General features: G+C 37.4%; 1 long non-coding RNA gene across 1 annotated transcript; it reads right to left on the bottom strand.

Annotated features, from left to right (window-relative positions):
• Window positions 1-3,649: 3,649 nt before the first annotated feature.
• LOC123647396 lies at window positions 3,650-112,158 on the bottom strand. Its single transcript, XR_006738218.1, has 3 exons — window positions 112,109-112,158; window positions 63,716-63,906; window positions 3,650-3,699 (listed from the first exon to the last, which is right to left on the bottom strand). It is a non-coding gene; the product is annotated as an uncharacterized LOC123647396 (long non-coding RNA).
• Window positions 112,159-144,179: the final 32,021 nt, after the last annotated feature.

Below are 144,179 nucleotides of genomic sequence, written 5' to 3' on the forward strand. Positions count from 1 at the left end.
CATAGTTTAGTGTTTCTCCTCATTTGTATAAGTTTTAAGAAAGTCCTCTTCTTGCCGCTCTTGTGGTACATGAGTTAATGGCAATTTTACTATAATCCCCATCCTTTTGTTTGCTTTTCCCCTGCATTTCCTTAAATTGAGAAATACCAGTAAATTCAGATTAGCCACAACCAAATCATGGTTCTCCTTCCTCTCATCTTCTTGTAATTTAAACTTTCCACATCCTAGAAGTGAGAAATGTGAGTTCCCAATGTTTCCACAGCTTCACTAAGCCTAAGCAGGCTGGAAAATGTTGTATTGGACAGTTTGAACCGGTGAATTTTACTACTTTCCCCACATACGCCTGAAGATTTTCCTATTTAGCTCTTCTCTCCCTCCCGTGTCTTCAGCGTCCCATCATGAGCTGTAATGAGTTCTTTGTCATTTCCCTTGTTTTGTTCATGGGTTTTAAAACAAAAAGTCCTAAAATATTTTTCTCTGTACTTGTGGTACCCAGCTAAGACCAGGGATCTAGAAAGGATCCTTCACTTGCCTGCCTGGAAATTCTTTCTATCCCAATATGTACCCAGGTTTAATACATTTTTACCATATTTAAGTCTTACCTAAAGGTTTTTTCTAGAAAAATCACATTCTGGGCATGCTATGTTCTGGCTGAAGTGCCTAGGCTTTGTTTTTATACTGTCAGAGGTATGACTTGTGAGTTTCCCTTTATCTATGAGGGAAAGTTGACCTTTTGTGCTAACTCCCCTTCCTGGTGAGTCAGCCTTCTCTCTCTGGGGCTTGCCGCCTGCCTTGCTCAGTGCCAACAGCTTCGCACATTCCACGGATTCACCACCTGCCTCTCCTTCGACAGGCTCTTCTTCAAATCCACCGCGCATAGTCCTTGACCCAAAATGACTTCTCTATATGGCCAGTTACTTAATTTTCAAAGCCTCAGTTTTGCTATATGTAAAAAAACATAAAAATAACATTATTTATCATCCTATTGGGACATATTAAATGGAAATAATGCAAATGAGGGCTACTAGCAATGATCATCTTTTCCAGGAAGGAGGTAATGGTGAAATAATGAGAATTTATTTTATCATAAAAATTCAACCCTTAGGCAGCTACAAACAAGTAGCAATTTCCTTATTATATTTTTCCCTTAGGAACTTGGCCTAAACTTCTTCAGGATCTATTTTTCTTCTTGTATTTTCAGTTCACAATTAGTAGAATGGAAAGGAATAGAAGTAAATCTTCTTAAGACCTTTCAAAGCTTACATAAGAGTTTGGAGAGGGGAAGGTTGTCACAGCCGTTGATTAATTTACTCAACAAATACCGAGTGCCTGCTCAGTGCTACATCACTGTTTCTATATAGAAAGGAACTACCCCTCTGGGACAATGTCCTCACTTAGCAGAGGACAGCAATCTAAGGAGTAGAGGACACATGTGTTTGCATAAGCTACAGAAAAATCATATGCCAAGGATCCTACATCTGTTTGCTGATTTCAAGAGCTGAGCTAAGCCTTTTTATATATAGTAATAGGAATCAACCTCTCCATAGTAATAACACGATGGTTCCAGTAGGAGAAAGCAGTGATTTCTACTGAAGTGTATTTTTAATAAAGACTGCCTTTTGTAGTAGGTTTCAGTATCAACGCTGATAATTTTTTTTTAATTTTCATGACTATAACATTTTTGAATAAAACATACAGTATATCAGGCTTTCACAGGAACATGTGTCTCTACTCTAGCAGGCTTTTTTTTTAAAAAAAAAACAGGAAGATATTTAAAATTAAAGAGTTTTTATGAGGGCTAAGCAGAAGGTCTTATTACACTCCCAACCAAGGAGTGGTAGCATGTAAATCGTTAGATAAGATTGTTATTATCATAGAATCCTCCATCCCTCAAAAGTGAGTTTGTCCCCAACTGAGCACCATTTCGTGTGCTTAATACTTAACATGGTTGTAATTCATTTGACTTATGAATCATTATGTTTTTTCCCTTACACATATTTATACCTGTTCTAAAACTTGGCTTTATGGCACAAAGTAATGTCATACTTCAATTTTTAGTTGCAAATTACAATATTATTTTGAAGCTATAAGTAGTACTTAGGGGGAAGGGGCATGATTTCATAGGAAAAGTACTGGCTACAGTTAAGAGGACCCAGATTCTATTAATAGTTCTAGCTTTAGCCACTAACTAGCTGTGTAAATTTAGACAAATCATTTCATTTATTTAAATTCATTTCCTTATCTGAAAATAATACAGCTAGACCCCATTCAGTGTTACTATTTCAAAATAATAGACACACCTTCCCTTTCAAGCTCAAACTAACCAATTATCTAAATACACTAATTAAACTGTAATATTTCTATTTAATACAGAAGAATAGATGAAAACAAAGTGGCCCCTAATCTCACTGCTCAGACAGCTACTTGTGAGGACACACATGCATAGAGTTGGAAAAAACAAAAGTCCAAACACTGCAGGAAATGAATAAAATGAAAAGTCAAGTCTTCATCTCTATCCCTAATAGTCCCCATTCCATTTCCTGGTAGGTAAACATTGTTCATATTTTGCTGTGAATCCTTTAAAGCTTCACAGCATGCTATGAGATGTGTTTCTTATTTCCTAATATATACAGATCCTACCATAAAACCACATGCATATTGTATTTTTTAAAGAGAAATCATTATTTTAGAGAACATTTTATAACATTAGGTAGTAAAGAGTATTTGCTAAAATGTCTTTAAAATGCCTTGGTATCATTTTCCTGTCCTCTATACAGATAGAAAACCTGAAGGCACATCTGGAGACAGGTTCATGTGTTTTCCCAAACCTCTCTTAAATAGTTATAAGCAGCCCCTACAGGTTTGACTTCTTAAAGTAGGTTTTAACATTATGCTCAATTTCTTAATCCAAAGAAACTAAGCTGGGATATGGTTATCCTTTTTCAAAAAGGTGATTGTTTCTGTAAAGTTTAAATAAAACATTTAAAGAACAATCCAAGTAGCTGGAGCAAGTTAACTGTGGTATAGGACACTGCACCACCAATTTAATCGGTTCTTTCCAGTTCTCTGAAAGGGCAGTTACAGTTTCCGAAAGCCCTACAGGAAGACCTGGGCAGTGACAATAGTACCATCTGTTCTGGAAAACTGACTCAGAAATGAATTATACTCAGGGCAAGAAGATCAAGCATTCTTCTGTATTTCTGGGTAGTCTGAAATGTACGTCACAGCTGCTTGGGGCAAATTTATAGGACTGCTGGAGGTTACAGTTGCAATTCATGATGGCAAGATGAGCTCAGTGTTTGACCTAAACAGAGTTTAATTCATCAATATTTAGCAACCGTAGGATTCACATTCAAAAAGTAAATGCAACCTTCTTTTAACATAAGGGAACCAAGAGTACATCAGTAAAGGAACAGCCCTGCATCACTTCTTCAGTCAAACCAATGTCAGTCCTCACATATGATAACTGTATTAGAAAAGTCATCTTTAAATGCAAAGAAAACTCTACTTGTGTATATTAAAGATTACCAATAAAAAGAAACCTACAAAAGGGCCTGTGCACCCTATTATTCATAAATGGACAGCAACATGTCATAACAAGAGCACAGACTCTAGGGCTTGCCTTGCAGTTTTCAAATCCCACCTCTGATTCTCACTTGCTGTACTTGTCTTGGGCACATCTTTAGTCTCTTTCTCCATCTGAAAAATGGGGAAAACTATCTAAGTTAATACATGCACAACTTTTCTGGCTATAGTTACATGCTATGTAATACTATTTTTATTCATATTCAATGGGTCTATACCTAAAGCATATGAAAGGTTCAAATAAAGACAACCAAATGGTAACATCAAAAAATAATTTATTCAAAAGCAATGTTACTGTTAATACAGTCAAAAATACATGCAAAATATTTGAAAATATTATATTCGTGAACTTAACTCTCCATTTATGAATCCATTTTTGCATAGAGATTATATGTGTGCAAATACAAAGACATGGGCCAGAATAGATGTTGTTGAATTAATTTTAAAAATAAATTTTACAGCTTTTCCTGAGAATCCCTTAATGAAAAGGCAGTGAGAAGATAATGAGAAAGGACCAAACAGATGTTGGTTTCCTCTGAAATTTGCCAAACTTTTACAGCATCATTATGATAGATTTCCATTTAGATCTCTGCAGTTTAAAAGTGGGACATTTGGACACAGAAGAGAGCAGAAATGATTAAAGGGTTGGAGACCCAGGCTTAAGAGGAAGGGATCATGGAAATGATGTTGGTTGGCCAAAAGAGGATCAGGCTGAGAGTGACTTAATTACAGTCCCCGTGTATATATAATACACCATATAAATGGATTGGGGAACAGATGTTGTTCCACAATGAAAATAGAACAAGATGGAATGGGAGCCCTTTGGCTCTGACTTGAAAAACATCTTTCTGTCTATGAAGAGTTGTTGAGCTGCTAAACCTTTGTCTACTCAACTAGTATTTATTCAATTTCTTCTGTCTTAGGTACTATATTAAGTGCTAAGGATTAATCGATAATAATTCACATATAGACATAGATATATTGAGTGGGATTTTCCTCTGCCCCAGAATTGCACTTGCAGTAAACTTGCTGACCTATCCACACTGGAGTGTGGGAAAAGAGGAACAACCTGGTGGTGAAGGCAGCAGTGGACCGTTTTGCATTCCCACTTATATTGCACAAGGATGTATGAGTTTTCTGAGAATAGCCCAGAAAACAGCTAGGAGGGATTTTGCTTGTTGATACCCATCCAAAAAGACTGCCTTGAAGTTGGGGGTGCTGAGAGGATTTGGCAAGGAGAGAAACAGTGAATCTTCCAGCTCAAGGAACTATGTAGAGGGTAGACTCCCCTAACAACTCATCCAAGGGCAGTCTCTCCTTTAAGAGCACCAGAAGAGACCCATCATCAGGGATGCCTGCTACTCAAAGGCACCAATTACCCAGAGGAAAAAAGAGCAACCAAGAGATGAGAAATGACAAAGAATCAAACAAGAGCAACACTTCTGATACTAAATGTGTGGGGTTTATTTCTCATACTACCTAACTCTCAGGAGACACCAACTGGGTGTCCTACAATTCAATTCCGACACTATCTTCCTGGCATTAGCATCAGATCCCACAAGACTGTCGCCAATTCAGAAGCCAGTAGCAAAGTCCTGGCCTCCCACCCTTCTGACTGACCGACTATAAATGGGGGATTCCCATAATCCCCTCCTCAGGTTCAATAATTCACTAGAATAGCTCACAGAACTCAGGGAAACATTGCCTTACATTTAGCTATTTATTGTGGAACCCAGGAACACTTAAAAAGATGGGGAGGGACACGGACTTTTCATATCTTCTCCACACACACCTCCCTTCTAGCACCTCAGTGTGTTAGCCAACCTGGAGGCTCTCCAAACCCCATGGATTTCTAGGGAGGCTTCATGATGTAGACATGATTGATCAAATCATTGTCCACTGGTGATTAAGGTCAATCTCCAGCCCTTCCTCTCCATGGAGGTGGTGCATGGAGCTGAAAGCTCCAACCCTCTAATCACAGGGCTGAGTCCACTGGCAACCATCTCCTTGCCCCAAATTTCCCCCAGCTGTGTCTCTGAAACAATTGATGACTCTTAAGAGAAGTTGGAAGGAGTTTCAAACTAATTTATGAAAGGTACCTCAAAAGTTATTCCTGTTATTATGTAACAAGATGTAGAAATTCTTGTAATAGGCATATTTTATTATTTCATTTGAAAAACTTGAATATGTCATCTATTATAGAGCTGTGAAAATGTGGTTCTGGCTTGAGTGACAAAGTTTTCTGAAATGGCATCCACACACATTTTCCCATGTAAATATCACTGGTGAAGGAACATTCTGACGTGTAAGTTGGAGCTGACTAGAAATATTTTTATAAAAATTGAGGAAGTCTTTAGGTTCAATTCCCCCAAAAAGCAGATGCTGAGAAAATGATTTGAATCCGCATAGTTTATTTGGGAAGTGATCTTAGGAAGCCCCAGTAGGGGAGTGAGGAAGTGAGACAGAGAAGGAAGGAAGGAAGCCCAGACAGGAGGTATTGATGAACAGGTTAGGACTCTAGGCACCTAAGGCCCAATCCTCTCCGGTAGAACACACCTTAGGGTGGTCTCACCTGAGATGTAAGGAAGCTGGAGTATGTAGCTACCAACTCCTGACCTTTGTTGGTTGAGGGTTGCTTCTAGGGCTGTTGATGTCCAAGAACTTCTAGCCTCCTCCACACATGCATGGACCAAGCTTGCTTCTATAGCCAAAGAAAGCTCTAAGGCAGAGAGTTGCAGTAAGGAGCTATGTATGTGCACCAATAGCATCTGCAATAGAAGTTATGCAATACCTTCCCTGAAAGCCTTTGGAAAATAGGCCTCTGACTAAACTACTTAAAATCCAGTTCTTTTATTATAATTCTAAGATTCCAGGACCCTAGAAAATTTCTACTGTCATTGAGGAAGAAAAGTAAGACATTATTTGGTCACAAGGAAATAATTTTATCATTTTAAAAAAGTATATTGTGAATTATGAAATGTATAAAAATTTGTATTCAAAATGTAAGACAGAAAATGGTCATTTTTAACCTATTATGATAAAACCAGCTGGGGTCTGTTCCATGGATGATTTACTTGTTTAGAAGCTTGCTATAAATATGACATAATCCATTGTTCTTATAAGTTAGTCTCAATAAGGCAGTTAGTTGGGATTCTCTTTGTGACATGAATACCTTTTTCTTTTCCTGTCTCCAGTTGTTGAGCCCAAAATTTTCCTAGCATTATAAGGGACAGTACTAGGTTCACCTCAGGGAGGGGTATATGCTGTTCTCAACTCTCTTTGATGCCTTCCTCTCAAAATCAAGTTAAATACTAAGAGGCTGAAAGTTTGTGATTAACACATCCTTACCTGGTGCCCAAGTCGCCAAAAGTCTGCCCAGGAAAGAACATGCATTCTCAAAGGGCCATCCTCCAGTTGACTCTGTGAATGGGGTCTGTTGAACCCCAAAACACATCATGATTACCATTTGCAAAGCACCTTCAATGTAGATGGTGTCTTGCAGTTTACAAAGTTCTGTTGCACACACTGACTTATTTAATCCTCAAGATATGCAGGACATAAATTATTATATCCCTTTTATTAGGATGGAAACCATGATTTAAAACAGATTAAATTCCTCATTGCTAACCAAATAGTAAGTGCTAGAGCTGGAGCACAAACTCAGAGGGAGGTTCTTAACCCTCTTTCCACCAGCCCATTCTTGTCTCATGTAGGAGAGTAGATAGATCATTGTACATTTAGGCAATAAATCATTGAACTTTGTCACTGAACTGTGACAGAGATCTACCTTAAGCTAAGGCAAAAATTTTTTTTTTATTAGAAATATGATTGAACTTTTGTTTCTAAACCTGAGTACTCAACTTTCTTTGGCCCCAAGCAAATAAAATTGGAATGACATATGCTAAATGTTTTAGTTATCTAAAACTAACTGCCTATAACAAATTATCCCCAACTTGAGCAGTTGAGCTGGGGGTTCTGAGTCAGTCAGGGTAGGTATTCTAGAGGCTATAGTCAAGCTGTTGGCCAGGCAACAGTGACCTGAGGCTGGAAGACCCCCTTCCAGGATCAGGTTGTTGGCAGGCCTCAGTTTCTCACGGGCTGATGTCTGGCTGTCCCCATTCCTTGCCATGTGCACCTCTACATGTGCTGCATGAGTGTTCCCAACGACATGGCAGCTGGCTTGCCCTGAGCGAGTGGACCACACAAACTTGTGGGAGCCACTGGGAAGTGCCTTGGAGGCTGGCTACCAACTCAGAAGCATACAAATGTAGGGGCATTTTATTCCCTCTGTTACTCCTCAGAAGCACAACAGAATATATAAAGTGGAATTTTTTCCATGTGTAAGTACAGGCACACAATTCAGTGTACCTACTATTATGCCATATTATATCATCTCTAGTAGACTGAGCTCAGAACAGATACTAATGTAGGACTGATAAGACAGTAAAACCTCATCTCTATATTCAAAGAGCTCAATCGAAAAGAATATGTCAAATAACGTAAATCAGGAGATCGTCAATAAGAGAAAGCTCAAAAAAGTACAGTGGGTCCAAACAATGATGGTGAGCTGCTGTGCACTCAGGGAAGAACAAGACACAGTACCTAGAAGAAGTGGCATATGATATGGGCCCTTTGAAATGAGTAAAGAGAAAGGAGATCATATAAGACCCAGAGGAGAGAATCTGTGAATCAGAAATTCTGCTAATAGTAGTCTCGTGACTATAGGAGTCCCCCAGGGAAAACAAGTGCATGTAGTTTGAAGTGACAACGATTTGATGTAGAAGTAGCGACTTGTGAAGCCTCTAATATACTAGACTCAGCTTCCTGCTTGAATTTCTTCAGTGCCTTCCTTTTACCTGGAATAGGTTAAGGCAAACTCCTTAGCATGGTCTTCAAGACACCCTAGTCTGGCCTGCAGCTTGGGAGCCTTACGGCTAACCACCACCCTGCCTCCATGTCCCCTGTCCCATCTCCTTATTATCCCGGGGCACGCCAGGCTGGGGACCTGCTGGACAGGCACACTTTTTCACCCATACTATTTCTTCTGCATGGAATATCCTGCATATCTCTCTTCACACCATCACCGCCTCACCGTTCTAAATTCAGTTCAAAGGTTGCTTTGTTTAGAAATATTTTTCTAATTCTCCTCTCTCCCAAACCTCATCCCAGCTGTAAAACCATCACTGGAAACAATAAATAGGCACTCTTACGATTCATGGCTTATTTGAAATAAACTAGCATGACATGGTTTGACATCTTTTTCCTTGATCAAGGAATGTAGGTAAAATAGATAAAAGGATGCATCTTAAAATCAACAGTGCCTTCAATTTGATTGAATTTGCATGTTTACTCTTTCCCTGAAACGGAAAAGACCTTGAGGTCTGTCATCAGTTATTTTATATGCCCATTGCGTGTCACATCACCCTGTATAGTAGGCGCCCCACACATGTTTAAAAGAAGCTCCACTGTTCTCTACCTAGTTTAGGAAAGGTGACCCTGATTACCCCATGTTATTTCAAAGGGTCAGCTTAAGGTGAGTGGAAATTCCATGATCTGTTAACCTTGTTACATCGTTGGGCCTTAAATTTCACAACTCCCTTCCTTTCATGTCATATATCCCTAAACCTTCCTGGAATTGATGTCACAAACCCCAAGTTTCTTGGCAGAACACTGTGGTTTTGGACTTAGAACTATAAATATATACAGGTGGTGAAATGCCGGGTCAACAGAGTCAGGCCTGAACTGGAAGTGAAGCTTTCATCTTTATTAGCATGTGACCTTATTGTTTGTTAACCACCCTGAACCTTAGTTTTATCCTCTGTAAAATGGGGGTAATATAACTCATTTCTCAGGATAGTTGTAAGAATGAACTCCACTAACAAACATCTAATGTGGGGCATGGTATGTGAAAGTAGTAAGTTAATTACAGATCTTCATTGTTCCCCAGCACCTGGCACTTAACAGAATGAACAACAAAAACAAGAATCATCCACAGGTGAGCAATGTGGACTTAGAAATTCTTTCGAAAGTCATATGAATTGGGCACTGAGGCTATTGCCCAAACTAAAACACCAATTCTTGTGGAGGATTTATTTTGCTTGAGTTTCCATGTCTTTCCATTTATGATTGAGTCATTTTAAGTTTGGATCTGGTTTTACCTACTGTTTTCCTATGCCCCACATTTTTTACCACAAGGATATAGAATGTATGGCAATTGGACCATGTTTTCTCCCACATATTATGGTTTGGGGGCCCAGTCTGTGATCTGGCTTCCAGGCACTGTAATTCAATAGGTGGTATACAACAACATTTAGCCCCCATTAGCTCTGTCTTAGTAAAGCTATTTTATTTCCTCTCAACCTTTCCCATGGGCTTTGCAACTTTCTTTTGAATTTTTTTCAAAAACTCAAGGTCCTCAAGTTGCTTACCCATATTTCCCTTTCTCTATGTTGAAATGTCTTTGAAGAAGCAGGGAGTCGCTCTGACAACTGATGAAGGAGAGGGTGGTGATGAAGATATTCTAAAGGTCGTAGAACTATGGGCGCAGGGCAGACAGAAGAGATCAGGAAGGAGGGAGAAAGAGTAGAGAAGAAAAGCATTGAGTGGATAAGGGAAGTTGGAGAGAAGGAGAAAAAAGAATGGAAAGAGCACTAATTATGATTTGTTGCCATGCAAAGACTGAGAGATTAAGATCAAGAGGGAGGTTTTGGCTGGCTTCCATGTCGAGAGGATGAAATGGGAGGATAAAGATCCAGTCTACACAAAGAAGTTTAAAAGCCAGAAGTTAAACCCTAAATCCTGATATACTGATAAACCCTGCCGCGCTATTTGGGAAGTAGGTTCTAGACGTCAAGAGGAAGAGGTGAAAAACCCCTTTGATCTTTCATAATCTAGAAACAGAATCCCAGAACAGAACAATAAAATAGACAATTAATCCTATTATTTTCTGATCTTTTGCCTCTTTTTGACCATTTTATAAACTCAGCTCTGTGGGGGCCTAATCCCTGTTCCAACAGTTCGTGTGGTTGAATGGCTGCCTGTTCCAAATGCTTTGATCAAACCAGACTCTTTTCTAGCCTTCTTATAGGCACAACTTTCAAATAAGCCTTCTCCAAAAGCCTTGTGCTTTGACAAACAGGTTTAAATGCCATAATAACCAGGCATCTGAATGCAGACTAACTCATAAACGTAGATAATAGACCTTGTTCTATCATGTTGTTTTCAGCCAAAAGTTGAAAGAGAAACCTTTGAAGAATGTGGAGAAACTTTAATAGCCTTGAGGCACAGAGACTTAACACAAATGATCGTCAAAGAGTACTCATGGCTTTGGTAGAGAGATTAATGCCAAAATTCTGTGATTAATTGCAGTTATTGAAGAAGCTGGGGGAAAAAAGGCACCACGAGTTAATCTAAATTTGAATAAATGGCCCTAGAGTTAACAACACTAAGTATTTGATCAAATTCTCATGAACCTCATTTGTTGCTTTGAATTCTGACTTCTTCACCTTCAGCCTGAAAACAAAAATGCCAGACTGAACATTATTGAATTGGTAGAGACGATATCAGTTATTTTCCTACATACAGGTAACTCATAAAATCTGAGGTTTTGATATTTAGGGTTTCTTGACTGAGAAAAGTCATTTCACAATAATCTCCGGAAAAGATAAGGTCTATATGTTGTGATTGGTAACTTTCTATAAAGATGATAAAGTGACGTGAACAGCCCACCTGACCAATAGCACATCATCTGCTTTCTATAATCCAGACAAAGGGCCCCCCACCCAATGGGCCAGCTGGGGACCTACATCGAGTCTTGGCAGAGGGAAGGGATACCTGGCTGGCATTTGATCAGACAATTTCTAAGGAAGATTTTAGAGTAGACAGGATTAATGTTTCATAAATAGAAAAATATATTCCTCCAATGTATGGCTTCAAGAGGAAACTTGCATTCAGTAGTTTGGTGTGGCTATGGCTTCCTCTGCTCGGCAAAGGAAAAGGACATACATTAGATCAACGATTTCTTAGAGTTCTGATTAAATTAGAAGCCAACTTTATAAAGCTTGACTCCTGAGCTTGGACTTGCCAGCATTCTTGAAATCATCAGCTCCGCTTAGATGCTGTTTTTCATATAAAGATAATTCACGCACACTGTGCAGACTCCTCTTTAATACATACACTAGCTATTTTTCAATGTGGTATGTTCAAGCCTAAGTCCATTACCCAAGTAGCTTGGTTTTTCCGAAGTGAACATGAATCCACCTATATGTTAATTAAAACTATAACTAAAAAATAGATGTATTACTGTAAAATGTATCTCATTTAAAAGTAAATGGATAATAGATTTTAAAAGAACTCCGGTAAAGTGTTAAATCACAGGAACTATTTTATTTTCTTGATACCTGGTTCTAACATTTTTAATAATACATTCTTTTATAGTATACAAAAGAATTAAAACAGTACATTTTGTACATTTGAAAACAAAAGTTTCTATCCTTCCTGTTTAAATAATTGAAATTTCACTGCCATATTTTTATTACTTTTCTAACATAACTAAATATGATTTGGATATTATCCTCTCTTAACAATCAAAATACATGAAGTGTGTATGTGCATATATATATATATATATATAAAAAAACTTATGAAGTCCTAAAAGTATGGAAGAGTGGGCGAGACATGCTGCTCCAATCCCAATAAAACAAACCATATGACTAATTACATATATATGTTCTCTATTCATCTCTCCACTAATTGCTGAAAATATATGCATGTTTTTATCTAATCAGCAATTAGTTTCAGAGGTCACTTTAATTGGACATACTACATCTATTTCTTACCTGTTGCTGAGATTAATCTTTTTATTTGCAGACTTGGGTTTCTTGCATTTTATAGACTTATAAATCCATGATGCAAACATAAAATGTAGCTCTGTGAGAACACTGCAAATTATAAAAGTGGTCCTATGCATTCACTTTTTTCCTTGCTGTTTCAAGAACAGGATAAAAAACAAATCCAAAGCTATGTTTCTTTTCCTGGAACAATTATATGTAAAATTGAGAGGATTTCTTTCTCTTTTCACCCTTTGCTGACTTAACACACTACAAACCAATCCCTGCTTTCCTTCATTTCTTTCTCTATCATAAAATTGTCTCCCCATAAAGTCCAGGTGAAATACAGAGATTCAAATTTTGCCCCCATTACAGAAACTACAACTCTCCTCATAAGAGAAAAAAATGGACACAAGGCTGATCTAGATGCACTTAATCTAGCACTCACAAAATGTGAACTCCTAAGAAAAGCAGGAACTTATTTCTGTATTTTGCAGTTTTAAATATTACATAATATAGAATGAACATTCAATAAATAAATTACCCAGTTCTCTCATTATCAACCAAATATTGAATCTGAACCATGGTGAATTGATTTAGGACTACTACAGAAATAAGAGTATTTAAGCTACAGTTTATTCAATTCCAGTTTTTAGTATGGAAATACAATTTGATAAAACAAAAAAAATGGGGCTTGCAAAAATAAAAACAATACATTCTTTTTTGAGGTTATAAACACTCAATAATGTATGTTTGATGCCCTCCCCACTTTTTAAGTAACAATGATTTATTATAAGGCCTGGTTTAGCCGTAGGCAAAGAACTGAACATTTGGAACAAAGAAAAATGATGTGTTGGCTCCCAAACTCATGAATACTAACTTTTTCCAAAAGATTATTACCCTTGGGAATCTGGATTCTTCTTTTCCAAATCTATTGTTGCATGTATGGTTTCTCCTTCCATTAAAAGGAGGCAATCAAGAGTATTCAAATCAACTCAGTTTTTTACAAAAGATGCCAAAAAATCATTTTCTAATTTTATCAACCCCTTCATATACATGTAAGCTTAAGTTAGAACAAATAAAACTACTTTTAAATCCTGTATTGAGGACATGAAATTATTTAGATTCCAGTAATTGCTTCTATTGTCTTCAATTGTCTTCTTACATGATATTCTCATTTAGGTCATTTATATTTGTCTCTATCTTCCCAGGTCATAAACACCGAAAACCAATTCTGTTGCCCCTGGTACAAAGCACAGTGGTCTCTACAAAACTGAACTTGGATGTTATCTGAAACATCAAGTTCTATCCAGAAAAAAGGCCCAAAGACCCTTTTGTAACTTCTGCATTAGCATTGCTCTCCTGGCAAGCAGACAACTTCATCAGAGAGGTCAGCCAAGGAGAGTCTTTAAATGGAAGTTGTGCACACGAGGAGCAAATGCATTAAAAAGTTGCTGACGGGCATAAAATGCTTTGATCTGAAGATGGAAAACTCCAAAGCAGGAAGGATTTGGGGCATTTTGAATCTGATTGACTTTGTGGTTTCACAGCATAGTTATTCCATGGGTTAAAATAAATGCAGAAATGATATTTTGAGACCACAGCTGCAGAGGGGGACCATGGTGAATTTCAAAGAGAAACCAATTGAATCTTGAGGTTAAGATCTTAAAAAAAGCAAAGGAAAACATGAGGGAAGTAATATTGTTGCTTGAAATTTCACTGTTTAGATATAAATGATTAAAAAACATCCCATGTATTTTTATTTTTAGGAGAAATGTTGAATCCCTGTTGCCTACAGCTATATGGTAGATGCTCTGAGGTCACCCTGCCCTACATAAAAAGAGATGATCCTATTCCTTTTATGATTTAAATTGTGCAAAGAGGCAGTTTAAAGTTCAGAGACAGGCAAGCACATGCAGGAGTAATGATTTCTTACATTATTATGTAATGGCTTTCTTATAGTAGCCAGTGACAAATCAATTCCCTACAAAGCTTGTTTCAATGAGCAAAGCATTGTTTCAATGAGTTTGATACCAATATGATAATTATTTGACTAGCATATTCATAAAAAAACAGTAAAAAGAATATTTGAGCGGAACTTTAAACATAAATAAGGAGGGAGGCACCAAGATGGCAGACTAGAAGCAGCCTTCACACTCCATTCTCAAGGAGAGGATTGGAGAGAACATTGTGGATCATCAGAACTGATGGGAGATGCTCAAAGTGAAGGGGATGGGTAGACCCACTCTCTAAGATTGGCAGATGCCCACACATGGGAAAGGGATAAAGGAGAGGGCCCCACACAGACATGGAGACTAGAGCTGTCAGGGCCCCACCACCACCACTGCAGGCCTCCAAACTGATTTGGGAACTACTTAGAGACTATGTAGTTCATTTGCATCAGAGAGCAAACTCAGCAGGGATCCACCAGCCTCTATGCCCAGGTTGCCACAGTTGATGCTACTCTGAGCTCACAGATCTGGAGCACCAGGTCTACACAGGGATCGGCTTTGCTCCAACTACCCCCACCAGTGGAAAAAGTTCCCCAGCAATGCACCCTAGGTGGTGTCCCCCCACCACCCCATGTAACAATGCACAGAATAAGCCCTCTAGCCCTGCACAGAGTACCTAGGTCTACGCCGCCATGGGCCTGTGTGATTATAAACCTAGATTTAAGTGGAACAAATGCCCAAAGCCCTGACACATGTAGCCACCACCCAGATAGCCTCATCAACCAGCCACTGCCACGGGAAGACCCGGACAGAGCAGTCTCCTGAAACACCCACCTCTGTGGAGGGGGACTCACCCCGTCCCCTACCCGAGCTTCCAAAAGCAGCCTAGGGACCAACCCACCACTCCATATGACAATCCCCCAGTACTGGTCTGGACACTGACAACCCTAGGGGAATGGAACAACATATAACAGCTACATTACAAGAACTCAGTGCACCCACCCGTCTCCTACAAATCAGTATTTCAGAATAAGACACAAAAGTGCCATCTCTAGGGACCTCTTCTTCTCACTAAATAGAGTTCCCAAAAAAGGAGAACTGAAACACTGCAAACCTATCTGCTCTGAGACAAGAGGTTTCAGATGAGTAGAAACCAGCAAAAAAATTTTGTCAACATGAAAAAAAAAAAAAGTTAGTTTGAGATCACCAAAAGATCACAATAGAGCTACAGCAATGGACCCCAAACTAAATGAAATTGTCAGTCAGAAATGGAATTCAGAATATGGAAGGCAAATAAGATGAATGGGACTGAAGAGAAAGTTGAAAGTCAACACAAAGAAACTAAAAATATATTTCAGGACATGAATGAAAAAGATGCTAAAGAGATAGAGAACAGAAGAAAGAGAACTTCAAAATATAGCAGAAAGCTTTACCAATAGGCTAGATCAAGCAGAAGAATAAATTTCAGAGCTTGAAGATGAGTCTTCTGAACTACAGTCAAAGATGGAGGAAAAAAAAAGAACAATCAGAGAAATATAGGACTATGTAAAGCAAGCAAATATATGAATTATAGATAACCCTGAGGAAAAAGAAAAAAAACATGGAAAACCTATCTGAGAGAATTATTGAGAAGAAATTTCCTGTTATCACCAGAGATTCACATATCCAGATATCATCAAATGCAAGAAAGATTCATCACAAATAGGACATCTCCAAGACATGTAGTCATGAACCTGGCCAAAGTCAAAATGAAAGAGAAAATTCTACACACTGCAAGACCAAAGCAACAACTAACCTACAAAGGAAAATCCATCAGGCTAATGGCAGACTTCTCAGTGGAGACCTTACAAGCCAGAAGGAGTTGGAGCCCCATTTGTGATCTTCTTTAACAGAAAAAGTGCCAACCAAGAATTTGTATCCCACAAAATTAAGTTTCATAAATGATGGAGAAGTAAAGACTCTTTCAGACAAGCAAACACTAAAAGAATTTATCACTACTGGAACTGCCCTACAGGAAATACTCAATAGTGCATTATACAGGGAATAGCACAATAGATACCCACCAGTTTAGAAACACCCAAAAATTAAAGCTCACATCTCTTATAAAACAAGAGCAACACGAAGGAAAATAAAACAAGGTATCATTCAACATGACGAGCAGAACAGTATCTCACATATCAATATTAACACCAAATGTAAACAGTCTTAATGCTCTCATTAAAAGACAGACTTGCAGAATGGATGAAAACTCACTGTCCAGGTATATGCTGTCTTCAAGAAACCCATCTAACTTGCAAGGACATGTGTAGACTCAAAGTAAAGGGATGGAAAAAATATTCCATGCAAATAGAAACCAAAAACAAGATAGAATAGCTATTCTCATATCAGATAAAATAGACTTTAAATAAACTGGTTAAAAAAAAGATAGTCATTATATAATGATAAAGGAGGCAATTCAGCAAGAAGACATAACAGTCCTATAATAAATTTATATGCACCAACCATAGGAGCTCCCAGATTCATAAAATAAATTCTACTAGATCTAAGCAATGAAATAAACATTAGCATCATAATTACCAGGAACCTCAACACCGCACTGACAGAACTGGATAGATCATTGAAGCAGAAAATCAATAAAGAAATACTGGACTTAAATAGAACTCTAAAACAAATGGAACTAACAGACATCAGCAGAACACTCTACTCAAAAAGTACAGAATACACATTCTTCTCATCAGCACATGGGACATTTTCCAAGATTTATCATATCCCAGGCCACAAAGCAAGTCTCAGCAAATTCAGAAAAACTGAAATCATGCCATGTATTTTCTCAGACTTCAGTAGAACAAAACTAGAAATCAATTCCAAGAAAAACTCTCAAATCCACACAAAGTCATGGAAATTAAACAACCTTCTTCTTGGGTCAATGATGAAATTAAGATGAAAATCAAAATATTCTTTGAACTGAATGACAAAGGGGACACAAGATTTCAAAATCTATGGGATACAGCAAAGGCAGTGCTAAGGAGAAAATTCATAGTATTAAATGCCTACTTCAAAGAAACAGAAAGATCCTAAATTATCAACCTGATGGTACATCTCAAGGAACTCAAAAATTAAGAATCAAACCCAAAGCCAGCAGAAGACAGGAAATAACAAAGCTAATAGCAAAACTAAATAAAATGGAAACCAAAAAATAAATATATAAATGGATCAACAAAACAAAAAGTTGATTCTTTGAAAAGATACAAAAAAAGATCAATACACTGCTACCCTGATTGACCATAAAGAGAAAGGATCCAAATAAGCTCCATCAGAAATGAAGGAGACATTACAACTGATACCACAGAAATATAAATCATCCATGAATACTACAAAAATCTGTATGCACATCAACTAGAAAACCTAGAAGGAATCAATAAATTCATTGAAACACACAACTTCCCAAGACTTAATCAGGAAGAAATAGAAATCCTGAACAGATCAATGACAAACAGCAAGATTGAGGCAGTAACAAAAAATCTCCCACCTAAAAAAACTCTCTGGACCAGATGGATTCACAACCAAATTCAACCAGACCTACCAAGAAGAAATTGCACCTATCCTACAGAAGTTATTCCATAACACCAAGAAATAGGAAATTCTAACTCATTCTATGAAGCCAGTATCACTTTGATACCAAAGCCAGGAAAGGACATAACAACAAAAGAAAACTACAGACCAACATCCCTTATGAACATTGATGAAAAATGTTCAACAAGATACCCGCAAATCAAATTCAGCAGGACATCAAAAAGATAATCCACCATGATTAACTGAGTTTCAACCCAGGGATGCAAGGATGGTTCCACATATGCAAATCAATGAATGTGATTCACCACATAAACAGAAGCAAAACAAAGACCATATAATCATCTCAATAGATGCAGAAAAACATTGATAAAATCCAGCACACTTTCATAGTGAAAACTCTCAACCCTCTAGGCATAGAAGGAATATACCTTAAAATTATAAAAGCCATATATAACAAACCCACAGTCAACATCATATTCAATGGGGAAAAGTTGAAAGCATTCTCCCTAACAACTGGACTAAGACAAGGTGCCCACTTTCACCACTTCTATTCAACATAGTATTGCAAGTACTAGCCAGAGAAATAAGGCAAGAGAAGGAAATGAAGTGCATCCAAATCAGGAAAGAGGTGGTCAAATTACCCTCATTTGCTTAGAATATGATTCTGTATCTAGAAAACCCTAAAGATTCAACCAAAAGACTCCTAGAATTGATAAATTCAGCTAAGTCTCAGGTTACAAAATCAATGTACACAAGTCAGTATATCTATATACTAATAACAGTCAAGATGAGAGTCAAATCAAGCATTCAATACCATTTAAAATAGCTATAAAGAAAACAAAATACTTAGGAATATACTTAATCAGGAAGGCAAAAGATCCCTACAAGAAGAATTACAAAACACTGATAAAGAAAAATCATAGATGACACAAATGGATAAGCATCCCATGCTCATAGCTTGGTAGAACCAACATTATTAAAATGATCATTCTGCCCAAAGTGATTTACAAATTCAATGCAATTCCCATCAGAATACCAACATCATGTATCACAGATCTAGAAAAAAATAACCCTAAGCTTCATTTGGAACCATAAAAGAGCTCAAATAGCCAAAGCAGTCCTAAGCAAAAAGAACAAATCTGGAGGCATCATGTTACTTGACTTCAAGTTATACTACAAGGCTGTAGTAACCAAAATAGTGTAACTGGTATAAAAGTAGAGACACAGACCAATGGAATAGAACAGAAAACTCAGAAATAAAACCATTTAGCTACAACTGATCTTTAACAAAGCAGACAAAAACACACTGGGGTAAGTATGCCCTATTCAGTAAATGGAGCTGGGAAAATTGGATAGTCACATGCAGAAAAATGAAACAGGACTCATATCTGTTGCCATATACCATAATTCAAGGTGGATTAATCTCTTAAATGTCAGGCATAAAACCATAAAAATTTCAGAAGAAAACCTAGGAAAAACTCTTCTAGACGTAGGCATAGGTAAAGAATTTATGACTAAGACCTCAATGGCAAATACAGCAATAAAAATAAACAAATTGAACTTAATTAAATTATAAAAGCTTCTGCACAGCATGGAAAATAATAGAGGAACAGCCTACAGAATGGGAGAAAATATTCACAAACTACACATTTGACAAAGGACTAATTTCCAGAATCTACGAAGAACACAAACAAAACAGCAAGAAAAAAAAAAACTCAAAAAGTGGGTAAAAGTCATGAACAGAATTTTTTCAAAAAAAGACAGATGAATGACCAATGAACATATGAAAAAATGTTCAATATCCCCAATCATCAGGGAAATGCAAATTAAAACCACAATTAGATATTGCTTTTCTTCTGTCAGAATGGCCATTTTTAAAAATTAAAAAAAAAAAATGCTGGTGTGGATGTGGAAAAAAAGGTATACTCATACACTGTTGGTGGGATTGCAAGTTAGTACAACCTCTATGTAAACAGTATGGAGATTCTTCAAAGAGCCTAAAGTAGACCTACCATTTGATCCAGCAATCCCACTTCTGGGTATCTACTCAAAGGAAAAGAAATGATTTTATCAAAAAGACACCTGCACTTGAATGTTTATCACAGCACAATTCACAATTGCAAAGATATGAAATCAACCTAAGTGTCCATCAATACATGAGTGGGTAAAGAAAATATGAGGACTGTGTGTGTATACGCAGCATGTCAGAGTGTATCTATATAACAAATAGAATGCATTATAGAGTATATCCATGTAACACTTTTATACTCCCTTAATGTTTTATGGTGTGTGTGTGTATATATGTATGCATACATATATACACGTATATACCATGGAGTACTACTCAGCCATAATAAGGAAAGAAATAATGTCATTTGCAGCAAGTTGGATGGAACTAGAGGTCATTATCCTAAGTGAAGTATCTCATGAATGGAAAAACAAATACCATGTGTTCTCACTAGTAAGTTAGAGCTAAATGACAGGTCCATATGGGCACAAAAAGATGTAAAGAACATTGGAAACTAAGGAGGTGGGAGGGGATAAAAACTTACCTATTGGGTACAGTGGGCACTGTCCTGGTGGTAGGCACACTGAAAGCCCTGACTTCAGCATTATAAAGTATATCCATGTAACAAATACTTTTGTACCCCCCCGTTAATGTTTCAAAATTCATATTAGTGTCAATCCATTAGCAAACACTGACTAAAATGATATGAATGTTATTAATTTTATTAGAAAAAAAAGTGTACTCTCTTCCTTTGATATCACAGTAGAGCTGGGATGAAGATTAAGATCTGTCCAGCACAACCTGTTTACTTAAAGAGGAAATTATCATCATGGATTGGGGGAATGGGGACCAGTGTTGCTGGGCATGGCGGAGAGTGGAGTGGTACAAGAGCACGTACGTATTCTAACACATACATGAAATTATATTAATATCTTCAGACATCTGATTTGACTTTATTTCATCAGGCCTGTATTGTTATTGATTTTAATTAGCTGTATCCTTTTATAAATCCTTACCTCTTCCTTTCCTTTTTGCAAGTTTTTGTCAGGCTAATCTCAACTATAAGTTACCCAGAAAGGAGGAAAATATTTTTTATTTGATCCTATGTTTGTGATCACTGATAACAGTGTTAAAAATTAAGGTACAAGGAAGATATACAATCATTACAGAATTGTAGGAAAATAAAATAGGAATCTAAAGACAACTCTCAAGAGGTATTATACCTCTAAGTACACAGTCTTCAATCATTGTACTTGATGAATCATAAGAATTGTCTGGCAGGTTAAAAACAGCTTGTCTGATAATAGCCTCAAAGATTTTTTTCTTGCAATGATGCCAACTGCAAAGTTTGACAAGTTCTCTTGAAACATCCTAGTGTACCTTATTGACTTCTTAATGTTCATTTTTATACATTATGCCCTCTGTAAATGTTAATACATCTGTTTTACTTTCAACAATACATATATTTTCAACCTATTCTGATGTCAGGTGAAGCACACCAGGCAAAGGAAGCCTTGTTAAAGCAACATTGACATGATTTTGACTGAACACTAGATTTTTCCTGAAAAAAATTACCTAGCTGTGTTCTTTAACTCCACTTTGTGAAGACACTAAAGGATTGAGGATGGTCAAGCATATTATGGAGTGCATGATACCCAAATTTTGCTATTTTATTTAAACAATTATTTACAGGTAGATAAGAAAATACAAATTACAATGGGTTTATGGGATATTTTAGAATTTTCTATTCACTAAGCAATTCAGGACAATACACAGCCAGAATCTTGGTTCCAGTCTAGCCTGGAGTCCCCTCCTTGTGTCACCCAAGATCACAATCCTCCATGTGTCTGGTGCAACTTTAGTTACAGTTGGGAGATGAATTGGGATTCATGTCCATGTTCTGAATGTGGCCCCTTTTTATAATACAAAAATGCCTCTTCTGTAAATCTTTTACTGCTTACAAGTCATAGTAAATACCTACTCAATCTTAACAGGTCTGACATCTTTGGCCTGTTTGGTCAATAGAATGCAAAGAGACATCAGAAAGCCTCAAGGAAACAACAAAAATGAAAATGAAACAAAAACATTTGACCATAGAGATGGAGAAGATGAAGTCCCTCAGACTAGACCTGTACCTCAGAGAAAGCAGTGGGTCCAGGTATAGTAGAACCCCCACCACCCCATAATAATCCAGCCTTCCCTGCCCAGAATTCTTGTTCACCCTGACAAGAAGACTCTGCAATTAAGGGCCCAGTCCCACTGTGGGATCTCTCCTTGCAAGCAAGCTGGTCATGAGAAGTGAATAGAGTTTTTCTGCATTCTCCACACAGGGAGTGGAGCCCTGGGGGTCAGTGAATCTGAGGCACCAGTAGCCAGAGTCTGAGGAAGATGTGGAGGAGAACGGTGGACAGAAGTCAGCTCCAGTGCTGGGCAGCAGGGCCCACAGAAAGAAGTGTAGCTAGGGCAGTGCAGACCAGCATCAAGGACCTAGAGCCGGCCTCTTTCCCCTTCTTCCCCCACAACACATACACCAAAAGCCTGGGGAGGGGGCTTCAGAAGAAAGCCTGGACTTCCTCCTAATCCAAGGCACAGGCCCAAATGTGAAGACACTGGGTATTGCTCCAAAGTTGTCTCACCACTTGAGACATCCAGCGTGGGGCCACCTCCTCTCTCATCTGTGCTCTCACTCTCTCTGTTCTCTCCTTCCAGTGGGTGCTCTTTGAGCAACGAACTTCATATTCTCATCACCCTGAAGCAAATTCCTAGTTGGTGTCCAGGTTGAAGAAAATCTGACTTTAAGGAAAAACTTGAACTTCTTAAGGTTTTGTGTTTACAACTGATGTGAAGATGAATAAAAAGGAAAATATTTATCTGATCATTAATGGTTTATTTTCGTATAAGATAAATAATGACTATTTTTGTTAGAAGTTGTATTTGGTTATTCTTACTAAATTTAAATATAGAAAGTATTTATTAGCTTATCCAATATAGTATAAATATGTGGGCAATGATAAGTTCAGAAATAGATTAGTCATGTTAAAATACTTATTAACCTAATTCTTTTTTTAAAAGTAATAATAGGATTTTGGAAAATTTTTTGCAAGGCTAGAGTGGGTACTTATGCTTAGCAATCAGCAGGTAGTTGATAGAATAAGTAACTAAACTTAGGACTTGAAAGATTATTCAGTTTAAAGATTAGAAGGTGTATCAACTACAAATACTGTGAAGGATAATTAGTAATAAGCTTGACATTTTAATAAATGCCATCACTTTTTGTATTATTTCCACTTTTATTCTCACCAGCAAAATGAAATCTTTTTTGGATTACTTTAAGGGAAAATCTAATATGTTTCTATGTTAATAAAAATATTGTTTAAGATTCTGCTACGTAAGATTTAGAATGGCATTTCATCAGAAATTAAATTAAGCCAATTAATGTGAGATCACCTTTATGTATGTTTTTATGCAGAAAACAACTCAGATGACTTAAATTCTCTTATTTCAGAAAAGTAGAACATTACCTGGTATGTCCAGACCAGAGCTTATTTCCATGGAAATACATATATCTAAAGGGTTGAGTTTCTGATTAATGATTCCTAAACGTTTTGCAGAAATCCCTAGCACTTGAACATAGTAACATTTGCCTCCTGTTGAGCCTTAATATTTATATTAAATGAAGTATATTTATCTGTTTTTCCTGTTTGTTTTTGAATCTGTGGTTTCTAAAGAGACAATGTGGCCCAACTATGGCACATTGACCTAGGTTGGCTATGCCTTTGGCCTTAATAACAGGCTTTCCTATGACTAGGCTTCCTCAGCCACCACTCCCAGAAAAGGACTTTCTATTTCTCCATAACAAAGCATTCGAAAGATGCTGATGTACCAGCGTCCTCATGGATTCCAGATCTAAATCTCTGATGCCCCAAAACTTGCTAACTAAAACTTAAGAATTTAAATGTTTATTGCCTTTGGGCAAAATGCTGCTTCTAAATCCAAACCTGTCATTGTCTGGAGCTGGGAGTTCATTCATGTGATGTCTGAACAACTAGAAAAGTGACACTATTTCTTAAATTGCTTCATAGCTTCCAAGACTATGGATGAAAAGTTTTGAATTAAGGAATGAACCAGGAGTCCCCCCCCCCAGCAAGTCTTAAATTCATGTATAGTTGAATGGTATCTTGATATTGCCTATAAAAGTGTCATCTAAGTCACTTTTAAAAGCTTTATTGGAGGAAGTTATATTAATATTTTAGGATGTGTTTGAATAACAGAATAGAGAATGCTTTTCTGGAAGACCAAAGGAAGACATGAAAGAAAAAAACTGGTTCCAAGCAGATGTAACTTGAAAAAAGTAACTGAAGCTGGAGTGGCATTATCAGGCAAGGGATATATTTATCTAAGACAAGTGGTCTTTGATAAAGATGAGGAATTGATACATTTATTAATAGGGATAAAATATTAGTTAAAACACCCAAACCCTTAACCCTTAAGCTATTTCCCCCATTCCTTTTAGTTTTGTCACACATAGCATCAAAAAGAATGGAATAAAAGGAGACATTTGAGTTTTTTTATGCATCATAAAATAACACTTATAGTGCTTCTAAAATAGATAATTTTTATAGTATATAAATGACAGGAAAAAAACCTCCATTTGGAACAGCTAAATCAACCAGAATTTGTGTTAGTAATTTAAAATATACTCAATCATTTTGTCAAGTACATATTTTCCTTATTTGGGGGGACTTGGATATTTGAAGGAAGATGTAATCCACATGTTTTTTATTCTTTTACACTTGAGGTATTAAAATGGGGCTCAAAATAAATATTTGTGTACCAAGAGAGCCAGTTGTTTCTGTTAAAATGTCTTTTCTTGATTAAAAATATCACACCAAATTATAGTGCAAAGTTGTCAATTCATCTCATCAATGCCTTGTCTAGAATACACATATTCTCTTGACATATCAGAAGATTTTCTAAGTTTCATAAATAACCATTGGGCACACTTAAAGATTAAGTTCTTGGGCTTGGTGCAGTGGTTCACACCTGTAATCCCAGTACTCTGGGAGGCTGAGTCAGGAGGATTGCTTGAGGCCAGGAGTTCAAGACCAGCCTGGGCAAAAAACCAAGACCTCATCTCTATAAAAAATATTAGTCAGAGTGGCATGTACCTGTAGACTCAGCTACTCAGGAGGCTGAGGCAGGAAGATCACTTGAACCCTAGAGTTCTATGTTGCAGTGAGCTGTGATCACATCAGTGCACCCAAGCCTGAGCAACAGAGTGAAACCCTGTCTCTAAAAAAAAAAAAAAAAATTTAAAAATAAAAAAAGATTGAGTTCTTGCCTTTCCTATCACTATTAATGACCACTATAAACTATGACAAAATCATATACTAACAACAATCTCTATTTAGCTCCAGATTACAAGACTCAGTACATTTCATTACATCTTAGACAATTTCAGATATAGAAGTTCTTCCTTTATGCCTCTTCTTCAGTTTTTATAAAATAAATTTTCATCAAATACAGGGAGTGCTACTATATGCTTTAAAATATAGACAAAATACAAAAAAACATAAAAACACAAGCTTTATTTTTCATGAGTATAAAGGCTTTATCTGATACACAATATCATCCTTTGGTTTCCAGATCAGCTTGTCTTGTTCATTAACTGATTTATTTTCATTTGCAATAGTTTATGTCATTTTCCCTCTCAATAGATGTCTTCATTGCCACTTTTTGTAGAGAAAAAAAGCAAAGAGAAAAGAGGAAAGATTACACTGCAGCACTGTAAGCCACATATCACAGGCTTCACTGCCAACCAAGTCCCAGAAGGCACAGTTGGGACATTGTCTGAGAAGAGGGACAAGATGCAAGGGGCTCCTGTGACCCTTCCAAGGGAAGCTTCTGCTGTGGCTAGTTTGGTGGTAGCTTTAACTCATCCTCCTCACAGTATCAAATGTCACTCTGGGGGGGTAGCCTACTGGCACTGATACTTATTTTTGAATGCTACTGTTCAAAGTACCACACTATGAAATAGCTCCAGAATGTGCCTTGTAACATTTAGTCACAATAAGGGTATTTACATTCCTCCCAAATATTCTTTAAAAACAAAAAAAAGCAGTGGATTCACGCTCTTGAGATGCAAAATTGCAGAGGGCTAGAGTATGTTCTTGGTCTTTAGAACAGAAAACATATTCTATTTGTACTCTGCTTAGCGAATTCTGTTAAAACTATTACTTTCTGAGTTGTTTTGTAAGCCAGGCATAAGCCCACTGCCTTGTCCTTGCCTGTGTATTCAAGAAGAAGAAAATGATTATGCAAAACAGAATTTTCCTGAATCATTGAAAGTGTCAAAAGAAAGTGTCTTGTTTATACAGAGAATATAAATAATAATCACGATGTTATAGATTGCCTTATGTCCCCCCACCTGCCCTCCTCCACCAAAAGATATATTCAAGTCCTAAGCCCTGGTTCCTATGAATGTAACTGAATTTGGAAATCGTGTCTTCACAAATCCATTCAAGTTAAGATAAAGCTATACTGAATCGGGGGGGGAGGCCCTAATCCAATATGACTGGTGTCTTTATAAGAAGAGGAAAATTTGGGCCAGATATGGAAACAGAGACACAGAAGAAAGGAGAGGAGTAACTCACATTCCAAACCTCGATGCCATGTGAAGATGGAGGCAGAGATTAGAGTGATGCTGCCACAAGCCAAGGGATCCCCGGGCTACCGGAAGCTGGGAAAGGCAAGGAAGGATCCTTATCTGGAGGTTTGGAGGGAGCATGGCCCTCCCAGCACCTTGACTTTGGACTATTTTCCATAATTAAGAACAAATTTCTGCAATTTTAAGCTACCCAGTTTGTGGTACTTTGTGGCACACTAATCAGCTAGAGGAATAAGTCTTCAAATCTTGCAGAGTTCTGGTGACGTATCATGGTGTCCCCTTCAATGGGTTACATTTGTAGTCATAAAAAGAAACATCTGTACTCTAAAAAGAAACAAGCATGTTTTCTGGTAACCTAAAATCTGAGTCCATTATATAGAAGGTGCACAGTCAGGAATGAAAATACAGTTACCCAAAGTCAATGTTGCAAAGAGCCCTCCTCCAGAAATATCCTTCCAGGAGAGGCCATCTCCCAAGCCCACTATTTGATATACTCTTCATTGTAAGGACTGTCTAACCTATAGCCAATTGAATATGAAGATCGTGTGCAAAAGCCTGGTATTTCTAGATTTTTTCTTGGTGCTTTTTAGGCATGGCTTTATAACATATGTACTGATAACTACTCAGATTAAATAACAAATAGCTTTGTGTTTAGCTACTTGAGAGCAGGGATCATTTTAGATAGATCTTCATATCCCAATAGCCTGGCACAGTATCTGCCACAAAGTGGGTGTTAAAAAAAAAAATGGTTGAGGAAGTAATAAATAAATATTGGATATGTGTAAGTGGTTGGTTAAACATGAAGAAGATGACCTGTAACTGAAAACTGAATGAAAGTATTAATACTTTACATTTATACAATTATAGTTTATAAGGACATTCACAGATGTAATTTAACTTAATTTTCAAAACGACTGTCAAATAGATCTTATTCTGTTTTAGGAACAGGAAATTGAGGCTCAGATAGTTTTAAATGATAAGCCCAAGATCACACAGCTAGTGAATACCGTAAAAATGGTAGAAGTGAGTCACATTCCAAACCTCGATGCCAAATTCTATGCTCTGTCTTCTATACTCTTATTGCCTCTTGGGGAAATGCCTACACGTGCCTGGAGAAGACTCCAGAACTCATTGTAAACTGTTGTGCGCCTGGAAATGATACACTTCAACTGTTTCTATCCCAGTTTTCCACTTTAAATGGGCTGAAGATGATCTGAAACCTTTTTCTCATTTGAACAATCTGAGAGTACATGTGTTAATGTTTAACTTACATCAGAAACTGTAATAAAAAATTCCTGTTTAAATCCAAGGAATTAGTTTTATAATTATACTACTAAAATTTTAACCAGATACAGTCCCAAATGAATACACTAACTCCCTTTCCAAGATTACAGAAATTTTGTTAATTTTATCTATACTATGCTGTAATATCCTAGAGATTCTTAACTAAATGCCATCTATCTTGATTAAATATTTCTTTAAAGTCACCATTTATCATCTGATATGAAAATTACATTGTACTAGACACTGAATGCTTTAACTGGCCAGCATCTCTCTACATGTAAGAGCAGGTCCGGAACTCTGCCCCTACCAACACATCCTTCCAAACCATCACCATGGGAGCCAGCATGAGAACAATGCAGCTGTGTCTTCCAGACCTAAGCATGGTGAATCCCAGTCCTTTCCTAGGAATGTGGAATTTGGACCCAAGAGTCAGCAAGATGGCAGGAGTCATGAAACCTGAATCACGTAACTATGACGTTCTAGGAAGGAGATTCAGGGGGCCTGGCTACCAAATTCCCTAGAGCTCTCCTGATGTGAAATTGATTGCAAGGGACTCTGAAAGATTAGCCAGAAATAAGTTAGCCAAAAACTAATTGTGAGAGCACGAGCCTGACCAAAATGGAATTTAACCATCCCTTTGCAAATGAAATTAAAAAATCATTTAGACATTTTACAGAATCAAGCCCATCTTCTATCATACAAGCCATGCTATAGAAGACAAAAATAAGTCATACTACTGAAATGTATACTTAAAAATGGTTAAGATAGTAAATTTGATGTTCTATGTTTTTGTCACAATTTTAAAAAACATTTTTTAAAACCAACCCCCCAAAAAGTCACATAGAAATTAACTTATTAGTTATGAATATAGTATGTATCCAGTTGAAATTTCCTGTTTCCAATTGACAAGGACTCATTTGTATTTGTTGGTTATGACAAAGAGATGACGCACCTCATGTGGCCCTGAATAATGAGGAAACTTACTCTTGAAGAAATTGATACACATTAGCAATGGTGTGCTGGTACATGCTTAACAACAGGCTCTCAAACAATAATAAAGCCCTGGTTTTGTAGCATTTGTCAGTTGCCATGATGCAAATACTTCCATCACTGCCCATTTCAAGCTACCAGTGTGACCTCAGTCAACAGAGTTAGGAAGAGATGCGGACAACTGGCTCTCTTGAGAAGCTTCCGGCACACCACTGGGGGACAGAACAGAACAGAACCACCCAAACGTCTGCTGTGTCTTCATTTGTTTCAGGTTCAAAATGTATCGATGTAGGAAAAGAGGACTAATATTTATGAAGTGACTACTTTGTGCCGGACCCATTTTAAATGATCTCATTTAAATATGTTATTTACACCATTGACTTGTACACTTAAAAGGGTTAATTTTATGGTATGTGAGTTATATCTCAGTTTTTTAAAACTGTTATGTACAGTTTAGAATCATAAAGTTGATTAAATATCCGGATAGATTTTTTTCTCCCCCATAAAAAATCCTTTTAAATTCTCCCAGATGAAAGGTTGCAGACAATGAAAAGTCATTATCTTTTTCATCATCGGAGCTGTTGTTACCTGAGCGGTTATCTAAATTGAATGCTATAATAGTTTACAGTGTTTACCCTTTGGGGCACAGGTGACAAGAGGGTAACTTGGAAGTTTCTCCTGGTAGCCTAATGTGGAAGTGCAATCTATATTCTTGTCAGCTCCGCGTTTCCTGGAAACTGATGCTGATATTTATAGGAGATTATGGGTCCCAGCAAGAATGACAACTGTTCCAGTTATGTCTCAAAAGTACCAACAATATTGTAGAATATGAGAGCTTCAATTTTTATCTATAGGCTAATTTTAATACATTTAACAATTCTTTTAGAAAATTATATCTTCATCATTGAAATAATTATGCAAGTTACAATACCAAAATCATAAAATTCTGGAGTGGCGAATGCTTAAAGATTTCTTCTGACATATTCCTTTTACAGATGAAGAGAATTATCTAATCATATCGCCTATCTCTTCAAAGGAGAACTAGAACTAGTAACTGGAGAACTAGTTACTAGAACTAGTTCCTAGTTTCCTCCTCACCAGCCTGCCATGTGGTATTGAAATTCAGAACATTTATGTTTTATAAAAATTTCTATTCTTATGTCCCACTCCAGAAACAGCAGCTCTCTTTAATGAAATTGTATCTATTTTTCACATTTTCAGTATAGTAGTATCCCATTATCAAGGTTTCCCTTTTCATCGTTTCAGCTACCCGGGCACCATCTGAAAATAGGTAAGTACAGTACCAGAGAGATTTTTTGAGAGACAGAGAGAGAGAGAGAGAGAGAGAGAGAGAGAGAGAAATAACATTCACATAACTTTCAGTACGGTATATTGTTATAATTGCTCTATTGTATTATTAGTTATTGTTAATTTCCTACTGTGACTAATTTATAAATTATATATGTATGTATATATAGGAAAAAACATATATATAGGGTTCAGTACTATCTGAAGTTTCAGGCATCAGATAAGAGGGGACTAATGTACATCTAAATATTAACATCATTAAAAAACAATGCCTGGAAGATATTAGGTTATCAAGAATAATTCAGATCTTACTACTAATTGTGAAACTTACAACTATTATAAAGAATCTAGTGTCACAGTTTCAACTATCTGTTGGACTTCATATTATTCAATACATGTGAGTAAAAATATGTACACACACATACTCCCCCAAACAGTTGTTTTTGCACTGGTTCTGCCTTTAACAGAAAGGTAATTGGCAATGAGATCAACAATAATATATGGTAGTTAAGAAGAGGAAAATTTTCAGATTTCCATCACAGTATCACCAGTGTAGCTAGTAATAATAAAAGCTAGACTTTATGGAGCACTGCATTCCATACCTTAAATGATTAATTTAATTAGCACAACTTTAAAAGTAGAAGCTTTTTTTTAATAATCCCATTTTTACCTGAGGAAATTAGGACTAGAAGTAATTTGCCAAAGGCTGCTGCTAAGTGTTGCAGCCAGACCTTGAACCCAGGGAGTTATTGCTAGAGCCTCAGGCACTTAACAATAAGCTATACAGCTCCCATCAATGGGCCTTCTACAGCTTCAAAAAATGCTCACTTTGCCCTGCAAAAGCACTGAGGGTCAAGAGGCAGTGATGGAGATGGCAGGAGAACGAAGGCTCCTACATTCCTCCATTTTCTCCTTCCTCCTTGCTCAAGATGGAATTAATGTTCATTTGCCCCACAGTCCACAAACTCCTTAAAAGCATGACTGTAGGACTTTAAGATATTCAGCATTGCATCTCTAGCAATTTTTACAATACCAAACACATAGTAGGCATTTAAAATTTGTCAAATGAATAAATGAATGAATGAATGATCCTTTCAGGGTTGTGTTAAATGAGACAATGCACAGGGTATGAAGAGCTTACCATCAAATTAATACCTGACACATACTAGGTGCTTAATATTATTAATAGTTGTCATTATTCTATTACTGTCTACTGTTACTATTACTTGCCTACAAAATAATTGTAAACAGAATGTAAATGTTTCAATTGTTCCATTATTATGTATTTAATCAATCACTTGTTACATGACTTTTAGATGGTTCCCATTTTACTCACAGAAAGAGTAAACAGAAGTATAAGGATGGTTATTACTACTCTCACAGGCAAAATTACTACTTTTCAATAAATTCCTGGAAGTGGAATTGCTGGATCAAAGTCTACACAAAATTCTAGGTCTTTTGATAATTATTAAAAGAACATTTTAAAAATCTCTGATAAGAATTCATCTATCAAAACTCAAGATACATTTAACAATCTATTATCCTAGAATAAAATGGTTCTATAGAAGAAAAAGCTATATGCATAAGGAGGTTTCTTTCAACATCATTTAAAATGTCAGCATTCTAAACAACTAAAACATTCTGCAAATAGGTAGTTTTTAAGTAAATTATTTTAAGTCAACATAATGGAATATTATGTAGGCACTAAAACAACAATCTGATGACTATATAGCAACACAGAAAATATAGAAACATGCAGAAATGTTTGACACATTATATTAAGTGAATAGGAGAACAAATAATGACTGAAAGAAAATTTTCAAAAATAAAAACAGTACTGGTGGGTCTTTTCCTTTTCTAAAAATAATTAAATGGTGAACAGTGACACATTCTAATAAACTTTTTGTCCATGGCAGACAGGATTAGGCAATATAAATCAGATCATTGTGTAAAATTTACAACTTTAAGGTTCACTATTTTAAAACCTGCCATTAATTTGTACTGGACAGTTAGTTGGCAATAAATATTTTTAAGAGTTTGCTTAATATATTTTATATTAATTTAAAATGTTAACTGAATTTTCAACAAATCACTGAAACTGAATCATAAATTCTTCTGATAACTATTATAATCAACCTTTTCTGTTAGCACAGCACTTTGTGTTAGCATAGCAGTCAGAAGACATGGACTTATTTATAGTGCAGGCTATTAAAATATCGTATTAATGCAGTGCAGAGTATCCTTATTCTACTCATCTTTCTAGGAAGCTGGCCACAGCGCACTCGAGTTCTGTTTACCATCTCTTGAAGGGATAATATGGGAATGAGTTCTCCCCCCTCTCTACTTCAGACTCATCATCAATTGCTCAATCTTAATCAAGTCCAAGAAAGAGGCTTTTGAGTCAGTCTTGAAAAGAGGCACTTAAATTCTGACCACCGAGCTACTTTGAAAGTTGGATCCTGTTGGCAATTACTTAAAGTCTTCATGTTCTCAGCTATCTATGAAAATTAAAATACCTGTATTATACAGAGGCCGTATGGGTTAAATGAGGGAAGAGGGCAAGGAGCCTGCCAAACCACAGGTACTCCCATGCACATGCCCTCCCCTTTCTATGCTGAAAGTCTGGAGCAAGTGCTCCTTGGTGGCTCCTACTGCTCTCAGGTCCAGGCCCCTTTGGGAATTTGAAGGGATCTAAGGACCCACTATACTGAAAAAAGCAGGTCCATCCACACAAAATGTGGCACACGATTTCAAGGGTTACACAGACACCGGGGAAGGTCTCCCATGAACTGCTATAGGGCTCCACAGGCCAATGATTAGGAGCCTCCAGGTCGGTAGAGAATCCCTAATGAGGCACAGTGAAAGGGAATGTGGAGAAGGACCGAGAACAAAGATGGCTGGAAGTGAAGGACTGAATAAAGAAAAAATAAGTAAAATAAATCAATGAGGGAAAAAGAAAGGAAAGGTGTGAAAACTCAGTTTGGGCAGAAAGAACATGTAAGAAATATGGACCCATTTGTAGCAATTGTCCCTAAGTCAATATACTTATCAGCCATAGATTTAAGCAATTTGCACAGTGCTTAAATAGTTAATCATGGCCTTAGAAACATTTGACAACAAAGTGTACCCTAATCCTAAATATAATCAAATTGTAAAAGCCAAATTGACCTTCCAGATGTCGAGGATGAATAATTAAAGTCAGTCCTTCCCCAGCCCCACATCCTGTGCATTACACTGATGAGGGTTTGCTTTTGTGCTTGGCTTCACTGCTTTAGAATTACAGGACCACAATTTCTGGAGGCTCCTTTGAACCACATTCACAAACAAATTAGCTTAATTATTTACTGCTTTCCCAACTCAGATGAAACAATTGTTAACAAAAAAAAGTGACTCCCAGGAAAGGACAATATCAAAGCCAAGTGAGAGAGCTCTCTCCCAAGTCTTCTGCTGCTGTCTTTCTTGCCGTTTCTGCCTGGATTCAAGGGCAGACTGGTATATCTGCTACTCTCCTGCCCTTCTCCCTTCCCTAGTGTTAGCCTTCCCAAATAAAGGAACAGGGCCCACTTGCGCACGCTCAGGGCTGGAGTAGAGCAGACCTGAACACACTTTTCTCTGGCTCTGCCCCCATCTGCAGTAGGCCTTGTTTCTTGTCTCCAGGCATACCTGGAATTCTCAATCAGTGAAGCCACCAGGGGGGGCCTTTACCAGGGTTTATACTTCAACCCAGTAGTTCTCCACCAGGGGCAGTTTTGCCCCCAGAAGTCATTTGACAATGTCTAGAGACATTTTGGGGTGTCATAGGTGGTGGAGAAGGGGGAAGTTGCTATTGGCATCTTGGAGGTAGAGGCCAGGGATGCTTTTAACACATAAGACAGCCCCACACAACAATGAATTATCCAGCCCAAAATGTCAATAGCGCCAAGTTGAGAAGCCCTGCCGTAACCCCAAAGTTAGACTACGGACATTTGGGAGAACTGTTTCCATGTGTCATTCTTTCTCCAGTTCACACCATCATAGTCTTTGTCTATGTCTTTCTCCTTAACTACCCACTCAACTCTCATGGACCCAGCACCACCACTTAAGTGGGCTCTCTAGTGGTATTAAAGATACAATATGGAATGTCCCCACTATCCTCATTGAGCCTGAGGCCTAGGAAAGAAGAAAGATGGCTAGAAGGAATTCCAGAAAGGAATCCCAGGTAGCATTCCCACTTACAGACCAATTGAGTTTGACAAGATACTTAACCTCTCTGAGCCTGAACTTCTCAATAGTAAACGAAGACAATGGATCTTGTAAGGGTATTGGGATTAAACAATATGTATCTGTGTCTCCTCCAGTGCTTGCTGAATTAAGTGCTTGATAAATGCTATTATTAGTACTTAATATCAATGGATCCCAAACTGTATTGTGTATGATAGTTAACTTGGGGAGATTAGAATTCACATTCTCAGGCCCCATCCCCAGAGGTTCCGAACTTCTGTGGCAGGAGTGTTTATGTAGCATCTGCATTTTGTGGAAGGGACCAGGTGATTCTGATCTACCTGGTCCATGGGCCACATGTTAAGAAATGCTGCTGCCCAGGGGTTGACACTGGACTTCCCCAAATATTCTGAACCAGACACTCTGATGGCTTAAGACTCCAGAAAGAAGGCAAAACTGTGATATTCTTTCTTGCCTCCTTTTTCTCTAGAATCTAAGGTCTGGGATAATTAACCTGATGAATCTCATTTTCCCTAACCTTATGCCCTCCTCTGAGTCACAGACTTATTGATGCTTTGATCTTTTATTGAGAGAGAAAAAATTTGGCCAAATGGGCCAGCAGGTACAAACATGGGGGAGAGGAACTGACATATGCTGATGGCCTTGGAGAGTATCATAAAGTCAAAAAAAAATTGGCTTCAGTGTTAAACAGACTAGAGTTTCTGTCTTATCCCTGCCCTTTGCTTGCCCTCTGAACCTCAGTATCCTCGGGTGTAAAATGGGATGCAAACACCTATGTCCTTCATTAGCAGGTGTTCTCAATTACCTATTATGTAAGGGTTGATTATTTGGAGATTAATCCCTCTTATACATGGCAGACAATACTAGTTACCTATCCATTCTTCCTTGCTCGTTTGCTAACAGAATTCCATCATTTGGCGAGGGGGAAAGGGGAACAGCAACGTACCTAGATGGGGGGTGGGGGGTAATCACTCATCCTTATTTGCAACTAAGAATGGCCAATAAGACCCAAAATGAATTCAGCTGAGGGCTTTCTAAGACAGTACTGATTCCCCTTCTTCCTTGCTACTGTCTCCTCTTCCTCCCTCTTCTTCCTCCTCCTATTACTATGGTACTAATTGGAATGTGTGAGGCTAGAGGTGGAACAGTCAACTTATATCTAAGATGATGAAGGTCCATGCTAAGGATGATGGAGCAAGGAATCCTTGGTGGGGTCCCTAAATCATCTGTACCAGCCTTGGACTATGTACCTCTAGACGTGATGCTACATGACAAAAATAAGCCCCAATGGTTTAAGCCACTATTATTAAGGTTTTGTGCTACATGCAACAAAACATAATCCCTAACCACACTACTGCCTCCGGAACAGCAGTGCTTCATTCCAGCCAGAAGATCACTGACGCTGGCAATATCCAGCCTCTCTAGGGTAAGCCTCTTGCTTTTGTAGCTTTCCTCTTTGCTTGGACTTTTCTAACTTGGATCTGCCCTCTGGAGTATTCTGCTGCAAACTGTGATTTGTTGGGTGATCTTTCAATCTGCTGTTTGCCCTAAAATCTTTGCTGCATTTTCCTCTCTGGACTCATTTACCTTCCTGGTTCTGATACCGTTCCTCTGGCAGAATGAAATGGATGTATCTCTGTTAAGAAAGGCCTTCTGGTCCTCAGGGCTGAAAGAAGGGCATGGAGTGAGGTGCCAGAGTGCAAGATTTAAGGAGGCACTCATAGGTCATGCAAGTAAGGGGTTGGTGTATTAGAATAAGTACCTCCTTAATTGCCTCTCTACCCTCATCCTATTTTCCCTTCCCCCCACATTTCTCCAGCCTTGCCCCCACAGCCAAGCTTCCAGGGTGGGTATGACCTTCAAGTTCCATACTTTTCAAACTGCAGTTTATGACCACTATCTTTTAGTGAAATTCCTGTAATGGATATGGTGTTTTAAAAATGTTATATAGCAGAATAGAAAATACCAAAAAGAATCCCATCAGCATAACTATCATTACTTTTGTTTCAGCTATACAAATAAATATGGTGTGTACATGTACATTACTGTGTCACAATGGATTGTAGTACAATAATTTGGCAGGGAAAGGAGTTCTATTCTTTGCTCCTGGCTTAGTCTCCCCCTTGATCTAGGCTTCTCACCTTCTACCCAGGACACAAGCTATCTACTAAATTTCATCTGAAAATTTAGCTTAGATAAGCTTATACAAAATTTAGAATATATTAGCTGCAAAGAGCTTCCCAGTATGTACTGCATAATGCTTTCCCAAGTCTAAAGTTGTTCTGAATTATGGATTCCTTCATAAAGGTACGGGCCAATGTATCACAAGTATTTAACAACTTACTTTCATTTTTTGTGTTATAAAAGACTACCTTCTTAGGATAATTAATATTCCTTCATATATTCCTTTGAAGATGAAGACTTGGCAACTTCTAGAGTTTTGCAATCACGGAATAGGTTAAGCCTGTATTCTTATATTAGGAGCCTTTGGGAACATCAACCTAGTTTTTCAAAATCCAATTTCTGAAAGAGCCATGCCTCAACTCTGCTGATACTTGAGGTTTCTCAGCACACCTAGAAAATATAGAAAGCATCTGGGATTCTTAGGACTCATAGTAACAGCAACCTCAACTTCTGTTTTGATTGGTGCTAAAGACTTTGCAAGGGCTCATTAGCGTTTATGTGATCTATTCCACCTGAGAAGCTAAGCTTCAAACAAAGCCAATAAAAATCTAGGAGACATCTACTGTAATCCTATATAATGTATGAAACAAATGAAATATATGATCTCTAGCATAAAGACCTTATGATTACAACCAAGAGAAGGAAGAGAAAAGTATTTGTAATTGGAAGTGCAGCAAATATATCAAAGAGTTATCCAAAGAGCTGATGGAAGATAAAGAACATTCTTGCAAGATGAGGCCTAATTGACCTAATTTGTCACTCCTGCACCTTGGCATACCATAGCCAGCCATGTCCACACAAGGACAAAAAGATGCAAAAAATTAAGAACATTTTTAAAATTTGGATTTCTTTTTTTTTTTTTTTTTTATTTCAGCTCATCATGGGGCTACAAAAGCTCAGGTTATATACATTGTCCATGTCCTGCCCATCCCCCTGAGTCAGAGCCTCAAGCGTGTCCATTCTCCAGACAGTGCCCCTGGCACTCACCATGTAGTCATACCCCCCCCACCCCGTCTCAGTCTGATATCCAATTGGTATCTTTCCCCGATGTGCATTAAATTTGGATTTCTGACTTTCAAAGTCCGTCAGGGGAACTGATGTCCAGTCCCTAAATAACAATTGTTTGCTGTACCTGGCACACTGTAGACTCTCAATGAATGTGTGTAAAGCCATGAATAAATGCTTGACCGAGAATATGCAAATTCAGATATACTTTTGATCCTTCACATAGCAGGCTACTACAAAACTGTTTGAGTCTATTAAAAAAATTCAGAAGTATTCGTAAAAGTATCTTTTCTATTCATTTTGAATCATATTGGAATTTAGGAGATTCAGGTCCACATATTTTGTATTCATTTATATTAATCTGCTAAAATGTTATTGGTAACTGATTGCTCTGTAGAAAGTCATTGCATTTGAAGCCATTTGTAAAATAAACCTCTTAGCTTTCAAACAAGAAGTTTTTGTTTCACCGAGAGTAAAACTCTTGAACACAAACACATCACAAATAGACTTTTCTTTAATTAATGTTCCAAATGTAATTTCTTTGCTTATTATTTCTATTTTCTGCATTTGTTTGTAATTTGTACTTTAAGGAATAAGGCAGATATGGGAGAAATTTTTTTTCTTGCGCTATTCATTGTTTTCCTCCTTTTCTTCCACATTAGAGAATTTGTGAAAATAGATGGTACAAAAATCAAAATGTTCAGTGGCCTGGCATGACTGCAACCTCCAAACTGAATTCAACAAACATTTATCCAGCACATGCTGATTGCTTCACACGTTAATTGGGAGCCTATAGTATTCTAGGTGATTCACAGTACGAACTTACAGGTGCCGCCTATCAACCAAGGTTCAAAGCTGAATTAGACACTGTTCCTACCCTCACAATGTACACACAAATTAAAATACCACCATGTATGATATGTGAAACAAAGTGAATATTTTCCTGCTATGCTTCTCTGCTTCCAATTGAATATTTAGATATTTCCTCTTGGGAAGCTTGTTCCATTTGCCCCCTAGTTGGATGATTTGCATTGTCTTCAAAATGTTCTTGGGTTGAGATCATGCAAGCCCTAACAAGAAATGAGTTCTCCAGAACTGTCAATATGAAAAGCCAAGTAATTCTGTGCTCAGTTTTAATGTGTGAAACCTCAAATGTCATTTTCGCTAGTTCTCTGGGTTTCAGTTTCCTCCTATGTAAATAAGGATGTTGGACTTGGTGATACCAATCACTCTTCCAGTTCTCATTCTATTGTTCTGTTTAGACAGCTCATGTTATCACTGGACGCTTCTGCATAAGAATCTATGAAACAAGTTTGTTGGAACCAACCTTTTAAAAAGCCTCTGTCCTACAACACACTGTCATCTTCCCACAGGCAACAGAAATTCTTTTCTGGTCATGAAAGAATGTATTCTCCTTCTTGTTTTCAGCAGTTCACAGCATCTCTGATGACATTTAGGCTATAAAAGCTCTCCAAAGATTCCCAGGGAAAAATGCCAATTTGTGCAGGGACTCTGCAAAAGGCTTAAATTCCATGTGCATATATGATGATCGCTACATCTATGTTCCCATATACATGCGTGTCTATATGTATTTATGCCTATATGTGCAATGCATATAGAACTTATTATATGCTAAGTGCCAGGACTGTATTAAATGTTCTAGGTACATTTTCACATATATTCCTCACAACAAACCCAAAAGACAAATATCTGTCCAGTTTTCCAGATAAAAAATGTGAGGTTTATAGATGGATCATAATTGACCCAAAGTCAACAATGAGAAAGTGATAGAACTAGAATTCACAGTCTGGTTTATCCAACTCTGAAGGAAAGACACTAGCAATTTATATACATATACATGTACGGCCATCGTGTGACTTATAAGTTGTTGGAAACTGAGCTATCAGGAGGTGATTGCAGGAATGTTTGTTTCAGCAAGAAATATGCCAACCCTGGAGGCATCAATTTGCCCCTGAAATACTACATTGAAACTCTGCCGTCCTTATGCTGATAAACAAGGCATCTCTATGAAAGCAAGACTAGCTGTAACTGGAATATAATCATTAAAAAGTTACATATAATACAATGTATTTCTCACCAATTAATAATTTTCCCCCTTAGTGGCAAGACTGCTGTAACTAACATAATCATCATGTAATGGAAATTTAACATTTAGTAAAGCATTTACCACACCTTCAATTATGAGGGTGTCCTCACCCTATGCTTCCTTTAGGAAAAATTATAACAATTCACATTTCACATGTTCTAACACCAATACACAAAATAATGACAAAATCTAGGTCTTACACGAAACAGCATGCATATATAGCTTTTTGTTATTCTGAAAATAATATATAACCAAAAAATAAATTACTTTGGAAAATCGTGTCAGATTCACCTCATATAGTTGGTGTCCCCAAAGTATCGAGATATCCAAACAATGCTATTAAATTAACAACAGGCAGATTTGAATTTTGCTAAACTTAATATTTTATTGCTAACTAGGACTTCAATACTCCAGGAAATATGTCTATTTATCATGGGGCCAGAGATTTTGAGGCAATTTTAATGTTACCCTAAGATACATACAATTTCCATATAATAGCTAATGTGTTTATTTTTCTATGCAATTGTATTTGTATAGGTTATTGATAGAGATTTACCTAGCCATAAACATTGTCTTAGAACATCAAAAAAAAATGTTTTTAAAAAAGAATGCTTTACTTGCCAAATTATTAAATGGGTTGTCCGAAGGACTTTTGCCATTCAGAAGGATGAAATAAAATATTCGAAATATACACATCAAATTTTTAATATGAAGTCTAATCAGAAGGGTGGCAGTATGTTTGTTTTTATAATTAGGAAAGTGTTGCCCCCACCTGCTGTTGTATCAGGTGACCTCTGGCAGGTTGATCAGTCATTAGATCAGAGTTTGTTAATGAGAGGCAGAGACACAGTTGGAAATCCGTCACATTGCTCTCTATCCCTCCCCCCAAGTATTTCTGGAATCTTAAGGTTGGATGGAGTGGGGCATATAGATTTTAAAAATCATACTGAACATTATAGTAGATTTAAAAAAAAAAAATCTTAAAATTACAGACTATAAAAATTGGTAAATCTCAATGGAGGCAATATTCACAGATTTTGTGGTTACAACATATCTAGGAGGCTACCACATTTTTATTTTTAATAGCCATGGATATACATGGACTTAAGAAATGACTTTTTTGAGAAACATAACATTACATGACTTTTAAACCAGTTCTAAACATTCTCCGTACTATGACTTACGATTAGGCTCTCTCTACACCTTCATTCCTAAATATACTATTGGATTCTAACTGGACTGCTTTGGGTTTCACCCTCAGAGTTTTGCAGGAATTTTGGAGTGCTGGCCAGATGAAAAAATACATTTTGCTGGAGATTCCAGAGATAATTCTAAAGCCCTTCTGAAAAATAGAGCATGCAGGAGTTTTCAAAGAGATAACATCTGCCAGGGAAAATATATCTTTGAGACACCCTCTGACTAATAAGTCTCTGTGTCACTTGAAAGTGAAAGGAAAATAAGATCTAGAAGCCCAAAATATCACAAATGTTTTGGTACCTAGTATTTTGGTGAGCTGGGTCTGGTCTGACTCACACTGACTTGCAAGACTCTATTATGCACATCTCTACCTAACAGCTTGGCATCAGCCAGGATAGGAGTTTTTATACCAGAGAAATTAGCAAATGCTACACATCAAGCCTTTCATCTCTACCCCCATAGTTATTAAACATTTGCTAACACTTATGGAGGAGAAAAGGAAGACCTTTTAAGGACCTTTCTCTTTTTGAGTTTTCCATGTCATAAAAATGCCATGGTTTACAGTTTGTTTTATTCAATAACTTTCTCAGTAATGTTTATATGGTGGGGATTTTGTTCTCAACCTCAGTGAGGACGAATCAAACCACATCTGGAACTCTGCATGTACTTGTGCTTGCTGCCTACAGAAAAGATAGCACAGGGTAGAGAGCTTCCCGACACGGACAACACACATCATGAAAGAGATGCATGAAAGATGCTGGGTGCAGCCTCCTCTGTGGACTGGAATCAGGCAGGCAGGGAGATTAACAGGTCCTGCCATACCAGGGAAGGAAATGTAGGGAAAGTAAAAGGAATTCCCAAATTCAGAGAACAGGTGGTAAACTTATGGGAATTGTTAGCCTGACAGGTGGTAGAAGTTGAATTCAAAAGATTTAAAGAAATTAAAAAGTTGACGGTAGTACAAAGGAAGGAAACATTTTAAACATATTCCTCATCTCTGAGGAGGTTGTTTAGAATAAATTCCAACCTCTTCATAAGCTATGCTTCTCTTGCCAAAACAAAATAGATCCTGGCTCTTATGCATGCAGGAATTCCTATGGTTTGTATGTTGAAATGTAGTTAACCTTTTCCTGGAACATAAAATTAAGAAGCATTACCTAGAATTAAACACACCCTTTATAACCCTTGGAAATGATAATAATCTAACACCTCTTCATGAGTAATATATGATTTTTTTCCAAAATCAACAACCAACCACTAATACTTGGCTGGCCTAGGAAAGACTTTAAGGCTTGAGTATATTAGGACAGGATTATAACAGCTAGTATTCCAGCTGACATGCCCACACAAGACAAATCCTTGCTTTTAGAGAAAATAACCAATATGTGCTTGAGGAAAGCGTTCTATTTAATCCATCCCATAAATCACCTCTCATATCTGCACAATTATGTACTGTTTCTCTCTCTAAAATAGCTCTATCTGCATCCTGATACAGAGTATCCATGCAGGAGAACTTTCTGTTCCCATCAAAACCTGACAGGGAAGAGAATGTACCAGATTTGAATGAAAGTAGAGTGGGGAAATAACCTAAATGCCCGTAGGATGTATTTCTACGATCTTAGCCCAGAGATGGCAAAGTACTAGGAACAGTTAGCTCCAGTTTGTATGTAACAAAATTAGAGCAAAATGAGGCCAAACAACAAAGGCAAAGTGTGTATGCAGGTTGCTAAAATCCAGCGTATCAAAGCAATTTAATGCTCTGGCCCACAGCATTCCCTCTTGGCCCGGTGGCTGATGACACATTGTCTAATAAGGTGGCAAGAGGGAAAATGGTAACTCCAAGCCTCCTGTTGGCAAACAGCAAAACTACTCTCTCTCAATTTTCCAATTTCATCTACGATGTGGTTCTCAAACTTGGCTGCACATTGGAATCTTTGGGGGAGCTTTAGAAACTAACAATGCCTGGCCCCAGTCCCAGAGACTCTAATGGAATGGTTCTAAGGTTCAGCCTGGGCATCAAGGTTTTTAAATGCTTCACAGTTAATTTTAACAGGCAGCTAAAGCTGAGAGTCATTGATTTAGAGGCACTAAGAGACTGTCTAAGTGGTGCCTCACAAATTCTACTTGAGTAGGTCTGGAGTGGGGCTTCAGCTTCTACATTTCTAACAAGCCCCCAAGGGATGTTGATGTGATTTGGGAACCAGATTAATAGGGTTTTTCATCAGTGGCCACAGTGAAGTTCCTGAAGCAGCATCAATATCACCTGGAAACATGTTTAGAAATACAAATTCTTAGGCCCAACCTCAGACCTACTCAGACACTAGGGGTGGGAGAAAGCAACTTGCACTCTAACAAGCCCTCCAGGTGATTTTGATGTGAGCTGAAGTTTGAAACCACTGATCAGAGCCTTGTTACTCAAAGTGTGGTTATCAGACCAGCAAAAGTAACATCACCAAGGAGTTTATAAGATTAATGCAGGATTTCAGGCTCCACTCCAAACTTACTGAACCTCAAGCTGCATTCTAATGACTCCCCATGTGATTACTATGCATATTAAAATATGACAAACACTAGAGTCTTGACAAATTTCCTCAAAATCCTTGCCCAGGACAACTGAGGATTAAAAAAATCTCATTTGAAAAACAAAACAAAACAAAAATCTAACAATATTGATTATAATTGTGATAATATTTGGCAGTTTTTTTTAATTACCAAAAAAATCATTTTTATAGTGACAAGGTTTAAAAGATAGAAAAGTCTAACCAACCAAATGGAAATCACCTGTGGTCCTACCATGTAACCTATTGGTAACTGTTTATTCTTCCATTGAAAGAATAATTTCTAAAAGAGAAAATAAAACCAAGTTATTGAAAGAGACAACTTTATCCTGTTCAAAACAGAAATATAGCAATGTTTTAACTGAAACTTAACACCAATCAGCTTTAGCCCAATGTGGCAAAAATATGAGTCTTTAGTATAATGTTGGTTATTGAAGGAGATAACATCACATCCAGTTCCTACGGTCGTCTTGGGAATAGGAAACCTCTTGCCATGATTCAGAATGTTGAAACCAAGCTATTTTTTTCTACTTCTAAGTTAGAAGGTCAGAACTCACAGACTTAAAAATACCAGCCAGTAATGAAAAACAGGGCGGCCTCACTGGTGTTACCAGCAGTGAGTAAATTCCCAGGAAGTTGACACACCAGTGTGTACTGGTGACCTTTAGACATCTAAATAAGTAAATAGTTCAGAAAAAGTAATGCACGTGGATCTCAAATTGTATTTTCTTTCAACCTACAACAGATCGGCTTGTTTTCTGTCAGAGGTCAGATTGTTAAAATTTTAACAAATTTGGCTGCTTAGAATTTCTGTGGCCAGAGCTGTGAAATCAGAAGCCTAGCTAAAGAAACTGGATGCTTTCTTGTAGGAACCCAAGATTCCTGGCTCCTTTGTAATAAACCAGAACAGTGAAAACTCAAAATTTAAACTCTTTTTTAAAATACAATTCTTTCCTTAGAAAATGGTTAAGGTATTCAGCAGACACTGTCCATTTTCTTAAATGACTGCAAACTCCATCAAGATCTTTCCCTTAGCTGGGTGATCATCTTTTGCATCAAATCCCAATGTAGGAATGAAACTACACAGGTGTTTACCAACATTGGAATAGGAGCAGAGGCAGTAAGTCATATTGTTTCTTTACAGAGAAAATACACTGGACACTGGACACAGGACACGGTGGGGAGTAGTTCAAGAAATAAAAGATGGAGAATTTGGTGGGAGAATCAGGACTGAGACACTGTAATAGAAAAGACATATGACCAGCAATGGCTCTCAGAGAGGCACCAAGGAGAATGGGCTACAAAACAGTGTTAGAAAAAGAGGTCACTGGGTCTGTTAGAACCTGTAACATTTATCAATAACATTATAATCAATATAAATAAAATTGCTTATGTGGCCAGTTGATTATTATTACACTTCAATAAAAAAATACAATGTTAAATAGTTTTTCTCTAAATTTGGAGGATATGTTTGGGATGGTCTAATTGACATCCAGGCCATGTGACATGTATAATACTGTTGGAAACCAAAACTAAGGTAGCACCAGAGGTTTGGTGACAACCAATCAGGAGAAAAGTGACATTAATATAAAATGCTATATGACAAAAATACCCATGATTTTAGCATGAATTCCAGTTTAAAAGTCCCAACGGTAGGTTTTGATGTACTACTGAGCTCCAACTCACATAGGTAACTTTATCCAGAGACCTTTAAAGTTAGTAGCAGGGACATATTTATTTATTATGGTTAATATGAAGGTTACCTAGTATAAAATTGGAGAAATCTGGAAAGGTATATTATGCAAATGGAATAGAAATATTGGCTGGGTGCGGTGGCTCACGCCTGTAATCCCAGCACTCTGGGAGGCCGAGGCGGGTGGATCGTTTGAGCTCAGGAGTTCGAGACCAACCTAAGCAAGAGCGAGACCCCATCTCTACTAAAAATAGAAAGAAGTTATCTGGACAACTAAAAATATATATAGAAAAAATTAGCCGGGCATGGTGGCGCATGCCTGTAGTCCCAGCTACTCGGGAGGCTGAGGCAGTAGGATCGCTTGAGCCCAGGAGTTTGAGGTTGCTGTGAGCAAGGCTGACGCCACGGCACTCTAGCCTGGGCAACAGAGTGAGACTCTGTCTCAAAAAAAAGAAAAAAAAAGAAATATTATACTGACATTGATTTAGAAAAATCTGTCAAGCCCTTCCATAACTTTGGCAACTAGGGAGTACTTTGCACATTGTCACACTATCCATATGTGTTTCTTTTTGTCACTGAAGGAAATCAGAAAATTTTACTTATTTTACAGGGACCTGTGATCCTATGTTGTGATAGCAAATGTTTTAAACCTTAGATATTTGACAAACTTTCCAAAATTTGACTTTCAAATTCTATATTCAGTCTTTTATGCCTCAAACTACCATTTTGGATACTAGAGCCCCTGCGAGTCCAAGAGAAATATTTTAGGCTTATCTGGCATGTTAAAATCATACAGGAGGCATTGTCAACTATGAAATGGTGTTTAACTTCCTTTCTGTCTTATTTTGTATAAACATGTTATTAACATGCTCCAAAATTGTATGAAATTCCTGAAGTTCTGATATGTCTTGATATATGTTTATCAGTAATAATGACTATGTTAAATTGTTGTGTGCCACAGAAATAACCAAATTTACTTATCAATTGTGTTTTTAACCATGGCTATTCTAAAGTTTTTATCATCCACAATTATTATTATACATTTATTCTTCTCAAAAACCAGTTTATAATCTGCTAATGTCCAAAATTTGCTTAAGGAAATTCATGGAAAGCACTCTTAAAAGTACTCTTAAATACAGGTTTCTGATAACTTTGGAGATCATACCATTGGGGAAAAAAAACAAACTTCCAGGACTCTAATTAAAAAGCTGATGCATTCATAAGGATTCGCTAACCAAACATCAAGCAGAACAAGAGTATTACATGGGATTAAACGAATAGAGGACTGAAATAAGTAAGATTTTTGTTTGAAACAGTACTGATTCTTTTTGTTTTGCAGAGTCAAGAAAACTTTAACTGATCTATTCTCAGGACTAGGAGAATGACCCTAAAGATGATAGGGGGTGACACATTTAAATTTGCTCTTTTCCACTTATTCCAATTTGCTTTTCCACTCGTTTGTCCATCTCCATCTAACAAACTCTAATCCAAATTATTCCAAAAGCTATCAGTTTGGCTTTTAATACATGAAACTTTTTTCTAAGTTTCAAAGTGGAGACTGAAGAAAATCAGAATATTTTACCCCAAAATATATTTATTTGACATATGTTGAGACAGCTGTTGAGGGAGCCAGCAAAGGGAAGTAGCCCTGCAAAGCTGTCCTTGAGGAAAAGACTTGCATCTGTAGAGAATCTGCATTGTTGCAGCCAGACTTTCCAGGTCTAGGAAAGATTAACAGAGACTAACACCTTTAAAGGTCTGAAAGAAACATTTACCATCTATTCTGAGGGCTGCTACCCATGAGGTTTCATCTACGTTACAAGACCACCTTTGCTAGCCAGGCCTCTTCTCCCCCTTCCCTTAACCTGTCTTGCCACTTAAACCTGATTTACCACCATAACCTGGTTTTCTTGGCCCTGCTGATTCCACATCTTTCTGTAACCTCAAGATGGTATATAAGCTTCTTTACCTCATTTGGGGATTGGGTCTTCATTCTGAAAGCTCCATGTATACACATTAAATAAAATGTATATGCCTCTTCTCCTGTTAATAAATCTGCCTTATGTCAATGATTTTCAACAAACCTCACTTACATCTCTCATATGATTAAGTCCCTTAATCATGCAAAATAACATGTGAGACAATATCAAAGTATATTCAAGATCTAAGAGAAATCAAAAAAAGGATGTATGACAGCATTGTTGTGCTCATTTTGGGTATTCTGCAGAATGTGTGTGACCCATAACGGCCACAAAGCATGGCAGGGCACTTGGTTTTCACTTACATTCCCACATCTCTGCCATGTTAGCACAGGAGAGTACCAGAATCCAAATAGGAACTCTTCCAGAGCAGAATCCTTATGGGCCAAAAGGAGAAATGAAGGCAACTCCTACTTTAGAGACCCTTAAACACAGTAACCCACTGCCTTAGCTTTGAGACACAAGAGCAGGAGGAGGATTGCTAAGAGGACTGGAGCAGCAGCTGAGATTTCCAAGGACCTCCAGTTAACAATGTACAATGACAATAACCACTTTTCCTCACCTAGTGGCTCTCAACTTAGCTCCGCATTAGAATTCACCCAGAGAGCCTTCAAAATAAAGTCTGATACCCATGTGGTAGCCCCAACCAAGTGAGTAAAAATCTCTGTGGTTGGGACCCAGACACTAGTACTTTAAAAGCCCCTCAGGTGACTCCATTGTGCAGCCAATATTGAACACCACTGCTTTAGCCATATCCCCGAAACTAAACTCAACCCAAAAAACTGTAGTAAGCTCCACAAATCACAGAGTAATTACTATCATGGTCACTTTGGGCTACCCAATATTGCCTTGAAATTAAGTTCAAAATTGGCTGGCTTGGACATTAGGTCACATGGGGAAAATCAGCTAAAAAAAACAAAGTTCCTTGACAGAAATTTAGCTTTCTGCCAACTGCATGTTGAGTATTTGTGGCCCAACTTCAAATGAAAACAGAAGTTTTCTTTTTTTCCTGAATCATGGTATTCACAATATACAGCTTAACTGATAGTGCTTGTGGTCAACTGAACAACTAACTTTAGAGATTTCTTTTTTTTTGCTTAAAAGTACACTGTGGACATTTATTTTATTCAGTTCCAGAACAGAACTCTAGAAGGGGGGCTTGATTCTTGCCTTAAACAATCTGGGATTTGGAGAATAACCCAAAACTATCCAGATTTTAATTTTATTGACTCTAACTAAAAGTTTGGACTGAATGATTCCAAAGATCTTTTCCAACTCTTAAAGTTCTGATTCAATAATATATAGTTTTCTCCCCTCCCCGAGGCATTTTTTTGTGCTCAAATCACTTAGATTCATATGGTGATACCATTTATTTTCACTACTTAGGCCACATCTTAATGGCAGAGTTGCACAATAACTTAATTGTTTTGCATGGCATACATTACGTCCTGAAGTACCAAGCTTTTTCACAAAGGACAACACAAACTTTAACCACCACCAAGTGTGAAAAGACATCTCTAGTAGAGAACAAGAGTATATCAGCTTTTAAATACAAACACCTCTTTATTAAAAAAAGAAAAAAAGACTTAGGAGACATTCACTGAAGAGAAATTTCTGGCCCTGGAGGCAAAGATGTGATAAGATAATGATTTCTATTCTTTCATTTCAGCCAAATGGTAAATAAGTCACAAATGAAATAACTTTGGCACTATTAATTCTCAAAAGCGGATTTAGGCAGAGACTTCAATAAGTCTGAAATCAGCACTTAATTTTTCATTTTTTCTTTTCTGGGAGCCTTCAATGGAACAGTTTCAATTCTAAATTTAAGATATGTTGCCAAAAACTGATTGAAAGAACATGGTACATGAATAAGATGTTTAGGTAGGTTTAAAAAAAAAAAGTGGGTATGAACACTGCTTCAAAGGAAAATGACTTTTACAACATACGTTTTTATTCTTTTAATAGAAAAAGACTCCTTTCTTTTGACTTTGGAACAACTTGGTGCCTAAAAATATATACTTTTTGATGTTGACTCAATAGTTTGAGAAGTGTAGGTCAGAGCCTGGAATTTTAAGAACTACATTTCAAATGGAAATAGTTAGCATAGTTTTAACATTCTCTTTTCTTTCCCCATTTCCCTTAATAATATTGGTTTTAAAAGTTATCCTGCTTTCTGTTTTCATATCCTCAGGCATGGATGATTTTGCCATTTAGAAATTCAAAGAAATAATGTTAGAAGTGGGATGTATTTTTTAATCTGTATTTTTCTAAGATTTCAGGGAACCTCTCCTCAAATCATTTCATGAGTGATCTAATTATTTCATCTAGTGTTTCTGAAAATGAAATTACCTTCTTAGGCTCAAAATAGATTGATGATGTATTCTTAAGTAATTCTTTCACAGACACGAAATCTTAAATCACCAAAGAAAACATTCCTCTTTCAATTTATTCATACTGCATCTTGAACAGTCTACTGACCAGCACTGAAACTAGATGAAGTAGAACTTGATCCCCAATTAAGTCCCATCCATCCATCAAGTGTGAAGAGACACCTCCAGTAGAGCATAAGAGACTATCCTGCTTTCAAATACAAACAGCACTTCTTCATAAAAACATTGTTAAAAGTTTTTACTACTCTAACCTAGCAGGAATCTTTTTGACCCTGCTTTGTGAAAGTCAGACCTAGGTTGAACTGATCTGCATTGAATGGAACCACTCTTACCAATTTTCTTTTGGTCTTAACCTCATCCAGTGCCTGCATGTAGAATGAGACATGCCTGGAATGAACTATCTGCAAGAATGGTACACTGACATGAAAGTATACAGATAATATAAGGAAGAGCGGGGGGAGGACAATGTCAATTATTGTTTTGTAGAGAGGTTGTGCAAAATATAAGAGATGATCAGAATTCTGGAACCAAAGATTTCAGGGAAATTTCAGGGAAACAGGGACAGAGGAAGGCAAATCTGAAAATGGGAGAAGAAAATACAGATGGGAAGGTTTTGTTGGTAAACACTGAGCATCCACTGGGATGTTGTTCCATAAGCGGGTCATCTGTGGAATGGGCAGAGGTAGGGTGGGGCAGGGCAAGGCCAGGCTTCTCAAGGAGGGAGTTAAACATTACCCTTGAACTCAAGCTGGGCAAATATGAGAATCGCCTGGCAGAAACCTGCCACAAAATCCAGTGTGGGTCAAAAAGTGTTTTCAATTGAGCTCCTGTGTTCAATACCCTCCTTTCCACCCCCCCCCAAATTCTATCTCTCTACAGGCTTGGAAGCCATGTAGCCCATCCTAAACACTCTGGTTTCCTCAGTGACTGTGGCAGCCTTCAAGGCTGCAGCTACGTAAAAGGGTCCTATTGGGCGAAGTCAGTAGGAGAATAGTATTATCAGTCAGCATAAAACAGACCTAGAGATCTGTTAACATTGTGGCAAGGATGAGCTGGGCAACTGAGACATAAACCTGGTCTTCAAATCAATGATTTCTCTCCAGTGTGAGGTGCCAGAGTGTGGGGTAAATCACAGATTGTATGAATATTTTTCTAAGCACTGGACAAAATCCAGGTTCATTTAGCAAATCAGGGAAGTTGTGGGTGATACATGTAACACCTATAATCCTAGAGAAAAGGTCTGTTCTGCTTGAAAGTATAGGAGAATTTGGAAGTAATTATGCAAACTCTTCCAGATATTTTTAATGAGGTCCCTCTGAAATGAAGACATGATCAAAACAGAAGCCAACAGTTCAAAACAGTGGTTTTAGGTTGTACAGCCAAATGCTTCCAGTAGGAATTCTGTTTTGTCTGAGATCCAATAATGTCTTACAAAAAAGGGTGAACTGGACCTTCTTGGTCAGTGCACATCTTCAGGACTTGAGATGGAGGGGACTTAATAATGGTACCATTTCCCAACATACTTGGTTTTCAGGGATACATGTGGTTTCTTAAGCATGGTTGATTCAGATGCATCTAAAATTCATGTTAACTTGATTCTGCAAAGTGAGCCATGACACAGGAAGAGTGACAACGGCATGGCAGCACAGATGGCCCTCACTACACCTTAAGTGCTACAGCTCTTTTAAAGCAGCTCTCAAGTTCTGCACGTTGTCGTGCAGTCTGTTTGATAGCACACCCTTGCCTGCTGCTTTCTCAAAGCAATTCAGAGGATCTACCAATACCTACGTTTCCATTACAACTGCGACCTCAAACCCCGTTTAAATCAGCTAGGACCATTTTGAGATAAAATCATCCAGCTTTGAACTATCAAACTAAAATAATTAACTTTCACTAATCCTTAAGAGACAATACTATGTTTGCTGCTCTTATTGCTGTTCTTTAATGCATAATTACTTTTGAAGAAGATTTGTATGTTATATTGCTGGAATCTTACCTTGAGGAAGGTGGCCACTAATTCTTAAATGAATGCATCAGAGAAAATAGTCCATAATTCTCTCAGTGGTGTCATTGCTGCTCTTCTCCCACTGAGCACTTCTGATGAGACTCTTTGAGATCTTATCAAATTTTCCCAGATTGCAAGATCTTTCTGATCCACAATTATTTTTGTGTGTCAATTTTGATATATTTACCATCTGTTGCCTATTTACAGAGAATATGTGCATGTAATAGTATGTATATACAACATGTGACTGGTTTATAACAACAGATCTAGTCAAATGGGAATCAAGTCAAGGTGAACTTTTATTCAAGGACAATGGTTTAACTCAAATCATTTTTCTTATAACATAATCATTGCGGGTTAATCAAATAAAATAATCACAAGCTATTCCAAGTAAGAAAAAGCATGCTCGTTATTTATACCTCAGTGACATCAATTCCATTTGAGAAAACTTTGGGTTTCATTTATTTAGAGGACAGAAATGATCCTTGGTAAAATTATTCACAGATTTTGGATATCCAAACCAGTCTGGGCCACTTGCATTATAGAGTAGATAATAGGGAAGAAAAATCAGATCTTTAAGTACTTCATACATATGAAATGAAATGAACATAATTTTGTAATACAATGAGTACTGGCACAAAAGTAATTTAAACCAGCTTTACCAATTGAGAGGATCTCATGTGTAGAATGATTTTTTTTTCAAAATGGGAGTAAGGACTAAGTATAAAATTTAGGGGCTTTGGTTAATTTTGTTTCATTTAATTTTTTCCTCTTGCCCAAATAAACCAGTACAAAAAAACGCAAATATTTGGGTATGTGTTAGAATAAAGATGGCACCAATCATGTTTGGGGAGGTGCAGAGGGAAGGAGGTCAATGTTGGCTGACTGGAAATTGGTCACCAGAGGGAAATACAAGAACAGACCCTTCATGGCCAAAATCTCAGGGCTCTGCTCTCCTGAAATCATCCATCTGGGAACCTCAAAGCCCAGGTATCTTCACCAGGAGACTCCCAGCCTACAAGCCCAAAGTGTCCCAATTAACCCCTTCATTCTGTCTGCATTCTAACCTTTATTATATTCTCTTTGCTAATTTATACATTCTATTTTATGACTATTTTACTCTAATTTTTTTAGCTCCAAATTTTATCTTCTTTAATCCTTCAGTTTCTAGTTTTCAAAGTTACCTAATTTTTATCACGATATTAATTCTTGGTTTTTATTTTGCCATTTTATAGTGTATACTTTATCTTATCGTTTTATTTTATATTATCTTGGCTATTTTTATCATCTACTTTAAGACATAATCTTGTTTTCTTTTAAATGTTACCCAACTTTTTAAAATGGCAAGTGAAAGTATTGGCTAAAGGAGACCTATAAGGTCAGTCTAGGCCCTAAGCAAACAGAATGGAAAAGTATCTTTTCTTTTTCTTATGGGTTTTATAACATCTCTTCCAGATCTCCACAACTGGTTCCTAAATTTCCTCCCTAAATAAATCATTTGATTGCGAAATCAGTCTGAAAGAAGGATCTGACCTCTGTCATGAACCCTTCATACTAGGTAACCCAATTGACCCATAAGCCAGAAATATAGCCTCAAAAAGAGGCTAATGGACCCTTGTGGACAGCACACATGAAGAGCTGAATTACAGTGGTTCCCTTCCCTCGTGAATTAGCCAATCCATTTAATGAAACCTGGAAAGCTTCATGATTTCTGTCCCATAAAATTGTTGGATTCTGGGTAAACCCCAGTTTACCAGAAGAAAGCAAGTCACAATCATTGAGATCAGAAGGAAGTAAGTTCAACTTAAGGAGACAAACTATTTTTCCCCTCTATAACAAAAATGACTTCATTTATTTTCTCTTGCTACTTAAATAACATGATCATTCAGAAAGTTCAAATGGCACAAAGTTCTAAGAAGGTAAAAACTCAACTGATAACCTACCACCCTGAAATAATCACCATTAATATTTTAGTGCCCACCTCCTTATGTACTTCATCATGCATGTCATTTTAGATAAATGGCCTTATCTCTCACATGCTTTTAAGTGTAGTCTGTTGTCTATTTTTCCCTTTTTACTTTTTTGCTTCCTTACCTTTCCCTTTTCATTCTATTTTCCCCACCTCTGCACACATCTCTGACTAGTATCCCATCTTAATAATCTAGTTGATAAACTTCCATGTTTATATAGATGCTCATAAATATATAGAGACACCTGTGCACATACATAGACATACACACACGTATCAGGGAAGGCTAGATTATGCTGCTACAACAAATGACCCCCCAAAATATAAATAACATTCCTCTATTATATTTCCATATTGGGTCTGCTGGATTTGTTTCTGCCCCAAGTTATCTTTACTCTTATATTCTGACTGATGAAGAAGTGGTTGCAATTGTGGTAGCAGAGGGAAAAAGATTTCGTTGACACCACTGCACTAAGACCCAGGCAAGAGTGTGCTCTAGTGTACTCTCTTTAGAAGCCACTTTTCTGGGCTTCCCCTGGTCCTGTACCTCCTAATGGGAAAAGCAGTCTGAAGGGCCAAAGGGTTATGCTCTCTGTGAGTCCACATGCCTGTCCCTACCCCCATTCTAGGTGGGGTAGTGCAAGTGCTAGGATCCTAGAATTCCTGCCCAAATGGGCTCTGTGCCTCTTCTCTGCATCTGTTCCTCTGAGGGCAGACAAGGCTATAGGAGCATGTGCACCTTAAGCTCAAGAAAGACAGCCAAGGGTTAGCTGCTTATAAGACTCTGGACATAGCTTGGAAATGGGAATCGAGGTATTCACAAAAATTAGGGGGTTTTTCTTTCAGAACATCAATGTGTCATACAACTTAATAAACCATACATTTCCCACTAAATTAAAATACACTGTTGCATAGAAATCATTTCTTGATTCTCTATTCTGTTCCACGGATGCATTTTTCTCTGTTTATGCCCAAACCATACTGATTTCATAGGTGGTTCTCTTCTGTATTCTAATATTTGATAAAGCAACTCCCCCTTAATTGTTTTCCAAAATATTATTGGCTATTCTTGGATATTCACTTTTCCACAAAATCTTTAAAAATCACCTTCTGTAATTCAGTACCAAAAACTTTGTTGGAATTCTAATAGGCATTGCATTCTATTTATGTTTATAAAAATATAACACTGTTATTTTATAAGTATTCCAATATAAGAATATAGTATACCTTCCCACTAATTAAGATTTTTTTCCTGACCCTTAATAAGATTCTACGCAAATGCCTCTCAATCTTTCTAGCCAAATTAACTGCTTAATATTTTTATAGTTTTCATCACTATTGGGAATGAAATGTTTTTCCATTTATTTTCTACATTTTTATTGCTATCACAAAGAAAACCTATTGATTTTGGTTGTATTTACCCTGTATTCATCATTATTAAATACATTTACTGCTCCAAAGGTGTTTTATATATACACATACATATATATACATATATATATATAGCATCAGCAGCAAAAAAAGTTCTGTATCTTACTTGTCAATGTTTTATTACATTTTCTTGTTTTATTACACTTGCTAAGGCCTCTAAAATACAGTGGCAATAGGCTTCAACCTATCTAGTCTCTGATTTTAATTGAAATATCTTAAAATATTTCACTATGTAGTAAGATGTTAGCTGTTGGTTTCTGATGGTCTTTATTTCATTCAAGCAAATTATTTTTTATTCTTTGAGAATTTTTTTTAACAGCTCCTGAATAGTCCTTTTTCTGCATTTTATTATTATGTAGGGCCAAGTTCAGCTGTGAGCAGCGGAAAACCAAAAGTAGCAGTGGCATAAAACATACAGAAATTCATTTTTCTCTATGGTATAAAGGTATTAAGTCAACGACTGGTAAGACAGATCCACAATCATGGGTCCCAGGCTCCTTCTCTCCTGTTGTTCTGCCACCTCAACAAGCAGCTTGTCTGCTTTAGGACAAAGCATCATGTTTTAATTCCAGACAGTGGGAAGAAGAAAATGGAAAAATGAAGGGCAAGTCTCCTTCCTGGACAAACCTTGCTAAAAGATGCACACAAAGCTTTTTCTTGTGTTATATTTGTCAGTACTTAGTCGTACAGCCATGCCTAACTGCACACAAGGGTGAGAGATAACGTTTATTCTTGGAAACCAGCTAAAACTAGAATTTTTATTACCTTTAAAGATGTGGAGAACAGATACTGAAAGACAGCCAGCAATTACTTTCACAAGCATCTACTGTACTGGACATGTGCATGTTTATCCTTTAATTTGTTCATTGTAATGCACTATAATAACAGGTTTCCTAGTATTGATAATTCTTGCATCCTTAGAACAAAAGTCCACTTTTCTTGTTAGTTTATAACCTAAACGATTAATACATCAGTGTTTTAGAGCAGATGTTGGCAAACTGTTCCTGTAAAAGGCCTCTTAATATTTTAGGCTTTGCAGGCTATCTGGTCTCTGTTGCACCTACTCAACTCTGACATTGTAGCATGAAAACAACCATACACAATGTCTAAACAAACAGCCATAGCTGTAGTTCTATTAGAACTTTATTATCAATCTGGCAGACTAAATTTGACATGTCAGCAGTAGTTTGCATACCCCTCCTTTAGTAAAACTGAGTCTATACCCCGTTCCAAGATTTATCTGTACATTTTTAATGGTAAGATATTAATAGGATTGTCATTCAAGCTGTCATGTGACTTGGACAGTTATTTGTCATCAAAATGTTAAATTGTTCAAAATGCTGGCTAATAGCTCTAACTTCTTTAGACCCTATGCACCAACAAAATGTGTTTAAGATACCATTTAGTGGCATCTTAAACACATTGAAAACCGTATGATTTCATAAGAAATAAATCATAGAAGATAATGTTGACAAAATTTTAAAAGGCTAAACCTACATATTTAATGACTTAAGGACACATACATTCTTCTAAAGCAACCTAAAGAATCTTTTCTTCATATCACATTCATTTTAACTTTAATCTCATAGAAAAATAAACGTAGCTAAATATGGTTATAGAATCAGGATATGGCTGAGTGGACACTGAATGGCGGAGGCTTCCCTTTTACTCTGACCTCTCAGGTTACAATATTTTATGGAGGTTATAACTAGCATTGGCTGTTGCCATGATTTCCAGCATGACCTATTATGGTAATGAAAAAAACCCTTGCAAAGTCCTGTTGTATTTTTATTTCAGTTGCTCATTCATTTCCTCCATGATTTTTTTGAGATAAGCAATCTTAGAGGGATAGTGGTTCACCAGAAGCTACAAGGATATTGAAAACAAGGGCACATAAACAAATTACGGCAACTCCGAAAAAAAAAAAAAAAATCAAAAATGAAGACATAAAAAGCTTTTTAATAAAGGCACATGCTGACAAGTATTTCTGACAATGAGTAAAAACAATGTCTTATTTATTTGCTTGTGTTAGACATAACAAAACAGGTTTTATCCAGTTAGGAAGCATTTTATACTGCCACTCTCCCCTTCTGTAAACATTCTAATGTCTCATTAACATTGACACCAGAACTTTATCTCCAGAAAGCTTTTTCTATTCATGTGGAATATTTTATGGTTAGATGCCCAATTAATCTGCCATAGTTTAGCTTTGTGAGGCTCAAATGTCTGTTTCACTTAGCTGTTCTACCTCTAAATGGGCCAGAGCTCTTTAAAATTTAAAGAGTGAGAGGACACCTTAGGGATGTACACAAGGAAAAACACCATATTCTCCATTATATTGAATTTTAAGTCAAAATAATTCATAGAAATGATTACTCATGGGATAATTTTTCTTCTGTATACTTGAACTATGTTTTATTTTCATTTGTCTTAAATTTATGGCTCTGCTTCAAGTTCTACCATTTTTTTTCACATTCTCCATTTAAGTCTTTTTCATGACATTTATACCCTTCAAATATTTATAAACTGCTAGCATGCTCTCAGATCTTTGCTTTTAAACCCTATTCATATTTTCATGGATACATGGATATTCTGCAATAAAATAGAAGTCATTAAATGACAAGATACCAACCTGACTCTTTTTGTTGATAGGTTCTAAGATCCTTCATCTCATTCCAACAAGAAAGCTTTTAACTCTCTACTAATTTCTAACCATTAACTCTCATCTTTAGTTCTTTATCCCTTCAAATATTATGCTCACATACTCTAAGGCAGCTTGGCAGATTTACAAAATATTAATACTAGAACAGTGAGATTCTATGCCAGTAAATGTAAATAATAAATGCACAGTGATTATTTTCAGAAATGGATACAGAGAACGTCTACAGATGTTTGGATTTAGTCTCTTAAAATGTTTTACTTGAGTAATGATGGAAATAAGCAAATACCAATGCAACCAAGCAATTAAGACATTTTTCTGTTAGTTATGATAATGCCATGCTGTGTTCTCCCAAGTTGTATGTTTTAAATAAATTATTAACTTCATGATCTGGCATTGGCCAAATTACTAAGTACAAATGCTGCTTAGTAAAATATAATACCATTTTGTTGATTTTCTTTTAAAAAATTGCTTGGTCCACATTTTCAAAAATGGGGAAATGATAGCTTTAACTATCAGAAAGTAATTCTATCTTCAGTGAAATAATATCCCCCTGCATCCCTCCTCAAAACAGAAATATGAATTAACACCCAGTTCTGTGATTGGAAGTCGTACATAGACTAAATTTCATAAACCAAACCCAAAATGTATTCATCATCTCTTCTACCAAAAGGTTTCATCAGCTAATTAATCTATGCAGCTAGCAATCTACACAAGGATGGAAGTCAAGCTGTTGAGATTTTATATACAGATAAAACTAAGTCAATTGTGGTATGTACGTGGGATATGGTAAAGACAAAATTAGATACTCAAATGAAGAATGATAATTAATGACCAGAGACCAAGCCTCCAAATAATCTAGATTCTGTTTTTTCTATTTTTAAATTCCAGTTCTGATAAATTGCCACTGTTCCTCACAGATAACTAAACTCATTCACTAGTTTTAACAGCCTTTTTGTCTATTTCACTGGATTTCCTACATAGTTGGTTATATTACTTACAAATAAAAACAGTTTTACATCTTTCTTTTCCATCTCAAGTGCTGTTCATTTGTTTTTCCTTATCACACTGGGTAAGACTCTCAGTGAAAGGTTGAATAGAAATGGCAAGAATTAGCTTCTTTTTGCCTTGTTTCTCATCTTAGAAGCAGCAACATTTAACCTTTCACCTTTGAAAATGATTACCTGTGGAAGCCTTTATCAGGTAGTTGAAGTTACCTTCAATTCCTAGTTTGCTGGGAGTTTTTACAATAAATGGGTGTTAAATTTTACATGTTTTTATACATCTATTGAGGTGATTTTATGGCGGTTTTTCACCTTCATTTTGTTAATTCTCTAAATTTCATTGACTGATTTTTAAATGTGACAGCAATCTTGCATTTCTGAAATAAATTCAACTTGGTCATGATGTCTTATCTACATATTGCTGGATCCTTTGTTAAGAGTGTTTGTGTCTATATTCTTGAGGAATACAGGCCTATACTTTTTATATCTTTAGTTACGCTATGAGAGGAATGCTGACTTCTCATCCTTTATGTCTGTATTTGTAGTGATTATTCCCCTTTATATCTGATATTAGTTTGTATCTTTTCTCATTTTTTTCATCAGTATTTCCAGATTTTTAATTTTATTGATCTTTTCAAAGAATATGCCTTTGTTTCATCACTGATTTCAAATTAGTTGATTTTGAACTTTATTATTTTCTTTCTTTTACTTATTTTGGGTTTAATTAGCATTTCTTTTTTTAGCTTATTAAAGTAGGACCTTAGAGAGTTTATTTTATACTTCCTTCTAGTCTCATAAGCAATTAAAACCATAAATTTTACTCTAAGCACTGCTTTAGCTGCATCCCACAAGTTTTGGCATTCTGTATTTTAGGTGTCATTTCATTTTATGTATTTTCTAATCCAGTTAGGGATTTTTCATTGACCTTGATTTTTTTAACAGAAGTATTAATTTCCAGATATTTGAAGATATTTCAGCTATCTTTTGGCTATTATTTTTTTCAGTTTAGTTGTGATCAGAGAACAAACTGCATGATTTTAAATCATTTATATGTTAGGGCGTATTTTATAGCCCAATACACAGCCTGTCTTGGTAAATGTTCATGGGTACCTGAAAAGCTTATGTTTATCAACAGATGCAGAAAAGTCAGTTGAGAAAATCCAGCACCCATTCATAATAAAAATTCTCAATAAAGTAGCAGCACAGGGAAGTTTTCTCAACTTGATGAAGAATATTTACCAAAAAACTTACAGCTAATATCATACTTAATTATAAGAAACTAAAAGCTGTCCCACTAAATTCAGGAACAAAGCAAGATGTCCTCTCTCACCACTCCTTTTTAATACCATACTGGAAGCCTTAACTAATGCAGTAAAAGAAGAAAAGGAAATAAAATGTATACTGATTGACAAATAAGAAATAAAACTTGTCTTTGTTCACAGATAACATGATTGTCCATGTAGAAAATTCAAAAAAAAATTGAGAAAGATCCTCCTGGAATTAATAAGCAATCAGCAGGGTTGCAGGATACAAGATTATTATACAGAATCCAATTGCTTTCCTATATACCAGCAATGAATTATTGGAATTTGAAATGAAAAACAATGCCATTTGCACTGTCACCAAAAACATTAAATACTTAGGTATAAATCCAAGAAAATATGCACAATATCTATGTGAGGAAAACTACCGAACTGATGAACAAAATCAAAGAATAAATGAAGAGATATTGAACATTCATAGATGGAAAGACCCAATATTGTCAAGATGTCTGTTCTTCCCAACTTGATCTACAGATTCAATGCAATCCCAACCAAAATCCTAGCAGGTTATTTTGTGGATATTGGCAAACTTATTCTAAAGATCATATGGAGAGGCAAAAGACTCATAATAGCCAACACAATATTAAAGGAGAAGAACAAAAGTGGAGGATGAATATTACCCGACTTTAAAAGTTACTATGAAGCTACAATAATCAAGACAATGTAGTAGCAGTGGAAGAACAGACAAACAGATCAATGAAACAGAATAGAGAGCCCCAAAATAGACCCACATAAATATGGTCAACTTATCTTTGGCAAAGGAAGAAAGACAATACAATGGAAAATAGTCTTTTTTTAAAAAATGGTGTTGGAGTAACTGGACATCCACATGTAAAAACAAAAAGTGAATCTTGACATAAACCTTATACCCTTCACAAAAACTGACTTAGAATGGACCACAGACCTAAATGTAAAACATAAAACCATAAAATTTCTAGAAGATAAAATAGGAAAAATATAGATGACCTGGGGTTTGGTGATGCCTTGTTAGATATGACAAAGGTACAATCCATGAAAGAATTAATAAGCTAGACTTCATTAAAATTAAGAATTTCTGCTCTGCAAAAGGCACTGTCAAGAGAATGAGAAGACAAACCACAGACTGGGAGAAAACATTTACAAAAGATACATCTGGTAAAGGGTTGTTATCCAAGATATGCAAAGATCTCTTAAAACATAACAAGAAAACAACCCAATTAAAAGATGGACCAAAGACCTTAGGAGACACCTCACCAAAGAAGACATTCAGATGGCAAATAAGCATACGAAAAGATGTTCCACATTACACATCATCAGAGAAATATGAAAGAATGAGATACTACTATATACTTACTAGGATGGCCCAAATCCAGAACACTGACAACACCAAATGGTCATGAGCATGTGGAACAACAGGAACTTTCATTTACTACTGGTGGGAATGTAAACTGTATAATCACTTCAGAAGAGAGTTTAGCAGTTTCTTGGGAAACTAAACATACTCCTACCATATGATCCAGCAGTCATGCTCCTTGATAGTTACTCAATGGAGTTGACAGCTTTTGCTGACACAAAAACCTCTACACTGAGGTTTATAGCAACTTTATTCATAATTGCCAAACTTGGAAGCAACCTAAATGTCTTTTAGTAGATGCATGGATTAACTGGGACATCCAGACAATGGATTACTATTCAGAGCTAAAAAGAAATGAGCTACCACACCATGAAAAGTCATGGAAGAAACTTAAATGCATATTACCAAGTGAAAGAAGCCAAACTGAAAAGGCTATGTACTGTGTAGCTACAACTATATGACATTAAGGAAAAGGAAAAACTATGGAGTGAGTGAAAAGATCAGGTACCAGAGATTAGAGGTGGAGGAGGGATATGAATAGGCAGAGCACAGAGGATTTTTGGGACAGTGAAAATACTCTGGATGATACCATAATTGTGGATACATGTGACTATACATTTGTACACTAGGAGAGAACTCTAATGTAAACTACTAACTTTGGGCAATAGTGATGTGTCACTGTAAGTTCATCAATTGTAGCAAATGTACCACTCTGGTGGGGGATGTTGAAAATGGGGGAGGCTGTGGATGTGTGGAGGAAGGAAACATGGAATATTTCTGTCTCTTCCTCTCCATTTTGCTGTGAACTTAACTGGTCTAAAAAATTAGGTCTTAAAAACAGTATACGTACTCTGCTCGTTTGGTGGAATACTCTATAAATGTTAATTAGGTCCTGTTGGCTGTTAGTGTTAATCAATTTTTCTATATCCTTACTGATTTTAATTTCACTTATTATATTAATTGAGAAATGAATATTGAAATATAAAAAAGAGGAGTCTAAAGAAGTATAAAAAGTTTACTTTTTTTTTTCTTGAGACAGAGTCTCACTTTGTTGCCCAGGCTAGAGTGAGTGCCGTGGCATTAGCCTAGCTCACAGCAACCTCAAACTCCTGGGCTTAAGCGATCCTACTGCCTCAGCCTCCCGAGTAGCTGGGACTACAGGCATGCACCACCATGCCCAGCTAATTTTTTCTACATATATTTTTAGTTGTCCAGATAATTTATTTCTATTTTTAGTAGAGACGGGCTCTTGCTCAGGCTGGTCTCGAACTCCTGACCTCGAGCGATCCACCCGCCTCGGCCTCCCAGAGGGCTAGGATTACAGATGTGAGCCACCGTGCCCGGCCTTACTCAATTTTTTAATTAAAAATTTTCAGAGTCAAAACATTAATGTTAAAATTTAACTAGCTTTTGTTCAAAATTGAAATTGATTGCAATTTAATATATATAAAATACAACAAAACGGAAAAAGGAAGAATTGATCAGCACAAGTTGATTTTTGGCTTACTCAAAACTTATATAATATTTTGGTATCTTTGACTGAAGTCTGATTTCCTGAGACATAAAATAGTCCAAGGGTAATACCACCCCAAATTTCAAAGTAACTAACTTACTGTTCTTTTTCTGTTTTATGTGCTATTTTTAATCTTCTTCCATGTAGAGTGGAGTTTAGCATCTTTTAAAATTTTGTATAATAATTTGAGACTTTTTTCTTTAGTATATGTGTACATAGGCGTTCAATCTATTATCCTTCTGCAAGCATAGCCGCTGAACACCTGAGACACCCAATTATCCATACCTTGTTTCCAATCAACTTATTTCTTCTGACTCCTACTGGATGACATTGACTATATCAAAGTGAAGATACAGATCTTCGAAAAACAAGATTGAGAGGAAGATAGAAAAGAAGCAGACTTGACACAGAATGTTCATTTTTAGCTTTGGAATATTGAGAAGCTTACCCAAAGAAAAGCTTACCTTTATTTTTTCCTTCACAGTGAATGTTTTCATATATGAGAATAATTTAATTTTATTGGATATGCACAACAATGCTGGATTTTTCTGGCTCATCGATTCCTAATTGTTTGTGTGTGAAGATCCTGATGTTGTGCAGTACAGACCCAGATGTCAGGCACTTTGCCATGCTTGGTAATATGGACAGCTGATTATAATCATTGCCATTAAATTGCTGCTCAAAAATTTTCCCATTCAAGTTGATGAATCGAGATGTTATTTGGGCTTTGCTTTTCCCAGGAAAACTGTTTCCTAATGCTTTGACCTCAAGAATATTTAAGAAAAAAAGACTGTTATAATGTATGCATGGGATTCATAATAAATCTGTTAGATGTCTTCTTCAAAAGAAAGAACTGTCACAATTCAAACCAAAATATAAACGTAGGCAATAGAGGAGATTTTCCCATAACCCAAATGTCAGTTACACAATAGCCATTAAAGTTGACTTACCACTTCATCTCCAAACAAGTTTGTGGATTTTGAAATTGTAAAATCTTCCTCTTGTCTCTACAAATTCATAAGGCATGGGGCAGGAGGGTGAAGATCTTTATCCTTGTGGCTTCTTAACCTAGAATTGTGCTTTTATACTTGCTATTGCTCTTCTCATTCAACCCAAATTTAAAATGTATCTTCTTTGATTCCTACAAAATAAATAAGGACACACAGTAAGAATTTGAAAGCATAGTAGACTTTGCTAAATGATTCCTGGAATGGAGAACAGAAAAGGATTTATGCTCCAGCCACAAAATCAACTTGATATTAAATAGGTGTTATCTATCTTAAAATTCCATTTCATTACATCACCACCAGGATTGTCACTCTCCTTTCAACTGTCTGTAATCCCAGCTCTATTCATCTTGTTGAGTTCTCTCTCCATGCTTCATTATGTTCTCTCACTTCCTTTCTCTGAAGAAGCAATAAATTCTCTCCTGGTCACTCATAGGTATAAGTTATTGTCTGCCTTTTTCCCTGAACCTGAGTGCCAGCCAATACCAAGTTTTATTTTATTACATTTCCAGTCTCTTCAGTCTCTTATTACATGACAGGTAAGAGACTATTGTCCAACATTGTTAAGTTCCTACTATGTATGGAAAGCTAAGCACAGACCTTGGTACTAATGTGAAAGCAACTTGACCTAACATACTTTTGAGAAATTCCCCATTTTGTAATGTAATAACATTAAAAATAAAAATGTAATGAAATACTAAATCTCTAAAACCAAATATTCTTAAATATGTTTAGGGGATAATATTTTTATAAATTGACTTTTTACCATGGACTTTACTTTCCACTATGATTGATCTGAAACTTCCTTGCTCATTTGGAGGATATGATATTAATATAATACCAATGGAATGAATTGTTATAATTTATAAACCTAAAAAGTGTTACTTTCTAAGTTATATCTTTAGTAGCTATTTCCCCTGTAAACATGCCATTTTCAAGAATACAACATGAAAAGAGGTTTTCGAATATTCTTCTTTTTCCCTGTAATAAGTTCCATGTCAAAGGGTCAAGTTTGCCAGGCTTAATTAAAAAATTTATAGTTCTCTTCTTTTGATCTCTCTCTCACAAAGCCGTATTTATAGCACAGAAATCAACAAATACTACAAATTGAGGATAGGAGGATTGCTTTTATGGACTTTTTTTTTTAGAATCAGTTTTTCAGCACAACATAGCAAATACTTAAATATCCCTTGTCCCAGCAAACTATGCAAGTACAGGCAAATCCCAACATTGCATCTTCTACTGGCTCCACAGCTAGCATTTTTTTGACCTTTAAATATACCCGATAGGAACCAGACTACAGAAAGTCTCAGTGTAGAAGTCATATATTAAGCTTCCCAAGTACCCTTGGAAGCTTCTTTATTATTAGGTTTGATGACAGGGAGCAGACTCCCTGCCTCCCAAGGGGGATGGCTCACAGCACAGCTTTCTGCAAAGATATTTTCTGCCCCAAATCCATCCTCATCCACTCCATACTCTGACTCAGTCTTATATCCCCCTAACTGGTGAAGGGTCCAAGAATTGTGGAACTGGCAAATTCTGCATTTGGGATCTGTCGTTTGAAATGTATGTCTTTTTTATCTTGGTGTCTTGTTCAAAACTCAATTTTTATGTTCTGTTTCAAGAAGCAGGCATAAATAATGGAAAAGAAGAAATTCCAAATATATATTCTGTTTAGAAGAACTACCAGCAATAAAGTCAAATGAGAGAATACGCCACTCCCATATTTTGTGGTTATAGCAGTTATCGTTGGGTTGTTGCTCTTTTTGTTGTTGTTGTTTTCATGTCAAGGGAAGCAGGTTCATGAGTTAAAACTCATCTAATTTGAAAGGAAGGAAACTACGTTAACTGAAAACTACCTTGTGCTAGGTAGGCACTGTGATAGACTGGGCAGTGCTTAGACTTAATGGGCAAAGGAATTTCCTGGGAGGTCATGTTAAAATGCAGATTCTAATTCAGTCAATCTAGGTGGAGCTGAGATGATTTCTAACAAGGTCAACAGGTGATGCCCATGCTCACAGTCTGGAACTACTTTGAGTAGCAAAGAACTAGAGAATACATATATATACACACACACATGTATATACACATACATATATATGTGTATATATACACAGAGACTCATGAAATAATTAAAACAATTCTGAGATGGTTATTATCTCTGTTCTACCAAGAAGAAAACTAAAGATTAATAAGATGAATTTGTTCAACCACACAGATAAATGGCAGAGCGGATTCAAAACCACATCTTCTTCCCTTACTTTTTCCGTTGGATGACACAGCATCCCTGAAGTTGTTGTTTTCAAACTATAAACTTTAATTCAGTAAAAAAATTAAAGAATATTAAATTTTTTTTTCTCATGATGTGATGGATTTCTCAGTTTTAGTAACTATTCAGATTCTCCTATTTAATAGCCTAGAGTTTTAATGGATTTAATCAAAATTATGTTCAATGTCAGTTACTAGGATATATTCCCTGGGTCTTTCAGACGTTCAGTCCATGTCTAAATGGTACAAATGTCAGCATTAAGGAGAAGTATTTTGTACTCTGTAAAGTTACATCTGTTTGTCTTCATGTTATCCAGTTATACGATCTAGTGAAAAGATTTAATAAAGCATATATCGCCCCTCTTCATCTCGTTCACTTGTACTGAATTTATATAAAATGCTAACCAAGGGACACAAAAGCTGAACTCCAAGGAAAAAATTTGATTAATGTGGGCTTCCCTTAGCATGGTAGTATTATCAACCTCAGCCTGCAAATGTCAACTTAAAAGGGTAACATTTATCTAAGACCCTGATAGCTCACAAACTATCTTGATTACCTAGAATTCATTTGTACAAAATACACAATTATTGGTTAAATCGCAGTGTTTACATATTTTTTATTGTTATCATTGCTACATGGACTCAATCTGTTGGCCTATTCTTTTAAGCTTGTTTAAAACTAAAGGAAGGAAGACAGTAGGACGTGAGTCACATGCTAACAAAAATAACAAAACAGTGTTGGCCACAGATAATTTCCTGAAACCAGTATGAGAAGGAATAAGCTATGTGAAAGAAAAACATTAGCAAGTCATTTTGTGAAACAGTAAAATTTCCAAATATAATTGAAAAGAGAAAAATCTTTCCAAACTAAATATTCATTTCCGAGCCCAAGGCAACAAATAAATAAAGGGTGGGGAAAACTCAGCCTTAATATTAAAAAATTTTTAAACCTTTATTTTCTAGATTTAAAACGTGATTGAGAAGCTGTTTAATAAAAGCAAAAAGAAATATTTCAGTAAAATTTTTTAATATATAATATAATCTCTACACAAGAGATTTAATAAAGTGTTATGTACGCTGGGCTTCACTGAGTTTTAACTTTGAAAACATCCTCTTGGAATAAATGGAATGTAATAATTGAGAATCTTTTCATATGAAATATTATATCAAGAAACCCAAAACAAACACACAAAATATTCATCTCAACAGCTGCTAAAAATCATTTTAATCAAAGTCAGCCCCCTTCCTAGTTTTAAATCTTTTAAAAAACTAGGATGTAAAAGCATTTCATTTATATGCAAAAATTTCAATCTATCTAAAACAAATAGCCATTTTCTTGCTTAATAGAGAAATTCAGTTAGGCAGCACACACATTAAAATCTGGAAGAGACAAAGGATGTTCACAATTCCCAGTAATATTGGGATTTTTCTAGGAGTTTCTTCAGCCAATAATATAAAATATAAAGTGAAAAGAAGTTTTCTGTTCTACCTAGAAAATTCATGATAACCAATCAAAAAGTTACTAGACTTCGTAAGTAATTTCAGTAAATCAGATATATACCAAATACAATAGAAAAAGCAATCCCTCCTTGGCATATTAGCAAACTTTTTATTTTTTTTTTTAAGTTTCATGACCTTGGATTAGGTAACAATTTATTAGAAATGACACTAAAATGTAAGTAACAAAAGAAAAAAATTTACATATTGGATTTCATCAAAATTAAAAACTTCTCTATGCCCCAGGACACTATCAAGAAAGTGAAAATACATCCCACACAGAATGGGAGGAAATATTTGCAGATTATATAACTGGAAAAGGACTTGTATCCATAATGTATAAAAAACATTTACAAATAAAAAAACGCAAATAACCCAATTAAAAATGGGCAAAAAAGGTTTGAATAAACACTTCTTCAAAGAAGACATACCAATGGCCAATAAGCCCATGAAAACATGCTCAACATCATGAGTCATTAGGGAAATGCAAATCAAAACCACATGAGATACCACTTCACACCCATTAGGATGGCTATAATTTGAAAACAGAAAAACACAGAAAATAACAAGTGTTGACGAGGATGTAGAAAAATCGGGATCCCCCATACATTGTGGGTAGGAATGTAAGATGCTGTGGAAGACAGTTTAGATAAAGTAGCCTTTTTAAACAAATGGACAAACACCAAGAATATTCTTTCTGAGTTATTCATGTAAACAACTTGAATATATGGTGAAATATTCCTTGTTGACAGATGAAATGAATTATTAAAATGTTAGTTCTCTTAAAATTTATAAATATAAAGCAATTACATCAAAATTTTAAGGAGCTGCTTTTGAAACTAGATGAAATATTGCTAGGTTTAAAACAAAAAGATAAATGAAAAGAGTTAATAACATTTTGAAAAAGAAGAGTAATGGGAGAAGGGAGTTTAGCCCTACCAGATATTAACAAGTTATGAAGTTCTAATAAAGCAAAGAACATAGTACTGGCAAAAACGTAAGAATTATGTAATAAACGAGGCATTACAAATGAATGAGGAAGGGAAAGACTTGTTTGATAAGTAATTCTGAAGTAATTCTAAAATAATGATAGTCAAATGCAAGAAAACAATAATATTAATCATAAAAAACAAAAACTTAGGTAAGCAAATTTGCCTGCTATGGGAGAAAAAAAAAAAGACTAAGCTCAAAAAACTAGATTGATTGCTAGATTTAAAGATTTAAAATTTTAATATTCTGCCAAAAAAAAAAAACCCAGAAAATTAAATAGTAAAAGACAAGCTGGATAAAACATTTACAAGATAAATCAAAGAATCTGAACATTCAGAAACTGTATTTCCAGTTAAAAGTAAGGTTCATCTTTAATAATGGAAGTAAAATAATTTTAAAAGCAAATAACATTTTTTAGTTCTTCAGAGTACTGGACATATTAAACAATAAGAATAGCCAATACTACATACTTTATTATATTTTCTCAGGTTGCTTTGGAAGTATTCAATAAAACTGATCTACCAGGCTATAATGAAATTCTCCCACATTTACAATTATTATGTAAATATTCATTAACAAGCAGGCAAAAAACATGTACTGTAGTTTCACTGTAATTCCCTGTTAAGTGTATTACATTAAATGTATTGCATTAAGTGTACAGTGAATGCCCTTTTAATCGGTCAGACCCCACCTTCGTGAAAAATTAACCAAAGCTAGTTATAACAGCCTTTCAGAAGCAGGACCCAATATTGATTAATCAGCTCCAGAAAACCTGAAAGGTCCTAAACTAATGGCTAGCCACAAGACCATTGAGGGATCAAGCCTTGGACAGTACTTTAAGGGTGAAGGGGAACTGCCTTGCTGGTTCTTATTCTATGGAGATATAGATGTACAGAGTGTCTCTAAATTGTTTTTAACAAAATCATTTTCCCTGAAAACTTTTAATTTCACCAAGCAGTGAAATTATGCTAATTTATAAGCCACCAGCTTCACCAATGAGAGCAAATTTCCAGCCATCATTATGCTAATTCCCATATTGGTTGACAAATGAGACATAAAAAACAGAAGCACTTGTCTCAGCCACCTATGGAGTATGGACTTCCTTATCCGAACTCCAGCTGGCTTTCTTTGAACTTTTGCACTATTGATTAGCACTGGGGTTATTGCACTTTATCGCTTAACCTAAAGTGACCTATCTAAAGGGAATTATAGACGTTTAACACCAGGTATATTTTCTTTCCTTCCATATGATTCCTCTTCTTATCCTCGTATCTTCTGTACATTCTGTATTCCCATGGATATGATAGGAAGTTCACCGTTCTGGCTACATTCACTGTTCAGGTTACATTCAGCTTAGGTGCATTAACAATGGATTTTGGTAAATCACTACAAATGCCAGATTCTTCAAGCCAAAAGGAAATACAGTCTGTATACAGTGATAATTGTTTCTCCCTATGACAATTTCTCATACCCTGTTGAGAAAGATCATCCTATTTTTAAGTATTTGATGGTCATCTAATGTTTCACAATCTTGAACTTACTTCAATAGGCTTATCTCATCTCTCACTCTCTCTGCCTGAGCCAAACAAAGTTAATGAGTAGTGTTTGGCAAGGTACTCCACATCGCTTACAATGCCACGGCTATTTGGCAATGATGCCTGCCCATCCCCCCACCATCTCAGGCTGCCTGCCCTCTCTGCCAGCGGTCACCAGCGGGGAGAGGGTCCAGGTCTTCAAGCATCTCAGAGCGGCTCATAAAAGATCAGGGGCACTGACCAAAGCCAAGATGAAGATTGTACATTTGGCAGTCACGTTTAGCTATGACAACGAGATAATCCATAGAAACACAAGATTAGCAGGAGGAAGTCTGGATTTAATAGCCCCAGAGCAGGCTAAAAATAAATGTAACAGAAAACTAAAAATCCCCAGGGGAAAACAGTATCTCCTGCCCATCATAGAAGAAAAGGATGACAAGCACATAGTACCACCTAGGATTCAAAGAATTGACCACATATGACAGAAATGTTAAATATTCAGATAACAAAAATGAAGAAATGAGAGAGGAAACCAAAAACACAGAAGAGGTGATCAGCAAAGTGGTAAACAAAAGGTACTGCAAAGTCTGGGGCACAGTGAGTGTGAGAAGAGACTCCGAAGAATTTAAAAGGAAACCAGACTCTCCAGGAAACCAGAAACCAACTGAAAATTGACAACAAGTTTCATTTCAAGGAATAAAAGGGCAAAATTGAATATGGGTTCAAAGAACAATTAAACATCCAAAGTTCACTGCCAACGCAACTTGCAACTAACACTTTACACCTGGATAAAAGGCTTTTTGCAATTAGTAGATATGAAAGTCATTGCCTCCAGTAGCCAGTACCTGGCTGCAGAGAAGGTGAAGCCTTTATCAGATTTTATGTTTATATCCACTCTGCTCCAAAAACAAGGAAAAGTTCCCTATAAAAAACACAATAGAAATGCTAACATAATAAAAATTAGAAGTCAAAGAATTTACACAAAAAGAGAAAGCTTATGAAACAAAGCCAAGAATGAATAACACACAAATCTTTACAATAAAATCTGATAAGAATGATTCCCAACCTTTTTTAGTATGAGGTTGCCCTTTCTAAAATTACAAATTTTCATAGACCACCCCCAAACTGCAACCTCCCCTATAGCCATGGTATCCAACAATTAAACTTGCAGAAGTATCCACTGATGGTAAAAATGCAACAATAAACTACAATAAATTAAGTGAAATTGTATTTTATGAATCAGAAGTATATCCATATGAAAATTAGTAATACATAAATATGTAATTTTATCTAATAAGATTTGATGTCATATCAATTCATGGACCCTTGCAAAAAAGTCTAATGACCTGACGTTAGCCAATCTATTTGTTTTCTAAAGATCTTTGCATTCTGTGTCTTCCCAAGTGCAATGGAAGTTTTAATGGAAATATACTAGGTAATAAAATATGGCCAATAAGGCCCATAAAAATTACCAGCAAATGGACTTTTAGGGGGTAGGGGCCTGTGGAAAAGGCTCCCTATAGTCCCCAATTATCTGTACCATATTCTTCACAAATAGATAACCCCCTCCCCAAACTGCCCCAAATTTTAGCAAGCACACAGTCCCACCCAGCTTCCCTTAGGTAAAGTCCATGTGTAACTTTCGGTTGATGAGATACACACAGAACTGTTGTGATCAATCTCCACAATGGAAGGGCTGTGGACTTTGCCTCCATCCTTCTTCTTGCTGGGTGGGATGAAGACAATACTGGCAAGGACCCTACCCCATGGGTAGCAGAGAAAAGCTGGGTAGCACCTGGGGCTTTGATGAATTCATGGAAATTCTATATTAGAACTTTAACCACTAGACTTTATTGTATAAGAGAACAAAACTGTTTTTAAGCCATTATTAATTTTGTGATTTTGCCACCACTTTTAAGTCTTATTCTAATTAATACACTGTCTCTTTCAAAATTCACATACAATCTGAATGAACTTGTTCCCTACAATTTCGCAATCTCATTTCTTGCCCTTAGTTCTTTCTGCCTTTTTCCTCTAACCTCAGGCATTAACTCTGATGTAGCCTTGCGTGTCTCTATCACCATTATGCATTATTGTAATTTGGGCTGATAGCTTTTTTGATTTCCTATATAATTGAGGTATGTGCTAGGGTTTGTTTTTTGTATTTTCCCCATGTCTTTTTCTTGGTTTTCACCTGTTTTGCTGAAGTAAATCTTCAAGTAACCTCCTTAGAAAAGTACATAAGAGAAAGTTTCTGAATGTCTGAAAATAAGCTGTGTTTTACTGTCACAACTGATTGCCTTGTGACAAGCCTAGAATTTTTCCTCAGAGCTTCCAAGGTACTATCACATTGCCTCTAGGATCCAACATTGTTGGTGAGATGTGTGATGCCAATCTGATTCATTTTAATATGATTAATCATAAATATGCCATGTTGCTTACATCCTAACAACTTTTGTTTTTTAATTCCTTGTGTTCTGAAATTTGAGATATGCAGTTTTTTCCCATCATCCTGGAAATTCAATGGGCCTTTATAATCTGAAGAATCCTGATGTTTAGTATTGGAAATTTTTCTTCTACATTTTTAATGCTAACTTCCTCCCTTTCATTTGCCTGTGTTCTTTTTTCCCAGAAATTCTATTAGGCCAATGTAAGTCTTCCCACATTGAACCTCCATGTTTCTTTTCTTTCAATTTTTCCTTTTTGTCTTTTTTTCTCTTGTTCTGAGAGATTTTCTTAGTTTCACCTTCATAGCTATTGAATTTTTGCAATTTTGTCTTCAATACAAAAGAACTCCTTTTTGTTCTCCTTTGCTGTTTTTTGTAGTTTCCTATTATTTTTTTAATTTTTTATTGATACATAATAATTGTACATATTCATGGAGTACATGCTATATTTTGATACAAGCATATAAGATATAATGATCAAATCAGGGTAACTGGGGACATGATTCACCTGAAACATGTATCATTGCTTTATGTTGGAAACATTTGAAAGCTTCTAGCTATTCTGAAATATATTTTTTAATGCAATAGCCCTCCTCAAATGTTCAAGCTACTTTTCTGATCATTAGCTTCCTTTAAAGTTCTTTTTCCTGAACTATCTGCTTCTTCTGAAGTGAATGTTCTTAAGTTGTTCATGCTGCTGATGTTATTCCTATTTTTTTTATAATCTTTGGCTAACTTTTTAAAAGGAAGTGTAGTGGATTAGGTTGATTTTTTAAGATATAAATCACGAGTCTCCTCTGCTGTTGTTTATGTATTTTTAGTTTATAGCTAGGTCTTTAATACAAAGTTCAACAGAACTCGTCTGCACAAGTTCACATTAGAGTGGGCAATAAAGGAGAAGGCATTTAGGCTGAAGTGGGGACAATTCCAAATGCCGGCATGACAAGGACTTCATACTGCAAGTCCTAATTTTATACCTACAGTTCACTTGATTTCTTTAGAAAAGAGGCGTGAGTTCTACCTGCACTTTTAAATGAGTTTTGATACAACTATATAAAAATTGTTTTTATTTTTTCTGGAGAGAAAACATTGCTTAAACCCCTTTTAAGTGTACTTAAAAAATTTAGAATAGAGACTCCAATAAGCTTGAAATAAATGTCATCACAGATACAGTCACTAATTTACTTATTATTGGCACCCAATAGCCAAATCAAATGAGTCCATCCTGAGCCAGAAGAGCAATAGCACATGGTGAAACACAAAGCAACTGTCCTAAGTCTACGAAAAAAAGTCTTCAAAGCATCAATCTGCAGATTGAACATCACGTGTTATAGTTAGGAAACTATTTTAGGCTTTGTAAGTTACAACACTCTATTGGGTTTTCATAAATATACTTTATACTCGCCACTGGAATAAACTATGTAATGACAGGATCATCTTGACCTGAATGTAATTTCTTCATATTGTTTGGAAGGGGGGCACCTGTCATACTTAAAATAATTATATTTGTATTTTTTTGAGTTAAAGCTTTTTGGTATAATTATACTCTGCATAGAATTAAAGCAGAACCCCAGAAATATTTATACTGGTTTCCTGTATAATTTCTATACACCAAAAACCCTGCAATGTGTCATTTTTTAATATAAGTCCACTGTCTATTTTAGGATCCTCCAAAAACCCTGCAATGTGTCATTTTTTAATATAAGTCCACTGTCTATTTTAGGATCCTCCACCGCTCCCCCTAAGTTAATGTGACTCATTTGCCTTCGGTAATGACTTACTTCCATTTACTGATAGGCTACACTGTGGAAGATGGTCTTCTTCAGGATGACTAATGAAAGACCACATCCCTCTGTTTACCCCAGGATATTACATGCCTCCCAGGCATTTTTCTCTATCCTTGCAAGAAGCAGAGAGGTAGCATCCTGTGAATTACCCTTTTACTCTTGAACAAATGAGAAACTTTCCCTTCATGGTAGCATTAATGAAGGAAGTTCAAACTGAATTCATGATGTTCAACAATCCATCTGTCTTTTTTTAATTGAGATATATTAATAATTCACATACCATAAAATTTACCCTTCTGAAGTGTACAACTCAGTGACTCAGTGGCTTTCAGTGTATTAACAAAGTTGTGCAGTCACCACTATCTAACTCGGAACATTTTCATCACTCCAAAATGTAGCCCCCATATCCATTAGCAGTCATAATCTCCCCCCCACCCCCGGCAATCACTAATCTACTGACTTGCTTATCCTGGAAATTTCATCTAAATGAAAGTGTACAACATGTTGACTTTTTTGATTGGCTTTTTATTTCACTTAGAGTGTTTCCAACGTTTATACATGTTATGGCAGTATCAGTACCATGTTCTTTATTGCTCAATAATAATTCCTTAAGTAGATATACCAACGTCTTATTTATCCATTCATCCATTGATGGATACTTGGGTTGTTTCCATCTTTTAGTTATTATGAATAATGTTGCTTTAAATATTTGAAGTGTGTGCATGTATTTTTTTTTAATTCTCTTGGGTATATACCCCCTAGAAGTTGAATTATCATATAGTAATTCTGTGTTTAACTTTGAGAAACATCTTTTTAGAACTTTTAAAATTTTACTATATCTACTAAATGGAATAGTTTTTTTTTAGTAACATCATCAAAGAGGAAAAAACCATTACAACCATAAATAGTCTCATTAAGACAGAACTTTGCAAAGGATGCTGTTTAATTGGTTTTTTCCAACCTGAACACCAGAATCATAACTGTGCTATACAAGTAGGGTCCATTCTCTTCAAGTATTTGTAGGTGATAATAGCATAAAGAGTTCTTTAGCACTGGCCTTTGTAAGGGCAAAAAAAAAATCAATACAAAATGCTTAAATCCTTACAGTTAAAATCTGAATATATTCCTTCAAAATGTATGTTTTATCATTTGCATGTTTATTCATCACAAAATATGCAATGGAGTCTTATTGTCAACTTTCAATTCTTCCTCACATAAAACATGTAACATTTATTCTACAACTACAAGAATAGTTTCTCTCCTGTACAGATTTTTTCTTCTTCTAGGTTCTGCAGATCATTCTCAGAATTTCTTGTCTTTCTTGTTCTGAGCTATCTTTCGTTGACAACTAATTTTTAAGAGGCCTTATTCTCTGTGTCTTTTTCACTTGCTTAAATTTCACTATAAAAATCCCAAGTTTCTAAAGAGAATTCTTTGTCTCATTAGGCCTACAAAATTCTTGCTAACATAAGAAAGGCTGATCACACTCTGTTAACATGGTGCTGAAGATCTGTAAATTCCTTTTTGTTGAGCATCCTTCTTTCAGTGAGTCTCAGTTTTGGCCATTCTGGGTTGAAACGTTAGCCTCCTGACGAGAAGAATGACATGCAAAATATCCTTCACAATATTGAAATACAAGCGCCAAGTCCTTTCTCATTAACATTAAATACTCTCTCTAGTGGTGAAATCTCAGAGATAGAATTTCTAGTTGATCATTTTGCACTGGGTTTTAGTTAGAAAGAGAGTAAAAGTACAATCTTTTCTAAATGATCAACATTTACAGTTTTCTTAAATATCAGTACAGAGAAAAAAAACTTAAAGTACTTTTAGAATTAAATGCTGTCCCCAAACATGTTTCTCTATCATCATTCTCCTTTAACTACCAATGCCTATGTGATATATTTGTTTTTCTTTATGAGGCATCAGTATTCTTAGCTTGAAGACAGTGTCTCTAATGAACAATTGGTATCAGATAAGAAATGTGCCTCCTGCTCTGTGGGAGGGGTGTCTGCAGGGAAGGAGAATGGAATTTTCCTTCCCTGCTCTATAATGAAGGCTGTTGCTGAGAATAGTTTGTCTAAGATAAATCACATCTGTAAAATAGGAGAATTTACAAACTCACTGTGAATTAGGTTGTTGCTGTTGTTGTACGGTGTTGTTAATGTAACATAGACTACATGAAATATTTTTTACTTTACTTTTTTGTGGGCCTTTTTTGTCCCATTATCAAGTCCAGGGTATAGGAGCCATTTACTTCAGTGACATCTACAGGCATGTTCAGAGAAAGGCATTCTCAACTCTCCTTTGTAACTAAAACACTCTCATTGACTCAGGAAGGAACTCCTTTGTGGATTCAGAATGGTGGTTCAATTCATGTGAGTCTTAGAACACATTAACTTGTCTATCAAACTAATCTGCATCAAATGTTTAGTCATCTTGATTTCCCTCACTCCCATCCATATTTGTCCAATGAAAACTTTATTTACCATTTGGGCTTCATACTGAATTAAAACAAGGTAAATGCTTCAATTGGTTTGTCTACACCTCATACTACTCACATAAATTACGCCTTTTATGGGACTTGACTAGGTCGGCAGGGACAGCTGAAGTCCCACATGCACCCACACACACACATACACACACACACACACACACACACACTTGCTACTTTTGTGCTTCCTGAGCTATAGAAACCTGTGGACCTGCATACCACAAAGATACTACAAATGGATAGGGTAATAAATTTCTCGAAAGTGGCCTGGATTACCAATTAGACTATAAGACGACCACTGGGTTGAGCAACCTTGAAAGAACTTCACCCAAGACAAGCTGTCACTCACCATATCTGAGTAACCCCAGGCAAGTAAAACTGTAGAATGGTAGGTACCACTACAGCATGTAAAGGAAGCAGAATGACGCAGTTTAGCCAGAGTGTGAAACTCCTGCAGCAAGGAGTTGTGCAGGGTCAGAGATTGGAGGGTGAGAGGTGGAGAGAGGCGCAGTGCCACTGATCAGAAAACCCAGAATGGTGCCCTATTAAATGCAGAGCCAGCATTAGCAGCCTGCCATGACAGAGAGCCCTGGACATCCAACTAAGAACTACAAACAACACCAGCTAAGTAAATAACTCTTTTTAAAAGTCTTCTATGCAGCCCTGGATGATCCAGAGGCAAATGATGTCAAGTCAGGAAGATATAAAGCAAGAAAGAGGACAGACTCACCATGTGCCTTCCCAACCTTCTAGGTCAGGCCCAAGGGAAAGGGAAAAAGTTTTAAAATGGATGTCAGAAGTTTAGTTTCAATCAGCCTAAACTTTTAATACCAGAAAAAATGAAACTGAAAGTGACCATAAAATATCATTAGGTATGAGAGGTTTGCAAAATGGGAGAAAAATAAAGCTATTTTTAATTTTATGCTGCTGAGTCCAGCCCATTTAGTTGATTTAGAATTTTACTTTCTAATTTCTTTTTTTTTTTTTTTTCTTTTTTTTTTGAGACAGAGTCTCACTTTGTTGCCCGGGCTAGAGTGAGTGCCGTGGCATCAGCCTAGCTCACAGCAACCTCAAACTCCTGGGCTTAAGCGATCCTACTGCCTCAGCCTCCCGAGTAGCTGGGACTACAGGCATGAGCCACCATGCCCGGCTAATTTTTTTGTATATATATTTTTAGTTGGCCAGATAATTTCTTTCTATTTTTAGTAGAGACGAGGTCTCACTCTTGCTCAGGCTGGTCTCGAACTCCTGACCTCGAGCGATCCACTCGCCTCGGCCTCCCAGAGCTAGGATTACAGGCGTGAGCCACCGCGCCCGGCCTCTAATTTCTTTTTAGAGAACAAATCAGTATTAGGTAGAGCTTAAGTGGAAAAAAAAAAGGAGGTTTTTTTTCCATGTTTAAAATTCAGGAAAAATATCCAAAGAATATATTTATATTAAAGTCTACTTCTTTTGCTTATTTATAGTTTCAAAATTATCTTTAAGTTTTTCTTCCTCATCATATAGAATTTTGCCTCTGCTCATTGAGACTAGGAAATCAAACTGCAGGAACTTCACTTTTAGACTCTTATTTTGCCCCTTCAACCAGACTTTTGACCCTTCTAAGTCCTTCTCTCTCAAAAGTAGGGTTTATAATGTTTGACCTCAATAAAATTTAGTATCACTGAGGAAGTTCCCATGGTCAGAATGCGCTACCATGTCTCCACATGGCTTTCCTAGGAGACTGTCTTGCTGGCTGATTTACACTGATCAGACATGAGGATTTTGAAACTTCACAAATATTTACCCAAAGGATTTACAGATGCTTAATTTTTATAGCTGCCTGTTGATGTGACCGCCACATCAGCTTCTCAAAAATAAAATGGGTTACTCATCAGACAGGCACATACATGATGAAGCACAAAAGGCCCACCAATAAATTATATCACCCCACCGTGGACCATGAGACATTGAAGGTAAAGTTCATGGAAAGCGTTCTGGAATTGTTTTTTTCATCCCAGGCAGGATGAATTATGCTGTGCAGGTAAGAACAATAGAACACAGGAATAGGAGAGGGAGTGCTTTGAAAATCAATTGACTGTTAGCAAGGACCAGGAAGCAGTGAAGTACGTTGCACAAATATCCACTTCCTTATTTCTTGCCACCCACGAGGCTTGGCCACACTACTGAGTCATCCAGCAGTTACTGCTCTCTTGTCCCCGCCAATCCCCCATCTTCCCAGCTTCTCCCACTAGGATGCAGGCAACCCTCCAGATTCCAGGGCACGGTGGACGGGACAGAGAATGATTTTTATGTGTTCTTTTCCCTCTCCCTCCTCGTCAGTGGGACAGATCATTGCCCTACACATTACCACCATGAGACAGGAAAGCTGGGGCAATCCAGTACCCACTGGAGGTGGCAGACAATGACAAGGGCACAGCTCTAGCCTGCCTGGGAGGTAAAGTGTTAACAACATGAATAAGCAAATCTGTCCTTTCCTGAGCATTTCCTCCTCCAATCCTCCCTCTTTGTCCTTTGCCCCATCCCAAGAGCCTTCTTAAAAAGCTCTCCTAGGGAAAAATAACCACCACCACCTCCCCTAAACCAACTAAACTCATGAGGGTCACCCTCACACACATCACTATCAAAGCAGCTAATGTGCCCTGGGCAACCTGAGCTCAAAGGGAAGAACCATGTGACACCTTAGGAATTTAATCATTAAAAGAAAAAATGTGGATAGTGCTGTATTAGTCAGTTTTCTGTTGCTTAGAATACCCGAAACTGGGTAATTTACAAAGAAAAGGAATCTATTTCTTACAGTCATAGAGACTGAAAAATCCAAGGTCATGGGGCTGCATCTGGTGAGGGTCTTCTTCAACTGGGGACTCTGCAGAGTCCAGAGGCAGCACAGGGTATCACATGACAAGAGAGCTGGGTGTGCTAACTCAGGTCTCTTCCTTTGCTTATAAAGTTACCAGTTCTACTCCCATGGTAACCCATTAATCCATTAACCCATGAGTGCATCAATCCATTTAGGAGGGCAGAGCCCTCATGATCCAATCACCTCCCAAAAGCCTCATTTCTCAAGACTGCCATATTGGGGCTTAAATGTCAACATGAGTTTTGGACAAATATTCAAACCACAGAAAGTGTTCACTAGCAAAAGCAACATTTATAAACCAAAAACAAAATTTAAAAGTTAGTATATAAAATGTCCTCTGATAGAGGACACTGGAAACAAGAGAAAAGGTCATTCTTCAAGAAAAACAACTGAAGACATCACTGTCGAGAAACAGTGTAATAGACTGATTGCTATGGTATAGTTGAAGAACTTGATTAAGTAGCAGAACTTGCCCAAAGGTGGCTATAGTGTATTACCCAAAGTTAAACTATCTTAAGTAACACTCTGTCCATTACAATCTAGTACAATCTCTCTTCAGAAAACAATTTCTTCCATTTAAATCATAGTCAAACTACCTTTACCTCCAATTCACATTACTAAACTGAACATATAAAATACTAGGACCCAGCATCTGCATTCAGACAGAGATGACTTCACAGTCTTATTTTAGATCTTGGGTTGGTAGCGGGTACCTGGCTATATTTGTGTAAATAAAGTGCCAGTCCTGGTGATTGTCTTCAACCTAAGATGGTTTTGCCTCCAAATGTAATGACATGTTCACTTCCAGGAATTGAAATTACCAGTAATCAACGCCCTCTAACCTTCCCACATCCCTTCAAAAATGTTGCTGAATGAATAAAATACATTAAATCCCTTTCCATCAGGTACCCTGTTAAATGAGTGAGATTTGACACATTCAAGGAAATGTTTTTGCTGGGGTTAAAGTCTTATCCCTCAAAAATGAAATATGATGGACAGTTCTAAGAATTTGGAATATTCCTTCTTTTAATACTGGGTGCATTACATTTTTTTTTTTTTTTGGTCTGGAGGGAAATAATTTGGACCAGGACTATATCCAAGTCCTACATATAGTCTCAATACTAGTTTGAGATGCCCTAAAAGCAGGGTCCCACCTCCCCAACCCCATGACCCAGGTACTATAATGTTTGTTAAGAGTAGCTATTTGAATTACAAAATATTTTTCCTGAGACTACAGAATTTGAAAGCCTGCCTCCAAAATTGTGGCATCAGATAAGATATGTAGAATTCCAAATCAAAAATGGCACATTAATTTTATTCACATGACAAAAGTTTATTAAACACCTATAATGGGCAAGACATTTTTTATACATGAGAAAAATATTTCCATAGTCATGGAAACAATTTAGATTATTTGGAAGAAAGATTTTACAGGAGGAAAATCACTTATGTTACTTGTTTTAAAATCATGACTATAACAGTATTGGCTTTAATGCAGTTAACTGTAAGTCCTAATTCAAAGATAGATAATAGCACCTTAAACATGGAAATACTTTCCTCTAGAAGAAATGCTAAAATGTATTGGGAAAGTACTGAAATGCATGTCTTGTGTAAGTAATTAATAGGAAATGGTGTGAATCTGACTTACATTTAGTGCTGTCCTCCTGTTTCTTCTTACAGTAAAATATAATTGACAATCCATGTATAAAATACCACTTTTGCTATATATGGTCAAGTGAGTAGAAGAAACCACTCAGTCTTTTGTTTCATGAATAAGGACTTTAAAATATTTATGTACTATATTTGAATGATGGATACAATTTTGGAAAGACAAGAAAGGGGAGAAAATAAGGATTTAATTACTTTGTGGGTTGAGTAACATCCAAGGACTAATACCTCTCCTTGCAGAAAAGGATGATTTCCTGATGACATCATTCATTACAACATGCAGGATACAAAGAGGACACTGAAGAGTCATGAGCCATGCCCTATGAAGTGGAGAGATAAGCACCTGCACCTCGTTTCCTCATCATCAAGTTTTGGCCTTTAGTTAAAGATGTTCAAAACCTGCTATTTAAGGCATTTCAAATTGAGCCTGTGGCCTCAAACCCCCCTCAACTGGCTTAAAATCTTACATTTCTTCTGTTAACTAAAAGTATTAAGTAAGAAGTTAAAAAGTGGACAGTTTTAAAAGGGAAAAAAATTGGCAACAGTGTTAGTTTTCCTAAATGGTGTTTATATAACATGGAAACAACGGAAGAAACAGAAAATTCATGTTTCAGTGGTAATAGCAACCTCCCTCTATAGTTACCTGGACTCCACTTATAATTAGACCTCAAAGAGTTCATTAAATCAAAGATTATGACTTCAAAGTAAAAAAAAAATCACAACACATACAAGAAAATGGGCAGCATGAGTGACAGTTATCAGAAACAGCAGATCTAAATGTGCGAAGGGAGATATAGGATCAAGATGGCCAACTAGACAGAGGTCACATTCGCCTCTCCATGGATAAGAACCAGAATAGTAAGCAGATGCTTGCATTTCGAACAGATCATCCAGCAGAAAACATTAGGATTCACCAGGAAAGCAAAAGGAAATGTCAAAAGTGAGTAAGGAGAGGGTTCAGGGCAACTTGCCTGGCAGGGGAGCAGCTAAGAGCCAGGAGAAGCTCCTGGATGTGGGGAAACAGTAACAGAGAAGCCCCCAGGACTCCATACTCCAAGACAAGGCTTCATGATCTTGGCTACAAGAGAATCCCCTGACCCACCCAGGTCTCAAGCCTAACACGGGGAGCTGCCTGGAGATTGCACAGAGATGTTGCTCCTGAAAGGTAACCCACATGGAACCCCAGTTATCTGAGCCTAGCACAGCTTAAGCTGGGCACCACTCTGAAAACCTAGATACCAGGGAACCATGGGTGCACTTGCAGCCACTGCACAGCTCTGAGGAGGGATAGAGGAGCCCAGGTGACCTCACACCCACCCCAGGAAGGTCCCCACTGCCCAGCTGTGGGCTGGTATTGAGACTGGGGTGAAAGCCGACAGCATTTTCCAGTTTTTTGCCGATGTTTCCTGGCTGGGTGGGGCCCCAGCCTCTGTGGTTCCAGGTTTGAGGCTCAATGTTGAGGATTTAACGCTGAGGTGCCGCCTTACCCTCAGGCTGAGTTTGGGCTGACATGACTGCAGCCCCCACTTGGCTGGAGAGCAACAGAGAAACCAGGCTTTCCAACACATGCCTAAGACAATACCAACCACCTTGAAATGGGCTGCTGTGAGACCCATTTTCAAGCAAACCACAGTCCCTACAGTTTCCTGCCAATGCAGACTGCCTAGGAAGGGCCCCACCCTCTCTGGTCATAAGGCCAATGTGCCATTTTGGGAGTTTCAAGCTGGGTTTCAACTCACCCTCAGGCTGAGTTAGGGCTGATACAGCCATAGCCCTACCCAGCTGAGGAGGGACAGGGAAGCCCAAGCTCTCCTACATATACCTAGGACAATTCCCACTGTCTTGCCATGGCTGCTGTGAGACCAAGATAGGAGTGGACCATACTCCCAGTTTTTTTACCCATGCTGTTTGTCTGAAAGGGGGCCCCGACCTCTTTGACCACAAACCCACAGCTGGTGCCATTTTGAGAGTTTAATGCTGGGCTGTGCTTGGGCCAAGTTAAAGGTGACTTGGCTGCAGCCGCCACCCAGCAAGGATGGGACAGGGGACACCACCTCTCCTAAGCACACTTCAGGAAATACCCACTGCCCTATTACTTGCAGCTGTGGGAATGGGCACTAGCCTGCCCAATCCCCTGCAGTTACCACCATTACCAACACGGACCACTTTGGTCCTAGTGGGTGGCTCCAATACTGCTACTGCCACCTCCCACATCACACCAACCTCTCAGGGGCCTAAGAAACTGCCCACACACCTGGCCCTCTGCTCCAACTCCTAGCTTCTGAGCAAGCCATCTGAAGGCCCAAGAATTGGCCCGTGAGGACACACTAACATCGCAGCCAACATAAGCTGCTCTGTGGCCTAGTATCACACACACTCAGCCCATTGCTGCCAGTACTACAGCCCAAAGACTGGTTCAGCCAAGCAAAACTTCACCATAGCCTCAAATATTAATGGTACCCTAAGCCACCAAGGAAATCAAAGATACTACTGACCATGTGTACTTCCTAGGAAATCATACAAAGATCACGCAACTGCAGACACTGAAAACCAAAGCCAAAATATCCTCCTTAACAACATATATACATCTCTAGGAAAAAATTCTTCCCCTCAAAAGCAGTTTGAAAAAATTAGAACAAGCAAATATTACATGAGATGTACAGATAACAGAAGGACACAGGAAACATAAAAAAGGAAGTATGACACCAAAGGACCATAACAATTGTTCACAATGGATCCTAATCAAGAATTCCTCATAATGCCAGCTAAAGAGTTCCAAATATTGATTCTAAGGAAGCTCAGTGAGATGCAAAAGACATCTGAAAACTAATACAAAGAAATTAGAAAATTCAGGGTATGAATGAGAAATGTCCCAAGGAGATAGGTATCTTAAAAGAAAAAAATTCTGGAGCTGAAAAACTCATTGAAGGAAATATATAGCATATATGAAAGCTTCAATAATAGACTGGACGAAGCAGAAGAAAGAATCTCAGAACTTAATGACAGGTCTTTTGAAATAATCCAATTAGACAAAAATTAGGGGGAAAAAAGGAATAAAATAGAATGAGCAAAGCCTTCAGGATGTATGGGACTACATAAAGAGACCAAACTTATGAATTATTTGTATTTCCAAGGGAGAAAAGATTGAAAAGTTTAGGAAACTTATTTAAAGAAATCATCAATGAAAACTTCCCAAGAGTAGCACAAGAATTAGACATTCAGATACAGAAGACTCAAGGTTCCCCAGGCAAATACAATTGCAAAAGGACTTTACCACAGCATATTACAAACAGAATGACTAAAGTCAAAGTGAAAGACAGAATTTTAAAATTAGCAAGAGCAAAGCATCTAGTCACCTATAAAGGAAATGCCATCAGACTAACAGTAGACCTCTCCACAGAAACCTTACAGGCCAGAGAATGGGATAGCATATCAAAGCACTGAAAGAAAAAAACCTGTCAGCTGAGAATTTTATATCCTGCCAGAATAATATTCATAAATGAAGGAAAAACGAAGTCTTTCCCAGATAAGCAAACATAGAGAATTTGTCACCACTAAACTGGCCCTACAGGAAATACTCAAAGGTTTCTTAAACATGGAAACAAAGGCCAATATTCACCATCAAGAAAACAGATGAAAATATAAAACTGAAGATCTAATAAAACTATCAAACAGAGGAGGGAAAAAAAGGAATCAAATGGTAACACAATAGAAGCTCAGCAAACCACAAAGACAAAAAGAGAGAGGAAGAATTTTTAGAAAACAATTAATTATGACAAGAGTAAAGCTTATCAATATTAACCTTCAATGTAAATGGATTAAATGCTCCACTTAAAAAATGTAGATTAGCAGAATGGACAAAAAAAAATCCAACTATATGCTCCTTACAAAAAACTCAAAGACACACATAGATTGAAAATAAAGAGGTGGAAAAAGATATTCCACATAAATGGAAACCAAAAGTAATCAGAATATCTATATACTTATGTCAGATAAAACAGGTTTTACATCAAAACCAGTAAAAAAAGACAAAGAAGGTCATTATATAATGATAAAGGGATCAATTCAGCAAAAGGATGTAACAATCCTAAATATTTACTAGACCTAAAGAGATAGACAGCAACACAGTAATAGTGCGGATTTTCAACACCCCATTCACAACACTAAGCAGATCAAGACAGAAAATTAACAAAAAAAGACTAGACTTAAATTTGGCTTTAGACCAAATGGATTTAACAGACATATACAGAATATAACACCCAACAACTAGAGAATACACATTCTTTTCCCTAGTACATGGAACGTTCTTGAACAAAGACCACATGTTAGGTCACAAAACTAGTCTTAATTTTTTAAAAAAAATTGAAATCATATTAAGTATCTTCTCAGACCATAGTGGAATAAAGCTAGAAATCAATACAAAGAGGAACTTCAGAAACTGTATGAATACAAAGAAATTAAACAACATGCTCCTGAATGATCACTAGATCAACAAGGAAATAAAGGCAGAAATTTTAAAATGTTTTGAAATAACTGAAGATAAAAACACAACATACCAAAACCTGTGGGAGATAGCAAAAGCAGTGCTAAGAAGGAAGTTTACGGCATTAAATGTCTACATCAAAAAGTAGAAAGACCACAAATTAACCTAACATCACACCCCAGGGAACTAGAAAAACAAGAACAAACCAAACACAAAATTACAAGAAAAATGACAAAGATCAGAGAAGAACTAAATTAAATAGAGACCAAAAAAAAAAAACATACAAAGAATCAATGAAACAAAAAGTTGGTTCTTCAAAAAGATAAACAAAATTGATAAACTACTACACTAACCAGGAAGACAGAAGATCAAAATAAACACAATCAGAAATGAAAAAAGACATATTACAACTGATACCACAGAAATACAAAAGATCAGAGATTATTATGACTCAAACTAGAATAATTACAGGAAATGAATGAATTCTTGAAAGCATACAACCTCCCAAGATTGAACCAGGAAGAAACTGAACTCGTGAATAGACCAACAATGTGTAGTAAGAGTGAATCAGTGATAAATCTCCCCGCACCAAAAAAAAAAAAAAGCCCAGGACAAGATGGATTTGCAGGTGAATTCTACCAGATGTTCAAAAAAAAAAAAACAGGTGCCAATCCTGCTGAAACTGTTCCAAAAGATCAAGGAGGAGAGAATCCTCCCTAACTCATTCCAGTGAGCCAGTCAGCCAGTATCACCGTGATAACAAAGACAGGAAAGGATGCATCAAGAACAAAAGAAACTACAGACCAATATCTCTGATGAACAGACACACAAAAATTCTCAACAAAATACTAGCAAACCAAATCCAAGAGCACATAAAAAGGATAATTCAACACAATCAAGTGGGTTTCATCCCAAGGATGCAAGCATGGCTCAACATATCAAGTCAATAAATGTGATTCACCACAAACAAAATTAAAAACAAAAACCATAAAATCATCTCAATAGATGCAGAAAAAGCATTTGATAAAATTCAGCACCATTTCATGATAAAAACCCTCAAATACAGCATGGAAGGAACATACCTGAAAATAATAAAAGCTATGTATGACAAACCCACAGCTCACATCATACTGAATGGAGAAAGCGAAAAGCCTTCCTCCCGAGAATGGGAAGGAACAAGATACAGATGTCCACTTTCATTGCTTCTATTCAACATAGTACTGGAAGTCCTAGCCAGAGTAATCAGGCAAGAAAAAGAAAGAAAGGCAATCCAAATTGGAAAAGAGGAGGTCAAAGTATCCCTGTTTGCTGATATTATTTATACTTAGAAAACCATAAGGATTCCTCCCCAAAACTGCTAGATTTGATAAACAAATTCAGCGAAGTCTCAGGATATGAAATCAACATACAAAAATCAATAGAATTTCTATACACCCACAATGACAAGCTGAGAATCAAATCAAGAACTCAATCCAACTTACAGTAACTCCAAAAATAAAATAAAATACCTAGGAATAAATTTAACAAAGAAAGTGAAAGAGCTCTACAAGGAGAACTACAAATCACTGATGAAAGAAGTTGCAGATGACAAAGAAATGGAAAAATATCCCATACTCATGGATTGGAAGAATACTGTTAAAATGAACATACTTCCTAAAGCAATTTATACATTCAAATCCTATCAAAATACCAACATTTTTTCACAGAATTACAAAAAACAATTCTAAAATTATGGAACCAAAGAAGAGCCTGAATAGCCAAAGCAATCCTAAGCAAAAAGAACAAAGCTGCAGGAATCACATTCCCTGACTTCAAATTATACCACAAGAATAGAGTAACAAAAACAACATGGTACTGGCAGAAAATTAGACACATGGATCAACGGACCAGAACAGAGAACCCAGAAAAAAAGCCAAACACTTACAACTATCTTCAACAAAGCAGACAAAAACATACCCTGGGGAAAGGACACATTTTCAATAAATTGTGCTGGAAAAATTGGAGAGCCACAGGCAGAAGAATGAAATTGGATCCCTATCTCTCATCATACATAAAAACTTACTCAAGATGGATGAAAGACTTAAATGTAAACCATAAAACCATAAAAATCCTAGAATAAAACCAAGGAAAAATTCTTCTGTCCATTGGCCTAGGCAAAGAATTTATGACTAAGTCAAAGCAAATACATTAAAAACAAAAATAGAAAAGTGGGACTTAATTAAACTACAAAGCTTCTGCACAGCAGAAGAAATAATCAAAATAGTTAATAGACAACCTACACAATGGGAGAAAATATTTGCAAACTATGCGTCTGACAAAAGACTAATATCTAGAATCTGCAAGGAACTCAAACAATTCAGTGAGGAAAAAAAACGGCTCCCTTAAAAAGTGGGCAAATAACATGAACAGGAATTTTTCTAGTGATATACAAATGGCCAAAAAACATGAAAAAATTCTCACCATCACTAATCAGAGAAATGCAAATTAATGCAATCAGAAATGAAAATTAAACCCACAATAAGATACTATCTTACTCCAATTAGAATAATCGTTATTAAAAAGTCAAAAAACAATAGCTGTTGGTGTGGATACAGTGAAAAAGGAACACTGATACACTATTGGTAGAAATGTAAATTAGTAAAACCTTTAGAGAGATCAGTATGGAGGTTTCTCAAAAACCTAAAAGATCTATCAAGCGATCCTGTAATCCCACTACTTGGTATCTACCCAGAGAAAAAGAAATCATATCAAAAAAAAAATACCTATACTTATATGTTTATCACAGCATAATTCACAACTGTAAAGATATGAAACCAACCTAAGTGTTCATCATCTGATGAGTGGATAAAGAAAATGTGGTATATATATTAATACATAGTGGAGTACTACTCAGCCATAAGAATAAAATAATGTCTTTTGCAGCAACATGGATGGAACTAGAGGCCATTATCCTAAGTGAAAAACAAAGAAAAATAAACGCCACATGTGTTCACATATAAGTGGAAGATAAACTATGGCTACACAAGGACACACAGGGTGGTATAATGGACATTGGAAATTCAAAAGGGGGAAGGGTGGGAGGGGATGAAGAATGCAAAATTACCTATTGGGTACAGTGTACACTATCTAGGGGTTGGATACAAAAGTCCAGACTTCACCACTATACAATGTATACATGTAACAGAATTCAACTTGCACCCTCTAATTCTATTAAAATAAAAAGGAAAACTAAGATGATGAACTAGAAACAAAGCTTGTCAGACCATCCTGACAGAAGAGTTGAGGATTAGACTGTGGAGAGCCAAGAGTGGATTACTGCTCAGAAGTGGACCCTGGGTGTAGAAAGCAGTGGAGTGCAGGAACACCACCACAAAGAACTGAGCAGCTAAGAGGAAGAGGAAGATAGAAGTGAGTAGTAAGTGTGAATTAATTCCAGGGAGTTCCAGAGCCCAGGGAAAGGGTACGGGTTTTTCCATTCTCCCCACCCGGGTGCCTCAGGCCAGCAGCTGGACTCTCATCCCAGTGCCACAAGAGACCAGAGGATCAGCATCTCTGCATCTGGATGCCTCCTCCTCTGCACCTCCTCCACTCCTGGCATCCCAGGAAGTAATTTGGGCCCAAGCCACTTGTAGCTGTGTGGCCACAACCACCCCATAGCAACCACCTAAGTGCCTTGCACTGAGTAACTTGGCTCCTCACAATAAAAGCGCACTCCCAGCCAAGCTTGCCTCAGTCAGCCTAGCCACCACCACGGCTTGGAGAGGAGGGCAGTTGTGCTGCTGTGGACATGGCTTTCACAGGAGGGTAGACAGATGCCCCTCCAAACTCAAGAGCAGTACAGGAACTCCACAGCCCCTTCCCCAAACCATTGCAGCTGATAGCTAGGGTTCTCTGTACTCAGTGACCTGCTTTCAGTGCCAGGGGCTTGTTTCCACCCCCAGCCAGCAGGGCAGCCGCAGTATGTGATCCCCCCTGCCCACAGGCATTGGGCACATTCACCTGCTGACAGCATAGATGGCGGGGTGGGAAGGTGCTGGGGAGAGATCCTGGTTCCAGGGTCAGATAGCAAGTGAGAGCCTGTGCCCACCAGGTGGGTGTGGGGGAGCATAAGAGAGCAGCGTTCTATGGGTGAGCCCTATCCCCCTCCCCCCTAGAACCACCATACTGGAGTTGCTGTGCCACTGTGACTCAATTTGCCTAAGTACTGGTTCCCATGGCAACAAATGCCTCAGGTGTCACAGGCTGAATCCGAGCAGCTGCCCCCACTCACTTCAACAAGCAGTTCAGCTTGAACCAGGAGTTCCCTAACCTGCCACTATTCCCCACGTGGGAGCATCCCTTGGCAGAGAATTCTGGGGATAGAGAGGCCCACCTGCCTTGCCTTGGGGTCTAGTGGGGGAAAGAGTGTGCACAATTGGAGATCCACCTATCTGCCAGTGACACACGGAGACACACGCCAGTGGGCCAGACACACGAACTTGGGGAAGCTCAAGAGCCCATTCTTGGGCAGAGAGGAAACACAAGTGGACCGATCAGAAGGTAAAGTGCCCAGGTTTGTGGACAGGGATGAAAACCTACCTAAAGACCTCAGCATCACACAAGTAGGCCCCTCCATCAGAAGTAGCCCTCCCAAGCTTGGGGAGAGAGCCCTGAACTCCATATCAGCGGCTCCCCCTAGCGGCCAGATAAGCAATCTCTGAGCCCCATAAGAGCTCACACACCTGGGCTCTTGCACCTCAGCTACAATCAATCTTGCTCCTCCTCCCACTTCAGCAGGGAACAGGGTCCAAGCAACCCCTGGAAGCTACATGGCCCCTTCCAAAGCTTGGGGCATTTGTTTACCCTACCTGGGGGACCAGAGCCTACCACGGGCACAATAGATTACCTCAGTAACTGGCTCCTCCGTGCAAACTATGATCAATGACAGCAGGGACAACTCCACAGCTAAAACATAGTGCCTTCCATCTCAAGCTATTAGGGAGCACTGGATTCATACTATAAGTACAATCCACCAGCTTGGACCTTAAGCTGGGTTACCAAACTCACTACACTGCATTGGGAAGAGGTGAAGACAACAGTTCTGAGGTAACCCAAGAGGTTCATCAAACTTGCTAAAACCTAAGGCAATTTAGGACCAGTGCTCCTCTCCCTGGCACTATCAGGGAATGAGCATTGGGGACTTGGAGACAGGGCCACAAACCAGCTCTAGCACCCCCACTTGTCGACCAAGAGGCCAGATGAAAAAGAATCAGCAAAAAAACTCAGGAAATATGAAGTATCAGAGAAAAAAGCCACCCCCAAAAGAAATCATTAGTTCCTCAGCAACAGATACCAACTTAAAAAAAATGGTTAAAATGACAGATGAAGAATTTCAAATATGGATTGTAAGAAAGCTAAATGAAATTCAAGAGAAAATAGAAACCAAACACAAAGAAGTCACAAAAAACAATGCAGGAAATAAATGAAAAATTCTCTAAAGAAATCATATTATGGAAAAACCAAACAAATTCTGGAAATGAAAGATGCATTTAAGGAATTACAAAACACAGGGTAAAGCCTTAAAAATAGGCTGGATCACACAGAAGAAAGAATCTCAGAGCTTGAAGATAACACCTTTGAGCTAAACAAATCAGTCAAAGAGAAAGAACACAGAAACAAGAGGAATGAACAAAGCATACAAGAAATATAGGATTTTTTAAAGAGGCCAAATATAAGAATCATAGGCATCCCTGAGGGTGACAAAGAAAATACATAAGGGCTGGAAAATCCATTCAAAGGAATAATTGAGGAAAATTTCCCTGGTCTAGCCAGAAATCTAGATATCCAGGTATAAGAAGCATACAGAACTCCTGGGAGGTTCAATGTGAAAAGACAATCACCACATCACATAGTTATTAGGCTGGCCAAAGTAAACAGAAAAGAGGTACTCCTAGCAGTAAGGTGAAATAGCAAGTAACCTACAAAGGAAAACCTATCAGACTAATAGCATATTTCTCAGCAGAAACCTTGTAAGCCAGAAGGGATTGAGGACCCATGCTTAGTCTTCTAAAACAGAATAATGGCCAGCCTAGAATTTTTTATCCTGCAAAACTAAGCTGCTTATATGAGGAAGAAATAAAGACCTTTTCAAATAAGCAATCGCTGATGGAATTTGTGAAGACCAGACCTGCCCTGCAGGAAGTACTCAGACCTGCATTATACCCTGACCAGAGCAATAGACACCCACCAGTGTAAAATCACCCAAAAGCTAAAGTCCAGAACCTTGATTCCACAATGGCTCAAGAGGTAAAACAAAACAATAAGAATCCACCCAACATGATGAATAGAAATCCACCCCAATATCAATTCTCTCAGTAACTGTGAATGGCTGGAATTGCCCACTGAAGAGACATGCAGTGGCTGAATGTATTAAAAAACAAGCCAAGTATCTGCTGTATCTCCAGGAAATGTATCCTACCCACAAAGACTCATTCATACTCAAGGTGAAAGAATGGAAAACAATTTTCCAGGCAAATGGAAACCAAAAGAAAGTTGGCTTAGCCATTCTTATATCAGATAACAAACTTTGAAGCAACAAAAATAAAGAAAAAGATGGTCACTATATAGTAGTGCAGGGAAAAATTCAACAAGATGACTTAACAATCCTAAATACTCATGCACCCAACACAGGAGCACCCAGATACATAAAATCAAATCCTGCTTGATCTAAACAAAATGATAAATAGCAATGCCATAATAGCTGGGTACTTCAACACCCCACTGAAAGAACTGGACAGATCCTCTAAGCAGAAAATAAGAAACAATGGACTTAAGCAGAACTGTAGAACAAATGGGGCTAAGAGACATCTACAGAACATTCCACCCAAATAACACTGAATATATTCTTCTGATTAGCTCATGGAAATTTCTCTAAAATTAATCACATCCTAGCCACAAAACAGATCCCAAAAAATTTTTAAAAATAGAAATTATATCATGTATCTTCTCAGACCACAGTGGAATCAAATTAGAAATCAATTCCAACAGAAACACTCAACTCTACACAAACTCGTGAAAATTAAACAATCTGTTGCTGAATGATTGTTGGGTCAAGGAGGAGATTCAGATAGAAATCAAAAGATTCTTTGAACTAAATGATAATGGGGACACAGGTTATCAAAATCCGTGGGATATAGCAAAAGCAGTCCTGAGAAACTCAGGCTATGAAAACTCATAGCCTTAAATACTCACATCCAAAAGACAGAAAGATCACAAATCAACAAACTAATGAATCACCTCATGGAATTTGAAAAGGAAGAGTAAACCAATCCCAAACACAGCAGAAGAAATAACCAAGGTCAGAAGAACTTAATGAAATTGAGAATGAAAGAACTATATGGAAGACTAATAAAACAAAAAGTCTGTTCTTTGAAAAGATAAACAAAATCGACAGGCCTCTTGCTAGATTGACCAGAAGCAGGAAGGAAAGAACTTTAATAAGTTCGATTAGAAATGAAAAAGGAGAGGTCACAACTGGTATCAGAGAAATACGGAACAGTATCTTTCAATACTATAAAAATCTCTATGCCCAAAAACTTGAAAACGTGGAGGAAATGGACAAATTCTTAGAGACACACAACATCCCTAGGCTCAATCAGGTAGAAACCCTGAATAGACCAATATCAAGCAATGAAATTGAAGCAGCAATAAAAAAATCTTCCAATAAAAAAGTCCCAGACCAGATGGGTTCACACCTGAATTTTTTACTAAACCTGCAAAAAAGAACTGGTACCTATACTGCAGAAATTATTCCCCAACACTAGCAAGGATGGAATCCTCCCCAATTCATTCTATGAAACCAATATCACCTTGATACCAAAGCCAGGAAAGGACACAACAAAAATAAAACTACAGACCAATATCCCTTATGAATATAGATGCAAAATTTCTCAATAAAATCTTAGCAAACCAAATTCAACTACACATCAACAAAAAATAATTCATTATGACCAAATGGGCTTTATCCCAAAGATGGAAGGATGGTTTAACATACACCAATCTATAAATGTAATTCACCATATAAATAAAAGAACAAAGGCATGTGATCTTAATAATGCAAAAAAGGCATTTGACAAAATTTAGCACCCTTTTATAAGAACTTTTAACAAAATATGCATAAATGGATCATACCTCAAAATTATTAAAGCCATATATGACAAACCCACAGCCAACATCATAGTGAATGGGGAAAAACTGAAAGCATTCCTGCTTAGAACTGGAACAAAGTTGCCCACTATCTCCACTTCTATTCAACATAGTGCTGGAAGTCCTTACCAGAGCAATCAGACAAGAGACGAGATTTAAAAGTATCCAAATGGGGGAAGAGATAAAACTATCACTCTTTGCTGGCCATACTATATCTAGAAAACCCCAAGGATTCAACCACGAGATTCCCAGAATTGATAAATGAATTCAGTAAAGTTTTGGGATACAAAATCAATGCACACAAAGCAGTAGCTTTCATATATGCCAATAACAGTCAAGCTAAGAATCAAATCAAAGATGTAATACCTTTCACAATAGCATCATAGAAATTTAAATATTTAGGAATATATTTAACTAAGGAGGTGAGAGACCTATATAGGGGGAGAACTATGAAACACTGAAAAAAGAAATTGCACAGGATGTAAGCAGATGGAAAACCCTACCAGAATCAATATTGTTAAAATATCTATACTATCTAAAGTGATCTATAGATTCAATGCAAGCCCTTTTAAAATACCAACATCATTTTTTGTAGATCTAGAAAAAGAAATTTTATGCTTCATATGAAACCAGAGAAGACCCTGTATAGCCAAAACAATCTCAATCAAAAAGAACAAATTGCACCTCCCGAGTCATAACTGTAAGTGTGCCCATCCCCCAGTGCACACAGCACCAATTAGGTGTGAATTTACTCATCCCCACTCTCCCCTCCCACTTGCCTGACATCCGATAAATGTTATTTCCATAGGTGCACATAAATGTTGATCAATTAGTGGTAGTGCATCAATCTACCAGACTTCAATCTATACTACAAAACTAATGTAATCAAAACAGCATGGCACTGGCACAAGAATAGAGACACAGACCAATGGAACAGGACTGAGAACACAGATATAAAACCATCCTCATATAGCCATCTGATCTTTGAAAAAGCAGACAAAAACATACATCGGCTAAAAGAATCCCTATTCAATAAATGGTGCTCGAAACAGGATCTGCACCCTCTCACAAGAATCAACTCACGATGGATAATAGACTTAAACCTAAGACATGATACCATAAGAATTCTAGAAGAAAATGTTGGAAAAACTCTTATAGACATCGGTCTATGCAAAGAATTTATGAAGACGACCCCAAAAGCAATCACAGCAACAAAAATAAATGGGACCTGACTAAATTTAAAAAGCTTCCGAACAGCCTAGGAAACTATTAGAGCCAACAGACAATCTACAGAATGGGAGAAAATATTTGCATGCTACACATTTGATAAAGGGCTGATAACTAGAATCTATATAGAACTTAGGAAAATCAACAAGAAGAAATTAAACAACCCCATTGAAAAGTAGCCAAAAGACAAGAACAGAAACTTTTCAAAAGAAGACAGACTAACGGCCAACAAATGTGAAAAATTGTTCAACATCTCTAATCATCAGGGAAATGCAAATCAAAACCACAATGAGATATCACTTAACTCCAGTGAGAATGGCTTTTATCAAAAAGTCCCAGAACAACAAACATTGGTGTGGATACAGAGAGATAGGAACACTCATGGAGATATCTCGAAGAGCTCAAAGTAGAACTACCATTTGATCCAGCAATCCCACTATTGGATATTTATCCAAAGGAAAAAAAGATATTCTGTAACAAAGACATCTGCAATTGAATGTTTATAGCAGCACAATTCAGAATTGCAAAAATGTCGAAACAACCCAAGTGCCCAGCATACATGAGTGAATTAATAAAATGTGGTACATGTATACCATGGAGTTCTACTCAGGCATAAAAAACAATGGTGAATTAATACCTCTTTTATTATCCTGGATGGAGCTAGATCCCATTCTTTTAAGTGAAGTATAACAAGAATGGAAAAACAAGTACCACATGTACTCGCCACTAAATTGGTACTAATTGATCAACATTTATGTGCACATATGGAAATAACATTCATCGGATGTCAGGCAGGTGGGAGAGGAGAGAGGGGATGAGTAAATTCACACCTAATTGGTGCTGTGTGCACTGGGGGATGGGCACACTTACAGTTATGACTCGGGTGGTGCAAAGGCAATATATGTAACCAAAGTGTTTGTACCCCCATAATATTCTGAAATTAAAAAATAAATTTAAAAAATAAGTAAAAAGGAAAACAAAAAATGCAAAAATTCCAGATACTGGAATTATCTTACACCAAATATAAAGTATGTTTTATATGTTTATAGAACTAATATATCAATAAGGAAAAAATATCCAAGCAGTTCTAAAAAACAAATATATAAAATTTCTAGAAATGAAAATAGATATAAATTAAAAACTCAATGGATAGGTTAAACAAATTTCAGATCAAAGAAGAGAACACAAGTGAACTTATAGAAAAGACTGAAGAAATTGTCTAAAATATAGCATCAGATAAAAAGTATGGTGAGAAGTTAAAGCACATGAGGGATAAAATGAGAAGTCTTAATATATAGTTTATCTGCTTTCTGTATTACCAGAATTCTGAATATATGTGTATTGTGATATGTGTCTGAAAAGAGAATAGGGTGGAAGTTAATATCTAAAAAAAAAAAATGATGGCAGAATCTTGAGCAGGATAAATTATGTTACTGTAGAACACTGAAGCAAAAAAATGATCTTAAACATAGCCTAAGATAGAATATTCAGCAATGAAAAGAAGCAAACATGAACAACATGATCAAAAATATTATGTTGAATCAAAGAAGCGAGAATCAGAAGACTACATATAATTGAATTTAATTGAAATATCCAAAAAGGCACATTTATAATCAGAAAAAGCAGATAATTGGTCGCCTGGGGCTGAGGGCGGAAGCAGAGATTAACTGCAAATGAGCATGACAAAACTCCTTGGGATGATAAAAATGTTTTAAAACTGGATTGTGTTGATGGATGGACAACTCTAAAAATTTACTAAAGTCACTGAATTGTATTCTTTAAAAAAATAGATAAGGTGAGTCCTGAAAGGAAGAGAATAAAGGAAAATATATCAGGCAAATATGAACAAAAAGAAAGATTGACTAGATAATAGAAGATAAAACAGATTTCCGGGTGAGACATTACTCAAAGTAGATCTAGCTGCCAAATAATTTAGTAGTATCTATTCATGATAAGAAAAGAAACTAGGAATAGAAAGGAACCTGACAAAGTGTCCGGAGAAGCCTATGACAAACATGGCATTTGATGGCAAAATGTGAAAGTGTTTCCTTCATAAGAGCAAGAACAAGAAAAGCATACCTGCTCTCATCCCATGAAGCTAACAACTACACAGTGCTGATGCTCTGACAAGCAGGGTGGTCCTAAGTGCTTTGCTTTTAGGCAATAGAGAATTTGGTGGGGTTCAACACCCCAATTTAATATAACTTTTCTGAGAGATGCAACTAGCAACTGACTCATTTTCAGGTGACACGTAGATACTACTAACATCTCTAGAACAGCAGCTTCAAGGGAACAGCGTCACCCTCCCAAAAATCTCTGCAGGGCCAACTGAAACTTGTTGTTTATTATACAAGATTAGGCAATGCAATATTTCTGACAACAGTTTGAACTCTTTGGAACTAGAGTGGCTTCATTTTCTGAAAACAGTGATACAATCTCCTCACAGCAAAACACAGAAAATGTGTGTGGTCAGTACTTTCTGGTCCTTTAAGGAAACACAGCGTAATATAATGAAATATTGTACCTCCCATTTAACAGCATTTTTAAAAGGATCTTGAAAGGTCATATGTAAATACAAATGGTTAAATTTAGGACAGCCAAAGGATTGGTTATTCTGATGTTTTACTATATCCTACTGCCTGCCTAGCCCCAGAAATATAAGAAACCCTGTTAGAAAGACCAGGGAGGAAGGGAAGAAAGATTGATTCAATGAGCTAAGGCAAAGTAAAGCAACAACTATTTTTCTTAATTTGTATTTGACCCTTTATAAAATTTGATATTACAGATACTAGGAAATGTATCATATTCAGTTTGGTTTGATGAACATGTGTTGAGCACCTATGATACATCAGGCACCGTGGTAGGCACAGGGTTTAGAGATGAAAAAGGCAAGGAATATTTCCTTTAAGGGATTTTGAGTTTAATGGAAACCGGAAGCATGTGTTCTCTCCACATCCACTCCCCATCCCCCCCCCCAGCCTCCAGCAACTAAAAAAGACATTTTATAGACATCTGGGTACAGATTAAGAGACACTTTGAAAAATACTATGAATACTGCATGTGAAAAGTTGAACCCCAAAATGAATTTTCTGTCAACATTGACACAATAAACCTTTGCCTGGTTCCTAATGAAGAGAAATGAAGAAAAAGGATCAGACTACAATGAAAAATAATTTGAGCCATAAAAATATGACTAATTTGAAGTATAAAAGCCAGACCTATATTCATCTTGATAAGTTTTGGGAGGAAAATATATATTACATGCTGCCACAGGAAAATATCTTTTCTAAAAAGCTGGATGTTTTGTTGTTACCGTCATTCGAGCTCAGCTGCACATATTGGATAAGTGACATGAGCCTGAGCTTAGCTATGCAGGCTCTGACCAAACAGTTTTCATGCCCAAGAGGATAATCGCTGAGCAAGGACATGATGAAAGGATGCCCACACGACTTGCTGTGGGACAGAATTCCTTGAAGTTGGACAACTTGAGAGTTCTAAGTATAAATTAGTAATAGCTAAAATGTATTAAGCACTTATATGTCAGGCTCTATGCTAAGCACTTGATAGCTGTCATTCCCTTTTAATCCAATGGCTTAGGTTTTTGGCCTGACAGATGCCTATATGTAAATTCCAGTCAACCCATTTTGATTGCTGCTCATCAGCCATAGCAAAGTTCAGCTAATCAATCCCCATAATCAGAAGATAGATCAGGAATAAGATTGTCACAAACTTTTGCTTATATTAATACCTTCTTCTATCAACAAAACTTCCTGTGAGTGGTTAGAGTGAAGCCAGGAGCCCCACAGATGCTACCTAACTTTTCCTATCCCTCTCTGATGGATCTTGCTTGAATCTATCAAAAACTAGAATGTCCTTTTGAAATAAACTATGAGACATTCTAAGAAAGAAGACTTTGGTAGCAAAATAGGCATGAAGATAGGCATAGGCATAATACCAGTGCAAATATTAAATCATCTTTCTAGAGGATAATTTGACATCACTGATTAAAGTTTCAAAAAGTAAATTTCCTTTGATCCAGCAATTTCCATATCTAGGAGTTTTTTCTAGTTGAATCTAAACAGCAGTATGCACAAAAATGTGCGACCAAGATATTCAACAGTTTATAAGAGCAATGAATTTGGAAGCAATCTCAATTTCCAACAATGGAGCAATGAATAATTCTATCTTAGGACAGAATAATAGATACTTAAAATGTTATAAAGAAGAGGTTCTCAACCTTAACATTCTTCCCATTTTTGACTACATAATTCTTTGTTATAGGAGGGCTGTCCCGTGCATTGTAGGATGTTTGCCAGTATCCCTAGCTTCTATCTATTTTGCCAGCGGCAAAAAGAAAAAAAAAAAAGTTTTCAGATGTTACCAAATATCCCCTGGATGTGAATATTGCCCCTGGTTGAGAATCACTGTTACAGAGAAATATTTATTGTCATAGGAAAATGCCTACAATGAGGTAAAAGATGAAAGGAAAAAGCTTCAAAACACTATGACAAATACTCTTCTCCTTTCCTCTCTCCTTCTCATATACACACATCACACCTCTTTTAAGGATTAGAAGGGTATTCAACAAAATATTACTAAAAATTATTTCTGGGCCAGGCACGGTGGCTCACACCTGTAATCCTAGCACTCTGAGAGGCTGAGGCAGGAGGATCACTTGAGGCCAGGAGTTTGAGACCAGCCTGAGCAAGAGCAAGACCCTGTCTCCACAAAAAATGGAAAATTAGCTGGGTGTGGTGTCGTGCACCTGCAATCCCAGATACTCTGGAGGCTGAGGCAAGAGAATTGCTTAAGCCCAGGAGTTGGAGGTTGCAGTGAGCTATGATGACACCACTGTACTCTAACACAGGTGACAGAGAGAGACCGTGTCTCCAGAAAAAAAAAATATTTCTAACTGGTAATACTATAGGTGTTTTTTTGTTTTTTTACGTTTTTTGGTATTATCAAAGTTTTCTAAGTTGAACTTATATTTTTTTCATTATAAAGAAGAAAATGAGTAGCTTTTGTAAGCGTCACTAAAAGGGACTCCAGCATCAATATAACAATGTGTCTGCTTCCAAAGCAAAGGATAGTCAATGACTAACGATTGCAATGTAATTATTGAAACATTTTCCAAAAGGGGGCTCCCCTTCCCCACAACACTCTGGGCTCTCAAAAAGGTCCACATCCATGGAGAATGGGTCTTCCCTGTTATGCCTGTCCTCCTTCACCAAGCCAAGCGCTTGGTCTAGCTGCTCGGCCTAGCTGCTCAATATTGTTTGAAAACTTAAGATTCCAGATGGAATTAGCCCCTAGTCAATTTGGAACAAGTAAACAGAAAGCCAACATTCCTGTGGTGCTGGGCTTAACAAATGCAACTCAACAGGGGTGTTTGTGTGTGTGTGAAGAATGTGAAAGAAAATAAGCAGTAGTCACTTATGAAACATTTGAGTCTCAACATCACAGGCACAATTCCATTTCCCCACATGAACCACAACTCGGTTTTCTCTTTTGTGTACGTGTGTGTATACACACATACTTCTGGAGAAATCTTTAGTTGGCAATAAGGCCATTTGAAGAAGTAGGCCCTGAGAGAAGGTCCCATTCCTGAGTTAGAGGAGATCCTTGGGCCCCACAGTTAGACCCTATAGGGTCACGCTATTAATTACCTCTTCTGTGGCACTTCAGTGTGAAATTCTATGATTACTAAAGGGAGGAGGATGTGCTAGTAAGAAAGGGAAGTGAAAGAGGGCATTAAGGAAACAGCCAGGGACAAGATCAAACTTTGCCTCATTTCCAATTCTACCCTGCCTGGCCCGACATGTGTGTATAGCTAGTCTAGCTGTAAATAAGTCTTCCTCAAAATTAGTTCACTGGAAATCAACCATTGTACCCAGAGATTCTATCTAAATGGGAATCTTCCAAAATATTTTTCACATATAAAACATTTACTCCAAAATATCCAAGTTTCTACTGAAGTCAGCTGTAACAAGCTGCAATGATGCTTTCCTGTGAGTAATCTTCAGAACTCAGGATTCTTGGACATTTTCCAGTGGTGTTTTTTTTTGTTTTGTTTTCTTTTGTTTTTTTGATACAGGGTCCCAATCTGTTGCCTGGGCCAGAGTGCAGGAGTGTCATCACAGCTCACTGCAATCTCAAACTCCTGGTCTCAACCAATCCTCCTGCCTCAGCCTCCTGAGTAGCTGGGACTACAGGTGTGCACCACCACACCCAGCTAAGTCTTCTCACTCTTGCTCAGGCTAGTCTCAAACACGTGGCCTCAAGCAATCCTCCCACCTCAGCCTCCCAAAGTGCTAGGATTACAGGCATGAGCCACTGTGCTCCACTTCCAATGTTCTGCTTTCTAAGGCAAATTGTTTCCGGATTTCTAATTACAGAAAACTTTTTACTTATGATCCATAAAAAAGTACATTTTACCCATGAGGATATTATGTACTTTTTAGATTCATGTTATTTGTGTAAGAAATCCTAGAAGACTACCATAACTACCATATTTCTCTTGGACTTGACAACCTTGAAGATTCCCAAACAATATTCTTAGGGTAGATTTGAGAATTATAAACTCCTTAAGGCAAGTTCCTAACAAAACATTAGGAAGCTTCTATAGGTGCTATGGGTTACTCTGAGTGATACAAGAAAAGATAATTGTGTCCCAGGGCCCACTGACCCAGGGTGGAGCATTCTATCTAGGAAGGATAGGTTTTTGTGTTCTTTCAGAGGAAGAAAGTGCAAAGAGGGATAAAGAAAGACTGAAGCTGAGGAAAGTAAAAATAGATTTTTTTTCACAATACTGTTAGAAGCAAGGCCAAGTGATTCACAGGGGAGCCAACTCATTAGCCTGTTCTTTCTTAAAGAATTCAATATGGAGATGATCAGAGAATGCTCTCCCCATCTGCCAAGAGCCAAAATTTTTTTCCTGCCAAGTTTGAAGAGTAGAATTAAATTCATTAAGCATTTCTAGATCCCACTTCTATCTCATTCTGAGTTTTCTTTCTGGCCTGAATAATGTGATTATTTTTTAACATGGAATGCTTCATGAATTTAATGTGACCTTCTTGACAGCTCAATATAGACTAGAAAAAGTGTAAAGGAAGGCCTCGATTGCTCATTCTAAAGAAAACAGAGTGACCTTTTAGGAGAGAAGTTGGATGCAGTAGGGAAGAACCAGGCCTACAGGGAAGGTTGTACTTTGCAGAGTTCTCTGCTCCTAACTGATTCTGAGCCTTGTTCCCTTAAGAACACTGAGGTAAAAATCTACAGGGTGCTGAGTGGCTTGGACCATGGCATACAGGAAAAAACAAAAAATTATACATACATGTAAATATAGATACCCACACTCTAAAAAGGTAATCAACCAAGAAAGCCATGTAAATATCCAAACCATGCAAATCACAAGAGAGTTGATCACATGTCAAAAGTCAGTCATGGTCAAAAGTTCAGAAAGCCCTAAAAAGGTCATTATGTTCCTCCCTGGCATATTCTCATGTTCTAGCATGCTCAGGAATGTTTGCCATATAGAAAAGATCCAACAACAAGGCAAATCGTTCTTGAAATAAAATAGCAAAAGATCAGTTAAATGAAAAACAGAATGTAACTTACCAGTGTGAAGCTCTCACAAAATTCCCATTTTTCACTGGATGCATACTTTCCCTCCTATCTTCACAAATAATGGAAAAAAAAAAAACACCCTATAAATCAGATATCTCAACCACCAGGTCATCTATGCCATCAAGCACTGACCACTGCCGGGTCTCCATCTACTACCAAATCATGCCTTCATACTAATCCACTGATAACATGTTCCCTGACACCCCACTTTGGCAGAATGCCCAGTCTTAAAAATGCTTTATTTCTAGCTGCTATCTTCTTTCCTCTGCTACAACTTGGTAATATTCTATGGCTTTTTCAGAATAAAATAACTTTGTTATTTAGAAGACTTAAAGTTTTTGGAGGACTCTCCAAACCTAGAATGAACCATCACTTCTTGATTCTGCCAGAACCACCCTCCTCACTGTGTGACAGGAGCCACAGCCCCCTGTGCCTAACAGCACTGCCTCCAGTGGGAGTCTGCCTAGAGAGTGAAACACCACGTGCATATCTGTTTCAATAACAAGAATTCAATTAGGAAGTCTGAGAATTGGACACTCTAGTTAACTTTCTAATTCTTTTACTTCAAACCTGTAAAATTATGGGTTTTTTCCAAATGTACTACTTTCTGGCTATAATTTGAAGATAACTAATTTTCCTAGGTTCCTGTAAGTTATGAGAGTCTAGCAAAAATCTAAGACAGATCTTGGGCTTTAAGGGTTGAATGGTCTTTAACTGCATTGCTCTGTTTCTCCATAAATGGAGATAATCAGTTTTGTGAGAACTGCATGAGATGTATGTAATGCCCCTGTTGCAGGATCTGAAGTCTGCTAGGCACTCAATATATGTTAGCTCACATTAACTTAGTTCTTCCTCTAAATTTAACTAATTTTCTACCATTCTCTCTTTAGTATTAAAGGCAGCCCTATTTACAGACTGTGACTCTTATCTAAGTGAGATTTGGGCTGTCTTCTATCTTATCCTTCATGTGGTTTATTTTTTGTTATGGAATCTTTTAAAGTCAGACGTTGCTAGGCAATCTTTTCTGGCTTGATTAATTTAGTTCTAGTACAAACAAAAATATGTCCAAATGGTTTGGTCTTCACTAATGTTGCTTTTCTTCCAAAATAAATATGTTCTACTTTTGTGTCAAAAGACTTATGATGTGGTTCCAGACCTTCACAGAGCTGTGGGTGATCATAAACTTAGTAGTTTAAGAATTTCACCATTCATCGTTCATCCAAATACATGGCGAATGAATAACAATAAGTGAAGTACTGCTCAAAAAAAAAAATTTTCAAATTAACTGGAGGGGAAAATGTATGCATTTTAAATTATAAGCAGATAGAAAAGAGATGTGACTTCTTTCTTGGAATTCTTTCTGTATCTAAATAGTTTATGGAGAATATAAGCCTTAATTTTCAATTAAACATCGATATGCCATAATGTGGGCAGGACATAGTAACAGGTTATGGAAATTAATTATTTTGATGAATAATTTCGAGGTTTGACAAATCCATATGATTTTTAAACTAAAAGTTAGCAAAGGAAAACATGAACTGCTCTAAATTACTGTTTACCAAGGAGAAAATAAAATTTTAAAATGATGGGTTAAGAGTATTGACTTTAGAAGATCTTCAATATTTAATTTTGAAATATTTTCTGATTCTTGTTATCTGATTCTATTTATATAGGCTATGGAATATTGCCAGGATCATTGCTTCAGTGGGGGGAAAGAAGAACACTATTCAAAGTAATGAGATTCCGAACAATCTTCTCTTATTCAAGTCTAATTTCTAGGGTAGTTTTCTATAAGATTCCACCCAATTTTATAGCCACATTAAAATGTCAGAGGACTTTATGGATTGTTCAGTGCTGCCAGAGTTACACTTCCAGAAATACCCACCACGCTCGAGAGAAGAACCACAGCACTGAGAACTGCACTGCTTTTGTTATTAGCAGGAGGGTAAGCGGGGAATTCAGCGAAAATGGCTGGCATCCAAGTCCACAGTGGATCTTTTCTTCAATTGAAGTTATGGATTCTAATCAATGCTTTACAAAGAACGAGGTTGGTGAATCTCACAGAAGAGTTTTTGAGATACTTTATTAAACAAAAAGCTTTTGAATGAGGAAATAGGCCTTCATACGGGATGGCCTCCCTCAGATATTTTACTCATTTCCAGTAAGCAGTACTCAAAAATGAACAATGCTTCTAACTGAACAATCACAGTATTTCAACACACCCTAGGCATACTGGGGAGAGAGAGTGGAATGATGATGAAAGCCTGTACTATTATGCCCTTTCCCATGACCATAATTGATGAATGTGCCCCTGAAACACTTTGTAGGGCTGTTGATATATTTAGAAATGTGCTGTGACTCATTACACTCATCATTTGCTAGTAAATAGGGGGCAGTGGCTATAGGGCCAAGTCACTGCCTGAGGATGTGGTTCTTTCATGTGGAATCACCTTAGAATGTACAGTTCCTTCCTTTTTGGAATTGTACAGGCTTGGCTCAGAGCTCTATAAATCAAACTCTAGTTTTCATCAGAATAAGTATCAAAATAGTTAAGATCAAAATAGTTAAGATCAAAATGTTTCAGCATCCATTCTGGTATAAATAAAAGTAAAAAAATGCTAAAACAAATCTTACTTAAAAGCTTATACTGACTTCTGGCTTCTGCTGAGATGTACAACTGTGGAAAGAATGTCACTCACTCCTACCTTATCAACCAGAAAAATCTGTATATACTGCAAATATTAATTTTTCTTGAACCTAGAGAACTGAGGTCACAGGGTATCTAACTATCCTGAAGTCTAAGACAGGTATCCTCGAGAAGAAAGGGAATATGAGCAGGGACTTACTCATGAGAGCAGAAGGAAGCCAGGGTTGCCTGCCATACCAATGAGTAAGACAAGTTTAGTTAAAATTTTTAATAAATTCTTAAAGTCCAAGAGTAGGCCAATATGAAAATAAAGAACTCTTAGGAATTGCAGATACAAGGAGAATTTGTACCATCTCAGTCATTTTTCTGCATGATTCCCTAAAGCATTCTCTAAAATAGGGAAAATCTCTCCAGGCTATGCTAGCAAAAACTATAATAAATAAGCAACAGCAGTCTACCACTGTGGTAGTATCAAGAATGGAGACCAACTCTCTCTGAAATACAGGTGCACAGAGAAGGCCTAATGATGAGGGTGGAGCAGTAATATTAAGGAAAACTCACTGGCAAACCAGACCTCACCCTGAACACAAGGTAATGCTAGAGGAATTTGAAGCCAGAGATACAGTGAATGAACCCATAGCAACAACAAAACCCAAGCCCAACTCAACTTCTGAGTAGAATGACCTAACACCTCACAATAACAGCTTAGCTGAAGATGGGTGTGCCCATTTCCCGGCATAAATACTAGTTTCTTACTCTCTGCTGTTGTACACAGTATCTAGCATTCAGTGGAAAATTATGAAACACAAACCAAGGACAATGCAACCCACTTACAAAAGAAAAAACAATGAACAAAACTAGAGATGACCCATAACATAACTGAATTTGAAATCACTGTAATAAACACATTAAAGGCTTGAGCCAAAAAAGTGTTCTATATGCATAAACATATGTTGAATTTCAGCAGAAAGATGAAAACTCTAATAGTTAAATAGAAATGCTTCAAATACACAGAAACAGAAATGAAGAATGCCCTCAACTGTCACTTCAGTAGACACAGTGCCACTGAAAGGGAAAAAAGTCAGTAAACTTGAAAATAGGTCAGTAGAAATTGCCCAAACTGAAACACAAAGAGAAAGTGAATAAAACAGAAGAGCATCCAAAGATGCTTTGGTTTCAATGAGTCCCCACCCAAATTCAGGTGTTGCCGATAGTATTAAGAGGTGGAGCCTTTAAGAGGTGATTAGGCCATGAGGGCTGCTTCTTCATGAAAGGGATGAGGTGCCCTTGTAGAAGGGCCTGATTGTGTTTCTCTGTTGCCCTTCCACCTTCTGCACATGGAAACACAGCATTCCCCCCTTTCAGGAGGATGCAGCTCTCAGGCACCAAATGCTACTGCCTTTATCTTGGACTTCCAGCCTGCAGAACTGTGAGAAATTTCTGTTCCTTAAAAATTACCCAGTCTATGGTATTCTGTTATAGCAGCACAAACAGACTAGATCCTGATTTGGTGTTGTATGCATTTGTTGAAACACAAAGTGAGATACTAAAAAAGGTATTATGTATAATTACGCCTCAATAAAACTGACCAAAAAACCACATTACTAGTAATGAACTAAAAGTCCTCCAAGATTATTTCCAGTCTAGATCAGTATTAATAAACATGGCCCAAGGGAGAAAACTTACACTAATAGAACAAATCTGATAGAAGCTGTATCCACAGTGACAAGCACTGATCCAATCTGATGATAATGAGATGATGTTGATCAAGTTAAATTTTATAGCCTCCACAATCCCCTACTCCAAAAAAAAAAAAAAATGCTCCTATTTATTCTCCTAAGATCTCAGGTCATCCCTCATCATCCACGTGGTCATTTCCATATGGCTTAGTTTGTCCCACTTTCCCAGTCAACTCTGTTCTTACTTTTCTCTGTCCTCTGGTACCCCCAATCTATCCTCAGCAAAACCCACAGGCATTCTTGACATCCTATGCAAATGTTCCCTTGACCTTCTTCATGTGTCTGAAATCTGGATTCCCTTGATGACACTGCTTCCCGTAGACAGTTCTCACGGGGTTGCTGTTTTCTCTCTCAAACTCCCATGTTTCAGGGCCAGCAGGTGTAGTAGTTCCCTCTCTTGCTTCTTAATACTGCTTCCAGATCATTGTTCCTCCCATCTCAATAAAAACTTCAGCAATTTGAAAGTCATGCCTGACATGATAGCACCCGATCCCCCTCCTGGTTGCAATCCTCTACAGCAATCCATCTCACTGGGAATTTCTTGAAGAGTTTAGCTCATGGCTTACTCTGTCTCTCCATCACTCATCTTTTCACAGTTCTTGAGATCTTCATATTCCCATAGAAAATCCTTCTGTTATCTCAGCTTTTCAGTTCCTTGATCATCCCCCAGTGATCTTGTTCCTTCTGCCACTCACTCCTCAGTCATACTTGCAACAACATCTCCCCCTTCTCACCGGCAGGGATGGCCTTGTTTCCTATTTCACTAAAAATAGAAACCATAAGAGGAGAACCCCCTCAATTCTCTGCTCACTAGCCTACCCACCTAACTGCATCTTTGCTGTATGCTCTGCCTTCCTTCCTGTTCCTCTAGACGAACTGTCCATGCTTCTATCTAAGTCCAATCCCTCCGATCATGAACTAGTGATCGGTCTGGCTGGTGCACGAAAAAACATCACTCTTGCACTTGGCCGCTATCACTGTCAGAATAAATCAACATTCCATGAACCATCTGGACACAATCAACTTCCAATTTCCTCTTTGAGGATTACACACTTTATGTATTCCTCCTCTTCATTCAGCCTATCTTCCGACCTCATCGTCTCTATTCCCTCTTCGGCCGGTCAACGTGAAACAATTTCAGTGTTTCTTGATCGGGGGTAAAAATATCTAACTTTCTGGCTGCAGGCTGCACCTCAGTACTCACACCGAAAGGCTACTAAAGCAGAACATCAACAGACTCTGTGCTGAGATCTTAATTCGACCCCATTGCTGAAGCAGGGGCCGATTCTCTGACCTTGGAGCCTGTGTCTCACCCACCTCTGTGGGTCTCAGGTACTCTCCTGCTCACACAGCTTCAGCCAATTGCCGTGACTTGACACATTGCACTTTTCACTTTTGGCTGGACCCATGGCCAGCTTAGTGCTATCTCTGACAGCTAAGTAGACTATGTTCATTTTTTTTCGAATAAATCAAGCAGCATTATGGAACACGAAGAGATAAAAATTGGAAAAGGAAGCATTTAACAAAAAATATTCATCTATTCCTCTTCCAAGAATTTGCTTATCTAGCCCTCTGTTTCTCTCAGTTTTATGAACGCTCACACGGCCCTGGCAGAAAAAGAAGTTGGTGCCCGAGAAATACCTTGCAGCACACCTTCCCACTTTGATTCAGGTACCACAGGTCTTAGAGAGAAATCTCCCAACTCAGCACAGGACGATTCCACATGAACCACGTGTGCTCTCACCAGGCGTACAGGCCTACTCTTCCTCATACACAAAGCTTGGGCTCTGTTCCCCTACAGACGGTTCTGGCAAACAGAATCAGGACGACCCATTTACTCTCAACCAAACCACACAAGCAGGGAGAAGACTGGACACCAGCTCTGGGATGCGGTTGGCCGTGGGGCAGCATGCCTTTAAAATCCTCTCCCAGGCAACCCATCCTACCTTGCTTCTTAAACTGCCTGTGCCACAGTGGGTCTCCCATTTTTTCTCTTAAATACTATTTTCTAAACTTATTTCTATTTCTTTATTTTCTCTTTACTGCTGTCATTTTCATAATTTCTCAGGTATAAAATGACAACTCTAGAAAAAAATTGTTAGCTATGGATAAGATTATGTGAGCATGCCAACAATTTTCGATATGGGCAATGTTTTTGTTCCTTTGATATATATCAGGAATCTGAGGTTCGGGTAATAAAAGTAGCTGAAGCTCACATAAGAGAAGGCTGAGGCTCAAATATGAATTTGGGACTCTTATTTGAAAGCCCTCCTATTTTCCATCAGATCATGCTGCTTCTAGTAGAACTGATAAAGGAAGGACAGAGGGTATATTATGGAGTGTGAGGCCAAAGGCACTGAGAGATAGTACAAAGTTGTATATGGTACATAGGTGTTCAGGCAAAAATGAGAAAACATTAAATAACTCAATAGATACATTTTTGATTCCCAGAATCTATGGGCTTTAAACTTACTGCTACAATCTATAACTTCTTGCTTCCCTTCTCTGGGGCACCATGGCCTGGTGCCACATGTTAACTTTGCTACCAGTAGTCTAGCTGCTCCTAATTAAGGCCTGGCTTCCCTTGACTTCCACGCTCAAAGGTCAGCCTGACCTTGTTGGGGAAAATGGGGTGGGCAAGCAGAGGGCAAGCGCCTCTAAGGACACAGGCAACAGCTGCAATGTGACTTTGACATCTACAAGAGATAGAAACATCTTTATTTAGAAAACTTCTATAAAGATATCAAAAGCTGTGTATAAAGATAACTGAAATCTAAAATCCCCCCAAAGAATTAAGTAGATTAATATAACATACTCATAACTTAAAGGATTCTCTTGGTATCAGAGAAGAAAACTCTGCTTTTAAATTTATTGAGAAGTATCAGATGTTTTTTCTTTAGAAAACTGGGCAGTATATTTTGTCTGATTGGTAACTTCTTTGAAGCCTTCCTTTGTTAGAATGAGTCAGCTGTTGGTTTGCTCTTCAGATATGGTATTTTAATGTAACTAAATTATTTTTAGCATTGCTACTTCAAAATAGTTACTGAAGTATTATGATTGCAGCTCATGCATAGTGAATTCGTCCTGGCTCTTACGCTTTAGTTCTAGTGGTCAGATCACGTGGCCTCTGCGGTGTTAGAGTTCAGGTTGAATTCAATGAGCCAAAGATGATTCTCACACTAGACCAGGGGCTGCCTCTGTAAGGCAGACTTGGCTCCCTTCTCTTCCTTCCTTGCAACATCCACAGCCGTCAGAACTTACCCCAACCTCAAACTAAGGCTCATTGAGTCAGAAGCCCTAACGAAGGGCATTGATTTCAGAGAGGAAGCCCAACATGCACAGAGTCTTTGATTCAGAAATATCTCAAAGTGATATCTTTGAGAAGTGAAGAGATCACTTATTCCAACATATTTCAATTTACTTTTCAAATGGAGCATTTGAACAAAAGATGTTGTTTATTCAGTTCAAATTCAGAGCCAAGTTGTGTGTCAAGAAAGAGTCTTAATTTCTCATAACATGTTTGGCCCTAACGTGGTTTATGAATCAATATATCAAATCTGACTAATGTGTTTGCTCTAAGTAGGGAGCAAGCCATTTGGCACTACAAATCCTGACCTTTTGGGGCAGGACGACAGTAACCTTGATTTCCGTGCTCTCTCATAAGATGAATCAAAGTTGCTAAATAAATTTTCTGGATTGCTTAATGCCTCCGAGATATCAGTATCAAGGCCTTGGCAATGCAGGTGAAAATGTTTCCCATGAGCAAGAAGCAATCGAGAAGGACCTCCTCTGTGGGATGAATTCTTTTTAATTCCTGTGGGAAACTTTCCTTCATACTAATATCTTTCCTCTTCCTTTGCCTTGCCCTACTCTCAATGTTTTTAAATGCATCAAATATTGCTTTCTACTAAAAACTGGCAAATGGAGTTGGGGGAAAAACCCACAGGGTAGCCACTCTATTATAAGCCATAAAAATAGCTTTGTTGGAGAGTCAAAGATATATTATGTAGCCACAGAGAAACACGTCTTCCTTCCTCCTGGCACAACTTGCACAGTGATTAAATGTGATTAAAGTCTTGGGGACTTAGACACAGTCATGTCTATTTTGGTACCACTGTCTTGATCCATCCCTACAGCTAGAAGGGAATCACCCTCCTTGTGTAAATGTTTGCTTTGTTGGAAATTCTCAAGCAGAAATTAATAGTATACATGCTTCAGGAGGATTATTAAATCAAGCATGATAAACAACTCCTAGGCAATGTTTAGACTAGCCAAAAGTGATCCTAAGAATTTTGCACAAAGAGAGAATACCACATTTAGCATCTATAGACTGGGACTGTCTATAGAACAAAAAGCAGAGATCTGTCAATTAACCAATCAGTCTGATTAATAGGGTCTATCAGCATAGGTGGATAATAAATTAATGTCTAGACAAGTACCAAATATCCACTGCATTCTATGTGGTGTAGACACAGTTAATGAATCATGGATGTGTAATGCTTTTTACTAGCAGTTACAGAACACCCTTGGAACTCATCTGGAAATTAGCTTTGATCTCTTCTTTGAAGTCACATGCCAATATTCCAGACCCCTGTGATATCAACTATCACCACCTCCGGGCTATCAAAGAGCTGAAACTAATCAGGTAGAATTAATGCCGGAAGAAGTTTCAACATGAAACTTCAAGGGACCTGAGTCTGGGCATCAGGATCTCAATAAAGGGGCAAAATTTTTAAAATGCACATGTGTGTGCACACACACACACACACACACACACACACACGGGGAGAGAAAGAGAGAAGCAAAAAGACCTTTTCTTCCTTAATCCAAATCAGGATTAAAGAATTATTTAGGGCACCCTCAATAAAAACCAGGTATTACACTCACATGTGAGTCAGCAAAACGGAGCAAACTGCCCTGCGGCCGTCACCTTCCCCATCGCGCTGATCCAGACCTGAAGGATATAAACACAGGGCCAATTCCACGGGACAAAAAAAAAAAAATCTTATTTTGAGTAACTTCAATATTGACTTCAAGCCACATGAAAAAAATCTAGCTTTTTGAAATTTTATTCCATTTCTGTTGTCCGATTCACAAGTGTTGTTAAATATTTACCAAAAATCTGACCACAGTTTAACATTTGTTAATCATAGATAATGTTATTCCATTAACAACTCAATAAACTTATTTAAAGTTGTACAAGGTAAATCTCACTACCTTAACACTACTAACCCATCCTTGTAGAATAAATATTTGCTTTGAGTTTCTCTATGCCAAGTTTTATGGGATCATGTAATCTAAATCTCCTTTTATAAATAAGGTGTGCCCTCGAGAGGATGAGAGTGCAAAATCTATACTCTTGTCTGCCTTCTCTCTGCGAGTCCTTGAATAAAGGGTCCCATGGCTCCAGAAAAACAGACTTGGGGCACTTCTGACCAACATCCCAGCAGTAGTGGTTTTGAGAAATATTTTCATGATGGTGCAAGCCTCACTTGTGCAGAGTAACTCACATTCGCCAGCCTGAAGTGGGCTGTGCTCGTGTATCTCTACCAGGGGCACTAAATGGCTGAAGGCCATTGTTTTCCATTTTCCTAATTATTGTTGCTTCTTTGTAACAATTTTTATAAAAGTCCAGCCTAATTTCTTTCTCAGGACATGCATCTTTAGATGCACATCTAGATCTTGACTTTCATGATTAATCTTACATGGAATCAGCCGGACAGAGCTCCAATGCAAGGTCATCCTGGATGATCATTAACTTCTGCATACACAGACACACCACTGCATGTGACTTCAGCGGGTCTACCTCGGATACACAGTATAAAGCTGCCTACACAGAGTGACTTCTCTGGTCTTGGACCAACCACACACAGAAATAACCTTTCCCCACTGATATTAAATTTCTATAAAGAGGATAAGCCAGCCAACAACTCTCAGTAAAGTACACAGCAAACATTATGATTATTATTGTGTCTACTCTTATAGAATACCCCAGGAAATGGGAAGAAAATGACCAATTCTCACTTACATATAAATGACTGGCTTCGGTTTCTTTCCAAGAATATATTTTATTGAGGGAAGGTGAAGGAATAGAGAGTAAGTTACATTTACTAGAGTACTATGACCCACACTTCGTACTAGGCACTTCATACAAATTATCTCTTTAATTCCTGCAGACAATGTTAGGCGTAGATAACATTGTCTCTGTTTTACAGATGAATGTACTCAATCTCAGAGGAGTTAAGCAGTTTGCCCAAGGTCCCATAGCTGGTAAATAGTAAGTTTAAGATTCAAATTAATAATTTTAGCAAGGCCACATTGCTTGAGGTGGGAAAGAAGAGTGTGATATACAATCCATTAAAAGCCCACCCACACAGAAAAAAATCCCAGAAAAAGATTTGTGAAGACAACGAGTGATGAATCAGAGACCACAGAAAACTATCTACATAAAGTATGAGTAAAGGATGATCCTGGGATGATCCTAATATTTAAACTTTTTCCTACGTCAGAATATATTTAATAGAATTCACCTCTGGCCTTTTCCTCATTTTATCTAGAAGGAAGAAAATAAGACATTTGTGTGTATGCACACACACACGGCCATGTGTGATAAAACTAGACTCTCGGTCCCTTTAAAAATGAGTTGAACTCTTATAAATCTTTACCCAGTTAGAGTTAAAATAAATATTCCAGTAAAGGTAGGTTCAGAATGAGAAAAATAATAAATGAACTCAATCATCATTTCCGTCATTTCAACCAGGACAAATCACACGGATACAATGTTAGCCCAGTGTCTCCTCACCTATTTCTCTCTCTTTGCCAATAAGCAGTTTTTAATCTATTTCAGGAAGGCATCCAGGGTACTTTGGAAATAAAACTTAACCTTAAAGTACTTCCTGAAGCATTACCAGGAATCATGTTTTAAATTTCGAAATGATTTGCATTGTTCTAAGTTTCCAGGCTGTGCCAACGACCGCAAAGATAAATGGGGCATTGGGACAACCATGTGAAGGACTGAGCTGCAACATGAAATAAGCACGTTGCTCAGCATGAGTCACCTGGAAATGAAGAAGAAGAGTGGCTAGAAAAGATGACGCTACCTGACAATATTATTTCAAATAAGACACAAGGAACTTGTCTGCATTTACTTTCAGGTCATGAAATACCACATGAACTGAAAGTTTGAGAACACACAGGTGATGGGCTCACCCTCACCCAATAACCCAATCAATCATATTCTCAGGTCTATGGCATAATTGATAGTTCTCAACCTCGGCCACGTAACGGAATCACCTCAGGAATTTATTTTCCCCAATACCAATGCCTGGGCCCCAACACCAGAAATTTGGATTAATTAATATAGCATAGAAGCCAAGCATCAGTATTTTTTAAAGCTTTCCAGGTGATTCTAACACAAGCCAGAGTTGAACACCACTGTCGGTTGTATGAAATGGATTTAGAGATCTTATCCCCCTGGCCCTTAGGGATGCCAGAACTGTCACCATGGTTGTATGACCTGCAAGAATTTGGACAAGTTACTGATCCCTGACATTGTTTCCACATCTCTAAAATGAAACTCAGAACACGTCCCAGGCACAATGCTGTAGCATGGAGTCCAGATTGTTGTAGTTTCAAAATAAATGTTCTATGAACCTAAACACTTTATCTTCTTTCAATCATTTTTGGGTCCATATGTTTTTAAGATGAATACTGAGCATAACTTGTATGTGAAAATATCTTTTAAATGTAAAAGCATTATTTCTTTTGACTACATAACATATACTATATCTTCAGAATGCCAAAACAATTGGCTTGAAAGTAGGAAAATGTTATCACCTAGTATTTGTTGTATCTCTATATCGCCATGTTGGAAAAACAGTGGGTTTTGATTTGATGTTTGTTAATTTTATTTTGTTTAAAAATGACCTAACACTATACTTACAGCCTCACATGGATATCAAAACTCTCAAGTTGCCAGTCTTGGCAACAAGAAACCCCAACCTAGTGCTTTAGACTTTGAGTATTTTCTATCCTGTGTTACTGAGAAATTTATGTCTTTTTTTTGTGAGCTGGAAGGAAGAATTTAACTTGCATATATTTATCCCAGTGTGCTAGCACAGTTCCTGAAACAAAATGTTTACTATACGTCTATTAAAATTATTTTCAAATATTTTCAAATAACATGAACATCCTGATGACTGAATAATGAAACATATGAGCTGAACTTTGTTATCTGCTCACTATAGAAAACTCTAGAATCAAGCAAGTGAGAATGTCAATATTTCCTGTGAAACTATAGTATGCTTAAATTTAGGAATACCTTTTGCTTTCTTAAAAGTTTTATGATAATTTCTGTTTACACTTTTTGAGATTATATTTCCTTCTTATTTTTTATCTGTGATTAAATCTTTGAAAAATCAGTTGAATTTTCCTCCACAAACATAAGGGACAGAGTCAATAAATATACTTCAGAAGTATTATAACATTTGTAAAGAATTTTGTAAAGTCATTCTCTTTTAGTGACTACATGGACTACATTATTCTACAGAAGAGCACCACTTAAATTCTAGTAGTGAAAGATACATGTATGACCCTATGTGACCAACACTGTTGTTACCCAATATTTACCCTCACACTTTATTCCTTAGGGTAGCAATGTGCCCAGACTCAGGTGACAGATTATGATTAGACTGAGTCAGTTGCAATTTGTTCCATTTCCTCAGCCTCCCTTGCAGCTAGGTATAGTCATGTGATCCAGTCCTGGCCATGGGATATACAGGGAAGTCTCCTGGTAGCCTTCTGTCATTTTGCTTTCCTGATAAAAGGGGACAGGCACAAGAGACATAGCCCCTTCCCCCCAACTTCCTGACTTAATAAGCCATCCTGTAATTGCTGCAGCTTCAGAAGCTATCTCGTGACCCTGGGCAGCAATCCTAAGGACAAAAGACAACAAAATAAGGACAGTTGAGCTAAAAGATTAAAAAATCCTGGATCTTTGATGGAATCATTGAGGAGCTGAATCAATGTCAGAAAACACCTATTTCAGGCATTTTATTAATTGAGGAAAATAAACGACTTAGGAGAAAACAAAAATCTCTATGTATGAATGATAATATGAAGCATATCTTCTCCCTATAAAATGGTAACACTTTATCTGTGAATGAGAAATAGTCTTTCATAACAAGTCAATAATTAGGAAAGACATTTCAACCTCACTTTCACTGTTGTCCTCATTTACCTTCCGAGTTCCTAAGTTACAACTATTTCTACTACCTCAATCCACTTCAATAGTCATTGCCATATAAACAACTTCTCTTTCTCTCCCCCCCTCAAATACAGGCAGTCTCCGGGTTATCAATGACCTGACTTATGGCATTTTGTACTTACAAATCGGCTCCCGAGGCTCCCCATAATGATAATTTTATAGTTAAATAATAATTCAGGAACTAGTTTCTTCTGGGCGTGTAAACAAACCCACATGGCGTAAGTGCTTTGTCTCATAGATAGGCAGAGAAGCAGCTGATAGAAACCAAGAACCCAAGAATCAGAAGATCTAGAGCCAAGAAAGTTTATGACAAAAGAATTAGCTGAAGCGTTTTTTCTAACTAAAGCAGGATTTGCTAAGCTTGAGGAGCAAGATTCTAACACTGAGCAGTTTACAAAGGTTTACCATGCAGTTAGGGAGAACATCAGCTGCTACAAAACCATTTATGATTAAAAAAAGAAAAAGGCTGTGCAAACAACCCTAGATACCTTTGTTCAAGAAACTGACTTCAGTGGTGAGCTCCCCTCCTCCAGCAGCAGAATCAAATCCCGATTGTCCAGCACCCACTCCATCCTCTCCAGCACCATCTCGGTCATCATCTTCTGATTAATGTCAGCCTAACCTTCTTGCCTCAAAAATGCCCTTTCCAATAAGACGTTGATGCAACATTAGGTGAATGTTATCCTTTAATATTCTTTTTTGAAACTTCTCCTATCTCTCGTCTAAACTTTTTGTATGAGTTTGTTTTTATGTTCTTTTGAATTAAAAGAGCACATAGTTTCTGTAACTTATTACAGTACAGGGATATTATTATAATATTACACTATATTACCACATGAGCCATTATGGTCTTATTATTATTATTACCATATATGCAGTGGTTTACCAGGGATCCCAATTACATACAAATCTGACCTAAAGACATTCTCAGGAACATATCTCATCTGTAATCCAGGGACCACCTGTGTATATGTGTATATATACGCATTTACATACCCACATTATACTCAACTTCTCTGAATAACTTCCTCCACTTTAAAACCTAATTTTGAATGTCTGAGAAAGCAGTTCATATGAGCAATAAAGTTTCTTGACCACACAAAAGATGCTTCCAATATACTTCATTTCCCATGACTGGATCAATGTCATTGCATTTTTTTAAGGAATAAACTGACCACTTACATAAATTGTGTCCAGGTTAAGAATTTATGAGTAACCTTAGTTTCAAATTACTCAAAATAGGAATACCCACAGAAATAGCAGAGGAAAGAGTAACAACCTCTTGAATGTGGTTTCTTCCTCACCAATGTAACTCAGACCAAGATTTGGAGAATATATTTGCCTTTAAAGTCCAAAGGCTCTTCTAATACTGACTCCTTGTACAGACTTGGAAATTTCCCTAAATTTTTAATGCCCTGGATACTAACTTTACATAATAGTAATTTCTTCCTGTTTACCTCATAGGATGTTGAGGAAGTTGCCCAATGCTATTAAAATATTTGTTCCCATTTCATACACTCCAGAAATACCCAGTCACCAATTTAGATATAACAAGTAATCCTCTTGCTACATAAGATGATAACATCAGCCACACAATAAAGTAACTAGTTTATTTGGTGGGAGTACATAAAATATCTCTGATCCTTACACTTCTGCTTGGCCTGAACACAGGGTTATTAACCTAAATGGTTTAAAAAAAAAAAAAAATCAGTCATTTAACCAAGCGACAATCTGATGGATACAGACAGAGCCAAACAGTTAAATTATAAATTTCCTTAAAATAAAGTTCTAGAAAAATATTCTACAGTTTCAAAATATGCCTATAATATTTTAAAACTATTCAAAGAAGTGCCCAGAGTTATCAGTTAATCTGTCTAGTCTGCTCTTAAGCCACAAAATACAGTCAGACTATGGTATATAATAGCTTATCCACTTTCAAAAAAATAAAAAGATATTGTGTTTGCATAAAATATTTTTGGAACACATCAGTGTGCTAAAAAAATAAATGCAGATCATCCTTAAACATATGCTTATAAAACTCATTAGAATCATGTCAATTTCATGGTCCTCAGAAAGATGTAATATTTAAATGGTATGTTCATAATCAATCAATAGGAAAAATAGAAAAAGCAAAGAAATCACTTATAAAAGCAACTATCTAGTATGTTTTGCACTAAATGTATGTTACCTACTTTCTGGAGTGTAGAAATAATTAATCAATATTATTCCATCTACTTCACTATTAATGGCATAAAAAGGCAAAATAGAGGGTAGTTTTTAAGTTGAAATTGTCCTTTCTTTCTCACAATACCAGCCTTCTTATAAAAGATCAGAGGCACTGAAATTGTCACATGTTCTCATTTAATATCCATACACAGAGAAGTAAAAAATTGAGATGAGGAAAGAGAAAGTGAATTAAAAGATTTGATAAAAATAAAATGTTTTGATGAAATCTAAAAAGCCACAAATCCAATAACCTCAAGAGTCAAAAGCTGAATAAAAATGAAAAAAAACTACACCAAATCACATCATAATCATTGCTCAAAATCAATTTTTTTAGAAAAACTTTAAAATAACCGAAGATAAAACACACATCACATACTAAGCAACAAAGATAAAAATGACAAACTTCTGGCCAGAAACATTGAAAGCCATACTATGGAAAGGATAAAAATAAATGTAACCTAGAATTCTACACTTAGCAAAAATATCTACCAAAAAAAAAAAAAATGTGAACTAGTGACTTTTTCAGGTATACAAAAACAGATATAATTCATTTGCCAGCAAATATGTACTGTAAGAAATGTTAAAAATAGTCTTTGGGGAAGAAGGAAAATGATTCCAGAGGGAAATTTTGATAGATATATAAGAATGAAGAACACTGGAAATACATGTGTAAATATGAACGTTCTTGAAATTTTTTTTAAATCCATTGATTATTTAAATCAAAACTAAAAACACTATTGTGTGATTTATAACACATGCAGAAATAAAATGCATTAAAACAATAGTACCCAAAGACTGGCAAAGGGGAAATGAAAGTACTGTTGTAAAGTTCTTACACTAAATGTGAAATGGTATAATATTGTTTGAAGGTAGCCTGTGCCAAATTAAAGATACATATGCTAGGATGTACTTCCTAGATCACTAAAAATAATGTGTATGAAATGAAAGATTATTTAATTCAAAATAAGATAGGAAAAGAGGAAAGGAGAACAGAAGGAATAGAAAAAACAGTAAGACAGAGTTAGACCCAAGGTTACTGATAATCACATTAAATATAAATTATCTAAACACTCTAAATAAAAATATCATATTAGAATTTAAAAAGCAAAATCCAACTACATGCTGGATACCAGCATAACACTTTAAAGACACAGATAAATAAAATGTAAAAAGATGGTAAAAGACTTACCATGTTATCACTAATCAAAACAAAATTGAAGTACCTAACATAGATGAATATCAGATGAAGTAGATTTCAGAGTAAAGAGTATTGTGAAGCAGTATTTTGCTTCAAAGTAAATGAAGCAAAACCTGAGCTAACTGAAAGGAGTAATAGAACTCACAAGGGTAATTATGAATTTTATAAATTTTGAATTTATAAAAATAAAATATATCAAAATTTTAGAGATTCAACTAAAGCAATGTTTAGATGAAAACTTACAGTAAACAACTACAGATAAAAGATCTCAAATCAAGTATCTAATATTTCCACCTTTAGAAATTAGAAAAAGAGCAAATTAAACTCCAAATGGGCAGAATTATGAAAATAAAGGTCAAAAATTGATTAAAAAAAAAGGAAAGTAATAAAATCAAAGGGTGGTTCCTTGACAAGTTCAAATAACTTGATGAACTCTGGCCAGAAAGATCAAAAGACAGAGAGAGAGAAGAGGGAAAGAGGGAAAAGAGGAGGGAGGCAGGAGAAGGGGAAGGAGAGAGGGAGGGAGGAAGGGGGACAGAGAGAGGGGAGAGAAAGAAAAGAAAGGAAAGGAAGGTAGGAAAAGAAAGAAAGAGGAAAGGAGAAGGGAAGGAGGGAAGAAGTCATTAGTTCACCTTCATTTTTGGTAGACATTTTTGCTAAGTGTAGAATTCCAAGTTACATTTATTTTTATCCTTTCCATTACATGGCTTTCAATGTTTCTGGCCATGCTTCCACATGAACCTACAAGTAATTATAGCAGCAAAGAAGTATCTATGCTTTTTTCAGAATCCCCAAAAGCTTTTTACTTCCACATTTACTCTCCCTTGCAATAGAACTTTGTTGATCTAAAGAGAAAAAAAAAAAAAAAACACAAAACCATGGAAACAACAACTTCATTTTTGTGTTCATGACTAATTAAAAAAAACTTTCACGTGATTGCAACTGACATCTCTTGGGCATTTTGAAAAACTGGAGTTAAATTACAACACTAATGTGACATTATGTTATTCAGATATTATGTTAGATATATAAACATAATACAGAAAAAAATTTTCCACAACTTCCTGCCCCAAGCACAAATATGTTTTCTAACTAAGGAAAATGAGACAAAAGTATGTAAAAATCATACTTTACCTTAAATTATGGAAGTATATATAATATACATATGCTAAATTTGTCTATGTATAATACTAGGTATGTCACTATGCTAGGTATGTTATACAAGGTACTTCAAACTATTTGAAAAAAACTGGAATCTAAAGGAAAATAATTGCATGGCTTGAAGTACCTAGTTATCAACCAGAAACACTATAATGAACAGAAAAGCAGTATCTTAGTTATCAAAAAGAAAGTCACTAATGTGTTAGTTTGTAAGGTAGAAAAACTGAAGATCAGTGGTTTCCAGGGTTTGGGGAACAGAGAATTAGGCAGAACATGAAAGATTTTTTAGAGTAGTGAAAATACTCCACATGTTATTACTAGTGGTGGATACATGTCACTATACATTTGTCCAAACCAGTAGGATATATGACAGCAAAAGTGAACCCTAATGTAAAATTGTGGACTGCGGGTGATGATGATGTGTCAATGTAAGTTCAAACGTATCACTCTGCTGGGGGATGTTGATGGGTGGGCATATCAATTATCTCTGTACCTTCCTCTAAATTTGGCTGTGAACCTAAAACTGCTATTTAAAAAAGTATTTTTTAGAAAGTTGGGAGAATACAAATTGTTCTCTTCAAAGTCCTTCATTTAAAGTCCATCTGCACTCAAATGTTAATAGCAGCACAATTCACAATAGCAAAGATGTAGAAACAACCCAAGTGTCCATCAATACATGAGTGGATTAATAAAATGTGGTGTGTATATATATCATGGAGTTCTACTCAGCCACAAAAAACAATGGTGATCTAGCACCTCTTGTATTATCCTGGATCGAGCTGGAACCCATTCTACTAAGTATCACAAGAATAGAAAAACAAGCACCACATGTACTCACCATCAGACTGGTATTAATTGATCAACACTTATGTGCACATATAGTAGTAACATTCATCAGGTGTAGGGCAGGCGTGAGGGGGGAGAGGGGATGGGTATATTCACACCTAATGGGTACAGTGTGCACCGTCTGGGGGATGGACACGCTTGTAGCTGACTTGGGTGGGGCAAAGGCAATTCATGTAACCCAAACATTTGTACCCCTGTAATATTCTGAAATTTAAAAAATAATCCTAAAGGAAACAAAAGAAACAGGTGCTATGATAGCACCACATAAACAGGAGGAAACTGAGGCACAGAGAAGACAACTTGCACTGGAGCCCCAGAGAGTCTCAGGGTCCCTGCTCTACACACTACACTGTGACCTCACCTAGGTCTTCAGCCTTGTTTCATCTTCCACTTCACAAGGTTTTCATATGCTTATATTATGATTACAAGGAAAGGCATTAATAAAACACAGTTTGTCCTTTCCCAAAACTCATCTCTCCACTTCCATAACAGGCCTCAATTTTTACTTTTCTCTTTAATTCCTTTTGATTTAAAAAAAAAAATCTCCCATTGATTCATTGGAAAATAATCGTGGGAAAATCATGCAAAGTCAGCCTCAGAGTTGCAAGATTCCTTCTAACCCTGCTGTTGTGCACATGCCCATTCCTAGGATCCCTTCAGTCACTCAAGCTTGTCTTCCTGAGCAGGACAAGGGCTGGCAGTGGCCAGGCTGACTGGGGGTGGGGAGAGGCTGGTCCCATACAATGGTTTGTCACAGAGGCTGCTGCTCTCCTCCTTGTCCCTTGTTCTCACCTGAGCCACACATCTCCTAGCTCAGACCTTCATGGTCCACCTGCACCTGCTGGCTGTCTGCATCCCTGAAGAGTCACCAGGTCAGGGGACACACATAGAGGGGTGCAAAAGATTCCCTGACATCCGCACAAGGACCATCTGGCTTCCAGCTAGGTGTCAAGTGACTTCCTTGAACTGAAAGAGGAACCGGTGTTCCAGGAAGCAGGACTTTCCTCCCACCAGGGTCGGCCCTCTTGATGGGGTCACTAAGGAATGCCACAATTTCTGTTAGGGACACACTCCTCTGGCAGCTCCTTTAAAGCAGGTGCTGTGACCCATCACCACCTTCCCCAGGGGAGTAGCACAGATAGGGCCTCAACCGAAGCTTGAATTGAATGGAAGCCCATCAGTCCCCAAAATTAGAGCAACAGTGATATAATATGACTGCGGAATTTGATACAGTCCAGAGAGGATCCTAAGACAAACCAGTTCAGCTTGTGCCTCAAAATCAGACACTTCCTTACCTGCTGTAGCAATAAATAACAGATTTTATCCCAACTCCCACCCTACTCCTCACTTGGAATCATGGCCAAACTCCTTATGCCTGTTTTTCCATTTTCAGAAAAATGAGGTTAAAATACCCCTTTTTCCCTTTCTAGGAATATAGTCAGGATGAAAATTATTTTCATAAAAGGAAGAGGAAAATCACATCTAGAGAGCATTTTCTCAGAAGACATACAATCGTTCATCACTTTGAGGATGGTGAACCTACAGAACTTCCTATATTTCTGCAGCCGGTTTGCCAGGCAGAAGGCACTCAATTCCAAGATACTCAATTTGAGATCTCGTAACTGCTGTTTGCTCTCTGCCAGCGGGGAGAGCAGTTCCCTGTTGTTTCTAGGATGTCCATCTCTCCCCTCACAGAGATCCTGCCATGGTGACGGGTCTGGCAGAAGAGGTACAGCCAGGGACTGGGGAGAAGAAACCCAAAGATATGGTGGGTGAAGAACAAATGAATTCAAATAGGTTTCAGCAGGACAGAGGGAGGACAAACACTGTACTTCTTAACTTACTGTTGGGAAAACCTTGGTCAACACCCCACAGAACTTGACAGTCCTTCACTGTAAAAACCAGGTTCAAGGTGCGAGAGCTCAGAGCTGAAGGCATTGCCTGGAGCTCAAACTCCAACTAAAGTGAGGGTGGTAGAGCTCAGCGTGCCAGGTAACGGTCTGGGGTTGCCATAACAGAATTAGAAGGTGTGGGTGCCTTGGAATCTTAGGATCCCTTGACTTCCAGTTGCCCGGGCCATGCTGATACACAAGCCAGGGGGTCTAGTCTGAAGGTCACCACTGATGGGGACACGCCCTGGACAGCCATGGTCCTGAGTGGTGTAGACATGTGCTCATGCCACAGACCCCTTCATTTCTCAGTAAATCCAAGCATGTTTTCTATTGTTCATGCTTGTGTCTGTATGGAAATATCTAGGCAGAAACAGTTTCCCCACAAGTTTTACTTTCTTCAGGGTGGTTAAGTAGTCACCCCACCATTTCTTTACCATTAAAACAGATCTTAGGACTTTTCCTGAATTGAATAATGTAAAACTTTTGCAAGGTAAAAATGGAAATCTCTCATGATATTCTTCTCTGTATCTTCTTCCATACCTCCAAATCCATTAAAAAGTATAGAACATGTAAAAAAAAAAAAAAAGAATAGAGTCCATGTGTTAGGATATAGCACACAATATCATACAGCCATGAGCTCCACAATCTAAGGTGAAGGCCAAAATAAGTAAATAAATAACTACAGTTCAGAATATAATGCACAAAACTCTGTAGGAAAGGCTGATACCTGTTACTGAAAGTAGTGGTCATTTCCAACTGGAGAAACCAAGGAAGCTGCAGTGGAGGAGGTACCTGAGCTAGTCACTGAAGGGTGGCTCTACTCTCTGCAATGCTGTTGGAAGCAAAGGGCATCCCAGGGAGAGAAGGCAGTGGGAACCAAGACGTGCGGGACAGACATCATGGGTATGTGGTTAGGTTGTGGAGGACATCGGTGACTTTTCCTCAGTGTCCAAGTCTCTAATTTCATATCAATTATAATGAACTTTCTGACACTTTTAAGAACGGGTCTTCCAAATAGTCTATTATTATTGTGATTTAAAAAAACAAAAGTTCTGGTATATCATTAATCCTATTGGTGAAGATGTATCGCTAGATATAGTTCCAAAGCTATTTTAGAGTGTTAGTGGCATATAAACAAATTAACTTGGAAAATGAAAAATGCCAAACCTGTGTAGGATCATTGGATTGTATGGGAGGCTTTTAGCTCTGCATTTTAAAAATGAGGATATTGAAGTGCAGAAAGACATAATGAAATGCTCAAATTTATTTTTCATTTAACAACTGCTCACATAGAACATTTTAGAGTATTAACTCATTCAATTTTCATAACTATCTTGAGGTAGGTGTTACTGTGCTCCCCATTCTACATGAGGAAACTGAGGCACAGAGAAGTTAAGAGACTTCCCCCGACAGCAACAAAGCCAGGATTGGTTCCCAGGCAGGTGGAGGTAGACTCCATGTGCCAAGTTACTAACCACAGCTCTAGCTGCCTCTCCAAACCAATTAGTGACCAGGCCAGGACACAAAGTTCCTGACTCCAAATCCATGTTCTTTTCACTTTAAAGTTTCTGTTTCTACGTGGCCAAGATAGGTTTTTAAGATCCCAGTCACTGAGGCTCTCTGCTATCTCTATCAAAATGCTTCCTTCCTTTCCTCCTCAAACTTTAGATTTGGTTGTGTTTCTCATTTTCACAGATGGAATTTCTCTCTTTCCTCAGCTACATTCATTTTACATCTCACTACAACCAAACCATGACTAGTTAAACCACAACAAAAAAAGCCCTGGCCTCAAACATTCCTTCAACAAACAAATAAAAAGCAAGCCAAAAAAAAATAAATAATAATCACATGTAGTATCTGCTTTTGTTTGTGCTTGGAAATGAAGGAGCAGAAAGCAAGCTGATTGCTCACATTTGCACAACTCATCTGTAGCACAGATACCTGGTGTTTTTAAGTCTTCAGTTCACCCCCCTTTTAGGGGCTGCAGCTGAGGAAAGCAGGAAGGTCACTTCTCACTTCCCTTCGTGTACTCCAGCACGTCATTGCACCCCGGTGTAACAGCATGTTGAGGGGATTTTTTTTTCCCCAGAATTGGCTAGGCTCCACAACTGGAAACCACAGGAGAGAGGTAGCCTAACATTTTAGAGAGAATGTCAACACCTGCAGTTACCACCCCCACACCTGCCAGGGCTTATTAACACATTAACTGCCACGTGAGTTGTATTTACCTCAGGCTAGTTTTGAGCCTGGGGCCTCATGAAGCATATGTAACTCATGTGTCTCTTTGGGAGCCACGTGTTGTACACGCAACTCGCACTGCCATGCTGTAGCATACATGTTATGCAATGGGTGGGCCCCTGGCCAAGACCCTGCAGTTGGCTCATGAAAATCTTACTTGTTGATGTTCTTATTGTTACACTTAACGCTGACAATTACATATAACTCATGCACAGAAAATAAACAGTTTTCTTTAAATTAAAAACGATCATTTTGTTTTTGAAATTTTTATTTTATTTTCATAATAGAACACTGTGGCTCCAAGGAAATTTTTTTTTTCCTAGTGTGGCAGTCACTGTGTTAAGAGGTGGCAAAAATCATCCTTACCACTATCGTTTTCACTCCCATTTCTAGTCTATGCAGTGGTTATAAACCCTGAGTGCACATGGGAATCACCTGGGAGCTTGCAACACCTACTGGTGCCTAGATGCGTCCTATAGAGGTAATTAATTGGTGCTACCCTTGGCAAAGGGATGTAAGAGCTCCCCAGGTTATTCTAATTGCAGGCAAGGTTGGAATGACTGCTACATGAGAAGAGAAGGGGGAGGTGCAGAATTGGCCTTGAAGACAATATGAGAGGTGATCCCCTCTTCCAAGTGGGAGGTATCTTTCTCCCCTGCATAGCCTGGAGAGTGGAAAGGTGGCTGGGGACAATTCCAAGAGAGCTTTTCTACAAGAAAGGATGCTGTTTGTGGGTATTCTTATCTTCTGCCTATGTAAGCAGGAGAAAAAGAGAATGAGAATGACATTATGGTGGAAAGAAGAGACTGATGCAGAAAAGATAGCTGTGCTCCTGCTTCTTTCACCATAGTTTACCCAAGAAAGCTGTTTACCAGGTGCTGAGTGAAGGCTAGATTGTGCTGTGGCTAGACTATGAGTGGTGGGGATTGTGGGTGCTAGAAAATATGGGGTTCCACTCTGAGAACTGGGCAGTGGAGTGACCCCATCCTGTGCCCCAGGAGAAGGTTGCCACTTGGATGCTGCCCCACAGAGGCAGGGAAGGCCAGTAGAGAACCATCAACCACCACCAAGCAGAGACCTCAACCAGCGCCAGATAAATACAGAGACGCTTCCCCTTTCCCTGCCTCAGGCTCAGGACACAGGTGCTTGCACCTAAAAGATGGAGCAAGAGAAATTTAATTTCTTCGGATTAAATTATAAGCTTGCAAATTGAAAACTGAGCTGAGTTACAGTAACCCGAATTACCAGAAATGTACTGAATCCACCAAAGATGTTGCCTAAAAGCAGAAAAGTAGTCTTCCAATCAACCAAGTCAAAGGCAGAATTGGAGGGGAAAAGCCCTTAACTCCTTCACTGAGTTGAGATTCCTGAATAAACCTGTTCGATTTGTAGGAGCTTGTCCATTTTCCAGAGTTAAGGGAAGTTAATTCTTAAGAGGCAATTTATTTCCCTGGAAATTAAAGGGTATGCTCACCAAAGGATACATCAGCTGGTGTCACTGACTAACTTCTAAGGATCAACATGCTATTTTATCATCCTTCATGTAGAACGAAGGAACACTATTGACAGACACTCTGAACTTGGCTTCTTTACAATTTTGCATCTTGTGCCTTGGTGCCAGGGGCTAGTGGTCCAAGTGCATGCTGACTTAGCTGCAATGAGAGATGAAATACACACCAAGCAGTTACACTGACCTTCTACAAATCATGAAACTCCTTCCACCACAATTTTCTCATACATTAAATAGAGTATGGGAATGCTGTTTGTTCATGAGGCTGCTTTGAAGATTGCATTACACCTCGCACAATGGCCGGCACTTGAGTTACTCAATGTTCATAGAAACTAATCTTGATAAAAAGACTTTTCCACAGTAAAATTCTAATTAATAACCTCCATTTATATGAGCACAAATAAGTACCCAAAGTACTTCGTTGAAAGGTTGTTTCATGGAGAAGGTATCCACGTGGCACACATGTGGAGGCAACACGGGGCCTCAGCTTCCCTCAGATTAATGCGTGTGGTTTCCTGGGAAATTTTTAAGCACAGTTCATACTAATAACCATTTATCAGCTATATAATCCTGTTTAAAAATCATTTTGTTTAATGACTTTTAAGCATTCGGATTTAAAGTGTTTGGCCCTTTTAAGACGACAGTAAAATAAACAAACAGGTTTTGAATGAGAGAATTACTAACACATATAGGTCCAAAACTATCACTTTTCTTTTTAAAAGGCAATTCAGAGCTGGAGAGTAGACAGAATCAATCCAAGAGCTCAGTAACCAGGCAGCAGTCCCTGGATCAAAGAAGCACAAAAGCAAAAGAAATTAAGGCTAATTAAGAATTGCAGAGCAACAGAGAAATCTCACTGAAGGAAAAAAAGTCACACTTTTCCTTTGAATAGAAATTAGGAATAGCTGGGATGGGGCCTGGAGCCATGAAAAAGTACCCAAAAAGTCTCAAAACTGAAAGAACACTAAAAACCTTCCTTTAGGATAAAAGGAAAGCTAATTCTTAAATATGCAGTTTGTATTAGTTATTGCTTACAAATATATCCCATGTCCTATACTTAGGAGTGTCCGTTTCTTTGATTCTAACTTAAGTATTATAAGACAAATGAAACTCGTCAATGTATCATTTTTAAATTATAATTTATAGAAAAAGCAAAGTCAACTGCATCTTGCTTTCCAGCTTTGATTTCAGTTATCCGTATCTAAAGAAAACCTATTCGTGGGCACCAGAATATCCTAAACTCCAAACCAACGGCTTTTAACTTAAATGTACATCAGAATCATCTAGAACTGCAGTCCCCAACCCCAAATCATCAACCAGTACCAGTCTGTAGCCGGTGAGCAGCAGGTGAGTGAGGGAAGTTTCATCTGTATTTACAGCCACTCCCCAGGAGTGCATAAGCTCCGCCTCCTGTCAGATCCGCAGCTGCCTTAGATTCTCATAGGAGCCTGAGCCCTATTATAAACTGCACATGTGAGGGATCTAGGTTGCTTGCTCCTTATGAGAATCTAATGCCTGATGATCTGAGGTGGTGATGCTAGTGCTGGGGAGCAGCTGCAAATACAAATTATCATTAGCAGAGAGGTTTGACTGCACAATAAATGTAATGCACTTGAATCATCCCAAAACCAACCCCAACCGTCCCCAACCCCCGTCCGTGGAAAAATTGTCTTCCATGAAACTGGTTTCTGGTGCCAAAAAGGTGGGGACTGCCGATCTAGGAGCTTTCAAACACACTCATACATATATGACTGGTTTCTAACTCAAACCATCTTAATCAGAAACTCCTAGGGTGAGTGGGGTCCAGGAACGTCTAACATGTTAAGTCCCCAGACATGCTTATAGGCACCTCCCATTATAACCACCAGCCATCACCATTCAACTGGTGGCAGCTACCCAAATTGTAGGTATTATCCCCCAAAGAAGAATTAAGCCAATATAGCCCTTCTCTCATGATCAAGCTGAGAGCCTTCCACTGTTTTAAGTAGCAATCTCTCCAAACTATCCTGAACAATTCTAACTGGTATTATTTCAAATGAAATCATCTGTTTACATACTGAACCTTTCCAAAAATAAGAAATAGGATTTTCCCAATGATTTTTTATAAATTAATCAAGATTAGATTCTGTTCGTGAGGTCATCAGAGCTTCTTTCCCAATGGTCTACATCAGCAGTCCCCAACCTTTCTGGCACCAGAGACAAGTTTCATGGAAGACAAGTTTTCCACAGGCCCAGTTTCGGGGGAGGTGGAGCTCAGGCGGTGATGCAAGTGATGGGGGGCAGCTGTAGATACAGACTAAGCTTTGCCCACTGCTCACCTCCTGCTGTGTGGCCCAGTTCCAACAGGCCACAGCGAGGGAGTTGGGGACCACAGGTCTACATCATCTGTACTTTTGGGAGGACAAACCATAGCATATGACAACATTGATCTCTTCCTTATAGACCATTTCTCCTACTGTTGAGACTGGTCAATCAATAACTAGCAATTGAGCACCTGTTATCACAGGGTACTTTCCAGGTGCTTTGAATGGTGCTATACTTTTCAACTTAATCTGTTTTTAAGAAACAAAGTGCAATTTGGTGAGTCAACCCATGAGAATATAAGCAACAGGAACAAAAGGCAAGATATAAGAATTTGAAGTCAAACAATGGGGGAAATGGATATTATGTAAACGAGGAAGCTGTAGGCTGAGCTTATCAGAGAAGAACTTGTGAAGGAGGCCTGAGCTTGATCCTAGGGAATAGCAATAATGAGATGAGTGGAGAAACTTTGAAAAAAAAAACATTTAAACTCAATTCTCAATTCAAGAAATAGGCATTGGAGGTCTGCAACATGATCAATGCAGGAGTAATCAATACAGTAGAAAACAAAGACAATGGATACCAGGCCCTCAACCTGAAAGGCTCACATTAACTCACACCCAGAGTACAGGTATTCATCATCTACACAAATAGAGAATATGTTGGAAGACTATGGCAGGGTTCATGGAGGTGGTGGCTTTTTGAGATAGGCCTTACATAATATAAAGGAATTCAACAAGAAGAATTTGAAGAAAATGACTTTCCAAGGCAACAAACCAGGCTATATTTGAGGAATTAATGCATATAATTTGCTCTAAATTATATTGCCTATATATTAAATTCATTGTTCACATATTTATATATTGATATATATAGAATACACATCACTGTAAAGGAAAATATTCCAATTATTCAGGCAGGCAGATGAACAACACCTCATAAGCAAATTACTGATGAGTTCATATCACCACCTATTTCCCCCATGTTCCTCCAAGAAGGGAATAAAACACTGAAAGAACAGCATCATTGACTTGCCTTCAATTCTATGCCTTAAACACATGCAATTCTGGCTCAAAACTCTGTGTTTATTCTACTAAACAACAAAACTTGCATTTATGGAAATATAGCAATAATGGCACTGGGAAGTGTTTGAGAAACAAGACATGTTAGTTTATAACTTGGGGAGGACATGGCAGAGGCAGAATTCATTTCAATAGCAAGTCTGTCACCACTGTTGAGAAAGAAAGATTCAATGGACTGCACCAATCAGTGTTTATTTTTATTCAATGTCTTTTAAGGCTTTTATAAATTTATATCCTTTTATATTCAGAAAAACTCCTTGTTATTCCCATTGTATAGATAAGAAAATAAAGACAAGGAAAGCCCATCATCTCACAACTAGCTAAATAATAACCCAGCTTCAATTTCTCATTAACTACTATTAAAACAGAGCTTAATTGGTTCTTCATTCAATACTTGCCATGGTTTATTGAATCAGCTGCCTTTGATAGCATGCCTAATGTCTAAGATCAAAAAGGACATATTTTAAAAGTACTCAGAGGGTTTGATGGATTTTATAAAATAACATCTTGATATGAGTTAATGGTGCATTAATGAAAAATATGAATCCTAATACATTCAAATAAAACTCATTAGTTCAAAAAAATAAAGATTTGCTTAGCAGAAAACACACTGCCAACTCCCAGATACTTAAACAATAAATCATGATGGTCTAAATCCAACACATGCTAGATAGATCTATCTCTGTGCATTAGTTTAAAGGCACTTCTGTGAGTGCTAAACAACCAGTCCCCTAAAAACCAGCTAAGCATTTGGAGATTATATACTACTGCCCCATTATTGCTGCAAAGAAGTCCAGGGAATGGCAAAGTACTCTGAAAAGAGCACCTGAATCACCTGGGAAATGCACTCTCAAAGAGAGTGGATGCTGGCGTTTATCAGATTAGGGCATTTGAGATTTAGTCATTCTAAGATTATGCCCTAGATCACTCAGTGCTTTGAAAGTCTGAAAGGTCACCAATAATATCTTTTTTTTTGGTTTTGAAATTAATCCAAAAGAATATAGACTCAAGAGTAGAGAATAGGACCACAGAAGATTTTGCGAAAAGAAGTAACATTCAGAAAGTAGCATTTTAAAAAGATTTTCCTACAACAGTTTGCCAGCTGTAATGATGGGTGGGGAGAGTTTGAAGTTAAGAAAGTCACCTGAGTTAGGCTCTGATTTAAGTGACAGAGACCCAACTCAAACTGAAGCAAGAGAGGAAATTACTGAGTTTCCAGGGGTAGGCTCAACATTGCAGAAAGAGCTGCAGGAACCAACGCCCCAGGGACTCCTTACCTCCTGGATTCTCTCTCCATTCATCCCTCATGTCCGCTCATCTCTGCTTCTCCTCACATTTTGGCTTCACCCTCTTTTTCTGGAAGCTAGCCTTCTCTGCTGGCAGGAGACACGGCTGCTAGCCTCGCACCACCTCATGAATCACGGGGAAGGACGCTCATTGGTTCTGCTTGTATCACATGCTCAACTTAGAGCAGCATTAGGCTCAGGGGGATGGGGTAGTGTAAGTGGCCACACCTGGCTCACATCACAGGCAGAGATGGTGGGCCTGTGCCTCCTAGAGAAAGGAAAGTGGGAGAGCTTGCTAAGCAGACTGAAAGTAATTAATAATAAAAATGGCCTCCACAATTTTATAGTCTTCTACAATGGCCCAATAGACTGTGGAGGTATTTAGGCATGTGCCTACTCAAGGGGACAGCTGTGGAAATGTTCTCTCCTCATCATCACCTGTCTGAAAAGCACCCTTCCTCTAAAGCCAATATTACAGTGAAGCCCCCAGATAACTGGCCTGCTACTAACATACATTTGGATATGAAGCCATTGGCTGGTGTACACCTCTATTCTACAGGTTGGCTCACCACAGCTTTCTTTAACCTGGAAATAATGGAATCCCACATTCTATGCAACTAATTTTTTGGACTCTCTTACAGTATTCTGCTGGAGTTTTATATATGCTAAGTAAATCCTTGGGTTTCTGACCTCGGGCAAATCACTCTTCCTTAAATAATCTCTAATTCTCTTTCACCTATACTTTGATGAAAAGGTGGAAATCCTCTAAGGAGGTGGTGCTCAAAAGTAGCTCCTCAACGCTACCAACATCACCTGGAAATGCAAATTATTGGGTTCCACTCAAGACCTACCGAAGATGCTGAGAGTGGAGCCCAGTGATCTGTTCTAACAAGCACTCTCGGTGATAGCAAGCACACTAAACTTTGAGAACCACTGCTCTACTGTATTTATCACTGATATCAGCACAATCAAACGATGTGGGAAATTTTCCCAAAAAGGAGGAAAGACTTGCCCCAAAAACATTGAAGTATCTGATTAGCCAAGGAATTCCCAAAATGACTGCCTGAAAATAGTATGTTTTGTGAATGAGACACAAGTCTGGGAATGCGATAAAGAAAGGTCATTAAAAAAGGGCTGTGCCTGCACAAATTATGCTATTTTCTTACCCACGTAAGAATATGTTTCATTAAATCAATCGAATTCTGTGCATCAGGAAGAAAGGGACAGGGAGTGGAGAAGAGAGAATGGAGGAGGAGGAAGAGGACAAGGAAGTGAGTTTGAATATGGCTGTGCTTTGGCTGGCTTTGTCCATTGGATTGTAAAGTCAATCAGAAGGTAGGCAACAGGAATAATAATGTTAGCTTATATTTAAGAAGTAAGAGGGAAGGTCTGGTAAATGAGGGCAGAAGCAAAATAAACTATAAGTGATGTAACAACAGACTACAATCTGCAAAGAAAGGTCAAGAAAAGAACAGAATACAAAGTTATATGTATGCTATAATCATTACTATTTGTTATAGAATTGGAAGAAATTATAATGAATAGTATTGCACAGTAAATGAGTGAGATTTTTTTCTTGAAATTGACTCATGTATTTTCTTAAGTTATGCTGGCTAAAAGGTGTAGGCAAGGTGTGTGCACCATGAGGAGCTTGGATTCAGAGTTTTTCTCTTCTTCCTTATTAGTTGTATGATCGCATCCTGCCCATTCTGTTCCTTCTTCATGTTGTGTGAATCTACTACAGGTACAGTTTCATCCAGGTTGTGAAGTGTCACTAATGTGTTCAGTAAATCTGACTGATGGGCATCCAGTCCAAAAGCCTGGCAGAATTTCTGGGGAAGAGCTGAATTGCACATCCCTATGTTGGAAACATTTTGTTTAAAATGTAGGAGATACAACATCTCAAGTCATTTGAAACTTCCAAGTCACATTTATATAGTCCAGGGTGTGATCAGCTTGGATAAGAAAACTAGTATGAGGAAAAATATATAGCAGAGACATGTGGAAAGGACAAAATAAGAGGGCTTAGCTAGGAAACCCTACTACACTCTAATCATTAGAGTCACATATGTTACTGAGAATGGAACAGCATTACGAAAAATAAGTAAATATGCAGAATGTGAACAATTAAGAAAATGTCAAGTACAAAGGGCCAGCCCTTATAAAGAATAAATAATGGGTAAAGCATTTATTTCTTCAGAATCCAAGGGGAAAATAAATAGAAATGGAAGAAATGGAAAGAAGCTTGCTCAAAAGTGGCTTGGCAGTCTGAAGAACAGCTGGGTTTAATTCAGTTTTCCCAAGAAAAGAAAGGGAAGATTTGGAGCTAACCCAATTGGCCTGTCCAGATGAATTCAGCTTTTATACATTCGTTCATTCATCAACAAACCTCCACCAAGTGGCCACCACACACCAGCCAGACAACATGTTAGGCCCTGGAGAGGCAAGTCCCCATGCCTCTCCTGACCCTTTAACTCTTCACATTCCACACTCAGGGGTTAGGCTACCTAGAATCATTAGAAGAAACAGAACCTAAAAGTTCAATCTTTAATGCATCAGTTGAAACCAAATCCTATTTCTCAATTCATCAAAGATTAAGTCTCAAAAAATTACTTTTATTAATACTTTTGACCTAGTCCTGGAGAAGGCACTAAGATGTGGCAAGAGAGTTAAGGAAGCCCGGTACTAGCCATTGAAATGCTTATTGTCTACAGTTTAAGCAATTAGAGAGCAATACAAGATCATTTATAATAGAGAAGAAAAAAATGATAGCCTAGTAAAATGAATATTAGAGAGAAGAGCCACAAAATATATACATATTTGCCTATCTTTCCTAGCTAGTTTGACATTGCAAGGACAAAAAGAAAAAGCACCAGGTATATTTGGGTTATCAATGCGATACATAGAAAGCAATTGTTTGCAGCTATTATCTACTATTCTCTAGTATTTATGTAACATCTACCAGGATGTTGGGCACACCTGAGTCAGGTATCTTCTTTCTATGCAAGGGGATTGAAATGTCTATGTATCTGGCTATTTCAAATACACAAGCAGTATGAGAATGGAGTCTTGATAAATTTACAGCATCCTGGCCCTTTCAAGAGGAAGATAGTTTCATCTTGGCAGATTCAGAGTATAAGGAGAGCTGCCTCCAATGCCCACACCTTAGACCATAGATAACTGCCTTCCTCCACCTGTACTTATGTCTCTAACTTTGAGTATACACTCACATAATCTTACCAGTATAAATGCAACAACAAAGCTGGTGAGGAGACCCCAGCCTGATTCAATCAGTGAATTGCTGATGCTTCAGATAGAAAATAGCTCTGGTATATCTGTCTCTTGTACCATGCTAGATGCAAAATGAAAGAAAAAAAAATCCCAATTTCATGCAAAAGTACACTTAACCTACCCAACCCTTAGCCAGGATTTGACAACCTGTATTATGATAGAGCCACAAATAGAAAATCACACTGTGATCTGAAAGAGTGCATAATTAGAGCCAAATCTTGAAGCAACAGTTACAGTTGATCTCAGAGGGATTAATTCAGAATACCAGGGAAAAGTCTGATTGCTTATGTTTGGGATGCCCTGTTCCCAACTCCACTAGGAAATCAAAATGACTCACCTAATTCTCAGATGAGAATCACATTGTCAGTAGAGAAATTCCAGACTGAATGTTCTGAAGACAAGATCGTAAAAGTATGACTATTAAGAGTTGGAAGGACATTATAGTTTGTCTACTATATCTGCTATAATTGTCTATTCAATGTATCAGTTCTCTCTATAACATTCTAGAAAAATAGTCATCAACTTTGAACAATGAAATGTTACCTATAAATACAATGTTTATGTGACAGTAAAATCACAAAGTGCCTCAAATGATGTGGATCCCTTGTTTTTTCCTCATGCTAGTGGTAAATAATCATCTCTTTGTACCTATATATAGAAGATTCTGTGCTCCTACTTGTCAGGAATTTTGATGCTCTCTTATCCTGCCTTTTACCAGATTTCATGAGCCAGTAAACCCTCTGTTTGTTCAGTCTATCCATTCACTCCAGGAGGGGAGATAGTTTATAGGAAAAAAAGAATATCACAAGTGTCAAATTAATATTCACTTTCCAGTTTAAAAATAACTAAAGTTCATCTGTGTTACGTTCACATTGATTGCATGTTGCCTTAAATATATATTGTTCTCCTTTATCCCCACCTCCATAAAAGAGTCATAAAATGACTATGACTGAACAACTGGAAGATTTCTTAGAGACCATCTACTTTGGCCCCTGCAGAAGAAAATATAGAGATAAAAAAAATCCTTGAAAAAAATGTTTTGCAAGGAAGACACAGAAAGAAAAAAGATGATTGTGTCAGACAAAGCTGGATCTACTATGGAAATGTGACCCCAGAGAATTGGGAAGTTCTATATTTGCAAACCAGCCACCACAAATTGAAGGACACAATTAAGACCATTAGAGCTAACAGTCAAATGCCAAGTAGCATTCCAAGAACTTCACAGGTATTAACTCATTTAATCCTCAAAATAACCCTATAAGGTAGGTTCCAAAATTATCTCACTTTACAGATGAAAAAACTGTGCCTTAGGGAAATGCAACTTCAAAATCTGTGCTCTTAAACTCTATGCCATGATGACCATTATAGATATAATACTAAATTGAGTTTTGAGATCCTGACATCAAATGCAAAAAAAAAAAAAAAAATACAGAAAACAGTGATTGCTTTAGCATTTTAATTTTTCAACAAATTCATTAGGCCCTTTCTTCAAAAGAGAAAAACTTGTGAGAGCAAAATTCTAAAAGAATAAGTCATGCCTGGCCTTATATAAGAAAGAATGGACATCTTGTCAACCAGAAAAGAGTTTTCAGCATTTTTTTCATATTTCTGTTTCTTGCATAAGCCTCCAGTCAAAGCTGAGGACACTGGAACCCAGTAGGATATTTCACACGTGAAGAAGACACAAAGGCTGAAGAGCACAGGGTCCTTCTGTTTCCAAAAGGAATTTTCCTTGTCTTGCCCATCTCAGTTTAACTTAGGAAGCCTAATAGAGGAGAACAGAACTATTTTTCCTAGATCTGCAAAAAATGACATTGGTATTTTAATGGGGATTGCATTGAATCTGTAGATCACTTTGGAAAAATAAATGGAAAAAATAAGCTTGGTATTTTTAAATATTACAAGTTATGTAATTGGAAAGAAAATAAAAATGTCTTCTATGCTTAAAAAAAAAGATGAGAACAGAGATCATGCAACTGAATAAAGTTTTCCTTGTGCTGTTTCCTGTTCAGGAGACAAAATGAGAATAAAGTCTTCAATAAAACAACCTATTCAGAAGCAACATATAAATTAAACTAAAAATCTTCCCTTGAATTGGGTTCAGTTGCATCTGTGATAATTTCCATCTTTTCTTCCTTACTCTGCCGCACAGAGTTCCCCCCACCCCTGCCCACACACTTCTTTTCCGTATTCTACTTGTGTTGCTATGATTCGTCATCAAACATTGCATTTCTAATTCATACTGCTTACCAAAATTTGTAATTAGTATTTTATTCTAGAATTATTTTTAATGTCTGTCTCCTCTAACAAACATATACTCTGCATGCTTGTATTGTTCACCGTCATGGTAGGCAGCTTCTCACCTGGCTCCCAATGACCCATGACTGCTGGTATTCATGTTCTTGTATAATATCTGCCCCGTAAGCATGGGCTGGAGCTAGTGACTCACTTCTAAAAAATTAATACGGCAACAGGGATGGAATATTTCCATAATTAGGTTGTAAAAACTATGAGTTACATCCTGCTTGCCAGCTCTATCAATTGACTTCTCAAGTTGCACACTTTGATGACAGTGCAAACCACCATGTTGAAAAGACTCAAATGGCAAGGATCTGAGGGCAATGACTGCCCAGCAGCCATCCACAAAGCAAATCCTGCCAACAACCATGTGTGTGAGTTTAGAAGGAGATTTTTCCCAAGGTGAGACCAGTGGACACCTTGATTGCAGCTTGTGAATCCAAGCCATGCTCAGATTTCTGGCCCACAGAAACCGTGAGATAATAAAGGAGTGTTTTTTTAAGCCACTAAATTTTAGGGTAATTTGATAGGCAGCAATGTAATCATTGTGTCTCCTACACCAAAAATAATAATTTTTAGTATTCGTAATGTTTGAAACTGCTCTAAGCACATCATATGTATTCATTCATTTAATTGTGACAACATTAAATGTAGGAGATGAGTACTATTATTTCGCTAATGTTACACATGAGGAAACTGAGGCAGAAAGGTTAAGTAACTGCCAAAGGTCACTCAATTCATAAGGACTAGAGTTAGTGCTTGGATTAGGTATTCTAACTATTTATTAAATGAATGAGTAAATAAATGAATATCCCTGTTACCATGAAAAATAAGAAAATAAATATTTTGTGGAATACTAAAACATTTCAGCACTAATAAATTCAATGAAATTAATCAATGCAAATGTAACAGATCCTCACTATGTGCTAATACCTTTTGGCCCTGGTGGTTGACATAAAAGATCTGCTCCCTTAATCCGATATATACTGTAGATATTATAGATACTTTATGCTATTTACAGACCAGTTACGAAGATCATGCAGAAGCATGTGGTGATTGGCTATGATTTATGGCACAAGATTTATGGCAGAAATAGGTGAATCTGACCATTTTATTGGACCTAAATTACCAGCTTCAGCTGTAAGCAAGCCATTTTTCCATGTTGAGTAGCTAGTGGACATTTTATAGGATACTTTCTGGTTCCCCATTGTATGCTGTGGTATGTAATGCCACCTCCTTCCAGTGCACACCTGCAAGCTGGGTCATGTGATTTCATGTTGGATGATTTCTTTGCTATGACTTAGATGTGGTTTCCAAACAAAATAGTTCTGGAGTAGGGCTTGACTCCAAAGACTGAGACCAGCCTGATCACACATTCTTACCATATCTCTTATTAGAAGCAAAAAACAAACCCTCAACAGTGATCATTTCAAAGTTTGATTTGAATAAAAGAGAAATGGGTGGTACTAAATTCTTCACCATTAATCCTATCTTACCTCTCGGGATTCTGTGGGTGTTTGGACAGTAAAGGAATAACAAATATGCTGATGTGTGTCTGAAAAGAATGTTACATGACCATGAGTCATTATGCCCATTACTTCAAGGCTGTTTGGGTAGCTGGCAGGAAGTAGTGTGTGTCTCCAGAGCATAAAATTGGCCTCAAAGTAGGTGGAGCCTATGAAAATATTGAGGTACTATAAACATGGTATTTCTAAACTATTTACAAGGCCATCCCTACCCTACATTAGAGGCCAAATCTACCTCTGAGAGGATTCACATGGATTTCTACAACATTCTTTGGGTTTTGGCATTACTGCAGTGCAATTCATTTCTAAAGTGTGTGGGAAAGGCAGCATAAAGTCATCAAACGAGCACTTGGTTTGGAGTTCATCTGTGGGGCTTTAATTCAAATCAGTTCACTGGGCTTAAAGCCCAAAAATGAGGATAACCTTAGACCTACTTTTTTTTTATTTTTTTATTTTTTAGGGTTAGCCTCCTTTCTATAGTTTGATGGAATTCCCAGTGATGAAACAACTAGTTCCTTCTAATATCTATCAGGGGCGATATCACTCTCAGTGATAACATCAGCACTTCACCCCATGCCCACCCCAACTTGCTCATATATTTTTCAATAACTACACCTCTCCTCTCATTTACATCCTGGTAACTTCAAACCCTTTGGGAAATAAAAAGTAGCACCTCCTTTCCAAAAGTTTGGGGACCACTGCCCCAAATAAGCAAGCATGTAGGGAATGGATGGCAATCCCTTCAGCAGAAATCAGCCCAATTCCCCAGCCCCTATAACACTCTCAAGAAAACAGGTTTATTCTTACTTATAGTAAGGATGGTTTAAACCATAATAAGAAAAGGGGCCTACAATAGCAGTTAATATTTATTACACATGAATTTAATCCCCACAATAAACGTGGAAGTAATCCCATTTTATAGATGGGGGTTCTCAGACACACAGAAGTTAAGTAATTTTCTTAGGTCACACGGCTCACATTAGTAGAGCAATTGAACCATAGTACCCTACAGCAGAGACTCAGCTACACCTGATTCTAACTCAAGGACACATCTTCTTATTTTCAGTCTGCTAGTCCAGGTCAGGGCCGACACGTGAAAGTGTAAATCAGGTCCTCGGCTTTCTTTTTTCAGCATGTTTTTCCCACCTGAGACATCCAGTTCCCTCCCACACTTCATTACATCTTTCTTCTAGAAAAGACAAGTTATCAGTCAGGAACAGGGAAGGTAACTCACTGCCTTGACTTCCCGGGGAGATATTTGCTTTTAAAACACCTTGTTCTATTTTTCAACCTACCAATTTCTCAGAAAGTTGCCATTAAAGGAATTTTAGGCATCTATAGGATACCAAGAAGCAAAATAAATAAATGATGGTTGACACCCTTGGGGACATCACGATCTCACTAGAGAGACAGAGCACCTGTATGAAAATATGAAGCAGTAAAAGGACAACAAAAAGGAATGTTTAGTGATGAATGTGATGTGCCAAAGTAATTAACTTAGGTAGTACCTGCCATAGAAGATTGGAAAAATCAGTTTAGGTCAGGGAATTTGGAAAGATTTCCTGACAGAGGGATGACTTGGTATAAGCTTTAGGATTTGAAGAAGGAAGTAGGAGCGTTAAATGTAGGAGAACTAAACAACAAAAGCACAGAAGGGGGAACAAAACCTCACTAGGCTAAAATGAAACATCTGTAATCCTTGCTTTCTCTTTTCCGCCTTTTCAGTTACTCCATAAACATTCATTGAGCTTCTACATGGTGCTAGACACCGCTCTAGGCATGAGGAAACCGTCAGAGCTTACATTCTAGTGGGGGAGAGAGATACATAAACAAATAGAAAAATAATTCAAATTCTGAGAGTGATAAATGCTGAGGGAACACATCATAATTGGACAGTTACTGGGGGAAGCTGTTACGGACTGAATTAAGTCCCCCTAAAGTGTATATGTTGACCTCCTAACCTCAGAATGCGACCGTATTTGGAGAGAGAGTCTTTAAAGAAGTAAAATGAGGTTATTAGGATGGGCCCTGATCCAATTGGACTGGTGTCTTTATAAAAACAAGAAATTTGGCCACAGACACACAAAGGGAAGACCATGTGAAAACACAGGGAGAAAATGCCAAGAAAAGAGGCTTCAGAAAAACCAAACCTGCCAAGACCTCAATCTTGAACTTCTAGCCTCCCACACCGTGAGAAAATAAATTTCCGTTGTTTAGCTACCCAGTCTGCAGTTCTTTGCTACAGCAGCCCTAGCAAATTTATACAGAAGCCTGCCTACCTTAGTTAACAGGGCCAAGGAAGGCTTCTGTGAAGTAGTGACAGGTAACACCTGGGCTGAAACTTAACTGAACGCTGTTCCAAGCAGTCCTTCTTCCCAGGTTAGACAATTGCACCAATGCAAAAGCACCCACTTTCATCTCTAGGAGACCTGGAATCCCTCGCTATCTACCTAACAGGGGTACATGATAAACTGTCTCCTGGGGAGCATAGAAATGCTCTTTCCTGTTTCACAAGGGTAACGTACAAGCACAGGGGTTGGGAAGGGTTGCCTTAGATATGAACTGAGGACAAGTCTCCAATCAAAAAAGAAGGGAAGGTAAAATATACATAAGCAGATACATGTCAGTTTTATCTATTGTTTTAAAAATAAATGAGACAAGGCCATCAGCTGAGGAAGTTAGAAAAGATGTCATGTCAGTTAGTGGGAGAGTGAGTGTGTGGGGGAAGTTAGTGGGATTGACAGTCTGTGTTGGGTGTCCATTTGAGATATGCAGTTTCAATTTTAAAGGGAGAAAGTACAGCTGCTTGATTTTCTCCAGTGATGCTCAGCTGTTAGAGCAGGTTTCGAATAGGCAGAGAGTTGAGCTTAGTTGGGGTTGTGGTGTTGTAGATGAGTACATTTGGGGACAAGAGAATAAAAGGTGCTTTTGAGAGACTGGTTACAGTATCTAATAAGAAATATCAGAAGTTTGAGACCAGCCTAGGCAACATAGTGAGACCCCATCTCTAAAAGAAACTTTTGTTTCTTTTTTAATTAGCCTGATGTGGTGGCATGCACCTACAGTCCCAGCTACTCAGGAGGCTGAGGTGGGAGGATCACTTGAGCCCAGGAGTTTGAGGTCACAGTGAGCTATGATCATGCCATTGCACTCCAGCCTGGGCAACAAAGCTAGACCCTGTGTCAGGAAGGAAGGAAGAAGTGGGGGTTGGGGGAAAAGGAAATCTATGCTTCTCCCTTTTTCCTCCTTTGTGAACTCTGCAGTCTACAGGGCTTTGTGTTACCTACCCAGAGTACCAGTGGCTGGGTAGAATAAGGCCAAATTATGAAGAGTCTTAAGTGCTCCGATTGGAAGTTGGACTTGATCTTGAAAAAAATGGGTAGTCATTCATGATGTTTTAAACAGGAAAGTTATAAAATTTTAAAAATCTAATGTGGGAGAAAGTACAGCTGCTTGATTTTCTCCAGTGATGCTCAGCTGTTAGAGCAGGTTTCGAATAGGCAGAGAGTTGAGCTTGGTTGGGGTTGTGGTGTTGCAGATGAGTACATTTGTGGACAAGAGAATAAAAGGTGCTTTTGAGAGACTGGTTACAGTATCTAAAAAGAAATATCAGAAGGGAAAAAAGAGAAACCAGCAAAAGAACAAGAGGTTTCTTCCTCTCTCTTGAGTAATTGGGATTTGTGGGGATTTATACGCATAGTAGAACATCTATGCTATCGTTAAAGAGCGTCTTAATAAATCAATTCTATCTACTGTGCAAAGTCTAGCAATTAGAGAAATTAGTGAAATGTGATTCCTGTATTCTAGGGATTTTTGTTATAAGCATGATTACCAACAATAAATTTTTCCAGAAAATTTCAAATGTAAGTATTCTTCCATTGTCTCAAATGGTAACTTTATACTTGTTAAACCACAGGCCTCATTGTTATCTCTGAAAAATTTTCTTACCATAACAACTAGACCAAACATGCTAGCATTAAGAGAATAAAAACAGAATGCAGATTAAAACCTTGTGTAACAAAGATTCCAGACTATGGGCATAAGCCATTACTTGTTAAAAATTCCACAATTTCAGAATTTTGAGGTCCTTCATGAGAAGGACAATTGACTTGATATGTTCAGACTAATAGCTGCTGATTTAGTCTAAAAAATTAAAGGAAAAATGTCATTATTCAACCATTCAGGCGCTATCTGGGAAAGAGTCAAGGTACACAAGCTTCCTTGGATTCCCTGGTTGGGGATAGAAGAGGAGGAAAAATTCTAATTGTGTCCATTAGATCACTTTCTAGACCAATATCTTATTTAGGGTAGGGGTCAAGATGCTGTAGCAAAGAGTCCCCAATATACAAGAGGCTCAAACAAGTAGCTCTTTCATACACCAGCCTAGAAGCCAGCTGTGTCCTAAGAGCTCACTCAATGGTCCAGATGGATTCTATCATGTAGCTCTGTCACAGCTAAAGGAAAAGGCACTTAATGTTTTGGTCTCAAGGACCTTATACACTCTTAGAAATTATTGAGGATACTGAAGATATTTTGTTTATGTCCATTGATATGTACTATATTAGAAATTAGAAGGAAAAAAAGAAATTAGGACTGAAAAATTATTAAAATATTTATTAATTTCTTAGAAACTATAATAAACCCATTGCTTGCTAACATAAGTAACTTGTTTTATGAAAAATAAATAGCTTCTAAAAGGATACTGAAAAGGAGTGGCGTTATTTGATATTTTTGCAAATCTTAAATATCTGACTTAATAGAATACCCATAGATTACCATTATCACTATTATTATTGAATAATTCTGCCTTCAATCTGGTATAGTAAGTTGTTTTAGTT

This window comes from Lemur catta, chromosome 11 (assembly GCF_020740605.2).
Source record: "Lemur catta isolate mLemCat1 chromosome 11, mLemCat1.pri, whole genome shotgun sequence".
Taxonomy (NCBI): domain Eukaryota; kingdom Metazoa; phylum Chordata; class Mammalia; order Primates; family Lemuridae; genus Lemur; species Lemur catta.